Raw genomic sequence first — 142,096 nt, 5'->3', positions numbered from 1 at the left:
TTTTTTTTGGTTTTTTGAGACAGGGTTTCTCTGTGTAGCCTTGACTGTCCTAAACTCGCTTTGTAGACCAGGCTGGCCTCTAACTCACAGTGATCCGCCTGCCTCTGCCTCCTGAGTGCTGGGATTAAAGGCGTGTGCCACCATGCCCTGCTAATAATAAAAATTTTAAAACTGTAACTTTTTTAAAGAGTCCACATGATGGTTTTTTCCCCCCTTGACCATTGGAATATTACAATTTCAAGTAACAAAAGATAAAAATAAAAACATTGCAGGCTAAATCTACCAACATGTACACATTGAGCACATTTATTACCACAGCCATTAGCAAGTCCTGATGTGACCCCCCTTGAGTTCAGAAGTCACTGACAGGCCGTCACTGGGCGAGCTCTGGGACTTCCCTGTTGTCCACTATGAGCGTGTGGATAAGCCCTTCCCTCCTCTTCCCGCTGCTGACAGCCTTTATGTAACAGTCATGGTTCCCAACGCTGAAGTGTGTTTCGGTCCCGTCATCTACAAACTCGCCCTAGGACAGCAAAGGAGGAAGAAGCATCAGGGGTGCAGACATCTCTTCGTCCCCGCAGCATCAGCATCACTTAGAAGCAGTGGTGGGATAACGAGGTAATGTGTTGGTAAACAGTTAAGCACCACAGAGTCGGAGCTTAAAGCTTGTGTTGATGTGCTTTTCTGCATCTGTTATAAATGGAAAGTTTCTTTCCTCATACTCATTGTTTTGATCTTTGAAATAGGGTCTTACTCTGTAGCCAAGCTTAGGCTAAGCCAGAACTCACCACGTAGCGCAGGCTGACCTTAATCTCCTCTTGCCTCTACATTCTTTTTTGGTCTTGTTTTGTTTTTCGGTTTTTTTTGTTTTGTTTTGTTTTGTTTTCAAGACAAGGTTTCTCTGTGTAGCCTTGGCTGTCCTGGACTCACTTTGTAGACTAGGCTGGCCTCAAACTCACATCGATCCGCCTGTCTCTGCCTCCCGGCTTTGCCTCTACTTTCTTAAGTCCATCTTTACAATGACCATGATAGAAGTATTCTTTTTTTAAAAAGATTTATTTATTTATTATTATGTATACAGTGCTCTGCTTGCATGTACTCCTGGAAGCCAGAAGAGGGCACCATATCACATTACAGATGGTTATGAGCCACCATGTGGTTGCTGGGAATTGAACTCAGGACCTTTGGAAGAGCAGGTGGCGCTCTTAACCACTGAGCCATCTCTCCAGCCCTGATAGAAGTATTCTTATTATGCCCACTTTATAGATAAGAAAAGTGTCACTCTTCAAGGAGAGTATTATTCTCAAACCAGCTTAAAGTTCTGCTTCCTTTGGGGGTAGAATGTGGTTTATAATAAAATGCACACTTAGTAACTAAAACTAGACACCACTACATCTACTGAGATTTGAAATGTGTCTCCTTAGAAATAAAATTCAGCCGGGCATGGTGGCACATGCCTGTAACCCAGCACTCTGGGAGGCAGAGGCAGGCAGATCCTCTGTGAGTTTGAGGCTAGCCTGGTCTACAAAGTGAGGTCAGGATAGTCAGGGCTACATGGAGAAACCCTGTCTTGAAAAACAAACAAACAAACAAACAAAACCAATAACAACAAAAATCATACCCTACAGTTAAAATATGCCTGATCTGAAATCTAGTGTGAAACTATGAATGTACATAGCTCATTAATAACTTCCTTTGTTGATTACATGTTAAATTTAACTCCTCACTTTTGCTTTTAGAAATAAGGTCTTATTCTATAGCCCAGGCTGGCCTGTTAATTATGTAGCCTAGGTTGGCACGGAACTCATGGTAATCCTCCTGGCTTCAGTGCTCCAGTGCTCTCCCTAGCAAATGTTGAAATCGTAGATATGAGCCTCCATCCTTGGTTTAAAAGCCTTGATAAGCCAGGCATGGTGGCGCACACCTTTAATCCCAGCACTTGGGAGGCAGAGGCAGGCGGATCTCTGAGTTCAAGGCCAGCTTGGTCTACAAAGTGAGTCCAGGACAGCCAAAGCTACACAGAGAAACCTTGTCTCTAAAAAACCAAAAAAGAAAAAAAAAAAAGAAAAAAAAAGAAAAAGCCTCGATAAATTGATTTAAATTAAACATATTAAAATTAATTAACTTGAATGTTTGAATTAAACCTCATGTGATTTGAACTTTTTTTAGCATGCCTGCTGAATACTCTTGGAGACTTACTACTCATGGCTCACATTGTATTTCTGCTGAGCAGCACTAATCCACAGGAAGAAGGTGGGAACAAAACACCAAAGAGAAGAAGAGGAGCCTTGGAGCAGTGTTTCTCACCCGGTGGGTAGAGACCCCTGTGGGGGCTCAAACAACCCTTTCACAGTGGTCGCCTGAGGCCACCAGAAAACACAGCCGTTTACCTTATGATCCATATAACAGTAGCACAATTACAGTTATGAAGTAGCAACACAAATAATTGTATGGCTGGGGGTCACCTCAACATGAGGAGCTGTATTAAAGGGGGTCACGACATTAGGAAGGTTGGGACGTTTTAGAGGATGATAGAAAAAAAAAATATGACAGACAAGGAAACCACAACCAGTGTCTTAACACTCGTCTGTGGACATGGTGGCGGGGAGTCGGGGGGTGGGGGGATGGGGAGGTGGGGGGTGGGGGAATGGGGGGGTGAGGGGGATAGGGGGTGGGGGATGGGGGGGTGGGAGGGTGGGGGGATGGGGGGTGGGGGGTGGGGGGCTGAGGGGGATGGGGGGTGGGGGGGGCTCACTTAGCATGCATGACACACTGGGCTTGGTCTCCAGCACTGAAAAATCAAACAAAATATACACGCACCCTTGTCCCCATCCACATTCCTTGACTATGAGCATCATAGAGCTCATGGCCTGGACATTATCTCTGGGTGCAGAGATTCCTCACCCCCTTTATACTGAGCCTTGGGGAAAGCTTTAGGAGGGCAGGGCAAGGGTTAATCACACATGCCTTGTAAGCTGCTTCTTAGTTAGTTGACAAGCATAATTTTGGTGACACCACTTAGGGGTAAAAATGCAAATGGGGAGCCAGAGCCCTTTGTCGCAGTTATGTACAGACCGGGGCAGGCTGCTGGGACAGCTGAGGTATGCATTATAAAGAGCGGTTTTCCACACTGCCAGTTACTAAGGAACAAAGACATAGCAGATGAACATGACTTTTACCTTATTTAAAACCACTTTCCCCTTAGTGGGAGATATGGAAGCCAGGAGCCCATACGTGTTAGGTGACTGCTCTACTCAAGCACTAGACAGCATTGCTAAGCCCTTAGAAGCACATCCTTGTCGCCATAACAAAGCATTCTTTTCAGTTGCACTTGAGTTCCTTGAGACTAGGAGGGAACATGGTTGCAAAGCACTGACTCTCCATCTAGAAGTTTCTAGGGGAGGCAAGGTCTGGTGCTAGGTCCACAGTAGGTACCTGTCCCCAGGCATGGTACCGTATTTTTTGGACTATAAGACGCAATTGGGCCATAAGGTGCTCTCTACTTCCATCCACTTCCACTCTTTTGCGGGGGGAGGGAAGTGTGTCTTGTGGTCTGAAAAATACAGTAAGAACTTGTCTACAGGGACCATATGGGCTGGGCGAGCACTCTGGACCTCTGTATAAGCAAAGCTTCTAGGAGCAGGTTTATTCCAGGGAAGGGATTACGGTCTGGAGACAAAGCCTGAGTGACTAGGTTACATCTGCCAGGCTTAAGAAATGAAAACTCAGTCGGGCAGTGGTGGCACACGCCTTTAATCCCAGAGCTCGGGAGGCAGAGGCAGATGGTTGGCTGTGAGTTCGAGGCCAGCCTGGTCTACAAAGTGAGTCCAGGACAGCCAAGGCTACACAGAAAAACCCTGTCTCGGAAAAACAACAACAAAAAGTTGTATTAAAAAAGAAAGAAAGAAAGAAAACCACATCCACCTTTGGGACTGTTGATTCCTACCTCCTCAGAGACAGTCATGATGTCTAGTAGATACGACGTCAACTGAGAAAGTTCTCTGAAAACCACCTTTCCTCTTAGCCCCTTAACTCACTTCCCTACACCTGTAACGGGAACAACTACATCATGAAACAAGACAGGTGAGTGGAGAAGAGAGATGTTCACTATTGCCAACCCTGGTGTTCTCCACCGGGGCACAAGCGTGAGCAGCAGGGATGGCACTTCCTATGTGGCCAGTACACTTCAAGACACACAGAGGCTTTTTGGTTCTTGCTTTTCTTGTGGTTTTTCAAGACAGAGGTTCTCTGTGTAGCCTTGGCTGTCTTAGAATTCTCTTTGTAGAGCAAGCTGACCTCAAATTCATAAGAGATCTAGCGTTTTTAACCCAGTGACTTCAGCCGTCCCCCCCCCCCCCCAGTCCTACAATACCCTGTGCCACCAATGTTAGTTCATTTCTGCTTGAAATTCACTGCTATATTCATTTAACCCCAAGCCACAGGGATGTCAGCACCCGACAGCTGAGTACACTGGAGCCTAAATGGCTTTTACAGGATGCTTGGCCCCTGTGAGTGGTATATGTGACGGTGCCCTTTGCTGTCTACCTCACAGGTGATTCTCTGTGAGTCCGAGGCCAGCCTGGACTACAGAGTGAGTTCCAGGACAGCCAGGTCTACACAGAGAATCCATATTTCTAAATCAAACATACAAAAATTAAAAATCAAAACGAAAACCCCACTTTTAGGAAAGTACCATGCGCTTTGGGTATATGTGCAAACCCTTGCTACCCAAGTGTGATCTGCGGGCAGCGGCAGCACAGAAGGTTGAAAGCTAGAACTCGCATACCATCAGTTCTCCAGGACTGCTACACACGAGTTCTAGATGAGCAAACAATGAGAAGCCCAGCTCGGCCGGGCGGTGGTGGCCCACGCCTTTAAATCCCAGCGCTCGGGAGGCAGAGGCAGGCAGATTACTGTGAGTTCGAGGCCAGCCTGGTCTACAAAGCGAGTCCAGGACAGTCAAGGATACACAGAGAAACCCTGTCTCGAAAAACCAAAGAGAGAGGGGGTGGGGGCGAGGGGGTAGCAGCGGAGGGGAGAAGCCCAGCTCCTGGAGAAGCAGCTTTCTAACGTGAGTCCTTCTAACCGGGAGGGGCAAGGGGGAGTGTGAGGCGGTGCCAATTCAGACTGCAGAATGTTTCCGAACGCCCACTGCTCCCAGAGACTGTCTGGCAAAGGTTTCAGAAATAAGAGTAAAAACTAATGCCTATGCTGTTTGGTTTTGCTAATATTACCTTGGGTAGTTATAAAATCACCAGAGTTAGAACTCAGTTGTGATGCTTCAACACTTCCAACCCCCGCATTGAATTGGCTGAGGCGAGAGGATTGAGTTTGGAAAAAGTAGGGAGAAAGTACTAGAATAAGGAAACGCAGTAAGGTCCAGTCACTTACACGCAGGCACTAGTTAGTAGTAATTGAAGGCTAACTTACCGCTGTCTCTAATATTTTACCGTTGCACCACACATCCATAGTGTTCTTTTCTGTAAAAGTAACAACATTTAAACGTTATAATTCTTTATTCAAAGTTAACTTCTTATATTTGTTTTAATTTGTAGGTACACGGGTGTTTTGTTTGCGTATGTCTGTGCACCATTTGTGTGCTAGGTGCCCACAGAAGCCAGAAGAGGGCGCCAGATCCTCCTGGAACTATCTATCTCAAATAAGAAAAGAAAAATCCGGGCATGATGGCTCATCCCTGTAACTCTAGCACTCGGAAGGCCGAGGATGGAGGATGGTTTTGAAATTCTGATCTTCTTGTCTCCACTATTCCACTATTATAGCCACGTGCCATAATAAACCCATTTATTATGTGCAGTTGTAGAACTCAGGGCTTCCTGAATGCTACGCAAGCACTCTATGAAATAAACAACATGCTCGGGGCATTCACTTCGCTGTCCCCACACCCTCTCTGCCTCTCTCTAAGATAGGGTCCACTGGGTAGCACAGGCTCTCCTGGAGCTCACTGTATAGATCAAGCTGACCTCAAACTTGCAGCCAACACTTCTACTTCATCCTCTAGAGTAGTGTGATTATAGGCATGAGCTCCCGCTCCTGGCGAGAGAGAGAGAGAGAGAGAGAGAGAGAGAGAGAGAGAGAGAGAGAAGAAGAAGAAGAAGAAGAAGAAGAAGAAGAAGAAGAAGAAGAAGAAGAGAGGAGGAGGAGGAGGAGGAGGAGGAGGAAAAGGAAGAAGAGAGGAAGAAGGAGGAGGAGGAGAAGGAGAAGCAGCAGCAGCGGGGTGGGGCATGGCGGCACACGCCTTTGATCCCAGCACTTAGGAGGCAGAGGCCTTCAGATCTCTGTGAGTTCAAGGCCAGCCTGGTCTACAAAGCCAGTCCAGGACAGCTAGGGCTATTACACAGAGAAAACCTGTGTCAAAACAAAACAAAAAGATGGATTGGTAATATAGGCCTTTCCTTTTTTTTTTTTTTTTTTAAAGATTTATTTATTATATACAGAGCTCTGCCTGGATATACATCTGCAGGCCAGAAGAGGGCATCAGATCACATTATAAATAGTTATGAGCCACCATATGGTTGCTGGGAATTGAACTCATGACCTCTGGAAGAGCAGTCAGTGCTCTTATCCGCTGAGCCATCTCTCCAGCGCCAGGCCTTTAATTTTTATGGTAATGCACTTGGGAGTCAGAGACAGGAGGATTTCTGTGGGTTTGAAGTCAGCCAGGACCACACACAACGGGACCCTGTCTCAAAGGGGTTGGAGCACTGAAGAAATGGCTCAGCGGTTGAGAGCAGTTGCTGTTGGAGAGGGCCAGGCTTATTTCCCAGCATCCACATGGTAGCTTTTAACTCCAGCACCAGGAGAATTGGTGTCCTCTTCTGATCTCAGCAGCCGCCAGGGCAGAAGAAGACACTTTGTATTGTGGGTGTGATGGCACACGCCTTTAATCCCAGCACTCAGGAGGCAGAGGCAGACAGATCTCTGTGAGTTCAAAGACAGCCAGGGCTACACAGAAAAATCCTTTCCCAACACCCCCAAGCTATTTTAGTATTTAACTTAACAGTAAACTAGAAAGGCATGGCATCTATGCATTCTCAGTGCCTAGTGCACTGACTGCTATTTTTTGTTTGTTTGTTTGTTTGTTTTGTTTTTCGAGACAGGGTTTCTCTGTGTAGCCTTGGCCATCCTGGACTCACTTTGTAGACCAGGCTGGCCTCGAACTCACAGCGATCCACCTGCCTCTGCCTCCCGGGTGCTGGGATTAAAGGCGTGCGCCACCACGCCGGGCTCTGACTGCTATTTTTGAGACAGTTAATAAATATTATATAAAATGAATCAGAATTAACATGATCATAATAAATTCACTTTAGTGGTAGAAGCAGGACGTAGTAAGGCTAACTAGAAGGTAAGAGGCTAGCTTTAAAATTTCTGCTGGGTAGGAGGATGGATCAGTGTTCAAGACAATTGCCACGGAAGCCTGGGAACGTCATGGAAGGGTCTGTAGTCTCAGTCCTCCCATGGTGAGATGGCGTCAGAGCCAGGAGGATCCCCTGAGGCTTGTGGGGTAGCTGGCCTGCTGTATCAGACTCAAGGTAGAAAGCGAGCACCAACACCTAAGGTTGCCCTCTGACCTCTACCTGGGCACCATAGAGTGCTCACACACACACAAACGCACACATGTATACCTATTACACGTATGTTATACACACAATATAGACAACACATAAACATTTGTCCTACTTAGCTTCAGCTGTCAAGTTGACACAACCTATAGTCATCTTCGGGGGCCTCAATTAATTTCCTAGGTCAGACTGGTCTGTGGCCACGTCTGTGACAGAGTGTCTGGATTTATGGTCAATGCAGAAGCAAGATCCTGGCCTCCAGGACCTTGCCTTGACCTCTTACCGTGACTTTTCCTGAGATGGACTGTGCCCTGTAAGGTAAGGGAAACCCTTTCTTTCTTTTTTTCTTTCTTTCTTTCTTTCTTTTTTTTTTTTTTTCGAGACAAGGTTTCTCTGTGTAGCCTTGCCTGTCCTGGACTAAATTTGTAGACCAGGCTGGCCTTGAACTCACAGCAATCCGCCTGCCTCTGCCTCCTGAGTGCTGGGATTAAAGGCGTACGCCACCACCGCCCGCTGAACCCTTTCTTTCTTATGTTGCTCTGGGTCACAATTTTTATCACAACCGAGAAGACACCAGGACAACATTAAAAAGAAAATCTCCTTTCTCTGGAAATGATGGTTTTCTAGATGAAACCATACCTACAAAAAATTCTTACCTGATTAATAAATCTTAAATTTCTGACTTAAAAATATTTTTGTTTTAGGCCGGGCCTATAATCCCAGCACTTGGGAGGCAGAGGCAGGTGGATCGCTATGAGTTTGAGGCCAGCCTGGTCTACAAAGCAGGTCCAGGACAGCCAAGGCTACACAGAGAGACCCTGTCTCGAAAAACCAAAAAAAAAAATAATAATAATTTTTTTTTGTTTTGATTTTGTTTCTGGAGACAGGTCCTGGGCATCCTAGAACTCCCTATGTACACCAAGCTGGCCTCGAACTCACAGAGGTCCAGCCTCTTGAGTGCTGGAATTAAAGGCATGCGCCACCAGGCCTGGCTGGGCTTTTTGGTGTTTTTTGTTGTTGTTGTTGTTATTTTTTTAAGATTAAAGTTTTCATTATGCATATTTGTATGTATCTGTGGGTATGTATGAGCGCAAGTGTCCTAGGAAGCCAGTCGAAGATGGCACTGCCTCGAGACAGAGGAAAGGTGGTTGTGAGCCACCAGGTGTGGGGGCTGGGATCTGAGGATTTTTTTTTTCTTTTGAGAGAGAGGGTTCCTCTGTGTAGCCTTGGCTGTCCTGGACTCACTTTGTAGACCAGGTTGGCTGTGAACTCACAGCGATCTGCCTGCCTCTGCCTCCCAAGAGCTGGGATTAAAGGCGTGTGTCACCATGCCTGGCAGGCTCTGAGCTCTTAGCTGATGAGCTGTGCCTCCAGCCCCTGTCCCTGCTGTGCTGTGCTCATAGTTGCCTTTCCTGCTGCCTCCGTCCTATAGCTTTGAGAGGGTTCACAATTTTATAGTAAAGATAGAACTCAAACCAGCTCTTGTTCACAGACATGCAAATACATAAATCTCATTTGCAAGTGGACTGAGTCTGTGCTGGACATCAAATCGTTTTCCACCTATGCGCAAGTCCACTTCAGCGTTTCTGAGCGCTCAAGTATATATGTACAAATATAAAGATCCAATGCGGCCTGCAGAGGTTCAGGCTAGACCAGGGGTAAGTGAAACCTGGTCTCCCATTCTTAAGGAAGAAGTGATCTCCAACCAACAATTTGCAAAGAAAAAAAATCTGTTTTCTCCAGTGGAGTCTCACTGGTATACAAAGCATACTTAAGGGCAGGCCACATTCCCAGCAGCAGATGACCAACATGAAACACACTCAGTTGTGTTTTGAGAAGTTTTTTTGGTCTCCTATTGGCTTTGTCTGGGCTTTTCTTTCTTTCTTTTTTCTTTCTTTCTTTCTTTTTTTTTCCTTCTTCTTCTGGTCTTTTGCTTGTATAGTATGGTTTTCAATTTTGGGTTTTGTTTGTGCGTTTGTTTCTGTGTTTCTTGTGATTTTTTTCCCCAACTTTTAAATTCTGGTTTTTGTTTTGTTTTGTTTACCTGTTTGTTTTCTAAAGAGACAGAGAAAGAAGGCACGGAGTTGGATGGGTGGGGAGGTGGAAAGGATCTGGGAGAAGATGGAAGAGTAGAAGGTCTGATCAGAATATATTTTATGAATTTTCAATTAAAAAATACAATCCGCCAGGTGTGGTGGCACATGCCTGTAATCGCAGCACTCGGGAGGCGGAGGCAGGTGGATCGCTGTGAGTTCAAAGCCAGCCTGTTTACAGAGGGAGTCTAGGACAGCCAAGGCTAACACGGAGAGACCCTGCCTCGAAAAACAAAACAAACAATACAATACAATACAATCCATTCCACAGAAACAGCCCCAACTTACCCAAAACAATTGTAAAGTTCTGCCCATCCAGAGACAACACCCAGGTGTTGGTGGTTTTTGATCTGTTCTCCACGTACTTGCTGAAGCTTTTCCCCTCAATCTCTAGACTATATTTGAAAGCATAACCTTTGCTAGAAAGTATATGTATGGTGGCTTTGGTTTTTGTAGCTCCAATACAGAAGGTTTCTTTGCCCACTAAATGGAACATCCACTCTTTTCTTATCAGTTCCTGGATGATAGAACAGAACAGGTTAAAATGTACAAAATGGAGAGAATTTTAATACTTAACATTTAAGAAATAGGAAAAACTTCAAGGAGACTGCGAGGGTCGGAATGGCTCTCATAGTCTCGTAGATTTGAATGCTTAGTCACCAGGGAGTGGAACTATCTGAAAAGATTAGAAGGATTAGGGGGCGTGGCCTTGTTCAAGGAAATGTGTCAGTGGGGGCGGGCTTTGAGGTTCTAAAACCCCATGCCAGGCCCAGTAGCTCTCTCTCTTGCTGTCACCTGTGTATCAGGATGTAACTCTCAACTACTTCCCCAGTACTGTTCCTGCCGTGCCTGCTTTTGCCGGGAGTGGTGGCGCACGCCTTTAATCCCAGCACTCGGGAGGCAGAGGCAGGTGGATCACTGTGAGTTCGAGGCCAGCCTGGTCTACAAAGCGAGTCCAGGACAGCTAAGAATATACAGAGAAACCCTGTCTTGAAAAACCAAAAAAAAAAAAAAAAAAAAAAAAAAGAGTTGCCTTGGTCATGGTCTCTTCACAGCAGTAGAACAATGTTTAAGACAGTGATTAAAAGCCAGTGCTATTTGTACTTTATGAATTCATAATAGCAAGGTTTAAAAAGTCATTTTGCCCACTGGGCATGACTTTAATACCAGCACTTGTGAGGAAGATGAAAGTAGATCTCTGTGAGTTTGATGCCAGCCCATCTACCTTGTAGGTTCCAGATTAGCCAGGGCTGCGCAGTGAGAACCTGTCTAAAAAAAAGTCATTTTAGGTTTAAATACCAGATTTCATATTCTTTTATTCTGTAACTGATATTAGATTCCTTTTTCTTTTGTTTTGTTTTGTTTTTGTTTTTCGAGACAGTGTTTCTCTGTGTAGCCTTGGCTGTCCTAGACTCACTTTGTGGATCAGGCTGGCCTCGAACTCACAGCAATCCACCAGCCTCTGCCTCCTGAGTGCTGGGATTAAAGGCGTGTGCCACCGTGCGCAGCTTAGACATTAGACTCCTTTATACAAGAAAATAAATAGGTGAAAAAATAACCATTGATAGAAAAGGCCTCAACTTCACATATGAAGAAGTTACACTGATAAAACCAAGCTTCAGGGCTGGACAGATGGCTTCGTGGTTACGAGTACTCGGTGGTCTTCCAGAGGAACCAGGTTCAATTCCTGGCACCCACACGGCAGTTACAACTGGTTGTAACCACAGGCTCAGGGGGATTTTATGCCCTATTTTGTCTTCAGAGGGCACTAGGCAGATATGCAGGGCACCTGCACACACACAGACAAAACCTCTTCACACCCAAGAACAACAAAATCCTAAGAAAGTAGGCATCACTAGGTGTGGTGGCATACACCTTTAATCCCAGCCTTGGGAAAACAGAGGCAGGAGGATTGCTTTGAGTTTTGAGGCTAGTCCTTTCTATATAGCACGTTACAGGATAGCCAGAGTTACATAGAGAGACCCTGTCTCAGAGTCTCAGAGATACAGATAGGAGAGAGAGACAGAGAGAGACAGAGAGGGGGATATTCAGTAGCATATTTTACAAAGGCACATTATATTTCCTACCTTCCCATCCACATATACAACTCGTTTTCCTGACGTGGTCCCATGTTCAAATTCAATCTTGTGGAGTCCGTCACTTAAATTAACTTCCCAAATAGCTACAATATTTTTCATTTTCCCCAGGCTATAAAGGGGGCAAAGGGAATTTTAAAAAATCAAATTATTAAAATGGGTTAAAACAGTAATAGAATAGCCAATTAATACTCCGAAGAGGAAAATATACGATTTTTTTTTTAAGACAGGCTGTTATACATTCCAGGCTGCTTTCAACTTACTATGCAAACCTGATGGTCTAAGTTTGATCCCTGGAACCCACCTAAGTGTGGAAGGAGAGAAAAGAGTGTACCACATTGACCTTTGACTTCCACATGTGCTTTATAATATACATACCAACACACATGTTCACGCACCATTAAAAAAAAAAAAAGAAGAAGAACCCAAGTCCGGCTTTGCGGGATTCTCAGTGACTGTGTTCTTTATTCAGAGCCATGTTCTTTTCTGATAAATGCCAGCCTTCAACTTCCCAATCATTGTCTATTTGAATCTATTTTCAAAGCATGCTTTCCTTTGCAGGCATGGTGGCACATTCCTGCAATTCCCAGCATTTGGGATGTAGAGGCAGGAGGATATCAAGAGTTCAAGGTCATCTTCTGCAGCCACATGAGACCCTGCCCAAACCAAACCAAACCAAACCAGCCAGTGGATTCACTAAAAAGCGGCAGTGTATTTTGGTGATGACTGATGCAGTGGCTGGTGACCCTGCTCTCATGGCGAGGAAGACCTAAACTTACTGTGCAGAGTGATATCCTGAGATTGTTGCTGGGCACCTGGTACAGTGTCCCACAGGGACAAGAGAGGTGAGTGCTCCAAGCCCAGCCCTTGTGTCCTGGCCCCGACTGGATGGGATCTGCAAGGCCAGAGAGTGCTAGGCTGGCTCAGTGTCCCCTGTCCAGTGCAGATCTTGGCCTTCTGTCTGTTTCCTCTGCATTCAGATACATTTTGGAAGATGCTCCTGAGTCTGGATTATTTGCTACTCTGGAAAGCACAACTCAGGGGCCTGTGGGAACCTACCTGACCCACAGCCACGAAGTTCATTGGGACCACAAGTGGCTTCTGGTACAGGAGGAAAAGAATTGATCCTGACCTGTGCGGCCCTCAGCACTCATACAGCACCAGTTTTAATGGCAGGGACAAGAAGATACTCCAGCTGTAACCCACCACCCATGGGTAAAATGGACTTTAGAAACATTTATAAATCATCTCATTTAACATCTGTGTAATACATTCTCTTTCTCAGTAGCCCATAGAATTTCTTTAAAATACCATTTTTAGGGGGAAAAAATCTTAACAAATATAACAAAATTGAAGTAATTGCTTTTTATTAGAACACAGTGGAATAAAACTAGAAATAAGAGGCAAGGCAAATGCAGAAACTATAGGACTACATGAAGAATGAGCAACATGTACTTTTTTTTTTTTTTTGAGACAAGGTCCTACCCTATAGTTCAGGCTGCCCTAGAACTTACCATGGAGCACTCCTGACCCCGTCTCCACATGCTGGGATTACCAGGCTTGAGCTACCTATTTTGCTAACACATATAGTCTTGAATATGTAATGGGTCATTGATGAACTCAAGAAGGGAGACATTATGTCAAGTGTGCCTGAGATGCCACCACTCAGAAGACAGTTAAGAGCATTTGCTGCTCTTGTACGGGACCCAGCGTTGGTTCCCAGCACCCACCTGGTAGCCCACACCCATCTGATGCCTTGGCTTCTGTGGGCACCTGGCATACACATAAGTGCACAAAATAAAATGAAGACATCTAAACAAAAATCGTAAAAAGAACTGACAAGTGGGATTTTGTGATTTTTCAAAAGCTCTGCACAGCAAATGATGCACGGCGTGTGTGTGGGGGGGGGGGGTAGCTTGTAGGCTAGGGGAGGGGTATTTGTCAGAACTTCACCCAACAGGATTAATATCCAGAATATATTGTTTTCAATTTAAAAATTCCAATCAATAAAGGGGAAAAGGAATAGACAATTATAAAAAGACAAGATCTAAAAAGTGTTTAATGGGGCCAGGCATGGTGGTGAACACCTTCAAGCCTAGCACTAGCCAGGCAGGCTACACAGTGAGATTAGCTGAAAGAGAGAGAGAGAGAGAGAGAGAAAGAGAGAGAGAGAGAGAGGGAAAGGGAAGTGGGAAAAAGGAAATTAAGAAATTAACAATAAATACTGGTAGAGGAACTGTTGTTGGGAGTATAACATAATGCAACCACCACGGAAATCAGTGTGGAGGTGCCTAAAAAACTAAAAAGATTATATGGATATGACTAATTTGTTTGTTTGTCTGCTTGTTTGTTTTTTTGGTTTTTTTCGAGACAGGGTTTCTCTGTGTCTCTGGCTATCCTGGACTCGCTTTGTAGACCAAGCTGTCCTCGAACTCAGCGATCCACCTGCCTCTGCCTCTCGAGTGCTGGGATTGAAGGCGTGCGCCCGGCTACGGATATGACTAGTTATGCAATTGAAGGAATCTAACTCAGCATACACTGGGCATATCTATACACCTATGCTTATTTGGGCATCTAGTACAATAGTCAAGACATGACATAAGTCCAAGTGACCACCAGCATGTAAACGGATAAAGAAAAGGAAGGCTACATAGACAACGAGTATTGTTTATCCACAAAGAATGCAATCAAGCTATTTCCTGGACAGTGGCTGCAAGTGAAACCACACCCAGAAAGACATGTTACATTTTTTTTTCATGTTGAATCTACATTTTTGAAAAAAGATAGCAAGGGCTGGAGAGATGACGCAGAGGTTAAGAGCACTGTCCTCTCTTGCAAAGGTCCCGAGTTCAACCCCCAGCAATCACATGGTGGCTCACAACCATCTACTGTGAGATCTGGTGCCCTCTTCTGGTGTGAAGGTGTACAGGCAGGCCAGAACACTGTATACATAGTAATAAATAAAAAAATAAATCTTTAAAAAGAAGGAGGAGGAGAAGGAGGGGGAGGAGGAGGAAGAGGAGGAGGAGGAAGAGGAGGAGGAGGAGGAGGAAGGAGGAGGAAGAGGAGGAGGAGGAAGAGGAGGAGGAGGAGGAGGAGGAGGAAGGAGGAGGAAGAGGAGGAGGAGGAGGAGGAAGGAGGAGGAAGAGGAGGAGGAGGAGGAGGAAGCGGAGGAGGAGGAAGAGGAGGAGGAGGAGGAGGAGGAGGAAGAGGAGGAGGAGGAGGAGGAGGAGGGCAGTAGTGGCGCAAGCCGTTAGTCACAGCACTCAGGAGGCAGAGGCAGGCGGATCGCTGTGAGTTCGAGGCCAACCTGGTCTACAAAGTGAGTCCAGGGCAGCCACGGCTACATAGAGAAAGCCTGTCTCGAAAAACCAAAAAACAAAACAAGGAACATAGCAAAGCAGAATAACACAAACAAGCCTCCAAAATAGGGACTACTAGGAAAAAGGAAGCGGACCAGCAGAGGCTAATGGATGGGGTGCCTGTTGGGGTCGGGTGGAGGTGGAGGTGGGCTGGGGAAGGATGGTCAAAGTATTAATGTCCATTGTTAGAGTCTTTTGGATAACATAACTCATGAAACTACGGGGAAACCAGTTGTCTGGTCAGATGCTACTGAGGTCTGGCCATGGCTGCCATAAATGGGTGGCATCAGGCTGACCCTTGCCCCCCAACCTGGGCTGTGGCCTTACCTGTGCAATTGCGGCCTATGGGCAACCTTTGCAAATCAGCGTGTTGGGTCTGATTCCTCAGACTGCAAAGCTTTGCTCCTACTGCAAGCTTTGGGAACTGCAAGCTCTGGGAGCATGCGCGTAGAACACACTACGGGCTGCCCTGTGTTCCTTACCTTACCGGTGTAGCTGTCTAACCTAACGCTTTCTTCTCTGCACAAGCCTTCCTCCGCCTTGTACCCGAGACATCACCAAGTTCCGCTCTGTGAGCAACGCCCAACAACAAACGTTGCTAAGAGCCTTCCTCACCGGTCGCCTGGCTCCGTTGCTGGGGTGAGCTTGGTGGGCAAAACCTCAGGAACCCCGTGCTGCTCTGAAGCCTGAAGAAGGTAAATCTGCTCGTGACATTGGTTCTCTAAAACCACTTCTTGGCATCCTTTTCCTTTTCTCTGCCTTGTGATACTGGAGATGCCTCATAAATTGCCCGGATTGGCTTTGAGCTCACTCTGTAACACAAACAAGACCTCAAACGTGCAATTCTCTAGAGCCCATTGTTTCCCTCCTTAAAGACCCACACTCCTTAAGGCAGACTCCAACACACTCGGGGAGGCAGACGTAAAACTTGCTCTTCCATCTTCGTTACACGACTGCCTCTAGAATCATCCTTCTTTGACAAAACTCATTTCAGTGATGGGCATATTTTGAGCCAGGCAGAACAGGACCTTGTTCCAAAACATCCATCCCGTGGAAGAGGCAAACGGACACTGTCACATCTCTTTTATCAAGACGTGGGTCCCAGTCATGAAGGCAGAACCCCCTTAACTTACTTACCTCCTAAAGGCCCCACCTCTTCACACTTGTGTTGGAAGCCAGGTTTCAACACAAATTTTTGGGCGGGGGGAGGGGGGAACCACCAATGTTCAGAAGCTCATCGTGGCCCTCAGAAGCCCTCGATCCCTTCACCTGTGTTTGTTCTGTTGTTGGGATTATTCGCTGGGGAGCACTTACTGCTTTTGTAAGGTGGCTGCGCTGGTCAATTAAAAAGAATTAACAGATACACAAAAATCAGCTCAACTTAGCACAGAAACATCTTCAGAACGCCCTAATCTCCTATCCTAATATGGTCCCCCCAAGAAGCCGACAGTTCACATCACGGTGGACCGGAGGCAGAGGGAAGAGGGTACCGGAAGAGTCCAGAGGAAGACGCGCTCCCCATAACCTCCATTTCTTAGTGTTTCAACCCCCTACAGGTAAAACCATGATGGACTGGGACTCATGTAGACATCATTCCACTTATTAGGTCAGAGTCCTCAGGTCTGGGAGCCGTCATGACACTGAGGATTGCTTCACTAATTCTCTGGGCATTCTCAGTCCATCAAATGAGGATTATCCAGCACGGAGAAGTCAGGGGTTTAGGAATACTTATGGACAGCGGGGTGGAAAAAAGGGATTAAGGGCTGGGAAGTAATTGGTGGCTTAAGTGTTCATGATCACACTTTAACGATTACAGTGACCCAAATGTCAGCTCTGAAATCGGTGATTTTAGAAAATGAATTAAAAGCAAGCATCAAGGAGTGTGTGAAGTAGGTTACGTCTAGAGGGCTTAGTCTTAATTAAGAGTAAGACAGGTTAAGCGTGAAGAATTCGTTCAGGTTTCTTGGTTTCATAAGCATGTAGGAAGGGGCCATTTGCATAGGCAAAACAAGCCCTCTGGTGGCTGGAGAGACGGCTCAGAGGTTAAGGACAGTAACTGTTCTTTCCAGAGGTCTTGAGTTCAATTCCCAGCAACCACACGGTGGCTCACAGCCACCTATAGTGAGACCTGGTACCCTCTTCTGGTGTGCATGCATACATGCAGGCAAAACACTGTATAAATAATAAATTTTATTTTAGTTTTATTTTTTGGTTTTTCGAGACAAGGTTTCTCTGTGTAGCCTTGGCTGTCCTAGACTCACTTTGTAGACCAGGCTGGCCTCGAACTCACAGTGATCTGTCTGCCTCTGCCCCCACCCCCACCCCCTGAGTGCTGGGATTAAAGGCATGTGCCACCACACTCTTACTTTTATTTTATGTATGTGATTGCCCTATCTGCATGTACACCTGTGTGCTAGAAGAGGGCATCAGATCTCACTGTGTGGTTGCTGGGAATTGAACTCTTAACTGATGAGCCATCTCTCCAGCCCCATCTCCTGGGAGTCTTTTTTTTTTTTTTTTTTTTTTTTGAGACAGGGTTTCTCTATGTAGCCTTGACTGTCTTGGACTCACTTATGTAGACCAGGCTGGCCTCGAACTCACAGCAATCCACCTGCCTCTGCCTCCCAAGAGCTAGGATTAAAGGCGTGCGCCGCCACCACCCAGTACCTCCTGGGAGTCTTAATCTTCAGGCACCTTGGTCTCAGACTTGTCAGGCAGAACAGAAAGCAACACATTTCTGTGGTGTAGACGTTATGTTGTCAGAGAGATTTTGTTATTTCTGGAGCTTGATGGTAGCGTAAGGAAAGGGTGTTCCAACTTTGCGACTGGTAAAGCAGATAAAGTTTCTAGGTGCTAAGCAAGCACAGTCTGGAAGAGAGGACAGTGTTGACAAGAGGAAACAACCTATTGATTAGGTCAGGAGCTCTTGGAAGCGATCTGACTGAATCCCTAAGCAGATTGAGCTACAGCGATTCTGCTGAGAGAGCTCTGCTTTGTACCTGACCTTGAACTGAAAGAATCTCCAAGCGGAGGACTTCAGAGTAGCTCTCTCTTTGTTATTTGTTTTTATTTGTAAGATTAATGTCTATAATAAATGATTATTGAAAGAATGAAGAAGAGGGTCGGTGATATACAGAGTGCAAGTTTCCAGAGATGGAACAAGGTTGGCTGATGCCCCCCACCCCCAGCCTTGTCTGTCCTGGACTTGCTTTGTAGACCAGGCTGGCCTCGAACTCATATCTATCGACCTGCCTCTGCCTCCTGAGTGCTGGGATTAAAGGCATGCACCACCACACCCGGCTTGAATTCCTTTCAAGCAAAGTCCTAATTCTGAGAAAGAACTCGAAGTTGGGAGAACCAGGAAACCCTAGTGGGGTCACAGCTCACAGCTTAATGAAGGACAATATCTTCTCACAAAATTCAAGGAATCTAGCACAATCTATGGACTTCTTGCTATATGATTCTTAACTTTCAATAGCCCAATGATTATGTTTATTCTATTTTATCAGGGACTCATAAGCCCTCCAGAAGTTTCAGGCCATATATTTGGACTGAGGCATATAGGATTTGAAATGTTTATTTTAAATGAGTACATTATTAGAAAAAATATTGTACATGAACAGAAATTTGGGCTTAATGTTTGGGGCTCATCCCCCAAAGCACACTAAAGTCTATATTAGAATTGAATGAGGTCACCTGTGATTCTTTGGATGGCTGTTTCCTCTCTATATAATTTTTGGTATACTGGGCTTGTGGAATAGTTTGGCCTGCATTTTGTATCTATTCCACAGAGGCAGGACAGCTGTGGGAAGAGTCGTCATTTGTTACCTGCCTGCCAGGATTACACGGCAGGAAGTCATGTCTGAACAAAGTGCCAGGAAAGGTCTTCCACTTAAACACGAAACATTCTTGCCCAGGCTGGTTGAACTTTCGACTTCGTTCTAAGTTTCAGGTTGTTTCCTGCTTTCTCAGGATGCACGGAAAGGCTGTTGGGCTACTTACGAGCCTCTCACCAAACTGCTCATAGACCCTGTTGCTTAAAGAGAGCAGCTGGAAATGCTTCTGTCACAAACAAAACACAGGAAATGTTTTTTGGGGGGGAGGGGTCTCCATTTGAAATGGGTTGGCTATTTTTCCAAATTTAATTTTTATCTATTATCTATCTATCTATTTATCTATCTATCTATCATCTACCTATTTTTTTTGAGACAGGGTTTCTGTGTGTAGCCCTGGCTGTTCTGGAACCCACTCTGTAGACCAGGCTGGCCAGTACTCAGAGATCCACCTGCTTCTGTCTCCTAGTGCTGCCATTAAAGGCATGTACCATCACTGCCCATCCAAATTTAGTTTTTAAACGAGAATGAAGACTAAAACAAAAGTAAAATAACTATATCAGAGACCCAGAGATGTAAAGTTTTAACATTACCCTCCCAGTATTGGCTATGTAAGAATGGAAGAGGCACCAGCACTTTGGAACCTACCTACAATTATGGTGCCTTTTTTTTTTCTTTCTTTCTGGAACTCATGTCTAAGCCACCACATCTCCCAGGCACTTACTGATCAGAAGGCAACGTGTAGCTGCAGATCTAGCTGGCTCAATAAAATGAACAAAAAACAAAACTGGAGAAGTTCTGTGGGAAAAGAAAGTATGTGGTCCTGGTTGCTCCTTGTAGGCAGCTGGAAACTCGGTATGAACTGATCATGTTTTCCACAGCACAGACTAATAGCAACTGGGCCCTTGAAGATGCATTAACCAACCTTGAAGTCTACCTCGTCTGGGCTTTCTTCTATGTAGCCTAGTCTACCTCGTCTGGGCTTTCTTCTATGTAGCCTAATCAATTGCCTTACTGTTTAAGATAGTTTGAATTAGGTTTTTTGGGGTTTTTTTTTATTACTAGTCTCAAAAATAATTCTAACCCAGGGAAGTTTGGCCTCTGGGTGCAATTAGAGCAGCTGGATTCAGAAGAATGGGGGAAGTCGCCCTATTGTTCTGGAAAAGGCAAGCGGTAAGATGGTGTTAGGGAGTGGAAAGTGAAAATCTGCCAGAATATGAATATGCAGATACCCAGATATGGAAAGGATTGGACAGGGGAAAGGAGACATAGAGGGGCTGGGACATGTTCACAGGAAACACATACAGTTGAGACTCACAGTGGTATCACCTGCCTGAATGTGGGCTTGAGAGAAGTACTCTCTGATAGATATGTCCTTGGACCTCCTAATGAGAGTCACTTTAGTTGATGTTTTAGGTCCGCAGAGGCCCTGATGGAACTTGCATTTTCCCAGATCTTCTAGAAAGGCCTATTGTCAAAAGCAACACCGTCTGGTATAAGATGCAAAAACAACGATGGTAGATCCCTGAAACTTGAGGTCTCCCGTCCACTTACGTCTGCCACTTAACACAGCAGGCTTTGTTTTCAACCTTTTCCCTTAAATATTTTGAAGTTCTTTTTTTAAAAAAGAATTTATTTATTTTATGTATGTGAGTGCTCAATCTGCATGTACACCTGCACACCAGAAGAGGGCACCAAATCACATCATAGATGGTTGTGAGCCACCATGTGGTTCCTGGGAATTGAACTCATGACCTCTGGAAGAGCAGACAGTTCTCTTAACCGCTGAGCCATCTCTCCAGCCCGAATTTCTTTCTTTCTTTTTAAAAAAGATTTATTTATTATTATGTATACAATGTTCTGTTTGAATTTCTTAACCCCCTCTTGGTTTTTTAAAATAGTGGGGAGAGAGCCTAGTTTTATTTTTTCCTTGAGACAAGGCCTCCTGCAGCTCCCGGTGGCCTTGGCTTTTGCTGTGAAGCCAGGGATGACACTGAACTTTCTGCCTCTACCTCCTAAATTCTGGGATTATAGGCAAGTGCCAGCACACCTGTCTTGGGTAGTGTTGAGAAATCAAACCCGAGGGCATTGTGCATGTTAAGCGTTCTACCAGCTGAACTGCAGCTCCAGACTTTCTTTCCCACCAGGTGTAGAACCAGTCTTATCTCTCAGTAGGCAGGTTCTCCCTCCTGGCTATAGTTTAGAATCTCTTTGAGGGAACCTTACAAACTCCGGACAGGTGGGCCCCGCTGCAGAGATTCCGAATTAATCAACCCGAGGCCCAATGATCAAGTTTTTTAAGCTTCGCAGTCGATTCAAACTTGAAGCAAGGGTTGGCGCCTCCCCTGGCCTTAAGTAATCTTCCTTTATCTCTGTAGCTGCAAACCCTTTCACTAACCGGGCTTATCAGTGTCTAGCAGGAGTCCACCTCCCTCAATGAGCATCGTCAGTCAGGCATCTAAGTACTTCAGAGACATTTGCAAATGTACAAGGAGAAGGTGAAACGTGATCAAGAAATGCTTATTGGGGTCTCCCAAAATGCCAGCCTATAACTGGCATTTTAAGCCACGTCTGGAGTCGAGAGTGTGCAGACAGCTCCCAGTAAAGGCTTGCAGTCTTGGCGTGAGAGAAAGCTGTAGTGGCCGCCAAGTATCCAGTGATGGCGAGACAGGCCCGGCCTCACTTTCACTTCCGACCGCAAATGTGTATTTCTAGCTTCTCACGGATCAAAGAGACTCCACGTTGGTGACAAAACGTCTAGAGTGCCTACTACAGACCAGTGGCAGCAAGCCCTTGTGGGTGGGAAGCCCCGCCCCGCCCCGCCCCGCCCCCACACGCAGAGCCAATAATAGAGCGCGGAGTGGGCCCCGCCTCCCAGGCGCTCTAAGTGGCCTCCCGCCCTCGCTGGGAGAGCCATCGACTGCTTTGGCTCGATTGGTCAGCCTGGCTTGCGCTTAACGGTCGCTGAGGCGGAGCCGAAGGCGGCGGGGCGGGCACGCTGCGGGCTGCAGGAGGTGACCAAGGTGAGTGGCACTTGGGGGTCGCTGAGGGCGTCGTGGGGGGTCTCTATCAGGTGCACGCCCAAAGGGGACCTCTCCTGAGTCCCGAGCGTCCCACTGACCAGCCAGGACCCCCCCACCACCACCACCAGGGCGGAGTCGCCCCGGCTGCTGCGTGCCAGCTGGGAATCGCGCGTGCAGGTGTCGGGGCGTGGAGCACGCAGCGGGAGCCCGCCTGACGCTGTGTGCAACCTGCTTCCCTCCCACTCAGCCCCCGAGCCTCGGTTCCCACCCGAGTGATCAAGGAGAGCGGCCAGGTAGATGAGGCGGGAAGTGGAGTTTAGAATCGTAGGTAGGACCGGCTGGGTTTGGGGGGGGCTGAGACGTCCTGTCAGGTGATAGCGATTTGGAGCTAAGTGGGAGATAGCGGAGTAAAAGGTAGACGGGTGCCACCCCCAACCCCCGCCCCCCGTCAGATTCATTACAAATTAGGGGGGAGTTCTGCCTTTATGTGCAGTCCACGTTGATTAAAGTAGAAAAATACCACAGAGCCTAATCAAGGTTCCCCATTACCATGAACTAATTAATAATTGTTTCTGTGTGTTCACGTAACAATGCGGGCGTAGAAAAAGACCCCAGGTGTAGGTTCTTACACCTTGTTTGAGACAAGGTCTTTTGTTTTTCTGCGTCCTACCCTGGCCTAGCGGGGAGAGTTGCCCCAGCTGTTCCTTTGTCACCCTGTGGGAGCTCTGGGATTACAAACGACTCCCTTTCCGTGGGTTCTGAGGATTGCGTGCCAAGCTTTCTTGCGGTTAGTGCCTTTACCCCCCTGAGCTGTTTTCTCTGCCCTGCCACTTAATTTGTAGTCGTATCAGATAGCGCTGCAGGCTTTGCTTTCAACTTTTTTTGCGTTGCGTGGAGCTTTGTTTTTGTTTTTATTCTATTATGAAATAGATCTGCTCCCCCAGCTTCACTTGGGAAAGGAGTTTTATGAGACTTGGTGCTGCTTGCTGGCAGTTTTTTGTTTTTTGTTTTTGTTTTTTGTTTTCTTTTTTGCCTTGGCTGTCCTGGAAGTGACTCTCTAGGCCAGGCTGGCCTCGAACTCATAGACCACCTGCCTTTGCCTCCCATGGGATTAAAGGCATGCATCACCACCAATACCCCCAAGCTAGAAAAATTTAATATATGTTGTATTTTAACAGATCCCCAAATGCTTATAGAGCAATTTAATGAACTGTTGAGAAACATGGACTGTGGCAAAATACACACTTCTCCTCACCCCACCCCCAAAGATGGCTTGTGCTTGCTGAGGTCAAAACTAGCCTGGGCTGCTTAGTGAGTTCCAGGTCAGCCAGGGCTGAATAGTCTCAGGACTGTCTCAAAACAAGCACCTCCAAACACCTCCAGTTTTTCTTTTTCTCCCCATCCCCCCGCTTTGGTTTTTTGAGACAGGGTTTCTCTGTGTAGACTTGCCTGTCCTGGACTCACTTTGTAGACCAGGCTGGCCTCGAACTCACAGATCTCTGCCGCCTTCTGCGCCACCATGCCCGGCTGTCTCTCATTTTTATTATTCCTTTATCTTCATTCTTTTTCTCTCTTCTCTTTCTCCCATCCCTTTTTGTTCTGTTTTCTTTTTCTCTTCCCTCCTTTTCTTTTTTTCTTGAGACAGAGTCTCACCATGTAGCCCTGATTGTCTTGGAACTCACTGTGTAGACCAGTTTGGCCTCGAACTCACGGAAACCACCAGGATTTGCCTCCTGGATGCTAGGACTAAAGGCCTGCACCGCCACCATTCCCCACTAGGCAATTTCATCATTTGTAATTATATGTATATCCATGCGCGCAGGTGCCCGTGGGGGAGTTGGATCTCCTGGAACTGGAGTGACAGGTGGTTGTGAGCCACCTGGTGTGGCTCCAGGGAATTGAACTTTGGTGCTCACAAAAGAGTACATGCTCTCAGCTACTGAGCTATTTATCTACGCCTCCCTTTCTCTTTTTTTTTTTCTTTCTTTTTCCTCTCTCCCTCCCTCTCTCTCTCTCTCTGGAAAACCATTTTTATTAAAACACAAATTACCAGTGAGAGTACACATAACAACAAAGTCGGTAACTTGCTTATCACAACTAACATGTACATTTCAATAATAACTTTAAATATCAATGGCCTAATTTCTCTAATCCAAAAACACAGACTGCCTGCTCTCTTTCTTTGTCCTGAAGTTCACTGTGTATACCAGGCTGGCCTTGAACTGAGTGCCTCCTGAGTGCTAAGTTTTGTTTTTTTTTTAAGGTTTTTCAAGACAGGGTTTCTCTGTGTAATCTTGGCAGTTTTAGGCTTGCTTTGTAGACCAGGCTGGCCTCGAACTTACATCAACCCACCTACCTGCTTCTGCCTCCCACGTGCTGAGATTAAAGGTTTGCACCACTGCAATCAGCTGAGTGCTAAGATTAAAGGTGTCTGGACCACTATGTCTGGCCTCTCTTTTCTCTTCTTGAGATAGGGTCTTACTGTGTAGCCTGGGCTGTCTGGAACTCATGATCCTCCTTTCTGAGACCCCAAAGCTGGGGATTATGAGCATGTTTTCCCTTTTTTTTGCCATGTACTAAACAACTTCTATTCTCTACCCCCCTACTCTAGCAGTCTTATGGGTCAGTGGCACTCTGTAAAGCATCTGCCATGGTCCCAGGATGAGTTTGTTTTCTTCCTGTGACTTCCAAGGTTCCAAAGCTATGTCCTGTTAATAGTCTGAATGGGGCAAAGACTACTGCAAGTGATTGGCACAATTGCATTAGTAAATAATGCTTTGAAGGCTTTGTGTTAATTTGTTGTACTTTGAAATGTGCTCTTAAGAAAGCTTACAGATTTTCACTATGGCTCTTTAAGAACAGTTACAGAACTCAGAATTACTCTGGTGGTTTGCAGGGGTTGGAGCTTGATCAAAAGTGTAAATGAGTTCTACAGATGTTTTTACTTGTGTAAAATACACTTGCAAGCAAGGATAACTTCCCTTGAAGCCACATATCAGAATGACATGTTTCAATTAAGCAGTGGGAGGAAGGATAAGGGAAAAAAGAGGGAGGCATTTGGTGATGAAGTTTGGACCATTCTTCCTCCCCATCCCCAGACAGGGTTTCTCTGTGTAGCTTTGGCTGTTCTGGACTCACTTTGTAGACCAGGCTGGCCTGAAACTCAAGCAGTCTGCCTACCTCTGGCTCCTGGAGTGCTGGGTTAAAGGCGCGCGCCACCACGCCCAGCTTGGACCGTTCTTGTTACTGCAATTTTTCAGACTGGTTCCATGGTTATCTGTACCGTGGCTACCTGCCTGTGACTAAATCAAGAACATGTTTAGTGACAGCTGAACATTTCAAGGCTTTGGTTTGTATCTTTTTGAAACCTAGCTCAAGATCCAGTTTCGGACATGAGACTCATTGGGTGATCCTTTTATTGAGATCAACTTGAATGACCAGGTGGCAACAGCAGGAGGAATCACTATGACTGAGGTATGTCCAGGATAGTGGAGGACTAGAGCTTTTTTTTCAATTTAGGAGAAATCATAAACAGAACATATACATATTGTGCTAGATGATAAGTTAGATATTTTTTTCCTTTTGGCTACCTGATACTCCTGTTGTCTTTCCTCTTGGTGGATTTCAGAAAACTTGTGGCTGTCTCCACCAGGGCTAGACGTTTGAGGATTTTTCTGGAGAGAGGGCTCAGAGGTTAGGAGTGCTTCTGCTGCCTGCTCTTCCAGAGGTCCTGAGCTCAATTCTCAGCACCCACATGGTGCCTCACAACTGTCTCTAATGAGAGCTGGTGCTCTCTTCTGGCACACAGGTATAGATGCAGATAGAGCTCTCATATATACATAAAATAAGTAAATCTTTAAAAAATAAAGAAGGGTCTGGAGAGATGGCTCAGGGGTTAAGAGTCTGTTCTTCCAGAGGTCCGGAGTTCAATTCCTGGCAACCACATGGTGGCTCGCAACCATCTATAATGTGATCTGATGTCCTCTTCTGACATGCAGGGGTATATACAGATAGAGCTCATATGTATATATATATATATATATATATATATATATATATATATATATATATATATGGTAAATCTTTTTTAAAAAAAGAAAGAAGTTTGGGGATTTTTGTCTCATCTTTGTGCAACCAGTTTTTAATCTACAAACAAGCAAGCAAGAGATCATCTGAGAGAAGACTTTATTGAGCCTAATATTGCAACATGGGGCTAGGGGCAATGTTAGCCCACAGAGGAGAGGCCTCCTGATTAACCTGGAAATGGTGACAAATGGCTTGTTTATGTAGCTAGAAGAGGGGCCTGGCTTATTTGCATATAGGCTGTAATTTTACCAATTTTGATGGCTAGGGTTGTTAACTTGGCCGACTCCAGAATCACCCGGAGCCTGGCTTCTGGGCATGCCTGTGGGGATTGTTTTTGTTTTGTTGTTTTTGTTTTTGGATTGTTTAATTATGTTAAATGGGGCAGGAAGACCAACAGCTGGGTGGCCACTCCCTGATAGAGTACTGCATCATGCCAGTGGAGAAGGGAGCTGAGTATTATGTCTGCGTTCATTCCTGTTTTCTGATCATGGCTTCCAAGGGACCAGCTCCTTTTGACTTCCTGCTGTAATGGATGACACCTTGAACTGTGGGTTAAAATAACCTCTCTCTCTCTCTCTGTTAAGTTAGCTATTTTTTTGAGAAAGGGTCTCACTCTGTATCCTTAGCTGGCCTGGAACTTGCTAAGTAGACCAGGCTAGCCTCATACTCACAATGATCTGTCTGCCTTAGCCTCCCAAATGTTGGGATTAAAGGTGTGCACCATCAGCTGGGCGTGGTGGCACACACCTGAAATCTTAGCACTCAGGGAGACAGAGGTAGGCAGGTCTCTTTGAGTTCGAGGCCAGCCTGATCTACAAATAGAGTCCAGGACAGCAAGGGCTACACAGAGAAACCCTGTCTCAAAAAACAAAACGAAACAAAAAAGATGTGCACCATCACAACTATCTATAAATTGCTTTTAAAAGCACATCACAGGTGTTGCACACCTTTAATTCCAGGACTCAGGAGGCAAAGGCAGACTCTGTGAGACTCTGTCTCAAAAAGCACAGAACAAAAAACTTAAAAATGATAAAATGCACTGGCTTGTTTCATGTATGTGTGTGCCAACATGCTTGTGCTACTGCACATGTGGAGATCCAAGGACACAGCTTGGCTGGTCAGGTTGGTTGTTCGCTTATGCTTTCTGTGTACTGAGATCACGGAGTCAGTTGTCAGGCTTGGCCTCCAGTGCCTTAACTCACTGAGCCATCTTCTCAGCCGCTTAAGTTGCCTTTGCCCAGGCATTTTATCACAGCAACTGGACAAGAAACTAAGGGAATAATTATACTCACAGCTGCCCGATTTCTAGCTCCACTGATCACAGCTTTACCTGTGCACATTGGGAACCATCCATGACCCGTGTTTCAGCAGCCACAGTGTCTTCTGGTGTCTGCGGAGGTGCTCCTCCTTCCTTTCTGAGAGAATAGTGGCAGGTGAGGAGAACCATCAAGAGTTGGCCAGCTCCTCTCGCCTAGAGTGCAGTCTCAGATAGCCGCTGAAGCGGCTGTGGTTTTAGAAGGGCCTCCAGAGGCGGGGGTGAAGCTTTGGCAGCATTTGTGGCTACAGCGTTGTCATGGTCTTTGCAACTGGGCTAGGTCTTCGGAGTGATTCCGGAGAACTCAGAATAGCTTGACCCCCTGGCGATAGTTCAGGTGGTCATCAAAGGAGCTGATTGATTAGGAGCATTCAAGGCAGCTAGGCACAAAGAAGAGTTTGACAGCTGTCAGAGGGCATGGCGGCGCTCGCCTTTAATCCTAGCATTTGGGAGGCAGAGACAGGCGGATCCCTGCGACTTCCAGGACAGCCGAGGCTACACAGAGAAACCCTGTCTTGAAAAACAAAGAGGTGAAATGGTTTCTTGCTAACTAAAGGAAAATTAAAGGGTTTTTGCTGTTGTTTTGAGACAGAGTTCCTTTGTGTAGCCTTGGCTGTCCTAGAACTCGCTCTGTAGACCATGCTGGACTTGAACTCACAGAAATCCACCTGCCTCTGCCTCCTAAGTGCTGGGATTTAAGGCATATACCACCATTGCCTGGCCAACATTTTTTTCCAGGCAGTGTCTCTGGTAGTCCCTGCTGGCCTTGAACTCACTGCATAGCTGAGGCTGACCTTGAACTTCTGATCTTTCTGCTTCTACTTGTATGCTGGGTTTACATGCATGCATCTGTATACTTCATATGGGAAAGTCAGGATAGATCTTGATTTTATTTATTTACTAATTTTCACAATAATGAGTTGATTTATTTTGTACCAGTTATTTTTGCAATATTACGGATCACATCCAGAATCTTTCACATTCTAGGCAGGCACTGTAGCTTTGAGCTACATTCCCAGCCTTGGTTCTTGGTCTTCTGAGGACATTTGTTGTTCTTTCATTTAAAAAAAATGTTATGATGGATGCATAAATATTTGCTGAGTTTTAGTTGATTATAGTGGTCATCATTGTTAAAAGCTCAGAGTGTATTATTTTGGCTTGTGGCAATCTATCTCCTCAGTAAGTCTATCTTTGGCTGTCCTGGAACTCATTCTGTAGACCAGGCTGGCCTCCAACTCAGAGATCCACACACCTCTGCCACTCTTTCTTGGGTACTGATATTAAAGGTGTGTGCTGCCACCTCGGTAGAGGATTTGCTCAGTCTGATTTGAGTTGATCTCCTGGGATGGGTGGGCGGGGCTCTCTTTCTTCTGAAGGGTAGGGCAGTGCGGATACAGGGAAGAGGGAGGGGCTACAATGGGGATGTAAAGTGAATAAACAAAGTAGTTTTTGTTTTGTTTTGTTTTGGTTTTCTGAGACAAGGTTTCTCTCTGGACTCACTTTGTAGACCAGGCTGGCTTCAGACTCACAGAGATCTGCCTGCCTCTGCCTCCCAAGTGCTGGGATTAATGGCATGCACCACTGTGCCCGCCTTGTGTGTGTATTCTTTTTCTCTCATTCTTTATATGAAAAACCTAGAATGTCATATTCCAGAGAACAGAATAAGATAGAATTTATTCAAATAAGTAAAAATATTTACATAAGAGTAGCCTAATTTTCCCTGTAAAATTTCCTTGTATGACTAGTGGATTCTTTTTTGTTTGTTTTGTTTTGTTTTGTTTTCTGAGACGGAATTTCTCTGTGTAACAGCTCTGGCTGACCCGTCGATTGTCCAGGCTGGCCTTGAACTCACAGAGATCCACCTGCCTCTGCCCCCTACGTGCTGGGATTAAAGGTGTGGCTCCGCGTCCATGTTATATACAGATTGTTAATATGAGGAGTAAGAAGGAAGGGCCCTGAGGAAGAGAGTAAGACGCAGCTGAGAACATAGTGTGGGCTTGTCTGAGAGTGTGCGCCCTACATACAATTTCCTTTAGCTTTGTAGCTAAAGTGACTTTGCAGTTCTGATCCTCCTGCCTCCACCTCCGGAGACCTCGGATTATAGGCATGCACCACTACACTAGTTTGATGCAGATTTGGAGCATGAACCCAGCACTGTGTGTGTGATAGACAAACATCATACCAGCTGAGTTATAGCCCCAGACCTCTTGTGACTTCTATTTCAATTTTTCTTCTTTCATTTAGGGAACTCAAATTTTTTTATCACCGATCTCTACTTTGGATTCTACAAAAGAACTGATGTCTCTAACAGCCCAGGATTCCAGCCAGTTGTCAAACAGACTCATGATTGAAAAACAGGTAAACTTAAAATATTGTAGGTCACTCTTTCTGAGAGTACACACCAAAAGAGTGCTAGATGTACAAATATGAAAATCCTGACTTGGTTTTTTGCATTTATTTATTTATTTTTGTACGTGGGCTGCATGTGGAAGTTAGAGGAAACCTTGAATCAATCGGTTCCCTTCTTCTACCGCTGGATCTTGGGACCGAACTTGGATTGTCAGGTGTGGTGACAAGCATCTTTACCCACGGAACTTTTTGCTGGCCTGAAAATTCTGACTTTAGAAAGCTTGGTGGGAACTGGGCAGATGGCTCAGTGGTTAAGAGGATATAGTGCTCTTGTAGCACCTGAGTTCGCCTCCCAGCACCGCATCATACAAATGCTTGTAACTTCAGCTCCCTCTTCTGGCCTCCGCAGGCACCTGCATCGCTTGAACATACTATTCCCACTCCATCACATCCCCAGACACTTACATACACAAGTACATGTAACTAAGAATAAATCATTTTTTAAAAAATTGGTTAGATAGCTGAAGAATTCAGGAATACAAACTGTCAAATGTCTTTATTACTTAAGCCTTCTCAATTATTTTTGTTTTTGTTCTTTGTTTTTTTTTGTTTGTTTTTGTTTTTGCTCCGAGAAAGGGTTTCTCTGTGTAGCCCTGGCTGTCCTGGAGTCACTTTGTAGACCAGGCTGGCCTCAGACTTAGAGAGATCCGCCTGCCTCTGCCTCCCGAGTGCTGAGATTAAAGGCGTGCGCCACCACACCCCGCCTAGCCTTCTCAATAATATCAGACAGCATTTCCCTTCTTATTTAACAGTAGTTTGAACTTTTTAATCAACTAGTGTTACCAGTACACACTTTGGAAAATCCATTTCCAGCTATTTTCAGTATCTATTATATTTAAGGTTTATTTGTATCGTTTCTGATTATGTGGGGCAGGAGGTGTGTATATGGTCCCTGTGGAGGCAGGAGGCATCACATCCCGCTGGAGCTGAAGTTAGAGGCAGTCGGGAGCTGACATGGGTCCTGGGCGTCAACTGAGCCCCCACCCCCATCAATGCAGTAAAGGATTACTCTGATATTAAATTGTAGTGAAAGCAAAATGGACTTTAAAAGCCAGTGTTCTTCTATTTTGGTGGAAATGGGAGGAAAGAGTGAGTCCTCTGAAGCAGGAAGGGCACAGCAGGGGGCTGTTCTGTGCCTGTGACCCAGCTGCCACGCATGCTCACCCAGTTTTACTTTCAGTGGCCTTGGGAAGGTCTAGGTCTTTAGTTTCTTCTCTTTGGTGTTTGCTTGTAGATTTCATTAGCTGTCTACTTGACCATCTTGACTCTTCGCATTTGGCGTTTTCTTGAGCTTCAGTCTCCACTTTGTCATTTCCTTCCTGCATGTCTTAGGCTTCTCTCTTTTTTTTTTAAAGTCCAGCTCAGCAAAGTTTCGTGGTTTGAACAGTTTCTGGATCATTCTCTACATGTGTAGGCCTTCCTTCCTTTAATCCCTGCCCCTAACAATGTGTTTCTCCCGCCTGATTTACATCCAGGGCCCTCTTCTGTTCCTGATGTAGGAGCAGCTTGTAAGCTTTGCCCGCAGCTTCAAAAGCCTTTGGTGCTGGAACAGCATTGTCTTGAGTTTTGTCAGGATGAGCCAGTATTATGCAGCTGCCGAAACCTCTCCCTTATTTCTTTGTCACTTCTGGAATAGCTGAACAGTCTCTAATAGGTTCACATTAAAGAGGAGCCTGGACAGGTCAGCCTTTCAATCTGCTTTTTGGATGTAGAACTGAATCTGCTTTTCTGTTTGTTTAACATCACTGTAGAAGGTCATAAAAGCTGTTTAACATCACTGTAGAAGGTCATAAAAGCTGCCTCTGAGCCACCTGCCAAGAGCCTGCCCCTTTGGAGGCTGCCATATCCCTAGTCCAGCCCTCGCCCGGCCCTTGATTTTCTTTATTCATCGTTGTTAAAGGGGTACTTGGTTCAGAGTGACTACTTCTAGTTTTTGGTTGTGTCCTCTGTGTATGGTCTGACCTTATTCAATTAGACTTCTCTGGTTCACTGAAATTACAAGTTGTCTTTTGTTTAATTTGCCCATTAAGGCCTACATGTGAATATTTTGTGTAATGCAACAATTTACTCGTTTGCATACTTCTATTGCTGATTTTAGTAAAAACAATAAATCAGTTTTAATTTAATACATAAAACATATTAAAACCAGGCATGGCGTGCACATCTTTCATCCCAGCACTTGGAAAGTAGAGGCAGCCATATCTCTGACCCGGTCTATCGCTCCAGTTTGAGTCCAGCCAGGGTTACAAAGTGAGACTCTGTCTGGAAGAAAAGAGTATTTCTGGTCTTCCACAGCCTAGTTCAATTCCCAGCAGCCACAACCACCTCAAACGCCAGGGGCTGACACTCTCTGCCGGTCTTTGCAGGCACCTGAACTTAATGTGTTCATACCTGCATGCAGACAAACACACAAGCATGTACTCTAAACAGAAAAAGTCTTTTGGAAAAAGGTTCTTTTCTGAAGACATGGGAAATCTCAAAGAAGAATTTTCTTCACATCTTAAAGTTGTTCCTGTTTCTCTACTGTGATTGTAGCAGGAGGAAGCGGAATGGGAAAGCATAAATGTGCTGCTGATGACGCATGGCTTCAAACCTTTGTGTCTAGTCAAAAGAGCCGACCTCAAAGGTAACCAGATCCGTTGGCTTTGCTGCATACGAAGCTTAATTCTTCTTTAAAAAGCTTTTAAAGTCTTAAAGTGGTTTACCTTTCCCTTTTTTTTAATCATCTATTATATATATATTATATATGTATAATTTTTTACAATGTAGATCTCATCGTTTTTGACAAGCAATCATCACAAAGGATGAGGCAGAATTTGAAAATGTTGATGGAAGAAACAGCCCGTCAGCAGAGCATGATACAGGAGCTCATCGAGAAGAATCTGCAGCTTAAGTAAGGAAGTGGGTGCCCGCCATTGTTCACATTCGTTCTAAGCGCAGCTCCCTGAAGACAGTTCTGCAAGTTCATTGTACTTATTTTTTCCGATTTTTGTTTGTTTTTAGAGACAGGGTCTCTCTGTGTAGCCTTGGCTGTCCTGGACTCACTCTGTAGACCAGGCTGGCCTCGAACTCACAGCGATCCAATCCGCCTGCCTCTGTCCACTGAGTGCTGGGATTTAAGGCGTGCTCCACTATGCCCAGCTATAGAATTGTTTTTACTTATTATGCATATGAATGTTTCTCTTAGCATGTTTCTAAGTGTGCTGTGTGGGTGCCTGCACCCACAGAATTCAGAAAAGGGTATCAGATCCCCTGGAGCTAGATTTATGAATGATTGTGGACTGCTGTGTGGGAACTGAATCTGGGTCCTCTGGCAGAGCGGCCAGTGCTCTTAACCACTGAGCCATCTCTCCAGCCCCCTGAAATGTGTTTGTTTAGTTTTTGTTTTTTGAGACAAGGTTTCTCTGTGTAGCCCTTGCTGTCCTGGAGCTTACTTTGTAGACCAGCTTTCTTGGAACTCAGTGATCCACCTGCCTCTGCCTCCGAAGTGCTGGGATTAAAGGTGTGTGCCACCCCCATCTGGTTGAAATTTAATTTTGTTTTTTGTTTTTGTTGTTGTTGTTGTTTTTTCAAGACAGGGTCTCTTTGTATTAGCCTTGGCTGTCCTGGACTTATTTTGTAGACCAGGCTGGCCTCTAACTCACAGTGATCCACCTGCCTCTGCCTCTCAAGTGCTGGGATCAAAGACATGTGCCACCGCTGTCCGGATGAAATTTATTTTCCTTAAGTGTAAAATGTAACGATATTTTTACAGATAAATGGGCAGAAATTAAGTAGACAGATGACTTTCGGTAGCACTTAGCACTGATGTGTAATGATACCCCTCTATTTTTCTATTACTCTCTCTTAATAAAGTAGATGACATTGGGTGTGCCAGGGGGCGTGGCTGCAGACCTCTTATACAGGTGCAGGTCAGTGCTAATTATACTAAATTTTGATTCTCAGCACCAAAACACAATAAGAAATATTAAGAATGTGAAGACGTTTGGAAAGTAAGCTGTCATATGGCATATCCTATCTGGTTTATTCTAACACTGAGGGAAGGAATTGTGTCTGTTAATTAGAAGTGAACTTCAGCTAGAACAGAGCCGAGCAGCACACCAGGAGCAGCGCGCCAATGACCTGGAGCAGATTATGGACAGCGTGAAATCCAAAATTGGCGAATTGGAAGACGAGTCCCTAAACAGGGTTTGCCAGCAACAAAGCAGAATAGAAGACCTTCAGAAAGAGCATAAGATGCTACAGGTACTATGTTTCCTTATTTGATGGGTAGTGTTGAAACATCAGCACAGTCCCAGGTGATTCCATGTCCTATCCATGGTATATCTCTGTGGCAAAGAGATCAAGGAAATCCAAATGTTTGAGGGGTGTGCAAAGGTTGTAAAAGGAAAACAGTTAGCAGTAGCACAGGCAAGTAAAGTTATGGAAGATCTTTTTTTCTATTAGGACCCCATTTTGAGAGTCATGTATGTGGTGGCTACACGTTGTAGTTTCATGAGTATCTCTAAAAGATGTGTGTCCGTGTGAGTATAGGCCATATATGTGTGGCCTCTGGAGTCCAGAAGAGGGTGTTAGGTCCCTGGAGCTTGTGAGCTGATGGTTGTAGGATGGAAGAGTGGGAAGTGCTCGTAAACCACGGAGCCTTCAGTATCTCATCCTGCACATTGCATAGCTCATTTTACCCGCACAAGGATTTCCCTCCACTTGTAAATCAACAGTCTACTTTACAGCAGTCAGGGAACCATGTTTAGTGCTGTCATGTCCTGAATATACATAAGTGTCAAATAAATCTCCTATTGACCTGTGATGAGCTCAGATTTTACTGTGAATGCCTCATAACATTCTATGTATATCCCATAATGAATATTACTGATGTCATTGCTGCACCAGAAGTATATGCGCCTCTCTTCAGCCAGTCCAGGAGGGGGAACAGAAGAACCTGGGAACCTAAGGTTCCTCTTCTTTCAGGAGTGGCTAGAGCGCTCAGTGCGGCCCGTGGACAAGCCTCCCAATCTCACAGGGTGTTCTAGTTAGCTCTTTTTTCTCCCCAAGATTTTATTTATTATTCAGTGTTCTGGCTGCATATGAGCCAGCAGGCCAGAAGAGGGCACCAGAGCTGGCTCAGAGGTTAAGAGCACTGGCTATTCTTCCAAAGGTCCTGAGTTCAATTCCCAGCAACTACATGATAGCTCATGACTAGTTAGCTTTTTAAAATGAGATTGCCAGCACCAGTGGACACTTGGGCATTCCAAGGCCAGTGACAGTATTACAACCCTTCAGTTAAGCTGCTCTGCTAATGGCAGAGGATACAGGCGATGCCAGTGCCATGTCCGTTCACAGCCAGAACGCAGGTCCGGCAGTCAGCGGCTTGCCTCCTCTTCAACAGTGACTGGAGCACCTATGGCTGCCTGGATGGCAGCCAAGCCCCGAGGGTCCAGTGGCATATTCTTCAGGGAGGAGGGGAGTCAGTCCTTCCCCAGAATAAATGATGAGTCTCAGGCAGTCATAGTGGAGGAATGGCATGAGAGAGCGAGGGTTTATTTCATGAAACAGGGACTTTATATAAACCTTGGACAATGGGAGGGGTTTCAGGGGGTGAATGTTTTTGATTCGCTGGAGCTAAGGGTGCTAGGGATACTTCATTTACATGTGGTGGTATAGTGCTATTGTAAGAAGGGGAACACAGTACTTAATTATCCTATGGGTGGGGAAAAAACTCCAGGTATGGTTACAGGTCTCATTAGCATAGGATGTGGTGTTTCCAGGAATCCCCAGGTGCTTGCTGAATAGGTTCTACTGGGAGAAACAGTTGAGACTGTTTTTTCCCTAAGGACTACAAGACATTCTTCAGGTAGAGGCTATGGGGATTTGGACTCCCCAGATCAGGCAGAGAAGAGGGAGCCCTGCTGACAAAGGAAGTCTGTTTTTAAGCTGAGCTCAAGGGCTATCTGGTAATGCCATACTTGAACCTTAACAGCAGGGTCCCACAGTTATCGGCAAAGAATCCTAATACAATGTATATTTTATAATGTCATAATACCAAGCATTTAATTCTGTTGCCCTGTATTGAGCATATTTTTGTCCTCAGCTCACAGTGCCTTCATATAGCCCATAATGCTCTGTTTGAAGGTTATGGTGTCCTGTATTCTCATATTGCATCTGTATATGGGGCATTTTCTTTTTCTTCTTCTTTTCTGTTCCCTGCGTAGCCTTGGCTGTCCTGGGCTTGCTCTGTAGACCAAGCTGGCCTCAAACTCACAGCAATCCACCTACCTCTGCCTCCCTGAATGCTAGAATAAAAGGCCTGGCTTCATTTTCTTACTTAGTGATTATTGTGGGTGATGTTACTCCTGAGCTGGTGGTTCTTGGTAAGTAACCAGGCTGAGTCAGCCATGGGGAGAAAGCTAGTAAGCAGCACCTCTCCATGGCCTTTGTATCAGCTCCTGCCTCCAAGTTCCTGCCTTTTTGATTTCCTGTCCTGACTTCCTTCTAAGGATAGACTATGATATGGGAATACAAGTCAAATAAACCCTCCCCCCGCCCCAAGTTGTTTTTGGTCATGGTGTTTCTTTACAATAGTCACCGTAAGACAGTGCAGTTTATTGGAAACCTGTTTGGATGTCATAATTTCCTCGATGGAGCTTAGAGTGCCCTATATAAAGTGCATGGTGCCACATAGAACCCGTAGTGCATCTCTATTGAGTATATCGTATGCTTCAGCTCATGACAACTGCAAGTGTTCAGAATACACTTTTGTTAGTGTCCATACTACCATAGTTGGAGGTTGTAGGCCATATGGAGAGCTCCTGGAATTCTCTGTAGAACTCAAAGTCTACTTGTGTAGAGCTCCCAGTTCAGACCTCATCTTTTTATGGTGGTGTGGGGGTGGGGCAAAGGGGGGCTAAGACCAGGGTTTCTCTGTGTAGATCTGGCTGTCTTGGAATTCACTTTGTAGATTAAGCTGACCTTAAATTTAGAGATCTGCCTGCATCTGCCTCCCAAGAGATGCACTACCACCGCCTGTCTCAGACCATATCTTGTGCATAAACAATTTCTAGTATTCTTTTTGCATCCCTTAAAGCCCATTATAGGTGTCATAATCCTCTGTATGGAGCTAAGCCAGCCTTGTGCAGGCCTCAAAGTGCCTTGTGTATGTCTCATAATGAACTTTTTTTTTTGACAGGGTTTCTCTGTGTAGCCTTGGCTGTCCTTGACTTGCTTTCTAGACAGGCTGGCCTCGAACTCAGTGATCCACCTGCCTCTGCTTCCCAAGTGCTGGGATCAAAGGCGTGCGCCACCACCACCCGGCTCTCATAGTGAACTTATACAGAGCTCAGTGCCATGATAGTAACGTGTCTAGGATCAGTGTATCTCCACTGAGCTTGTATCACACGAGCAGAGCTCATAGTGCATATGTTTAAATTTTCTAATCCTAAGTACACGTCTTATAGTGCACACACATGCTCACCTCTCCGTGTGTGTGTGTGTGTGTGTGTGTGTGTGTGTGTGTGTGTGTGTGTGTTGTTGCCATCTTATAGTGTATCTGTAAAACTTATAATGTCCTTTACAAAGCTCATAGTGCACCTCTGCATAGCTCAAGGTGCTCTTGGTTAAAGGACATATGATATCTGTAAGCTCATATATTCTTTATGGACCCCTGTGCCCTATACAGAGCTCTCAGTGCTTAGTACAGAGCTCATAGCGCCCTGAATAGAGTTCACAGTGCACATGATTCAGAGCTCATACTGAAGTAGTATAGATCCTAACACATCCTTTGCAAGCTTATAATGTTCTGTGTAGATGTCACAGTCATCTATCTCATAGTGTACTTATATGCAGCACACAGTGCTGGCAGAGATCTGTTGCATGTATGTTCATCTCATAGGGTACTTTAGAGAGGTCATAAGTGCACGATGTCTTTGTTTTGGGTGTTGTGTTTGGTTTGTTTTTTCAAGACAGCGTTTCTCTGTGTAGCCTTGGCTGTCCTGGACTCACTTTGTAGACCAGGCTGCCCTGGAACTCACAGTGATTCTGCCTGCCTCTGCCTCCTGAGAGCTGGGATTAAAGGCGTGCGCCACCACCGCCTGGCTAAATTCATGATGTCTGCGTATAGATTACAGTGTACTGTGCACATCTTATGCTTCCCTGTTTAGAGCTCACAGTGACCTATATAGAGCTCAGAAGGTCTTATATGAAGTTGTAATGCTTATGAATAGAGAGAGATCTGTTTCCACCTGTCGAAAGCTCATATTGGAAATTTACTGAGTCCATAATATCCTATATAGAGACCATAGTTCTCATTATGGGTCGGTGCCCTATTTAGAGGTTTGGTGGCCTATATAGATCCCATATTTCTCTTTATGTGGTTATAGTGCCTTGCACTGTGTAGTAAAGCCCTGTGAGCAGGTAATAATGAGTTTTGATTTTTGTATGGGGCATAGGTAACCTGGCCCGTGAGCTTCTGGGGATTCTTCTATGTCTTCAGGGGGGCGAGGGGGCGAGGAAAAGAAAAAGAAAAAGGAAGAAACAGTCCCAGTGTGAATATGCAAAACAGCTCTAATGTGAATATGTGAATACAGTAGCACAAAAAGCCCTTGATAGTGAAAGTCATTCTGATTGCAAAGGAATAGTGCTGGAGCTAGTACTATAGTGATAAAACCAGCTGGTACTGCCACAAAAATGCATGTCGGGGAAAGACAGTGGAGAACCCAGAAGTAAACACTTTTATAGGCAGTTGAATTTTGGGCAAACATGCCAAGTACATACATTGGAGAAAGAGACAGCATCTTCAGCATAGTACAGGGAAACAGGAATATAAATATGTAGAATAATGAAACTAGATTCTCTCTCTCTCTCTCTCTCTCTCTCCCCCCCCCTCTCTCTCTGTGTGTGTGTATGGAGAGAGAGAGAGATGGGGGTGGGGGATAGGGGAGAGAGGGAGTTTAGGGGAGACAGGGAGAGAAAGATACAGAGATGAAAATTGCCAAAATACACAATATACAAAAAGGTTTTGAGAATCTCCTCAACCTCAATGGTTACTTCTAGATTAGCACCTCATCACTTAGCTAGAGAGGTCGCGCCTGGTTTCATGGAGTGAAAGGCAGAGGATGGGTTACTGTGCATTTCATGGTCACGAGAAGATAGAAGAGGGATGTTACTAGCAACTCAGACTTTTTCTCCTTTGAGGTTTGCTAAGTTTGAATACATTTGAAACCTTGGATAGATGACCATGTAGTTAGCCATGAGTGTTTTGAAAGTGTTATCTTTTTATAAATCTAAGGCACATACTGATTATTCTTGGTTATGGACCTAGTCTGAATTTATAGTCTCTCCCATTGCCTGGATGTCCAAGCTGATTACATCATTTGCAATTTACAGATCATTAAAAAGTCTTAACTTTCATATGTGGTTCTTTTAAAATGGTTTTATTATGTAAGTATCTCCATGATTATTGTTTTTATCCTAATTTAGATCTATGTTAGATATAATAGTTCCACACTCCAGCAATTAGAGGCTGACACAATAGGATTGCAAGCTGGAAGCCAGCCTGGGCTACGTAGAGACCTGGTTTCATAAAACCATTGAAATAATACATCATACTGGCTTTATAGAGATTCTTAAAATCCTTACTTATTACGAAACCTTGGATGCATACAGTAAGCATAGTTTCCTCATTTTATATTTTCACATATGTAGCATATTAATATTCTTTGCATCAGTTTTTAAGAAGCCTTGATGCTGAGCTTATTGAAGAAACCACTCAGTGAAGATGGTGACGCAGGCATTACTAGAACAGCATGTCCTACATGTGTAGATCATGATTATGGTCTTACAATTTTCTTACAGATGAAATGCCAGCATTATAAGAAAAAACAAATAGAGCAAGAAGAGACCATTGCTTCTTTGCAAAAGGATATCTACAGGTTTACCAAAGAGGAAGACGAACGCATCAGCACTCAAAACCGAGTGTTTGCACATCTCTGCAGAAGAGTTCCTCACTCGGTCTTGGATAAACAGTAATGCTAGTTCATAGGATGATAATGGAACTAGGTTGACTTTCTAAATCTGGTTTGATCTTGACAGTGGTTATATCTTGTTACAGAAGTCTCTTTTCACTTGACTTTTTTCCATTTCATCGTTTTGTGTGTGTGTGTGTGTGTGTGTGTGTGTGTGTGTGTGTGTGTGTGTGTGTGTATAATTTTTTTCTTGAGTGTTTTTAGTAATGAATTTATTAAACTTTAAATTGCATTCTATGTGTACAGGTGTTGTGCCTGCCTATATGTATATGCACCACATATGTGCCTGGTGCCACTGAACCATCTCTCCAGCTCCCTGAGGCATGGATTTAGACATTTGTTTTAGAATACTAACCACGGATGAGTACGGTGGCACATGCCTTTAGTTTCCAGCACTTGGGAGGGAGAAGCGGGTAGATCTCTGAGTTCCAGGCCAAGCACGGCCATACTTTGAGAACCTGTCTCAAAAAGGAAAAGCCACAAGAAACAATATTTATCTGTGTGTACATGTGTGCATGCGTGCGTGCATGAGTATATTTATACACACCACATGTATACAGGAGACTGCAGAGATCAGAAGAAGGTGTCAGATCTGGAACTAGGATTCGAGGTAGTTGGGAGCTACCATGTGGATGCTGGGAATCAAACCTGGGTCCTGTGTAAGAGAAGCAAGTGCCCTTACCCACTGAGCCTTGGGCAGTATTTCTGTAGGAGATTGTCAGAGGTAGAATACTGGGACGAGAAGAGTGTATTTAATAAACTGAGGCATGTTTGTAAATTCATCAATGGAAATTATACATATATGGCTTAGCATAATACTTGTTTCTGGCCAAAATGATTGATAAATTTTAAGTCTGCCAGGCAATCTGTGCTTACTACTTTTTAAAAGATTTTCTTTTTAGTGATGTGCATATGTGTATGTGGTTTGTGGCTAGTGGGAAGTGCTTGCCCTTCCTGCAGAGAATATGGACTCTGTTCTCAGCACCCACATGGTGGGTCACAGCTGCATGTAACTTAGCTCCAGGGGATCAGACGTGGCTTTCTGGCTTCTACAGGCACTTGGACACAAATTGGGTTTTGTTGTTTTTGTTTTTGAGACAGGGTTTCTCTGTGTAGCCTTGGCTGTCCTGGACTTGCTTTATAGACCAGGCTGGCCTCGAATTCACAGATATGCTCCTGCTTCTGTTTCCCAGAGTCCTGGGATTACAGGGGTGCACACTGCGCCCAGCACTTGAACACAAATTGTACATATATACTAACAAATGAGAGAGAAAAATCTGTGTGAGTGTTTTACCTATGTGTATGTACCGCATGTGAGCCTGTGGCTGTGAGGCCGGAAGCGTTGGATTCCCTAGAACTAGAGTTAGGATGGCTGTGAGCCACTATGTAGGTACTAGAAATCGGACCTGGGTCCTCTGAAGGAGCAGCCAGCCTTTTAACCATTGAGCTATGTCTCCAGCCCCACAGTATGCTCTCTTAACTGCTAAGCAACCTCTCTATCCCCAGTCTGTACCTACTTTTATCTTTATAATTTGCAGTTATGTAGAAAGAATAGTAGATATCACCTTTTGAAAATAATTGAGCATTATTTTTTTGTTTTCTAGATTGCTTTGTCTTATTGATTACTATGAATCTAAACTTCGAAAACGCCACACAAAAAGGTATAAATAATGTAATCTTAATGATTCCCAGGATTAATATTGTCCAGGGATATTTTATGCTGTGGAAGACTTTATATTATGAAGTTCTTTTTCAAATAAAATATTTCTTGTTCTTTGAGAGTTTCATATCTGCATACAGTGTATATTGAAATGTTTTAGCCTCCATTTCTCCCCAACAAATTCTGGGTTCCCTCTCACATCTTCCTCACAACTTCCTGTTGAAATTCTTTTAATAAAGATCTGCAAGACTGTAGTTTACTGCTTAGGTTAGCATATACTATATTTACATTAAACAGCAAAAGGGTAGTTTATTTTGTTAAAGCATTGTTATTTAATCCCTGGATAGTAACTATATTCATAAAGTAGATGGACGTGTAGTACATTGCCTATGGGGCGGAGAATACCGAGTTATACAAGTTGAAATACTAAAGATAGAAAGTCAGTGAAGACTAGGCACATGGCTGGGTGTGGGAGTTCATGCCTGTAGTCCTAGTGCTCTGTAGGCTGAGGTGGAGGTTGGGACATCGGGAAGCCCAGGAAAGAGGACAGGCACGGTGTGAAGCCAGCCTGGGCTACAGAGTGAATCCTCCAGCCAGCTTGAGTTAGAGCGAGACCTGTCCTGGTAGAACACAGTGACATGAACTATAATTGTGATATAGTGGCAGTGGGATAGTGGGTGGCAAAAGGAGAGTAGCAAATAGTAGAGGGAGCTGGTAGGCTTTGCAGATACGCCGCAGAGTTTTCAGACAGGATTTTTCAGTTAGATGAGTACACTAGCGGGAAAAGTGAGTATATTTAGGAATGACAAGTGCTCTAAGGAGTCTGCAGCACAGGGCAGGTGAGGTGGCTGTGTATTGTTACCCTCTTTACTCACACTTTAGTTTTTTTTTTTTAATGACTTAAAAGTACTAGAAGGAATAAACAATACACACACAGGGTTTTTTTTTTAAGACCAGGAAATGTTCCATTTGTGTTTTGTTTGTGGGTTCAACGCTATTTTCACCCCCTCTTGTCCCAGGACAAAGTGTTCTGGTCCTCTTACATTCTAAGTAAAGGATTAGTAAACAAGAACTCTAAGATTAGGTAATGCTGCACTGTAGAACAGGGAGCAAATCGGGATTTTTAGTCCATGTTTAGGTTATTCAGCCCTTATTAGATTGGCTTAATTTTTGCCAGCCACGTGTTCTCTTTAAAGATAGGTTTCCACAGGACGCAGTGTGTTTGTGTTCCTGCAGGCAGAGTAAGGAAGATGACAGTCAGTCAGAAGAAGAAAAAGACTATGGAAGCCTGGATGCCTCACCAAGTTACAAAGGCCTTCTGATGGTATGGAGACCGGATATGATAAATACCTTTTTATAAAGCAACATCATCCCTAGGAGAGGCACTTATTTTAACTGTGAAATGCATTTGCAGTCATTACAGAATCAACTCAAGGAATCAAGATACAAGATTGATGTGCTGATAGGTGAAAAGCTGAAACTCCAAAAGGATCTGGAAAGCAGGTGGGAGAAACTTGATTTTTCTTTCTCTTTTAGAATGTTAGATGAATCATTCTTGCCCCCTTATTCTGAAACTGAACCCGAGGACTTGCCACGCCTGTGCCTTTTCTGGTTGGTTGTATTTCCTGGCAAATGATGAAAGGAATAAGAATCCTTAGGCAAGCAAGGGAAATGAGGAATAGGGATCTGTGTTGAGGATAAGCCTGGGTAAAAACTTGAGATTCAGGGTTTTCATTTCTGTGTTTGTGTGTTTACATGTGGGGCACGAGTATGTGTGCAGTTGAGTGTGCACATCTAGAGCCAGCCTCAATGTCAGTCCTCTGGAGCTGTCCACCTTGTTTTATGACACATAATCTCTCCTTGAGTCCTGTCGGGAGCTTGCAATTAGACCAGATGCCTGCCCAGCCAGTGAGCACTAGGATCCGCCTGTCTCCACCACCTCTTCCCAGTACTGGGATTGTAAGTTGTATCCTTGTGCCTTTTTGCTGGGCTCTTGGGTTTGAACTCAGGTCTTCATGTTTGCATGCCAAGCACTTTACCATTCTTAGCTGTCTCCCAAGCCCAGGTTCAGTCCTTGCTTAGTTTTTGTGTTATTAGCTATAGTGAGGGCTGGAGAGTTGGCTCATTTGGAAAGCTGCCTGCTGTGCAAGCATGTGAGGACCTGAGTTCAGATCCACAGCACTCAGTACAAAGCCAGGTTGTAGCAGCATGTGTCTGTAACCGCAGCACTGGGAGGAGCAGTGGAGACTACAGAGTCATGGAGCTCATTAGCTGGCCAGCAGCCTAGCCAGGTAATGAGCTCTAGGTCCAGTGAGAGATATGGTTAGCTGGGCATAGCAGCGCATGCTTTTAATCCCAGCACTCAGGAAGCAGAGGCAGGCAAATCACTGTGAGTTCAAGGCCAGCCTAGTCAGCAAAGTAAGTCCAGGACAGCCAGGGCTACAGAGAGAAACCGTATCTCGGGTGGGGGAGTTGGGGGAGATACAGTAATAAAATATGATATCTGATGCCATCTTCTGGTCTTCGCACATGTTCACACATGAATGCACTCTACATAAACACGCACACTTTCCTATCCACACAACCATACACATATAATGCACACATAAAGCTGCTATAGTAAAGTAGGATTGATGTACAATATATTACACAATTTGAAAGTGTTGACATATATTTTGACCTTTGTGAAACAGTCACAACTGAAATAATTATCCCAAGGAGTTTCCTTGTGTTTATATAAGTTTATCCTCAACACCCTTCTTATCTTTGCCTCAGACAGACTCTGATTTTTTTTCTGTCATTATTTTGTATTTCCTAGATGTGTATAAATGGATCACATAGTATTTCTTAATCTTTACAACTTCACATAATATTTTTAATATAAAATTATAATTAACAAGCTGTAGTTGTATTTGCCATAGGATACAAAGTGATATGATTTAGGAATACAGTGTGGAATAGTTATATCAAACTAATTAATATACCAATCACTTCAAATGCTTACTATTTTTAAGGTGAAAACATTTGAATTTTACTAACTTAGTGATTTTGAAATGTATACTACACAATTACTTTCTATAAAAAATTCAATTTTAGTGGGTTTCTCTTTCCCAAATACTTTTAGATGTCTTAGTTTTTCTTAACCCTGTGGTATAGGAGCAGAAGTTAGTAATTTCTGTTACAGAAAATATTATAAAAAGAAACTACTATAAAAAGAAAATGCTATTTGTTTTCAGTGTGTAACCTGGAATGAACACTGATAAAACTTGATTTTTACTTGTACTTTTTATTACAGGTCCAAGCATTATTCCAGGTTTGGGGATGAAACAGTGCCCCCCCCCCCAAAAAAAAATCTGTTCTCAAAGACATAATTTAATGAAAAAAGGTTATGCAGTAGCTTTATAGCCTAAAGTCTGAAAGCCTGCTGGGGATCATGGAAAGACAGAATTAAAGAAAAGCTTGTTTGGGAATAATGAACTACAGATTCAGGAGAGCAGTTATCTGTTGTAAGAGAGACAGGATGACAGTAATGAAAGTGTCTTAGCTAGGGTTTCTGTGGCTGTGATAAAACACATGGCATAACAAAAACACTTTGTGAGGAAAAAGCTTATTTCATTTTACAGCTTATTATCCAAGAAACTCAGGGCAAGGCCTTGGGGCAGGAACTGAAGCAGAGACCGCAGAGTTATATGTTTACCAGTTTGTTCGTCATGGCTTGCTCAGACTACTTTCTCATACCATCCAGGACCTCAGGACCAGATGTGGGCTGGACCTTCCCACATAGCCACTAATCAAGACTGCCCCAAAGTCTTCCCTGCAGGCCAATTTTATTGAGACGTTTTCAATTGAAGACTCCATCTTCCCTAGGTAGTGGTGGCGCACGCCTTTAATCCCAGCACTCAGGAGGCAGAGGCAGATGGAGCTCTGTGAGTTCAAGGCTAGCCTGGTCTACAAAGTGAGTCCAGGACAGCCAGGGCTACACAAAGGAACCCTGTCTTGAAAAAACAAAACAATACAAAACAAAGATTAAAAAAAAAGAAGATTCCATCTTCCTAGATACGTGTAGGTTTGTGTCAAGTTGACAAAAGCCAACCAACACAGAGGAAAACATGTTTTAGTGTAAAAGAGATTTAGATATATTACTATTCATATTTGATAAGCTAGGTGTTGTATACATCAGAAACAAGTTTTATTAGCATAAAAGTGAATAAAAACTTTAAAGAATTATATAGAATAAATCAAAATGCCTAGTAAAAACCTAAGAACTAAGGATTTTAGTAAGGGGCTGGAGAGCAGATAAGAGCGCTGGCTCTTCTCCAAAGGGCCAGGCTTTGATTCCCACGTGGTGGCTCAGCACCACCTGGACTCCAGGTGCCTTTGGACATTCACAGGCACCAGGCACACAAGTGGTACTCAGAGATAGATGCAGGTGTAACACCTATACACATAAAATGTAATTTTAAAATAATTTAATTTTTATTGATAACACAACAAGATAATCTTTTGTTTGCTAAGTATTTTTATCTTTTCAATAAGTTTAGTGTATTTATCATGATTTCTTTTCTACAGGCCCACAGAACATGAATTAAGACTTTATAAACAACAGGTGAAGAAGCTGGAAAAGGCCCTTAAGAAGAGAATAAAGTAATTCCATTTTGTCAAAGTTTCAGCTTATAGCTAGGTCCTATGTTTTATTATTTGTTTTTATATTCATCTGCTGTTGTGTACTATCCTTGGCTTGGCATTGCCGGGCTGCAGGGGGTGTGACATTACAAGTATGATTGAACCAGGCGTGCTAGCATAAGCCTGTAAATCCCAGCACCGTGGACTCTGGGCAGGAGGATCACAAATATGTGGGTGGCCTGGGCTATATAGCAAGGCTATCTCAAAAAAACAAAAGTAGAAATAGAAAAGGTGGTATTTCTGGTTCTAGCAGTTTAAGGGCAATTTGGATATGATCGTGCTTTCCTATAATGAAGTCTGATCATAGATACAAGTTCCTCTTTACAACTCCTCTCCCCTGACAAGTCCCCAAACCAACTGTGTGCTTTTTAAAGGAAAATAAATCTGTCAAGTCCAGTTGGTACTACGTGTATGTGCATGGGTTTGGTACTGGTCACCAAAGTGTGGCGATGGTGGTGTGCCCACCTCCGTCCTCAGAAGGAGTGACTCTCTCTCAGAAACCTAGTAGCAGTATGAGGTGAGGCCTGAGGTCCTCCAGTCTGTCTGTTCTGGAGTCTTGTCTGGCTTAACTTTATAACCAAAGGTGCTATGAGTTCATGACTGTCTCATGACTGTCACGTCATGTCCAGAATACAGAATTTCACAGCACTCCTTGATCACCTGGCTCTGCTGATCTTTCTGCCTTGTTCCTGGAGCTGTGAGGTGAGGGTGGGGACAGGGCTGAACACTCAGGGTCTTGTCCACCAACCACACTTGGAGCAGTTTTGCTTCCTCCACCGATGGCTGCCCGCTGCCAAAAGAATGAGAGCATCCTTGTAGGTACAAACACAAATTCACACGGCAGTTTGACAGCAAGATCATTTATGACAATAGCAATGGTAGGTTCTGTGTTGAGGCCTATGACCTCCCAAGTCATGAACTTTTGACAAAGATTAAAGGACCAGGCGTGAAGTTCCCTCTTGTGGAACAGGTCTCAGATCCAACCAGGAAGCTGCTATCCCATGCCACTTTTGGACCATCGTGCCTACCTTGCCTGGTGGGACAGCACTATGGCATTCAAGGTCCAGCTGGTTAGGACCACTGATGCCTTTCCCAGCAGCCTGCATAGCACCTTGTGGCCCCATGAGAGCTAGGCAGCATTATGAATTTCCTAGTTGGTTTGAGATTTCTGTCCTGTAACCAAACTGTATGGTGTCTTCAGCAGTGGGGTCTTTAGGGTCTTGTCATATAGTATGGTGGGCATCTGAGAATGGCCTCTGGGCCGTCTGGGGCCTCCCTGACCATTAACTCGTAGAAAGTACCCCATGCCTTACACCATGTATTCTAGGAGTGCCATTGTCCACCCACACCGGTTATTTCCACTAAAGGAATATTTAAGTTGCCATTTTAAATCAGCTTCTTAGCTAGTAGACTTCCATGAGCCTTTTTCATACATCTTTAATTTTAGTTAACTTGTTCTCTTTTTAACCCCTCAACCCCCATCACCACGTAACCCCTTAACACCCAGTAGTAATTCCCCTCTTCTTTTATTTCACATATATTTCTTCTGTCTCTCCAATTTTAAAAATTGAGTTATAAGATAGTAGACCTCCATATGGGTTTTCATGTACCCTTTCCTTGGGTCAGCCCTCCTCTCTACCTCCTTGGTACCCCCATAGTAATTTCTAGACAGATAACCAAACAGGGCAAGAGGGTCCCTCCCAGAAGCTTAAGGCTCTCTCTTGAGAATGTCTGATGGGGCTTTCTTCTGTCTCCAGCAGTCCCCCTTTCCTCTTTATTGTTGTGTGGGCTGGAAGAATCAGGAAAGTACCTGGAGTCCATATGTATAATCACTCTTTTCCTTGTGATAATTCTAATGCTTTGGTAAGAGCTATCGATTTGTCAGACTGAGCATCAAAGTTCTGGGGCAGTCACTCCGACTCAAGGGTGCCAAAAGCAGTAGCTATTGTATACCCTACGTATCTCTAGCTAGAACTCCCATCTGCTTAGAGAACTAAGTTAGGATTTTGTGAAGAATGATCTGGGAGATCAGCTGGGCTGCATAGCCTTCTGTTAGGACCTCTTTGCTCGAATAAAGTGGTTCATCTTCCCCTTCTGGAAGGATGTGGCAGAGTTAAGCTTCTTGCAAGACCTAAGAATAATACCTGATCTCTCTATCACAAGGGTTGGTATTTGAGCACTCCTCTACTCCTCTCCTCTCCTCCGTCCTCTCCTCCTCTCCTCCTCCCTCCTTTCTTTCTCTCTTCTCTCTCTCTCCTTCTCTCTTTTCTCTCCGCCTCTTCCCCTTCCCTCTCCCACCTTTCTCTGCCCTCTCTTCCCTTCCTCTCTTCCCATTCTCTCCGTCCCCCTCTTTCCCCCTTCTGTCTAAGCCCCTCTACTCCCCTCCCCTTTCCTCTTCTCCAGTTCCATTACGTCTTAGGAGAGAGCTGGCCCAAAAAAGTGTGGACTGTCTGGAAACCTTTGCAGGAGCACAGTTCTTGTGACCTGCCCAGCCCTTTGTGTAGGTCCTCAAAGGCAGAGGGAGCTGGCTGCTGGTGTGTATGGGATGCAAAGTAAAGCTTCGTTGTTAATACAGAGTTGTGAACAGTGCGGGAAGGAATCCAAGTCAGGAGAGTACAGGGATTGAGCATTATGGTGTTCGAGGGACCACTGCCTCATTGATGAGTCTAAGATCTTGAATTAATCTCCACTTGTTGGATTCCCTCCTTACTCTCAATGAATTAATCACTGAATTAATGATCCCCGTTTCTTTACTATTTTCATCATGGTAATGAACCCTTCACTGACTTCTGGGTTAAAGGATATTCTCTCTGATGTGAAAAATGGGAAGGGTCTTTAAAATGAAGGACCATAGGGACAATGGTCCTGGCTCTCCCTGTTGGCTCCCCATTTGCCCATGCTATTTGAGCATTTTTGGATTCTGTTAGCAGCAGACAATAATGTTGTGTTGGGAAAAGAAGTTTAACTTTGAGTTTGCCAGGAGATCTCTTTTCCACAGGGTGGCAGGAGTTTGGGGGACTGTGAAAAAGAAGTGACAGAAATAGAGATCTCCCCGTTAATAGGCAAGAGGTTGGATAAATAATGCTGAAGGGGCTGAACCAATAAGTCCCAACTGATGGCCTTTGTTGAGGGGTCAGAGACGGAGAGAGGGAGGGCAAGACTTGGGTTCCGTTGTTGATGTGATATTGATTGGCCTTCCCTGCACTGTAAAGACTTCTCAGGCCTCCTAAAGCTGGCTTGATCCTGGGACCTTCGTTGATAGGGAAGGCATCTAATCTTCCAGTGGTCACCCTTGCAATTAGGGAGGGTCCTGAGGGAGGCATTTGCCTCTGAGAACATTCTCACCTGAAATGGCCTTCCTGCTGCATAAGAAACGCATTTCTAATAGTCCTGATTGTGTTTTTTGAGGATTCACCTGCGCGGCTATCAGCAACTTCCCGTGACATTTATCCTTTTTATCTCTCCTTCTCCTGTGCCTGTTATAAAAGACCAGTTGGACCAAATTATCCAGTGGCTTGCCTAGTTCAACATCAATTTTTGGCATTTTATATTTATATCCAGGGCTAATCAAGTTGGGAATTTATCGTGTTAGGAGATCTCTGCCTCTGACCCTGGCTCTGTATTAGTATACACTTTACACCTCTTGAAATCTTTGGAAGATCATCATGGAATCTCCTTTCCTTTAATATACTGTAGTCAGCTGGGCATGTTTAAGGGCTTAATTCTGAGTACCCTTAAATCCATTCACCTCTCTGACTGGATTAGAACTGTCTGGACTCTGACTGGATTAGCCAGTGGGAAAGTTGTGGGGTATTGTTCTTTCCCTGGAGGTGTAGAAGTCATGTCCAACATGGACGTCCTAATCTACCACCCACCTCCCTGGAAATGTCAGTTTGTTCTGACAACAGCATGCCAGATCATAAAGTTCTTACTGTTCAGAGGTTGGGACATATGGAGCTGGGCCATCAAAGAGTTACCCAGGTCTCTGTTCTCTTTGAGTTCAGACTAGGTTCTCCCAGATTCCTCTCTGGATATCTGCCTAATTGAAAACATATCTTGTGGATGACAAGGGACGGGGGCAGTGGACTGTGGCTGGCTACCTGGGGACAGCGTTTCCACGTTGGGGCCGGGGTCTGGTCTGGCTAACGGGCTGCAGATTGGGATTAAGTAGCCGGAAGACTTGAAGGGGCGAAACAATCATGTTGTTTAGATCCTGAGTTTGGTGATTTGGAGGTTCAGACATGGTTGAAAATTTTTGCCCTTTGGCTCCTTTCTTTTTTGGACATCACAGCTCAAGTATGGGGCCCCGTTTTACATGATTGGGACAATTCAGGGTGATCCTTCAAGTAAAAGAACCATTGAACATAGGGGACTTCAGCCCATTTTCCCTCTTGGTTGCAAAGCAGATTGAGTGGGATGATGGTATTGTAGTTTAACCGGCTTCTGGAGACCAGGGCTCCCAGTCAGTTAGTGGGTATTCTGGCCAGGCATGGGAGCTTGCGGGATGGGGGTGCTTTTCCTTAAGACTCCAACTTAGGAGGCACAGCAGGGGAGAATTTGATGTCAGATCCACCTGAAAGCAACAGCAACATGAGGGCATTCCATGGAGAGACACCTTTTCTCCTTACTCTGTGCCCTCTGCCTGCAGAGTGTCTCTGCCCTGGGAACTCCCTCATGTTTTTAGAGGTTCCCAACTTGTGATCTATTGGAAGGAACTTTTCCAGTGACAGTGTGCCTTACATTTTACATACATGTATATTTAATGTTTGCACACATGTGCATGTACATATACAAGTAAAAAGACATAAACCGGGCGTGGTGGCGCACGCGTTTAATCCCAGCACTCAGGAGGCAGAGGCAGGCAGATCCCTGTGAGTTCCAGGCCAGCCTGGTCTACAAAGCGAGTCCAGGACAGCCAAGGCTACACAGAGAAACCCTGTCTTGAAAAACCAAAACCAAAAGGACATAAGGTTTGGGGGAGGCCGGCTGGATCATTGGCTTCATCATTTTAGTCTGCTGTCTAAGAAAGCATTTTTATTGTCTTGATTCTTGTCCTCCTTTAGATTACAAGAGCTTATTGGTCAGAAGTGTGATGACATGGAGAAAAGAGATGAGCCCAGCAAAGACAGCCATCAGCAGGCCTTAGTGGACCAGAGACACTGTCAGGTACTTAGTAGCCGATGAGAAGACTGGTGTCTGTGGTGACGCGTGGTTTTAGGTGCAGTGCAAATATGTTACCCCTCTGTAAGGATTGTTGGTGCCTACAACGCCTGGCATCTGTAATGCCTTGGTTCTGTGATACTTAAGGATGCCTGAATCTGCAGAATTCCTTATAGAATGGTGTTGTGCCTTGAATGTGAAATGTCTGCTCTGGTTTCATGTGTTTGGCCATGTGATCTCCAGCCATTTGAAAAGGCTGTGGGACCTGTAGGCCTGGAGGAAGTGAGTCACGGGGATCAGGCCCTGCTTGATAGCTTGCTCCATGTCTGGTTCACTCTCCACTTCCCAAGTGTGGATTCGGAGTCATCTGTGAGTCTGCAGCTCTTGCCACACGCCTCCCCTGCCTGCTGCTCTGTCTTTTCTGCTACGATGGATTAGATCTCTCTGCAACTGTGAGCTGAAAACAAAAACTTTCCCCCTTCAGTTGCTTTTTTCAAGGTGTTTCATCACAGCAACAGAAAACTAATATAATATTTTCCTAGAACCCACCCACATCTTTTTAATAACTAGTACAGTGTAAATACTGTACAACTCTGTTGTGTTAGGTTTTTTGTTTTTTTTTTTTTAAATAATCCTCTACTCTCTCCTTGTAAGCTTTTTGCCCTTCTTATTGTTCTGGTTGTTTGTATTATTATTATTATAAAAGTAAAATTTTAGATCTTTACATGGTTTTGATTTGGCTTAAATTGTGATATGAAAATTAACCTTACTATTTATTGAGTAGATGAATAATTAAATCTAGTAGTTTATGGGGCTGCACTTAAACATTATTGGTTTCCCAAAGATTGTTGGCTTTTGTCATCGTTTCTTTGTTTGGAACAGGGTGTCTCTCTATAGGCCTGGGCTGTCCTTAACCTTGCTGTGTAGACCAGGCTGACCTCAAACTCTGACATCTGCTTGCCTCTACCTCCTGAGTGCTGGGATTAAAGGCATGTGCTACCACCCAGCCATAGGGCTTTACATTTTGAATTCAATTAATTACTAATAAAGACTGTATTTTTAAAATCCTTTAATTCTTCATGTTACTTATCAGAGCAGAATTATGTGTTTCCCTTGCCAGGTATGGGCAAATGCCTTTTGCTTAGCAACATTTCCCATCTGTCTGTACCTAGTTAGGCTTGTGCTGCCTGCCTTCTGTGCACACTGCATTTTGCAGTCTCATAAGTGACCATTTTCCTCTCTAATTTACTAATATGACACTTTTATCATACATTATTTCTGCTAGTGCACTCATATGTTTCTAGATTCTGTAGTCTGTTCTATCCCTTTACTGTTTTCTACTCTTCTTCAGGTTTTAAAAATATATTTACCTTTGTTTTTTATATGCATTGGTGGTATGTGGGGTTTTTGTTTTGTTTTGCTTTGTTTTGTTTTGCCTGCATATATAAGAATGTCAAGTCTTGGAGTTACAGATGGTTGTGAACTGCCAGGTGTGTGCTGAGATTTGAACCCAGGTCCTCTGGAAGAACAGTTAGTGCCCAAAACCACTGAGCCATCTCTCCAGCCCATACAGTTTTATAGCAAGTTTTTATACTATTTGTGTAATTTTTTTTTAGATTTGTTTATTAGTGTTCTGCCTACCTGTACACCTGCAGGCCAGAAGAGGGCACCAGATCTCATTATAGATGGTTGTGAGCCACCATGTGGGTGCTGGGAATTGAACTCAGAACCTTTGGAAGAGCAGCCAGTGCTCTTAACCTCTGAGCCATCTCTCCAGTCCTATTTGAGTAAGTTAAAATTTTTTGCATGGATATATTTGAACACATTTACTCCTATGGATGAATACTTATTAAAATAAAATCCCATTAGGATGAATTGACATATGATTGATTTTATTAATTATTATTTGGAAAAATGATATTTTACAGTTTTAAATCATCTCATTCAGAAACATATCTCTAATTTGGGAGGATCTTTTATAGTCTTCCATAAAGTTTTGTATATTTTAAACTTAGTTCATGTGTATTTCCTCTCAGATTTATTTTCTAGGTATTTAATGACTTTCATTTCTGTTGTAAATAAGATCAATGAAGCTTTGTGAGAATTTTTGCTTTAGTGCTCCCTCTCCTCCCCCAGGACCCCCCTCCCCGTATGTAACTGGGATTTTTTTTCTCTAAAACAGGGTTTCTCTGTGTAACAGCTCTGGCTGTCTGGGACTATGTAGACTATGGAGACCCGCTTGTCTCTGCCTCCCGAGTGCTGGGATTAAAGGCTCATGCCACCACACCCGGCGGGATTCTTTCTTTAAAACACAAACTGACACGTATGGACTCCTCTCCTCCCAATGCTGTAGCCGTGGTCCTCCAGCCATGTAGTCAGTTAGCCGTGAGGGTTGACACCAGCTACTTCACTTTCACTGTTGACATTTTACTGCTTCTCATTTACGTGGTTTTCCATTCTACTCTTTGGTTTTTTGTTTTTTTGTTTTTGTTTTTGTTTTTTGACATTTGCTAGATTGTCCTTTTTAAATTTTGTTTTGTTTCCTCATGAGTGCTAGGATTAAAGGCCTGTGTCACCCACCTCTTTTTTGTCCTTTAAAAAATTCCAAGCTGGGTATGGTGGCACACCCCTTTAATCCCAGCACTCAGGAGGTAGAGGCAGGTGGATCGCTATGAGTTGGAGGCCAGCCTGGTCTGCAAAGTGAGTCCAGGACAGCCAAGGCTACACAGAGAACCCTGTATTGAAAGAAAAAAATTCCAAAGTGGTTAGGAAATTCATCTTACCTTTTCCTCTTCTCTTATTAACACTTAAAATGCTTTCTAAAGGGGGAGTTTTAATATCTGTGAACTCTCTGAATGACATAAAATGTCTGCTGCTTTTATTTTTGGAAATTCTTACCTCTGAGGAATTGTTTAAGCCACTTATAGTTTCCCTGTTGTTACTATGTCTTTTGCTGCCAATCACCAGAAGGCAGTTAATTTACATAGGCAAATACAAATTGCTATCAGTGAAAATTCTGAATAGAGGAATTAATTCTTCCATTAAATCCTGAGTTTACATATAATCGAAATGGAATACTGAAATGTGTTTTCATGAACTAAAAAACCTCTGAAGTAATATTACCAGGATCGCCATTAGTTGTTGGTTGAAGTATGCTCAGTACAGGGATTCAAGATCAAAACGCTGATCTCATCTTCATACTGTGTGTGTGTGTGTGTGTGTGTGAGAGAGAGAGAGAGAGAGAGAGAGAGAGAGGAGAGAGACACACACACACACACACACACACACACACACACACACACACACACAGGGAGAAGGAAGGAGGAGAGATGGGCCATGTGGGTCCTGAGGCTGGTACTGAGCTTGGTGGTAAGCAAGCCGTCTCATTGGCCCTCATCTTTATACTTACATGACTTTTTCTTTTCTTTCTTTCCTTCTTTCTTTCTCTCTTTTTTGTATGACTGTTTCTTAAAGAGGCTAGACTTGATGTAAATAAAAAATGATTTTTATTGTGTGTCTTGTTTTGTAAGCACCATACAGGGCACATTTTTGCTTATGAAAGGGTGGAGACGGGAGGGCAGGCAGTACCTGAGCGCTGGGCATCTGGCAGAACCTGGAGCCCCACTAAAACACTTTGTAAAAGGCTGTGAAGTCACCTGGAGAGCGAAACTAAGGGAGAAGGGCTGGAGAGATGGCTTAGCATTCAAGGCTAGGCTCACAACCAAAAATAAAATAAGGGAGAAAACAAGGCTGAAGGCTGAAGGGGTGACCTATCTTACTGTCTTTGGGTGACATCTAGAGAGAGAGTTAAAGTCAAACATTCCGTTCAGGTATCAGTGATCTTAACGAGTTGTGAGTTTCCTTCAGTGTGATAGTGGTGTTGGATTTTAAAGGCTGCATGCTTTGCTATTTGAGGGTAAAGAGTGATGGTGGCTGCTTTTCCTTCTATTGGTTCAGTCTGTAGATAGTGAGACATGCTGGGAAAATGTTGAGTTAATGGATCTTCATGGTGGTTGAGTGCTTGTGCTGGTTAATCGTGTGTGTCAGCTTGCCTGGCATACACTGTCCTCCTGTGGTAGATGGGTCTCCTCTATAGAACAGAAAGGCTCAGAGGGAATTTCTCAGGCATGCTTCTAACATGCTGGGTTTGGTTTGGTTATTTCCCTACCTTTAGGATGGAACTAAAATATCAGACTTCCAGGACTTTGGGGCTATAGTTCTGGGTCACATCTCATATTGCTAACTGATAATCATGGGATTCTATTACATGCACAAGACAATTCCTCATATTAAATCTGTTTTTGTTTTTAATATGGCGATCTCTTTCATATGTATTTGAGCCTTCAGGTGATTGTACAAGGGACACACACACGCACACACACACACACACATACACACACACACAATTTCCTGTTGCTTTTGTTTCTCTGGAGAAGCTTAAACTCTGTTTAACACATGTAAAAACACTGTTTAACACATACACTAAAGTTTTTGTTTAAGATGTTGGTTTGTGTAGTTTTGTTTTGAGACAAGGTCTGTGTAGCCCTGGCTGTTTTGGAAGTTGATAGCCTTGAACTCCCAAAGTCTTTCTTGCCTCTGCCTCCAGAGTGCTGTGACTAAAGACATGTGCCACCATGCCTGGCATATTTTAAATGTTTTCTAATTAAATGTTGGGTGATTAAAAAAAAATAATTCAAACCTCAGTCAGAAGTGTTCTAGTTCATACCTGACACATTGGCCAAGGGTGTGGTCTGCTGGTTCTGTTAGCTGCCTGTTTCCTCTGGTCCCCTCACATAACTTTGGCATCTCCAGGAGTGGCAGTGAAGGGTAGCTGGTGGGTGAGAGCATGAGAAGAGGTGTCTTTGTGGTGCTGGTGTGTTAGGGCACTGGTGCCCTGGCGAGGCTGCCATCCAAATGCAGCCTTTGCTTTTCTTCCATGGAATGCGTGTGCATGGGCACATTTAGGTTTCTCCTTTCAGCTAACTAGAGACCTTAACAACATGGCACTTGCTTTGTGGGCAGTGCATTTTACAGTGATTTCTTATGGACTGCTCTCCCCCCATCCTTAAGTGTGCTGTATTGCTGAGGCCCTCCAGCCACAGACAGCTATTTTTCATGAAAGTAAAGTGCATTGCTCTCCCAATGTTTCTAGTTAGCTTGAGTGAATTCCTCCCCTATCACAAGGTAAAAGACGGGGCAGGGTTCTCTCACTTACCCTTTCTTTCCTCTCCATCATGACGTTCACTTATGGCTCAGTTCATCTTTGCTATGGGATGGTCATCTTCTAAAATGTAGTGACCTACAGTAACCCTTTAGTAGTGTCCTGTGTGAACAGTAGATAGTTCTGCTAATACTGGCCATAGGAAATGGCGTGCCCAGTTCAGTCTCAGGGATGAGGATGAATGGGCCTGTGTAGTTCTGCCTAGATCTGGCCATGGGGTGGCAGCAGAGTGCAAAGAGGAAAACAAAAACAAAAAACCAAAAACAAACCACAACCTTGACTGTCCTGGACTCACTTTGTAGACCAGGCATGCCTCGAACTCTGCCTCCCGAGTGCTGGGGGAAAAAAATTTTTTTAAAGACCTAAACTGGCATAACATTCTTTTTAGTAAATTCTGTAGATCAAAGCAAGACCCAATAACAGTCCAGATTCAAAGGATAAAAAATATCTATATTTTGACAGGAGAACCTGCAAGTCATGTTGCAAAGATGCAACAAAGCAAGGACAAGAAATAGCTGCTGTCACTTTTATAAATAACCTCAAAGTGTGCGTACATATATGTAAACAGGGCATGGCATGTCATGAAACTGCCCTGTGATTTGCTGAGGCTCAGGCAGCAGTGACTCCCTGCACCTGTCATTCGCCCACCACCTTTCTGATGGTTGGTGCCAGGGACCGAGCACCATCCCCCTGCTTTGATTCACACCTGGAGAAGATTATTACTTTTTAAATTGATTGATATTAATATAGGAGTTTATAATAGACGTGGAATGTTGAAGCACTTATAAATGAACACAAGACAAAAACTTGCTTATAAACAAGCATGAGAGGCCAGATTCTCTGAGCAGCTGTTTGCTGTAGCTTTTCCTGGGCAGACAGCAGCGTTTCCTCCCAGCTCTAGAAACTGTACAGACACTCTTGGAGAGTCCTGTCTCGGGGAGTTACAGTGCATGTTAAGAATTACTTGGGACTAGAGAGATGGGTCAGTGGTTAGGGACACTGTCTGCTCTTCCAGTGGTCCTAAGTTCAATTCCCACAACCACATGGTGGCTCACAACCATCTATAATATATGATGCCCTTTTCTGGCATGCAGGTGGACATGAAGGCAGAGCACATAAATAAATACTGGACTGGCTGGCTAGGACATCTCTGTAGAATCTGTGGAGCTTTATTAGTAACCATCTTTACCTGAAAATTCAACTGGAATCATGAAACAAATAAAAAGCTCCCTTTAGTACCATACTTAGTTTAAATATGAGGAGACAGACTAGGCAAGGATGTCTAGATGGCTGTTCTGTGTAGATTATAACAGACGGCAACTGCTTTAAAACCTAAATTGTTAAAAATGTATTTAGTTTTTTTTTTTTTAGAACTTATGCATCTATGCTGAGACTGCATTACCACAGAGTTCACAAATGTCTGAAAATGATGTTCTGTTGGCACATGACACACCTTTTGTGTACTCACTTTGTCTGACTGAGACGACCGTGGTAACTACAGTCCTGCTCACGTTTACAGGTGTTGTGCAGCATCAATTCAATTATTCACAATCCACGAGCCCCAGTAATTTATAAACAGAGCAGGGGAGGAGCCCAAAGCTTCAATAAAGATAATGTTCAAGAGTGTGGATTTGAACACCTCATTCCTGTAATAGAAATGTGGGCAGATGAACTGACATCCTTAAAGGTAAGTAGTTGAATTCTCTTTGTGTGTTTTGAAAATATATTAGACTTGGTTTTTGTGTTTTTTAACTATAAGGGTAAAATGAACACTTTTCTAAGATTGGAATATGGTTGCTTACATATTTTGTTCTATTTTGTTTTTGAGACAGAGTCTATGTAGCTCTGGCCAGCCTGGCATACTCTCTATAGACCAGGGTGGCCTTGGACTCACAGATAACTACCTGCTTTTGATTCCTGAGAGCTATATAGAGGCATATGCCACCATGTCCAGCCTTCCATATTTCTAATCCTGTAATTTGTTGTCATATTTATTTTTTGGAACAGGCCTCATTATGCAAACTGGCCAGCCTAGAACTTGCCATGTAAACCGGGCTCATCTCTAGTTCACAGAGGTCCACCTGTTTCTGCCTCCCAAATGCTGGGATTAAAGGCATGTGTCACTAAGCCTGGCCTTATATGTTTTATTTTTATTTAACTTATAACTATACATATGTGTGAGGGATAGTGTGACATTGTAATACATATGGTGAATAGTGATCGCTGTTGAGAACATCAGAATTTCTCAGCCATTTAAAATAGTTCATTTTTGTGACCTTTGGTTACCCTACTGTGGTATAGAACATTACAAATGATTTCTCTTATCCAGCCACACCCCTGTGACTGTTAACCAACCTGTCTCCATTCCTTCTTACTCAAACCCTTCTCAGGCTTTGGCAACCACTATTAGACCAACTTTTTAAAACTTTTACCTATAAGTAAGAACATATGGTATTTGTGTCTGTTTTGTTTCACTTAACATGTCTTCCAGTTCTATCCATGTTGTAGTAAATGACAGACATCATTTTTTATGGCTGATATTCCATTGTATGCATGTGCATGTATTTATGCACACATACATAACACTGTTTTTTTTAGCCATTCATCTATCGTTGGACACGTACGTATATTGATCCTGTATATTGGAAATTCTAAGTAGTGCTTTAGTAAACATGTGAGTGCTGGCATCTGTGTAACATAGTCTCATTTTATTTGGATATATATATGCATTTGTATAAAAATATATATGTATATATTTGTGTATATATACACATTTGGATGTCAGACTGTTAGGCTATGTGACAGGCTTATCTGTAGTTTTTTGTTTGTTTTGGTTTTTCGAGACAGGGTTTCTCTGTGTGGCCTTGGCTGTCCTGGAACTTGGTTTATAGACCAGGCTGGCCTCCCGAGTGATGGGACTAAAGGCGTGTGCTACCATGCCCGGCTTATCTGTAGTGTTTCAAGGAACCTCTATATACTGTTTTACATGGTGGCTGTACTAATTACATTGCTATCAGTAATAATGCCAAGGATTCTCAAAAGAAGCCAGTCATGCATGGCCACTTGGATGATTTCATTTACAAAAAATGCTAAGAGGCAGCAGCTTCTTACCAGCAGGAAGAGGATTAGTAGTGTAGAGGCTAGAGGAGAATAGACTGTGAGTGGGTTTGGGATTTTATTTTTATTTTTTAAATTTCTCATGTGTATAAACATTTGCCTCCATGTACGTATGTTTGTGTACCACATGCATGTCTGGTTCTTGTGAAGGTCAGAAGAGGGTACTAGATTCTCTGGAACTGGAGTTATAAATGGTTATGAACCATCACGTGGGTGCTGGGAACTGAACCCAGGTCTTGTGCAGGACCAACAAGTGTTGTTACTGCTTTCCATTTCTCCAGCCCTGGGTGTGGGAGTTCTTCTTAGAAGGAGTAAGTTCTGAAATTAGACAGTAGTGGTGTTTTGTGCTATATGAGAAGATGAAAATCATCAAATTATGTACTTAGTAAAGGTGAATATTTTGATGTGTAAACTTCATTTTAAAGGTGCTACAAAAATATTTAAAACCTAGGCTAGGCATATCACTCAGTGGTAAAGTATTTGCCTTGTATATATGAGAGAGGGCCTGGGCTCTCTCCAGTGCTGATAAAATAAGTATAACTACTTAAATAACATTATTTCTTAGAACATACAGACTTGTTTTTAAATTGGCAATGATATTAAAAATACTAATGATGGTTCTATAGCTGTGTAGTTTTAGACTACCTTGATTACTATGCTATTAGTGTTATTGCACAAACTGTTCTATAACCAATAATGCCATATAGTTTCTTTTGTTGCAAAGGATTTGTATAAGTCCTTAAAAATACTGTCTGCAAAACTGGTACCTTGGCATAATTTAAAGAAACCAGATGAAAAGGAACATGTCAAAGTAGAAGATCTGTTGCTTATGGTAGACACCATGTTGGAAGAAGTTGAAAACAAGAAAGAGGTAACAGTTGATACTTATATGTAACTGCTCTCATTTAAAAGGTTTATATTTACTATTATTTCAAATTGTAAACTATCTTTTTCACCTTCTTCATGAAGAATAGCAACACGCCACACTTTCAGACTCTGCAAGCTATTGTTTCTCACTTCCAAAAGCTATTTGATGTGCAGTCTTTAAACGGAGTCTATCCCCGAATGAATGAAGTGTATACCAGGCTTGGAGAAATGAACAATGCGGTGAGGAACCTTCAGGAGCTCTTAGAACTAGGTGATGACCCTTTGTCACTTGGGGCACTGATTTAAGAATTATTTATAATAAATTAACAAAAATTCGGGTTTGGAAAAAAATTCGGGTTTGGGTTTTGGTTTGGTTTGACAGTGTTGCCTTGCTCTCACTGTAGCCAAAGCTGGCCTTCAGCTCCTGGTCTTTGTTCTTCATCTCCCAAGCACTCATACTGCTGGTGTGCACTACAGACCCCGCAAAACTCCTATTACACACACACACACACACACACACCCCATAAAACAAACCACAACCCAGGGCATGGATATAGCTTAGTTGGTAGAGTGCTTGTCTAGCATGCACGAGCTCTGGGTTTGATTTTCAGTACTGCATGGTGGTGCACATATAGATCCATGGGGGTGCACACCCTCAGGAGATGGAGGCAGGAGCATTAGAAATTCAAGGCCAGGAGCTGGAGAGATGGCTCAGTGGTTAACAGCTCTTGCTGTGAAATTGTAAGGACTGGAGTTCATGTTCCAACACCCCCTACAACAATCGAGAGATCCCCAAATCTCTGTAGCTGCAGCTCCAAGGACTTCAACACCCCTTTCAGGTTTTCGTGTGTGCAGAAGCACTCATGCAAACATACATATATGCATACAGTCATACACACATGCAAATAAATATTTTTTAAAAGTTCAGTTCAAGATCATTTTTGATACATAACAACTTCCAGGCCAGCCTGGGATTTATGAGACCCCAACTTTTAACAGTCACCCCAAGGGCTGGGAAGTGGCTCAGTGGTTAAGAACACTTTCCCTGCAGTCATGAGTACCAGAGGTATGATGCCAAGCTGGACATCTTGCAAACGCCTGCTACCCAGCTCTGAGGAGAATGGAGACAGGATTATTGAGGCCCTCTGGCTTGCAGCCTAGCCGAGAAAGAGTGACCTCCAGGCTCAAGGAGCTAGTGTGTTGTAAAGAAATAGGCAAAGGGCGATAGAGGAGGGTACCAATGCCTCCTTCTGGTCTCTGTCTTTTCAGAGGTGCACACACCCACATACATGCATATATACTCACACATATATGTGTAAAATAATAAAAATAAATCTTACTGCCTTCTGTCACACAAAATAAAATGAGTAACGGAAGCAGGAAATGTTAGATGAATGTAATGTTTTTGGAAATTCTTTAAAAATATATCCAATGCTTTCATTTCTCTTTTGCAGACAGTTCATCCTCATTGTGTGTGGTGGTCAGCACAGTTGGAAAACTGTGTAAGGTAATTAACGAGGATGTGAATGAGCAGATTAAACAAGTACTAGGACCTGAAGATCTACAAAGGTATTTGGTACAGATGTATCCAGAACGCTTGACGTGGTGAAAAAGGAAGACTTTGAAAGCTTTATGGTTACTTACCTTCCTTGTTTGGAGTGGCAGTTTCTTTTGGGACAGAGTCCAGGTGTTCTGAACTAGGAGAGGCCCTGGACTAAAAGAGATCTGCCTGCCTCTGCCTTCAGAGTGCTGGGATCCAAAGTATGTGCCACCACACCTTTTAAAAATAACCTTATAAACTAAAAGAGTCATACATCCTTAAAGATGGAGAAAATGTCACACATACTCAAGATAAAAAGTGTTAGTCCTTAACACAGAGAGACCCTGTCTTGGAAAACAAAACAAACAACAACAACAAAAAATTGTTGGTCCTATAAGCTCACAGGGCTGTTGGGAATTCTAGCAGAAACTCACCTCCAGGAGAAGTTATATATGGAGAAATTAAAATCGTTATAACCAAGTCTTCAGTTGGATTATCTATGATTTATTTCTAGGACACTACCAAAACTACTAAATTATTACTAGTCATATGATTTTTGTTTAGAAGATATGCATTAAGGATTTTAGAAAGACTAGGCAGCAGTAATATAAAGCCTGACATTTAGAGAAATAGATTACAGGGCTAAGGTAGAGGTGGACTGCAGAACCTGTGTTTACCATGCATCAAACTCTGGGTTCTCTCTCTAGTAACCCCCACTCTCAGGTGACTCCCAGTTCTCACTCCAAATTTTATACTGCGAAATACAGGGAAACACACACACACACACACACACACACACACACACACACACACACACACACACACACACTCCATTCATATATTCTGCATGTTTTCCAGGAAAACCCCTTACATAACCTGGCAGTTGAATTTTTTTCATACTTAGTGTTTTTCACTATTGGTCTCTCTCCTTCCACTGTTTTACTGACCACAGAGACTTAGTGCTTAATAGCACAGTGGGTAAGAAAGCCTATTTTCAGCAAATGTTCTAAAGAAGATTCTTTAAAAACAAAAAAGGGAAATGCTAGTAGATGATTAAAGATCTCAAAAAGAAAAGATTGCTACAACTGAATGTTAAGTTTATATTTAATTTAGCAGGACAGTTTATTTTCACTTCAAAATGTTATGTCCACAGCTACCTGTTAATAATCAAATGCAAAACCCTCAAGTTTTTGTATTTTTTAAAACAGCATTATCAACAAATTGGAAGAACATGAGGAATTTTTTCCAGCATTTCAAGCTTTTACTAATGATCTTCTTAAAATCTTAGGTGAGCTCCCTGTTGGCGGTTGCTGAGTTTTCAGCTTACGGTGTTAGTGGGTTTGAGAGAAGGGCGTTCCTCAGACACTGGGTCATGTCTTACTCTGGGTCTTTGACAAAGTATTAACTGCTTTGCATGCAAAGTTGTTAGGGTCAGAAGACACAGCCCATAAAAGAGATAACTGTTTTTTTCTTTTCTTTTTAAATACTTTTATATGTGTATAAATGTTTGCCTGCATGTATGTATTGCACAGTGTGCAGGCAGGTACCTGTAGTGACCAGATACCCTGGACTAGAGTTACAGTTACATATTGTTGGCACTGGGAACTGAACCCAGGTCTTCTCACAAGAACAGCAAGTGCTTTTAACTGCTGAGCCATCAGCCCTCCAGTCCTGTGGGACTATCTCATTTTGGGATCTTCTCATGAGGAATGGCATTATTCTGTAAGATTCCTGGCTCTGTCGGTGTTTATAAAAAGATGACCAAGCAAAATAAGGTAGAAATATGTAGACCCTGTTGCTGTGATCCTGCTCGTGGGGACGGTATCTGGTTACGGGGAAGACTTGCTTCCTCTGAGAACAAGAGCTTTGAAGTCTGGCCTAGGCTCACTGACATCTGATACCTTAGAAGAAGAACCAAACTCAGAGTCTGCCAAAGAACCTGAGCCGCTTTGTCTGGAAATCCAGACCAGGATAAGCCATGTCCCTAAGGCTTGTTCTGACATGTCACACACCTCTTACTGGACAGATCTCCCAAAAGAAGGCTTGAGAGATTTCCACTCTGAGGCTAAAAGAATCAAGAAGGAACACTGTGTTCTTTAAGGAGAAACAATTCCTACATCCTCAGGTGGAGATGCAGGAAGGAGATGCATCTGTCTGTGATGCATGTTGGGACCCATGTTGGCTACCCATGTACTGTACAGAGACTTAAAGAGGAACCACAGTACCATAAAAGCAGCCAACTGGATGTATTAATAAGTCCATGTATCTGATAAGATGTCAAAGAGACATCACTAATAGATACCCCATGAAACACCTGTGCAAGGCAGTAGTAATCTATCACCTATCTTGGAGAAGACTTCATGTGCACAAGAGCACTTACTGCTATTGCTGCTCTTGTATTTGAATTTTGCTTCCATGTAGAGCTTCTCATTTCTATGAGCTTTTCACTAGAAAAATCACTCTTTATAATTCTTATTTTTTCTATTACAGAAATTGATGACTTGGATGCCATTGTGCCTGCAGTAAAGAAATTAAAAGTACTTTCATACTGAAAACAAATCAAATCATTCTTACTGTATAAGTTGCACTCTTAACATTTAAGTATTTTAAAGAACTAATCCTGAACAAGGTTCTAAAATGTATCAGCTCTCAAAATTCATCTTTGCACCATTTGGTCATTCTCAATCCACATAATTTTTATTTTTGATTATTTAATAGACAGCAACTGCTAAATTATTAAAATAGTAAATTAACTTTAGAATCCTTAATCATTTCCTAAGCAATGCTTGAGTACTCTAAAATGTAATGGTTATCTTAAGAGATTGTGTGTAACAAAGGAGACTGAGGGAGAGATTGCAAATTATAGAAAGTTGCATTTAAGTCCAAGGTTTAATGACAGAGAAAAAAGAATGCCAGTTGCTTTCTAAGCCAAGCCAATAAGAAGCCCCTGCTTTCCAGGTCATTCTGTGAAGACATGTTAATGCGCAGATTTGTTAAGATACCCTTATAGCTGTTGCAGTTTCAAAATAGGAAGAAAAGAAAGAAAAGGTTTTGTCTTTGTGCTAAGATAGGAAGTTAATCATGAAGTGAAATAGATGATTAGGTAGAAGTCTTTCTGTGTGTTTATTTGCAATACTGTATAATGTACTTTTATAAAGAAGATCACAAATAAAGTTTTGTAAAGAATTCTCAATTGTGTCCTTAGTGTGACTCATTTGTAACCCTCACAAGTAACGAGTCCTGTTCTCTCCCTAGGCTGACACTCGTTGGGCACGGCTTCCTCCTGACTGCATGCCACATAAGAGCCCTGTTCTTACTGCAGGGCAGGGTTCTGCACCACACCCATGAGTTCAGATACTTTATGCTACCCCATAGCCTCCTTCTTAAAATGCCATTTGGTTGATAATTATTGTAAAGCATCTCCAGGAAGCAGCATGGTGGTGTGGAGCGTGTCAAACAGGCATTCAAACCCCTGGGTTGTGACTCTGATAACATAAAATAGAATTTTAGAATCCTTCTGACTTTAAAATTCTTTGCTTTGTTAACCTGTAGTTAAATTCTAAATACTAACCCAGTAGTTCTCTACCTTCCTAATGCTGCGACGCTTTAATTCAGTTCCTCATGTGTGAAGGCAGCAACCACAAAATGATTCTCGTTGCTACATCACAACTGTAATTTTGCTACTGTTATGAGTCATAATGTGAATATCTGTGTTTTTTTCATGGTTCTAGGAGACCCCTGTGAAAGAGTTGTCTGAGTCCCAAAGGGGTCATGACCCACAGGTTGAGAAACTAACTTATAATCTATAGAATATTTTGATGGCATTATTAGGAAAATTATTTTTTATTCATTCTGAATTGATTAAATTACTCTCAATAAATTTCTATGAGGATTGGAAGTGTTTTTAAATTTTTAAAAAAGGAGTTCCTTTTATTATTTTTTTAAAAGTGTGTGTGTATATATATATATATATATATATATATATATATATATATATACGCACATCATGTGTGATTACAGGTACCCAATAGAGTCCAGAAAAGGGTGCTGGACCCCATGGATCTGGAGTTACCTGCAGTTGTGAACAACCCAATGTGGGTACTAGGAACTGAACTCTGATCCTCTGCAAGAGCACTAGGCACTCCTAACCACTGAGCCGTCTCGCTAGCCCATGTGTGTCATGTTCGTGTGTGCATGCACATGTTGAGATAGGTTGTTCTGTGTTCCAGGTTGGTTTTGGGCTCACTGTATTTATAGCCAAGGCTACCTTTGAACTCCTGAACCTCTTTCTACCACCCCCAAGTGATAAAATTGTAAGTATGTGCCATCACACCTGGCCTTAACAATATTTGGTGTTGGGGGGGGAGGAAATGCAGTTAAAAGATTGTAAGAGGGGGCTAGAGAGATGGCTCAGCTTATTTTTGCAGAGGATCCTACTTCGGTGCCCAGCACCCATGTTGGGTGACTCATAACCACCTGTGCCTCCAGCTCTAAGGGGCTCCAGTGCTGCCTCCCTCAGGCTGCCATCGGTGCCTGTGCTCATATAATAAAATCTTTCAAAGACTATTAATCTAAATTTTGGTGGCTAGTTTTGTTTTATTAATTTATTCTTGTTACATCTCAATGGTTATCCCATCCCTTGTATCCTCCCATTCTTCCCTCCCTCCCATTTTCCCCTTATTCCCCTCCCCTATGACTGTTCCTGAGGGGGATTACCTCCCCCTGTATATGCTCATAGGGTATCAAGTCTCTTCTTGGTAACCTGCTGTCCTTCCTCTGAGTGCCACCAGGTCTCCCCCTCCAGGGGACATGGTCAAAGGTGAGGCACCAGAGTACGTGTGAAAGTCATACCCCACTCTCCACTCAAGTGTGGAGACTGTTCTGACCATTGGCTAGATCTGGGTAGGAGTTTAAAGTTTACGGCCTGTATTGTCCTTGGCTGGTGCCATAGTTTGAGCGGGATCCCTGGGCCCAAATCTGCCTATCATAATGTTCTACTTGTAGGTTTCTAGGACCCTCTGGATCCTTCTACTTTGCTATTCTCCCATGCTTCTCTCATCTAGAGTCACAATAGGATGTCCTCCACTCTGTCCCAGTTTCCTGGTAAGTGAAGGCTTTCATGGGACATGCCTCTTGGGCTAGTATGCAGATATAAGTGAGTATATACCATTTGAGTCTTTCTGCTTTTGTTTTTTGACAGGGTTTCTTTGTGTTATCTTGGCTGTCCTGAACTCATTTTGTAGACTAGGCTGGCCTGGAACTCAGTGATTCACCTGCCTCTGCCTCCCAAGTGCTGGGATTAAAGGTGTGCGCCACCACGCCTGGCTCGTTTTAATCCCATAGTTTAAATCAGATGTTCTCAAATCTTTTCCAGAGGACAGGAGGGTTGTGGAGGTGCTTCAAGGGCCATTAAGGACAGTCACACCAATAGAAGCAGTTTTAGACTCCTCCTTTCTATCGTGTCTACTTTTATCCAGTTTTAGTTGTTTAAAACTATAAAAATACTGCAATTGTTATTGGTTTATCTCTAGAACTATGTAAATACAAGCATTTAAAACACATTTGTTTGAAAGCAATTTTGATACATAACATAAAAAGCATATATGAAATGTAAAATTTGATAAGTTCTGGTGTGAACCCATGTTTGCAGTGCTGTGGTGGCTTGAGAGCTCATCAGCCATAGGCTTAGCCATGTGAACACTTGACCCCTAGTTGGCCTCATTGGGGAGGTCACGGAACCTTTGGGGGGTGGAGCCTTACTGGAGGAAGTACATCACTAGCAGGCTTTGGGTGTTTACAGCCTTGTTCCACTTTTTGTTCATTCTCTGCTTATGCTTGCATTTTATGATGTAACCTCACAGCAGGCTGCTTCCTGTCACGTGACTGCTGCCTGCTGCTGTGCTTCTGCACCATGATGGACTCTTATTCTGCCAGAACTGTAAGCCTAAGTGAATCTGTTTCTCTAAGTCGCCTTTCTCATGTGCTTTATCACAGTAACAGAGTATGGTAGTTTGCTGATGAGACTTTAGAGTTTGTTCAGACTTTGTGATTTTAGATGAATTTTAATATTCATATACTATTTTAAAAGCTGAAGCTCTGTCATAGGTACATTAGCTGTTGTTGATATGTATATTCCTACCATTAAAAAAAAAGATTATGTATATGGTGTTTCACCTTCATGTACACCTGCACACCATCAGAGGGCACCAGATCTCAGTACAGATGCGTTTGAGCCACCATGTGGTTGCTGGGAATAGAACTCAGGACCTTTGGAAGAGCAGCCGGTGCTCTTAACCCCTGAGCCATCTCTCCAGCTCTTCCTACCGCTACTTAATCTGCTTGATTTGTCAGTTTCTAGGAGATAATAAAATCTATATAAATTTGCCAAATTTTAGTCTATATTTTGAGCCCATTTTCTAAGTAAATATAATTGATATATTAATATCACTCTTTTTTGCTACTCATGTTCACTGCCTTGAATGTAGTTTTTGTTGTTGTTTTCATCATCACCATCATCATTATTACCACAGTTTTGTTTGAGACAGGAACTCACTCTGTAGCCCTGACTGGCTTGAAACTCAGAGATCCACCTGCATCTGTCTCTTCAGTGTTGGGATTAAAGGCGTTTACTACCCTTCATGGCCTTTGGGGTTTTTGTTTTGCTTTTTAAGACAGGGTTTCTCTGTGTAACCCTAGCTGTCCTGGAACTCACTTTGTAGGCCAGGCTGACCTTGAACTCACAGAGATCCACCTGCCTGAGTGCTGGGATTAAAGGCATGTGCCACTACCACCTGGATATTCATTTTTAAATTACACTTTTAGTTTGTGCTCTGTATGTGTGTGTGCTCACACATGTGCCACTACATGCGTATGGAGGTCAGAGGATAAGTTGATGTGGGTTATGGGGACCAAACTCAGCCTTTACCAACTGAGCCACCTTGCAGCCTGATTTTATTTTGATGGCAATTGTTTATTTTATTGTACTAACTTTTAAAATATGTGTAAATTATAAACACCAAGTGTAATTAAATGGTTATAAAGTAAACATCCATGTAACAACCATGAGCTAGAGCACACGGATGGCTTATTTCATACTTCCTAAGCTCTTAGAGGTCACTGTCATCTTGACTTCATGTCAGTCACTTCCTCAGTATTTTTAAAAATTGGGGCATTTTCATGAACATGCCTGAACCAATATATTTGTCTGATTTTATTTTAAAAAGTAATTAAAAATGTAATTAAAGTATCCATGCTATTTTTAATATTCCTTTTGTCCAGTGTTAGGATTGTGTTATATATCCATGTATGTTAGGTCTAGGCATTTGTTCCATCACTGTGGAGTATTCATCTTACTGTGGTGCTGAGGAGTGGTTTCCAGGTCTTAGCTATGGTGAACTGTGCTGCTGTCACTATGTGTCCTTACACACATATGCAAGTGTTCTAACATGTATATCCCAAATTGAAATTGCTGGATCTCAGGGGCAATTGTTTCTTTGTACATAGAAAAAAAAATCAGTATCTGTCCTGAACTCTATACAGCTCCAAAATCAGGAGTACATGCTTTCTTGTTGCATTTCCTTGTTCTCGTTAGTGTAAAGAGAGGAACTCCCTGAACTGGATTAATCAATGATACACTCAGGGTAAACGGAGAGGGTTATATGTCACTTGCTTTAAAGCTGATGGTAAGACAAAGGCACACATTCTCAGGGAAATGCCTAGTCCCTTTGCAGTGAGGAAAATGCTGTTCATCCTAGGCCCAGACCCTGTGCCCTTTGGACTAGGCAGCCACTGCTTCTTTCTTGTCAACAGAAAACAAGATTCAATTTCTGAGTGCTGAGGAGGAGGGAGGGTGGTTCAGGAGCTTCCTGTGAACACCGACTGAATGGTTAAGTTTTAAATTTCCCTTGGAAAAATACTCGAGACAAACCAAGTGTACTGTACTGTGTGGTACCCAACCCTCTTGACTCACCCTAACATTATTCTGAGGAAGGAAGCGAAGGGATGCCAGCAGTGGAGGGCCTCCTCACTTTTTCCCACAGCTATGCTCTGGCTTCTCTTGTTAGGCTTGGAGGCTGCAGTGACCCCAGCGCTAGGCTGAAGAACAGCACAGAAGGTCCCTGTGGACATCTGGCTAGAGGCCAATGGAAAAGTGGGACTCAAGAAATCCTGAAGATCAGCAGGAGAGACATCTAGGATGGCTCTCCGCTGCCCACTGGTCCCTGGTAACCCAGAGCCAAATGTGATGTAATGTGGAACTCTGGGTATCTGGGGAGATTCTCATGCTGGCATCTACCCCACTCTGATGTCATAGACCTTTCCACCCGTCAGTACAAAGTCGGTGATCTTGAGGCCCAACATGCTTTACTACCCCGAAGTCTCCTTCCTTAGCAGGGTGTAATCCGTTAGGCTTGGCTTTGGGCCCAGGGGTCCCGCTCAAACTAAGGCACCAGCCAAGGACAATACAGGCGGTAAACCTTAAACCCCTACCCAGATCTAGACAATGGACAGAACACTCTCCACAGTAGAGTGGAGAGTGGGATATGACTTTCTCACATACTCTGGTGCCTCACCTTTGACCATGTCCCCTGGAGGGGGAGACCTGGTGGCACTCAGAGGAAGGACAGCAGGTTACCAAGAAGAGACTTGATACCCTATGAGCATATACAGGGGGAGGTAATCCCCCTCAGGAACAGTCATAGGGGAGGGGAATAAGGGGAAAATGGGAGGGAGGGAAGAATGGGAGGATACAAGGGATGGGATAACCATTGAGATGTAACAAGAATAAATTAATAAAGGAGAAAAAAAATGAAAAAAAAAATCTGTTAGGCTTGGCACAGAGCCCAGCGCTCTTAAGTGCCTGGTGCTTTTCAAACCTCCAAAGCCTCCCTTGATATCAGCTATGCATCATAGTGGTCACTGCCTTCTTGAGGACCTCTAATACCTTGCATAGGAACTCGTTCACTGAGCATTCTAGCACATTCTCTACCATTTATTTCATCTCATATTCTTTTTGCCTTTCAGGTAGCTGGCAGTGTCCCAAGCTGCCCACCAAATCTTGACAACCTCCTCAGGCCAGGATGATTTTTATCAGGACAAATCATTGCCAGCAGCCTATAGGCTTTCCTTAGTTCAGTATTTGATGCTGTGTCTTTCATCCCCAGCAAATGAGAGTGTTTATCTGCAGGAACCCCAGAGAATCAAACCATTCATTCTAGTCGGCTGGCAGTAGTGCCCACTAGCTTATATGCATTACCCTGCCAATTAGTCTTCTTTCTACTTGACCCAAAGCAGCGCCAGCCAACCCCACTGAACTAATCTTCCAGCTTGCTGTCTCTCAGCAGAGCTTAGCAATGTAGCAAAGCTGAAGAATCCAACCTACCCAGTCAGCCCATCCCACCAGGAACCACCAACTAGACGACCCCAAAGAGTCAGAGCCAGGAACAGTAAAGGAGTGGCTGAGTAGTCGTGCCTTTCAGTGAAAAGTTATTGTTTAGAAACTGGAATGTCATCTAGGGCCAGCTGCCCAGTTTCCATACCTAGACCCCTACTGAAACTCAGAAAAAGCCTTTCAGCTTCATGCGTGAGGTCCTGAGTCCACTGGCAGGTCTGGCTCCCAAGCCCAGGTGGTAGGTCCAGCACATCTTGCTTCCAGATGGGACGGGAACAGATGGACCTTGAAATCAGAGGTCCCATCTCTCAGGGGCTGCTAAAGTGCTTTAGGGGTGAGGCTTGCGGCTTGGGCACAAAGACAGGTTCCCAGCCTGTGGGGGGGGGGAGGTGAGAAATGAGTTTCCACACTGGGTGTTGCAGTCTCATTCAGAAAAGAGCTGATTGTAAGTCTCAGTAGGAAGTAGGGATTCTGTAACTCCACCAGATCTAAGTGTTATAGCTCTTGGGTTCATTTACTGCTCCTGACAGGATTTGCTGCAGGGGATGTGGCAGACACCTGAAACCTGCTGGCAGACATGGTGAGACCGAGTCTCCGACTCTCCGTGGGTGTTTCCCCAGCAGTCAGCGCCGGTCTTATGCGGTGGAGCTATGAGATGGAGCAAGTGGTTCCCAGTGCCTGTGGCTAGAAGTCCTGGAAATCAAGCCACGCTTTACTTGTAAATCAGAGATTTTTAAGCCGTGGGTAGTGAGGGTGAATGTGCTAAGGGTGCCAGAATACTTCATCTGCATACAGTGGTACACTGCCTCAGTAAATAACAAGGAGCCCTTATCACAGGAAGGAAAACACAGTACCGAATTATCCTGCGTGTGCGGGGATGGCTACTAGGTATACTTAGGGCTGTTTGCTGGAGGCCAGGATCTCTGGGTTCGGGAATTCCTTGCACTTGTTATCAGGAAAGAGAAGGGCCTGTTTTCTTTTAGGACTATGTGACTCTCCTTACAAGACCTGGGGTTACCAGATCAGGTGGAGTGAGGACCCTACTGAGAAACGAAAATCCGTTCTTCATAGACTGAAGGTGGCCGGCTATGGGAGAAGCCAGACTTCTACCTTACCAGCAGAGTCCCACACGCATATATACATGATATGATCACAGGTCTCCACATAGTCTCTCTGTTCAAACTGACACAGTTCCTCTTGCTCCTCCCAGACCCAGGCCTCTGCACTTAGCTGCTTGATTTGGTTTCTAGCCTACCTGATGTCAAGCAAGACCTGAGAGGTCTATGTCTACCTGATGTCAAATAAGACCTGAGAGGTCTATCCTGTGCATCCTTCTTGGCTAGAAAGTGGCCACTGTAATAGGAAGCAGTTTCCTTTCTACTAGTCATGTGAAAAATAACTGGGAATTAAAAAAAATATTTATTTATTATATATACAGTGTTGTATCTACATGTACAACTGCACACCAGAAGAGGGAACCAGATCTCATTACAGATGGTTGTGAGCCACCATGTGGTTGCTGGGAATTGAACTCAGGACCTCTGGAAGAACAGACAGTGCTCTTAACCTCTGAGCCATCTCTCCAGCCATGTACTTCCTAACTCTTTATCTTCCCACCAGGCTTGAGCAATATGAAGGCAAAGGTTGCTAGAAAAGCTACTTTCCCAGTATGAGGCCTTTCAGGGATTCTATGGCGGCTATAAGAAGATGGAGTAGAAAGGAAAAAAAAATGTTTACATCCTCCTGGTACTCAGATTCATTTTCTTAAGAACTCTTGATCTACTCCTGACTCTTACACTGATGTACCCCACCCTGAGCAGCATTCTCACCTTTGGTCTTGGACCACTTGGCCATGACTGGGTCTTGTGGGGTCTGTATGTACTTATGACCAGAGTGTTCTGTGAGGCAGTGAGTCCGTTAGAAGCCACCTATGCCAAGCCTGAGTCCTAAAATGAAAGGTGCTGATGAACCTCTTTCTAGAAGGATGTGTGTTTTGGCTGGGCTTGTGTGTCAGCATGACCCAAGCAAGAGTCATCAGCAAGGAAGGAGCCTCAGTTGGGGAAATGCCTGGAGATCCAGCTGTGAGGGATTTTCTCAATTAGTGATCAATGGGAGAGGGTCCAGCCCACTGTGGGTGGAGCCATCCCTAGGCTGATGGTCCTGGAGTTTATAAGAAAGTAGGCTGAGCAAGCCAAAGGGAGCAAACCAGTAAGCAGTACCCTCCATGGTCTCTTCATCAGCTCCTGCCTTCAGATTCCTGCCACGTTTGAGTTCCTGTTCTGACTGCCTTCAACAGTGAACAGCAACATGGAAATGTAAGCTGAAGAAACCCCTTTCTCCCCAACTTGCTTTTGGTGATGGTATTTTATCACAGCAATAGAAACTTTAAGAAAAATTGTTTATTTATTATTTGTACAGTATTCTGCCCATATGTATATCTGCACTCCAGAGGAGAGCAGATCTCATTGTAGATGGTTGTGAGTCACCATGTGGTTGCTGGGAATTGAACACAGGACCTTTGGAAGAATAGGCAGTGCTCTTAACCTCTGAGCCATCTCTCCAGCCCTAGAAACTCTTAAGACAATGCTGCTTGTAGATTTCATGTTACAGACATAAGTTTGGATGTTGAATAGAAGTAGTTAACTCCTCCCCGTCTTGTACTTAGGCTGAGGCCAGGGACTATGTAAGCAGCTTCCTTGGCTTTGCTTTCCCTCATTTCGAAATAATGTTTTCAATTTTGATTTCATTTCCTAATTGCTCAGAGCTACAACTGATTTAAAAATCTATTTGTATTCAGCAATCTTGCTAAATGCATTCTGGTCAACTCAAGCAACTTACCTTTAGATTATTTTTAATTTTACATGCACAACATCCTCTGCACTTGTGTGAAAAATTTCAGACTATATATATCCATAATTAAAATGTCTGGGTTGTAGGGGGAAGGTGCTGTGTGTAACCACTTGAGCTACACACTGTGCATGTGGAGGTAGTACCAGACTAATAATGTGAGTGGAAACTTCTTAGCGATTTTTGAGTTAGCAACATTAAATATAAAAACGGTTTGTGTTAGACACACTTGATTCTCTCTTGCCTTACAACATTGGCTGTGATGTGGGGCTAAATAGAAACAGCCTTTTGTGACATGATGTTTGCCACTGTTCATATAAACAGAATTGGAAGTATTCATGGGCATATCCTTTTTATTTTATTGTCTGTGTTTTAAATGGTTCTATTTGAAGCAACATCCATAGCTGTGTTTTATTTCAAACTATTGGTTGTTGGTCTAGATTTTCTTTTCTTTCCTTTTTTTAAAAGATGTATTTATTTACTATTTGTATAATATTCTGCCCGCATGTGTGCCTGCACTCTAGAAGAGGGCACCAGATCTCATTATAGATGGTTATGAGCCACCATGTGGTTGCAGGGAATTGAACTCAGGACCTTTGGAAGAGCAGCCAGTGCTCTTAACCTCTGAGCCATCTCTCCAGACCTTAGTCTAGATTTTTCAGTGTGCTTTATTGTGTTATAAGTGAGGTCTTTTGACCAGTCTCTTTGCATTTTATACTGTGTTTTTCTGTGCACGCCTCTCTCCTTACTGGGAAGTGGTTAATTTTTCTTTACAATGTCTTCTTCACTACTGATTTGAAAGTTTTGCCCTTCAATTGTGTTTTTGTTGCTTTATTTTGCTGGTCATCATAAATTTTGAGTACTTTCTCATCCAGTAGACATAAGTCACATTGCCCAGGTAACTAAACATGACTAGTTAACATAAGAATTGCTAACTAATGAAAGATGGTTGACTATTAAAAGGGGAAATGGAGAAGGCAGAGTCTTAAGGGTCCTGAGTGGCAACTTGAGAAAGGAAACTACATCCCAGAGCTAAGGAGAGCAGACAAGAAAGGAGCTTAGAACATAGCCAAGCAGCTCTGCTGGGCTGACTCGGACCTCAGGCGCAGCTGCCACAGCACTGCTCAGTCCACTTAGCTAAGACACTTAGGATGGGGGACTGTTGCTAACACAGCGCTGGAGCTGCGCTGGCAGAACCTGAGGGCAGGGGCTACCAGTAAACTATGTCCAGAAGCAATTCAGCTAAAGAAAACTGCTCATTAGAAGAAAAGCTCGTCATCGTCTTCTCTCTCCTTGCAGTAGCCCTCCTCTGCTCTGTTGTCATAGAGCCCAGCATCAGTCCTACTTCAGAGATGCTGACTTGAAAGCTCAGAGGTAAACGCGACTGACCACCCTTGCCCTTTGTCAACAGCAGCCTGCCATTTACCCACGAATATGTCCAGATGCATTTCTAGTTGTACATATGTGGAGGGAGGGGGTATGTGCATGCGGGAGTGCAGGTGCTCACGGAGTCCAGTAAAGGGTGTCAGATCATCTAGTGCGGTGGTTCAACCTTCTAACCCTGCGACCCTTTAATCCAGTTCCTCATGTTGTGGTGACCCCAACCATAATAATAATTTTCATTGCTACTTCATAACTGTAATCTTGTTACTGTTGTGAATTTTAATGCAAATATTTGTGTTTTCCAGGGGTCTTAGGTGACCCCTGTAAAAGGGTCGTTTGATCTCCATGACCCATGATTGAGAACCACTGCTCTAGAGCTTATAGGTGGCTGTGTGCCACCCAACATGGGCTCTGGGAGAGCTGAACCCTGGTCTCTGTAAGAACAATGCATGCCCTTACTGCCAAGCCATCTCTACAGCCCTAGTTTTAAAGTTTTTTTTCTTTTTGAGACAAGGTTTCCCTGTGTAGCCCTGGGACTTGCTTTGTAGATCAGACTATCCTTGAACTCAGATCTGCCTGCTTCTGACTCCCAAGTTCTGGAATTAAAAGTGTGTGCCATCATGCCTCTAAAAGTACATATCTGTGTACTTTTACACTGACCACATTTATTGCTTAACTAGGTGTAATTGTTTGAATGAGAATGTCCCCCATAGGCCCTGGTGTTTAAATGCTTGGTCACAGGTTGGCGGCGCTGTCTGGGAGGTATAGGAGGTGCAGCCTTGTTGAAGTCACTGCAATCCAGCACTGAGCGCTTCAGGCCTCAACCTACTTGAAGTTCGTGGTTTCTGAACTTACAGCTTCTTGTTCCTGCCACCATACCTGCTGTCTTCAGCCATGCCGCACCGCCATTATGGAACTCTCTAGAACCATTAGGTAAAATGAACTGTTCTGTAAGTTGCTTTGGCCATGGTGTTTTATTATAGTAACAGAAAAGTAATATACCAGTTCTTATGTGTTTTGGGGGAGTGGCAGGTTTTTCCCTGTCTGCCACCATCAGTTTTAGGGTGGCTAATATTTATATGATACATTCCTCTTTCTCTCTGATGCTTTCCCATTTTCATGATACTTGTCTATTTAGGGAGAAATTAATGTCATGATGAAGTAAGGTGGATATCAACTGCTATACTTTATTTAAGATGGAAATAGCAGGCTGGGGTGTTGGCTCACTATGTCTTGCAAACACAAGAATCTGAGTTTCAGCCCCATAACTCACATTAATAAAATAACTAACAACAATAATAATAATAACAAGCATGGTGGTACATCTATGTTCCCAGCACTGGGGAGGTTGGAGATTAGGGGCGGGGGGTCACTGGCCAGCCAAGCTAGCCTACTTGATGAGTTCCTGGCCAGAGAGATGCTATCTCAAAGAAAAAAGGGAAAGGGGCATCCTCTAGTGTGTCTCTTCATACACAAAAATAGAAATATCTGCAAAAATTTATTATGCATCAAGTAACCTATGGTTCTACTGGGATATAAACATCAAAGAAGATAGCGTAGTTGCCTAGTAAGTGACTTAGTAGAGAACTTGTAAATATTTTAAAAATTGATGTTACAACACTAAGAATTGTGGTTTGTTTTGTTTTTGTTTTTTGAGACAGGGTTTCTCTGTGTAGCCTTGGCTGTCCTAGACTCACTTTGTAGACCAGGCTGGCCTCGAACGCACAAGGATCAACCTGCCTCCCAAGTGCTGGGATTACAGGCATGTGTCACTACGCCTGGCTTTTTGCTTTTATTTTTCAAAACAGCATTTTTCTGTGTGCCCTGGCTGTCTTGGAACTCACTTTGTAGACCAGGCTGACATCAAACTCACAGAGATCCACTTGCCTCTGCCTTAGTGCTAGGTGTGCAGCACGGGGAATTGTTATAATGGAAAGCGCTACACAGAAAGAGGCCGTTTCAGTATGGACTACCATGGGAAAAGATGGCACAGTACCTGGACGTTCTGTGTGCTCAGCGTGCTGCTGCTGAATGAACACACATCTGTACAGGAGTACAACAGCAAACCAAAGACCGCGCTGAGTTAGAGCTGGGATATGCATATAAGTTAGAATGAACACTATCATTTTCTTTTATTCAGGCAGGCCAGCCTCAGCCTCCCAAGTGCTGGGATTACAAGTGTGAGGCACCATGACCAGTTGGGATGTTGCTGTTGCTTTTCTCTCTCTCTCTCTCTCTCTCTCTCTCTCTCTCTCTCTCTCTCTCTCTCTCTCTCTCTCTCGCGACTGGGTCACACTTTGTAGCCTTGGCTGGTTTGGAAGTCTAGGCTGGCCTTGAATTCAGAGGCTAGTCTACCTGCCTCTGCCTCCCAGTGCTGGGACTAAAGACATTGACCACCATACCCAACTCTGTTGCGTTCTTTAGAAGAGCAGCTGAGAAGGGCCTGTGAGAAGGCTGGCTCAGTGGTAAAAGTGCTTTGCTGCGCCAGCCTGCCCAGAACCTATGGAAAGGCGTTAGGGAGAACCAACTCTGTCACAAAGTTGTCCCCTAACCGCTACATGTGTGCCATGACACATATGTACCCCCTGCTCACATCCTACAAATAATAATAAATAAAAAAGAAAAGCATCCCAGGCAGAGAGTGTCGCCTGGATGGGGAAAGGTGAGGGTGTGACCTTGACAATCACCCTAGAAACATGAGAGAGCAAAACTTCTGTTTGGCCTCACAAACTGAAATGTGTAAAAGGCACTTGTTGAAATATACAATTTATATATTTTCCCTTTAACATGTATATTGGGTAACCCATCCATCTCTTAGAGTAGCAGGACTAAGACTCCGAGAAATACAGAAAGCCCCGTTTCCTCCTGGGAGGTAACTGTCGCAGACCCGGGTTTGGGGCTGGGCTCAAACTTTCCTATGGAAATAATGCTGCATGCCAGAGGTTTGTCCCTAGGCTCTCCACAGCACTTAACTCTAGCATGTTGCCCCTAGGAAAATACTCTGTAGTTCCAAATCCGAACCAGGGGCAGACACTAGGCTTACAAGTATTACGGGTGGCACCCAGAGGGCTTTGGCGGTGTTGGCTCTGGGTAGTTCTGAGTGCTCTCCTCTGGCCAGTTATTGCCCAAGAGTGCTGGTAGCTGCTCTAAACAGACCCCACTCTGCAACCCTGTGTTGGGGACAGGGCATTTTCTCTTATATACCTGTAGGCAAGTCCTAAACAATTACTTACCAAAGTGAAAAGTCACTACTGAGGTCTTGGTGCCTCATTAAATACAAATACCACAGTTTCTTTGTGGATTTGAATTAATCAAATTAACAGAAATAGTTCTTGATTTTACATGACCCTTCCAGCCATGTAGTTAGAGTTCATACAAAATATACACGTCCATAAGATGTGTGTTCTGATTTAAATAACAAGATACACATATTATATATATTGGCGATAGCAGCTCATCGTCAGCTTCTGGGCTGTCCGACTGGAGTCAGTTCATACCTGGAAGACAGTTGGGTTTGGACTTGTGTGAGTCATGAGAAGGTGGGGCTGCAACAAGACAGCAGCATGGTCTGGGTTTCTAACTCTATAGTTACTGAGGGCTGCACACAGACCTACAGTCTTCACACCCAAGAAAAGGGGTACCCAAAGCATCTGAAATAATAGAGAGGGAAAGAACCCTGGGACTAGGGCAGCTGTCCGAGGTGGTGTCTTTCCTCGCTAACAGTGATAAAGGGCACACTTACTTACCACTGTGAAAAGCCCTTAATCAGGTCTTCTTGTGATAAGTCAATCAGAACCTAAACAATGACACAGAGTTAGTGCTTTTCCAAATGTTCAATGGGAACATTCCAGTAAACTGGGCTGAGCGTAAAGCTTCTCAGTCTCCAGCAGGGGATTTTATTATTATTATTATTATTTGAGAATTTCATACGTACATACAACTAAATAAAACTGTATCCCCTCATGCCCCATTTCCCTCCGCCAGCTCCCCCAGAGCACTGCTGTATGTTCACTTCCCAACTTCCAGTCCTTTCTTCATTTTGTTTTTTTGAGACAGGGTTTCTCTGTGTAGCCTTGACTGTCCTGGACTCACTTTGTAGACCAGGCTGGCCTTGAACACCTTTTTTTTTTTTTTAATGATCCACTAAATCCAATTAGTGCTGTTGATGTGTGCATAGTATGGCAACCCACCAGTGGCCGTCCCCAGTAGGAGAATGACACACCGCTCGCCCCCAGCAGCAATTAACTGCCAGTAGCTCCTCAGCTGTGGTGGGGCTCTCTGAGCCCCTCCCCCAAGTGTCCATTAGGGTATTTCCCTTTATCATGAGCCTTTCCAGAGAGAATGCAAACACTGGCCTCAGTGCTTTAGAAATAACTGCTTCTATCCAGCACTGGGGGAAGGGCAGTGGCAGGTGGAACTCTTTAAGTTTGAGGCCAGCCTGGACTACATACTGAATTCTAGGCCAGCCAGAGGTTTGTAGTGAGACTTGTCTCCAAAACAAAAGCTATTCCTGTTTGGAACATGAAGTGGAACATGAATTTGAGATAGTCAAAGAATAGCTCAAGAATTACAGATATTTTAACTTTCAAACTTACCCATAAAAACGAGCATAATACTACCTGCTTCATAGGCAGAAAATGCTATCAGTTTCATAAGGCATTATAGAGATGAGTACAGAAGGTAGTTACTAAAAACAGAACTATAGTACTGTCTGGATGCCATGGAAGGGTCTTCTTGGTATGCTCCTGGGATTTATATTCCTTTACTCTTAGGTAAAATTCCTGTTAACACAGAAACCTTGACCTAATGCTATCCTAAGTTTTGTTTAATGACCTATTTATAAAAAAAAAACACAATAGGTAATGCCAGAGTAGATGCCATGTGCTTATGGAATACTGATCTTGGATATTCTCAAGGTTGTTAAAATAATATCTATATGTGAATTCATATTTCTACATTAGGTCTAAAGAATATAAAAACAAAACATCCTTCCAAGGAGTCTGTCCCTCCTTCCAGCTGGTCCCTGTAAGAGCCGGCACAGTTCTATCAGGTGTTGGGATACAAGGAATCGCTGGCTACTCACTCTTCCCAGCTCCTTCCTTCTGTGTGAGCCGAGAGGCCTGCTGTTCTTCACGGCCACATCCAGTGACCTCTTCTGTACTTCTTCCATGGGAACAAAAAATTCAAATCTTTAAAACATAAGAAATGAGATTATAATACAGTCGCTTTTGTTGAAAACAGTGTTTCTTCCACTTCCCCACTAAAGCAAGAGCTGGTGACTTCTACAAGTGGCAGAATCAGCCCTGGCCCCCAGGCTCTCTGTGTGTCTCCATCACACGTAGGCTATCTGTCGTCTGGATCCAGGCGGTGCCAAGAGTCTGCCTGACGGGCCTCTCAGATGGCTGCCGTTGGGAGGGTGTCAGGTTGTGTCCCAACTCTACACCAACTAGTTTCGCTGCTCCCCTCCTCCACACCCACTCAGAGGAACACCTCACCCTGAGTGTTCTCCTGGGGTGCTCCTGAGGTAGGCTGACTGGAGTTCCACAGAGGATGGTGCCCTAGCCTTGCCATGACTTATCAGAGGCACCTGGAACCTTCCTTCTGGGTTTCTATTTGGGCTGGGGTCTGCTCAGTCTGTCTTTAGATAACCTAGAGAGACTTACTAACATTGCTTGTCCTGACAGTTGGATGTTAAATTCTCTTGTGTTCTACTGTAACCATTTTAACATCTTTGTATGACTGTATCAGAGTTCTCCTTTGTGTAGCTATAGGATGGTGTCCCTGGCATGGTGTTCAGTGAATGTTGGATGGGCTTCCTTGCAGTCTTTCTTGATGAGGACAGACACGGACTAAAGGGGACTCAGTTTCAGCCTCTTAGAGTAGTTATTGGTTAAAATAAGAGGAAAAAAAAGGCTGCAAAACAGAGGAGGGTACAAGGGCTCAGCAGTTAGGAGCACTTGCTGCTCTTGTTGAGGATTCACACTCAATTCGCAGCATCCACCTCAAGACCACCTGTAACTGCAGCTCCAGAGAATTCAACACCCTCTTCTGGACTCCAAAAGCACTACTGTGGAATACACTATGTCAAATACACACACATACGTAAAAAAAAATTTTTTTTAAGGACTTGCTACCAATGGACTCTATCATCAAAAGCAAGAAATGTGTTTATAGCCTGCCTATCAGTTTTGTCCTCAAAGATGTGGACAAAGATAAAGGATGTCTTTTACCTGCCAGCCTTGTTATGTTGTAGGAGGGAAGACAGGCCAGAGAGAGCTGAAAGTATAAATACTCCTTCACCACTGGGACATTTTATCCTCTAAGGACAGCAAATGTGAGCAGCCTTGATCACATTTTCAGATAAATTGCCCTTTGTAGCTCTTTTTCCCACTAAAATGTAGGTCTGACCACATTGTCCCGTTCAGTCCAGGCCAGCGTCCCCCTCTCCCTCCATATCTGGCAAGCTCCAGCACAGCACCAGTGCTTGGTGCTCAGTACTATGAAAATGGGTGAGGTTTGCTAAGCCCCGCCCTACTCACGTCTCATCAAATAGGGGCTCCAGGGTCTTCCGCTTTACCGAGGTCTTCTTTCGGCTTGTCCATCTCCTTTCTGGCAACAGGTAGATGCGAACATAGGGATCAGCTCCGCTGCTGGTGCATGGTGTCAGGTTTCTGACGTGCAGAGAGAAGGGTCCCCGGTTTTTACACATTGAAAGTCCTCCTCTGGGAGAAGGCTGTACCAGCAGCCACTGGGGTTAGATGGGCCGGAGGATTAAAATGCTCTGTACTCTAGACAAACGAAAGGCAAAGCCTGCAGAACTAAAGGGCACCAGCTCTGGGGGTTTTGTTTTTGTTTTTTTGTTTGTTTTTCAAGACAGTTTTCTTTGTGTAGCCCTGGCTGTCCTAGACTTACTTTGTGGACCAGGCTGGCCTCCAACTCACAGCAGTCTGTCTTCCTCTGCCTCCCGAGTGCTGGGATTAAAGGCATGTGCTACCACTCGTAGCCCAGCTGTATTTTTTAACATACATATTTTTGTGTTGTCTGTGTTAGAGCCAAGTGTTTTGTACCTAAGGAAGTTGGTGGTTCCTGCTTAGGAAGACTTACTTGCCACTGGCCACCCCACGACAGTAGTCCAGTGGTGTCTGAGCAAAGCTTTTGACTCTGGAACCCCTCAGCACCAACAGAGAAGTGTCACTCAACTTGTCCCTTTGAGGATATTTGCCACCCACGGCCTGTGGGGTCCCCAAATGTCACCTAGGAGTACATGCTCCTGCCATCACACAAAGCACCCCTGCCGTATGGGGTCACCTGATCCTTCCACAGCGTCTCTTTACCTGCAGCCGTTGACTAGCACCCTGAGACAGTGTCGAAGGCACACGTAACGCACCGTGAGCTGAACCTCACCCAGCCGTCGCTGCCTGGGATCCCCGTTTCTGTGAACAAAGGGGCCTGTCACTGCAAGAACCGTCCTTCTCCCCTTCACCCGAAGTCAGAAGAATGTCCTACGTGAGGGACACAGCCTCATCTGGGTCAGTAGTTCTCTTCCACGGTTACCCTACTTCTCGGTAGAAGGCATGGACAGACCCTGGAATGCACTGCCCTTATGTCATGGCTGGTCGTGGGCTTGAGGGAATTGGGTTTATAGTGGTCTCTTCTGTCTTGTAGGGTGATTATAAAGACTGAGATCAGATAACATACTAAGCCCATAGGAAGCACAGCGGCCATTTGTTATGTACGTCCCCATTCTAGACTTTTCATGTTATCCCACTATACTTGGAATCCAGGAACTGTTCCTATGAACGGGACCTTAGCAACTAAAGTCTATGTGGCCAGAGCCATAGGCCAATGGTAGGGCTCCCCCCTCGTTCTGTGTTCTTCCTATTAGCTCAAGCCGCCTCTTGTGAAGACGTTTTGTGAGAAACCTGAACTTGCACAGGTCTGTAAGTGTCCACGTTTCTATGCAAGGGCCTACTTTTCATGCAGGTGATGTTAGACAAGACGAAGCAGAGAGATGCATACTCAGTGTTGAGGCTGACATCTGTCAGGTCAAAGCAGGAAGAGACCAGGGAGTTGAGTGAGGACATGCTGGGAGCCACCCTCGGGGGCGGCCATGCGAATGGGAAGGCAAGGTTGCTCATGGGTCTGGGTGACTTGATGGGCCCTGGAGAGTGCGGGCCTGGGACAGTCAGGAAGATGGTAGCTGGCCTCCTCTTCTTCCCCACGGACTCACAGAGCCCTTTGGCACTGTCCTTGCCTTTGGGCTCCGGGCCTGTCTCTTGGGGCTCAGGCTCAGGGGCTGTGGTGGCAGCACTGGTGGGATCAGTGCTCTTGGAGGCTCCCTTGATGTCAGAGGCAGGGTCTGAGGCACGTGTCACATCTTCAAGGCCTTCTCCCTGCGGTGAGGCTTTGCGACCCTGGTCGGTGGCTGCCTTCTTGATGAGCAGAGGCCCTTTCTTTAGAGCGTCGGGCCCAGTGTACGGGCTTCCCAGCTCTCGTTCCTCCACACGTAAGAACTGGAAGCAGACGAAGGGTTGCTTACAGGCTGGGCTACCAGCTCTCTCCTCCCCCTTCTCCTCGGCTGTCAATCAGTAAGCACTTCCCTAGAAAATTCTAGTCCCAGAATTAAGCATGGAACTGAAGTCTCTTTAGTAAAAAAGACTGAACTTTTAGGCAGACCCCACAGCAGAGTTAACAATACCCCTTGAGATCACTTAAGACTTAACCTGCTGTCCTACTGTGTACTTAGCCTATTGAAACTTTCATCCCTTAACACAACATCAAGGAAGGAACTCTTTGATGCATTGACCCAATGAGTAGACAGAGACATAATCCTCTCTCCTGGCTTTTGCATTCCACAGATGCTCAGTGCTAGGACCTGTCCCACCCCAGCCCCACCCACTGAGACAGGAGGCATTTACCCGAAGCACCAGCCTCATGGAGATGAGGCTGTCCAGGCCTGAGTGGTCAAGCTGGAAGCGCTGCTCAAGGGTGAGGTCAGCACAGGGGAGGATCTGGCACAGGGGCAACTTGAGCACGCCCAGAGCACACTCCAGGTCATCATCCAGCACCTGCACAGTGGTCCAGTCACAGAGTTAGGGCAGAGCTAAACCCACTGTGTTCCCACTGCCATCTGGTTCCAGGGAGTCTGGCCTGTGCAGGAATTAGCATCTGCAGGAGCGGAAACCGGCCAGACCTTGTACCTGCCTAGAATCTAGGGAAGAGAGTAGACGTGATATGGTCTGCATAAGGCCAGCCTGGCACACACCCAGAACCAGCTGCGCTGGGTGCTGCCATATGATAGGACACATAGGCTTAGTTAAGGATCCCACCTCGCTCCACCACTTGTTGGCCATGAGCACCTTGCTTTAGCCTCTATGTACTCATGTGAAAAGGATGTAATTCTGCAGAGCTTTTTGTAAAGATCACACTCTAGCACAGGGCCCTGATCCTGTGTAACTGTAAAGGCCATTTGTAAGGCTGTAGGGACTGAAGGAATTAATGGTTTGTCTTCCCTCAGTCTCCTACGTGGTGACCTTGGGCACCAGCCTCAAGGGCCTAAGGGCTTGTGGAGCCTCACACCCACACACTACGGGGCTGACTACTGGAGCTGCCCAAGGCTCTCCTGCCCTTGGCCTAGAAATCTCCCAGCTGTCCCCAGGGCCCAGCTGCAAGCAAACCTTCACGCAGAGCTGCTCCACTGCCACACTGTGCACAAAGAAGGAGAACGCCTGGCTCCACACTGGGTCCCGGCTGTGGGGACAGGTCTGAGAACAGAAAAGGGAGCCGTCATCTGAGGGCCAAGCGGGACACGCTCTGCTCAGTGTGGCCACCAGCTGCCGTGAGGAGCCTGGGGACAGTCAGCGTGGCAGAAAAGGCATGGCTCAGACCACGTGCCAAGGTAAACCCTAATTCTGCTGGCCCACTCTTGGTGGAGTCACTTGCCACCACAGCTTTTAGATCGTGAATGATCAAGCCACAGAGGGGAGGGATTCTGAAGACTTCTTAAGTGATCAGTGTGACTCAGTCTCTCTTTAAAAGGGGCTGGAGCTCCATTTCCTAGCTCAGGCCCACATTTCAACTGTCTTACCTTACTTGTAAAGGTCTTCTTGCCTACAGACAGCTTGACATAGGAAGAAGGGTCTCTGCTGACCTTATTCTGTAAGGGCGAAACCCACAATGTGGAAAGCAATGTTTTTGGGGTGGGCCCAAGACAGTCCCCCCCCCCTCCCCCAGGTACATCAGTGGCTCTTGTAGTAGAAAAGCCACCTGGTGTCCAAGCCTGCGCTATGGCATGAGCACTGGGCAGGATTACCCCGGGGAGGAACCCCGGACTGCAGACCAAAGGCCAGAACTGGAATATATGTATTCAGCTCCATCTACTGCTATGCACAGGCCCTCCACCTCCAAACAAGGAAACCTGAAATACATGACTATGGGACTCCAGGACAGTATCTGGAAACGCATTGCCAAGCCTGATACCTTGCGCCTTAGACCCAGTGAGCCTAGCCTGTGTGACAGGCAGGCCAGGGCCGTAGTCACTTCAGGGACAAAGAGTCGGGTTCTCAGCGACCTTCACTTACTTTGGCAAACCTGGAGAGTTTTTTGGCTCGATATTCACCATTCAGGTAGTCAAAAGGGGTTCTCTGCAGCACAAGAGTTGGGGTTAAAGCAACACACAGGCATTTGACAGGGGTGAGCGTAAGGCAGGTGCGCACCGTGACTCACCGGCAGGTTGCAGGCATTTTCCAAGAAGACCACAAGGATGGCAGTGGAGAGGCCACCATCGTCCTGCAGACAAACAGAGCCCTCACTGACTACTCCTAGAGTCAGGAGACAGGCAGGGGCTGGAGAAGTCTATTCAGGGCAGCCAGCAGCCAGCCCACCCTCACACTAAAGACCCAGTGTTATGTTGGCTAGGAAAATCTGCAGCAGGGTAGACTCAAGTTAGACAAAAGTAGACGTCCCTATGAAATTGGGTGACAGGCCTGACACAGCTAAGGGCCCCATCTTTCCTGAGGGCCGAGTAGCTGCCCCAGGGGAGAAAAGAATTGAGTGTCACATCCTTTAGGAGACAAGCAATGAATGGGGGCTCCCTCCTACCTTGCCTCTACCTGCACACAATAGGGAGAAGTGGGGGTATCTCCTTTCCGGTCTCTACTTGACCCGCGAGGCACAAATGGGCTCTCTTCCTTCTCCTCCTGCACCACTCACCTCCGCCAGCGCTTCCCGGTCAGTGAGCAGTGAGAGCCACTCCAGCCGCAGGTGCAGCCTCCCGCTGGTTGTGTCATTCAGGACAAACCACTGTGGGTCAGCAGAAGGAAAGGGGAGCTTGATGTGACAATTTGGGGGCTACTTAGTTCTGAGACTAGGGGAAAAGGCTAGGCAACCCAAAGAGGACACAGCACAGACTCAGTAACACCCAGGCCCAGCCTACCTTCCTCTGTAATGTGACTCCCTTGCTGAGCTTCCTTATTTTATGGATATTTTCCCAGGGAAACTTGTTTTCTTGTTTTTTGGTTTTTTTGTTTGTTTGTTTGTTTTTCGAGACAGGGTTTCTCTGTGTAGCCTTGGCTGTCCTGGACTTGCTTTGTAGACCAGGCTGGCCTCGAACTCAGAGATCCGCCTGCCTCTGCCTCTGGGATTAAAGGTGTGCACCACCATGCCTGGCTTTCCCCAGGGGAACTTCTAACTCCAGCCAGAGGGGGCTCCCTGGAGCCATCTTGGGTCTCACCCGACTCTTGTCCCTAAGACTGGAAACATGTGCAGCCCAGCACAGAGGGGACGCATGCAGAGAGCTAGGTGGCCGAAGGGACCCGCTAGAGCCGTGCCCTGAAAGGGGTGTCCCTGGAAACCCCAGGGTCTGGGTGAGCCACCTCTACCTCATCCACCACTCTGTTCATCATGACATCTCCAAGGCAGATCTGCAAGCTGGAAGACAGGGAAAGCGTGAGTACAACAGTGGCCAGAGCAGGCCCTGGGGGTCACATTGGACCATGTTCTCAAATGTATGACTGTGGCCGCTGGGGCAGTGGGAGACCAACTGCAGCCCAGGAGGAGGAGGGCTAACTAGGAGCTAACTAACCTCCAGGGCTGCTCCACTGGACTTACGCTGTGGGGAGGGAGTGGCTCCCAGCCCCAGAGGGGACAAGCAGAGGTCTAGACACATCACCTCTGGGGTTTTTCAACAACACAGCTGTTGGCATTTGGAGTTGGACAATTCCTCATTGTTCAAAACTGTTCATGCATCACAGGAATTTGGCTTCCGGGCTGGACCTGTGCCCTCTAAATGCCAGAGGCACTTTAACAGTCAAATGCCCCTCTGACTTGAAAACTGGTGCCAGAGCCATGTAGGTGGCAACAACATGACATGTGTGTGAGAAAGCCAGGAAGTCCCATGTCACAGTGTTCCCCTAGCCTATCACAAGCCAAACCCACCCTGCAGGTCCTGGCAGCCAGAGGGAGGATGCAGTTCCTGTGTGACTCACGAGTGTGCCTGCGTCCAGCAGGTACCTGAACTCAGCCCCGGAAGGCGGGTACCACAAGCCTTGCTTCCCACCCACCACACTGCACAAGCTGCGGTCTCCCCTCGGAGAAACTAGAAAGGCAGCAGCAGCCGGTGCTGAGCTATCTTCCACTTACTTGGACACGTTTTTACTTGCTATAACTCCATACTCAGGGAAGTGAGCTGCATACAACAGGGGCATACTATTTACAGGTCACTTCTCTTGCCTTCTGCTCTGAGGAGTAAACATCTGTGGCACCGCCACCTCCCCCCCCCCCCCAATGCTCCTCTACTCGCAGACACAGGCAGAAATGCACCCTGCGTCCTCTTCTGGGAGGCCGGATCCAACTCCACTGTGCCCTTCCTCCCCTACTTGATAGCCCACCACAATGGCCCCGTCACTCCACAAGCTCTACACTGATTTTTTGGTACAGAAAGGCAAACGTATTCAAACATTCACCTAGTACCTTCCACAGGAGGGTCTTATGTGGCCACAGAGACCTTGGCAGTAAGCATGTTAAGGGCTCGTGTCTTTATAGGTGATCCCCGTTAGTGGAACTTGTCTAGACTAAAAGTGTGAGGTTGTGCCGACCAGCCTCACAAGGGTCACTTCAGTCTAGCCAGAGCCTTGAGTTCTGGCTTTCAGCACATGGGACTGACCAAGGTTCCTTGGAGTTGAGCACCTGGGCGTCATGCCACCTTGTTTACTGTCCCCAATGAGACTCTGGGTAGATTCGCAGAGGGGACATGAGCTCTGGGGTCCTGTCTGTACTACCACTCTCCTCCAGGGCCTATGTCAGAGCTGGAAATTCCTGGGGAGGTTTGTAACATGACTATAGAATGCAGGGGTAGACTGCCTGGTACAGTTACTCTTGTCACAGTGGCCATAGTGGGATGAAGGTCACTAACTAGTGAGAGCCTGTGTCCCAGCCTTGTGCCCCCAGCAGGAAAGAAGCTCCAGAGCCGGGATCCCCACTCCTCACCTGCCCAGGAAGTCATCCTTGTCAGTGTCCTCGTCATACAGGTCCACCTCCAGGTCCTGCCCAGGCACCTCATACACCATGAACTGCGAGACAGAGAGGCATCTTGCCCTGCAGGTCTTGACTGCTGAATCAGCCCTTACAACCCACACACTGCCAAAGCCCAGCTTAGGGCCCTGTCTGTAAGGAAGCAGTACCCCTCCCCTGTAGGGAAACAGAGTGGACCAGAGATGCACCAGCACTCCATAGCATGGCACCCAGAGGACACTGGCTGCCACTGCTCTGCCTTGGGCTGTCATTCTCCTCACCTGGGGGCTGTGGGACATCGTGAAACTAAGGTGCCCTTTCTCAGCCTGCTTTCATTGCCCGGGGCCGGATGTAACAGACTACGCAGTGCTATAAGGAAAGAGGCAGCTAGGAGGTGGCCCCAAAACATGTGACTGGCAGGCTGTGGGTCCCACCCATGCAGCAACAGGGAAGGCTGAGGCACGGGGCAGAACTGCCCATGCAGTGTTCTTTTCCTTTTATTTGTCAGCATCCAAGAGCTGAATTCTGATGAAGAAAGGGCACTGAAAACGGGGTCAGAATAGCCTACCTCTAAAGACTCTGCTAGACAGGGAAGCAAGGGTTACGTACACCTACCTGCCCATTAACAAGACTTTTACCCTAACCATGGCTCCCGTGTGGGGCCATGAGAGCCACTATGCCCATCACAGCCCCGAGTGAAGCCCGGAGACACCGGGACTCCTGGGAGCGGCTGAAGAGAACCTCACCTCAAACACCTCATTCCAGGTGGGGTTCAGGTTCTTGTAGACGGTCTTGCTCCGGAAGTGCTGCAGGCCGATGCTCACCTTGGCGTAGGGGTCTGACTTGCCTCCGAGCCCTAGGAAGTTGTCCTTCTGGGCCAGCTTCTCGGCCTCCAGCAAATGGACTCTGATTACCCCCTGAGAAACACCCAAGCCCCAGTTCACAACTGCCCTTCTGACATGTCAGCCTTAAGTCCAGGATACCAGGGCCAAAGCCATCAGAGATCACTGCTGCCCCTCCCACAGTCTGGACAGAGATAACAGTGGCCTAGCCAGGGCTACCCAGCACCTGGTGTCAGGGCCCAGTGATCTGGCCTTCCCACACACTCTTCTCCAGACTTGCTAGGAAGAGTTCATTCATCTGAGGCCGTTCCTGTGACTCCTTGCCTCAGCACTGCTGTGCAATGTGTACATCAACTGAATGCTAGAGATTCTCCAGGCAGCATGCTGTGGGGCCTGTCTGCACTGGGGGAACGTCCCTGTGTGCATAAATGCCTCCGTGAGTATCACCCACCATGGGGCAGACTCTCTCCCCACACTCCCACTGTTTAAAAGAAATGCAAAGCTGAACTTGGAAAGTCACAGTTCATTGGTCTTAGGGTGTGCCACTTTCAGGAACAATACTTTATTAAATATCAGTACATAGATACGTACATATTTTCTTTGACCTACAAAATGACTTTGGGGAGTCTGTCCATGGGCACAGTGGCATAACCATAAAAAGACCTGCACAGGGACTGTTCATTGCACTACTGTTTGTAGCAATGTAAGTCCACACAACCTCACTATCCATCAACAGCTGGTGGTACAGTGACAACAGCTCCCTCAGTGAAGCCACCAGCAGGGATGTGGAAGGCTCTTATCTGTACTGTGGCAGCAGGGTTCTGTGATAAGCTTCTCAATAAAAGCAAGGAAGGGACACAATGCACTAACATCTATTGAAGAAATGGGGACTGTGGTTAAATACCACTTAAGGCCTTTTCTACTGAAGAAGCTTCCTAAAATACACAACAGTGTGTGTGTGTGTAAAATGAAATTGCCTTACAACAGTAGGGTGACAGTGTCCCCGCTAGACCTCACAGGTGCCAGCAATGGGCTACCTTACTGGAATTGCTTGCTGCACAGACCCCCAAACACTGCGGGCTATTGGCACCGTTCTTGGTTACCCCCCAGAACTTGATAAGACTCTGTTGCTGAAGATACCAAAAACCCGAGTTATAGAACGTGGAGAGAAATCAGGCTGGTGCTGACCGGTGCTTCATCTTCTACTGGCTAACCTTCATAGAGCATGCTATTGGAGGAGAAGATGAATCAGCCTTACCCAGCTATCCACCCTGAATGCTACTATAATGACTGGCCTGGCTGGCAATGCATGTCCACGGGTGCAACAGTGGCACAGACATCATGAGGGTAAACAACTACTACCTGTCTGACTTTAAGGCCCACTTGACAAGATGAAAGCCATACCTGGGACTACCATTGGTGTTAATAATCTATAGCTAGACAGGCCATGGCCTCAGCGGTACGCACACCACCATGTTGCTAATGAAGTATTAAACTGACTCCCAATGACTTATTGTTATACCATACATTAGTGCATCTCTCAACCCTCACCAGGGAAGCTGCTTTTTGCAGTAGACAACTCACCAAGGTGCAGAAAATGAGAGACTAGGCTGCTCAGCCCTAAAGGGGATGTTATCTATAACACCATCCACCCTCCCAAAGCTCAAGGATCATTGCGGACGAGGAAGCTGAAAGCTTTAAGAGTCAGAGGTGGGCCAGGTGTGGTGGCGCACGCCTTTAATCCCAGCACTCGGGAGGCAGAGGCAGGTGGGTCTCTGTGAGTCCAGCCTAGTCTACAAAGAAAGTACAAGACAGCCAGGACTACAAAAGAAACCCTGTCTTGAAAAACAAAACAAACAAAAAAGTAAAACTTGAATATAGAGAAATGAAAATATTCATGACCAGTTATCAGAAACACAGAAGGTACCCCCAAAGAATTTTAAGTGTTTAAATTGTCAGCACATCCCCAGTTGAATATACTCAGAGAAGAAAATGAATTCCTACAGAAGGTCTAAGGCTTTTCACCTGGCAGATGGTGAAATGGGTGTTTTCCTCTTCCAGGGCCCTAACTACAGCCCCTTAGCCAGTGCTACTTTTTGTAGGGCAGCCACAGGGAACTCTCTAGGGCCTCCTGAGTGGGCTCCAGGAAGCTGGGAAAAACAAGCACCAAACCCAAAGAATTCCCAGTCCTGGTTCAACCAAGAATCTTCCTTTTCTGTAGATTCCAAGGTCTTTTCCAGACTGAGCAGAGTCAAGGGGACCTTCCTATGGAGGAAGGGACCTCAGGTGTCAAAGAATGCCCACCACAGTTCCAACTGCAAGGTCCACTGGGGACAGGAGCAGAGTAAAACCACATGGGTGCTGCCCCTTCCCGAATGGTGACTTGGGGCTAGTCACACACCCTCTTCCCGGACTCAGTGGCATCCCGTGAAATGGCGCGCCATGTCCTCAAAAAGAGAGCATGGGGGTTACCAGCAGTAAGCACTGTTCGGAACCCAGCCGTGGCCAGCATCCCTCCTCACTGGCCCGATGCCCTGGAGCCAGCTCCCGGTACTCACGCAAGGCATGGGATAGCGCAGGTTGGTTATATCCAGCCCCTTCTTCACGGGCACAGTCACACGGTTGGGCAGCACCAGGTGGGCAGCAATGAGGTCCTCCAGCAGGCTGTCTGAGACGTCACTGAAACAGGCACGAGCAGCTGTGGAGGGGGTGACATTGCCAGCCGCATGTCACCTGCCCCTGTACTCATCCTCAGTGCCCACACTGAGGATCTAGCTGGGCAGGAAGCTCCACCAGAGCCAACCTTGACTTCCTCCTGCCCAGATGCCGAGTGTGACGTGGATATACATCCTGACACCTAGACATATTGACCAAAGAGCAGCATCCTGCTTGCAATGCCCCGCCCCCACCCCACGCCCGACCCCTAAGGCCCTGCTTTGTTCCCAGGCTACACAGAATACCTTAGGAACAGGTTCTGGGGCCTGTGTCAAGCTTCCCACTCATGCTCCTTAGCTGTCCTGCCTCACGTGGATGTCCTTGCCCTCAGTGACCTGACACAGGGCTGCTAACGGGCTGCGCCATGACTAGATGTGAAGACGGTGGTGGGAACGGCACTGAGAACAGCGCTGAGGCCATAGGAAGCAACACTAAGAGCTAGCCACCAAATCCTTTTCTTCCTTGACGCTGGTGACATTGGCCATTCCTTGGCTCGCCTTCCCCCACAGGGGTGACAGTCCCAGAGCAGGACCAGCACACAGTAGGTGCTCAAAAAGTCTTTTTCTTTTTTCCAGTAACAGTGCACCACTGCTTAAATGTGACACCCTTATCGACCCCTTTGCCGAAGTTCAGGGACCATGACGGAGGAGGAGGAGGAGGAGGAAGAGGAGAGGCGAATGTAAGAGCCAGAGGACACATGCCATGGCTATCACACTCATGAACTCGGCAGCCATGACTACCTGCACAGGACATGCACCAGATCAGACCAGCCAAAATGAGGAGAAGCTCTCAAGGCCTCACTAACAACTGAGAATCTAGTGGCAGCGTCAGCAGCTGGTACGAGAATCATTCATGAGGGCAGGAGCACTGGTACAATTTGCCAGGCTTTGCGGATGGACCCACACTCATGCACACATAGGCAGCATTAGTTGGATTCATGGGTTGTTTAAAATAATTAGTTGGATTCATGGGTTGTTTAAAATAAAAAGAGATCAAGTACAGAGGAGAATGCACCGGGCTGGGGAGAGTTTGAGGGGGAAGTGGATGATGGATAGATTTCATTGTGTGCATGAATGAAAACGTCAAAGAACGGGAGGAAGGGCGCACGCATGGATTCTCGCCGTTTGGAACAGTGAGGTCAGAAAGGACCATCCCCAGTGAGCATGGGTGGTCCTCCCCGGGGCCTGGAGAGACAGCTGATAACTTTCCAGGCCAGTCCAGCTGACCCTGCCTTCTGAGGAGGCAAGTCCTATGATGCTGACACTCTCCTCTGCTCCTTGAAAGATGCCTGGTATCAGAGGCTGCCTGCACCTGGCTTGGGGAGGAGAGATCTCCTAGTCCTGCCCCATCTCTCCCGGCCCCTGCTGAGAAAATGCGCCTTCCCATCTCTGCACACGTCAACCATGGTCATAGGGGCCACCTGGGCCTCTCAGTACACTGGGGGAAGGGAAGGGGGGAAGAGCGAGCACACACAATCACAGTGTGATTCTACCACACATATGTGCATTGCTCTGGGAACCTCACCACAGAAAAGCCTGGCCCCTCAGGCTAGCACTCAGCAGGACCATTTGTACCTGTCCACAGGTTAGCCTCCTCCAACCACACGTAAGCACACACACACACACACACACACACACACACACACACACACACACACACACTCAGGCATGAATGCACACGCATGCAAACACAGATACACTCAGGCAGGCACGCATGTGCATACAAACAGCCCCTGATGCTTGCCCCTTTTCCCCCACTCTTTATGCAGTGTGTATGTGTAAGAGAGAGAGACAGACAGACAGACATGGGTCAGGGAGACAGCTGAAGTGGCTCACAATGCTGTTAGGATTTCAGAGAGTCCCCCACACCCCAGGCACTTACTTGATCCCCGGCATGTCCAGCAGGTTGGTCAAGCCTGTCCAGTTGATCTGCAGATGCTACAGGGCAGAGGGAGACTGTTAGGCTTAAGGAGCTGGGAAGCCAGGCCTAACACCTTCTCCCAAACTCCTCATACCTCCTGGAGGAAGAACCCTATCTGTTGGGATACACCCTCTGTCTCTCAGCCTGCCAAACCTGTCCTGGGATATGGAGGAGTGTCCTAGCTAGTTTTAATTGTCAACTTGACATAACTCAGAGCCATCTGAGAGGCCTCAATTGAGGGATTTTCCAGATCATGCCAGCCTATGGGTAAGTCTGCAGGGGTGTGTCTTGCTTGTTCATTGATACAGAAGGGCCAGGCCCAGGCAATGCTAGTCCCTGGGCAGGAGGTGGTCTTGGACTGTATAAGAAAGCTAGTGAGCTAGTAGGTGCTTTTCCTCCATGGTTTCTGCTTTAAGTATCTGCTTAAATTCCTGCCCCCAACTTCCCACAGTGAGGGACTGTACGCTGAAATAAACCCATTTCTCTCCTAAGTTGCTTCTGATCAGTGTTTGACCACAACAGCAGAGAGAGACTAGGATGAGGATTCAGGCCCTAGTGTAGGCTGGTGAGGGCTGCTCCTTCGTGCCAGAACCACCTCAGAAGGGGGCTGTGGCACACAGCCATGCTGGCCCAGGTTTGTCACAGCTCCGCTTCAGAGGCCTTGTAGCCAGACAGCCCAGCTGCGGATTTTCAAGACAGCTCTGCTGCCTGGCTGTGCTGCACACACGCTCTTTCAGCTCAGTTTCCTCATCGTGGGCAGAGCTGAATCTAACTCCTTGAGGTTGCCTTAAGGACCGAATTAGGTTTGGGGGCTGGGTGTCCAGCTTTGGGGGGCTTGAGGCAGTGTCCATTCTCAGGCTAAATGCCAACACGTGAGGTCCAGTGTCCGCTCATGGGGAGCACCAGGCCTGTCCCTAGGTTTTGAGCTCACCGGCTTTTGAAGGAAGAACACAGTCACAGCTCCCACGAAGGGCTTGTCCACCAGCAGGGGCTCCAGAATGATCCGCAGGGTGCCCTGCAACTGGTAGGCACAGAGAGCGGTGAGGGAGGAAACCTCATTTCTTCTCATACCTGCCACTCAGCTCAGGCCTTCTGGGGCCTCATTATTATTTAAGTCAAGACTACCTGACCTGGCCACTTGCTGCCACTGAAGGGACCACACTTTATGTTCAGGGGCCTGTGCACAGCTGTGACTCCACTGCTGCCCACCAACTAACTACAAAGGCGTGTGGGCAGCAGGGGTGGCTGGGGCACAGAAGTGCTTTCTGCATCTGGACACAGCTTCTGGCAAGGGGCGTTTCCACCTCCCAGTCTATCTGGGTCTCGTTTACGGCTCTCCCTCACTTCCCTAGGCACCCAAAGCCTTTGGAGACTTGACACACAGGTGGCTCCGGAGCCCAGGGTACGGAAGGGTTAGTGATACCCAGGACCACTTGCTGACGATGTGACCTCCCAGCTACCCCCATGATGTCACCAGCCCATACCTGGTATCATCCTGTCCTTCACAGCCTGTTCCAGTGTGAGCTGCTTCCACTTCCCTGAGCCCCACTCCCAAGGGCTGAGCAGCAGCCATGGCGTCCCTACTCACCTGGATGCCATTCACGCCTGCGCGGATCTTCTGAAGCTCCACACTGATCTCACAGTCCCCAATGTAGCTAAAACACAGGGAGAGGGAAGAGCAGGTAGGAAACTTGCCCCGTGGCACACATCAGCCCTTGTTGCTGATGATCGCGTGTCAGTCTTCACTCAAAATGTCACTTACACCATAGCCTCAGCCTTTCTTGGCCCCTCCCAGACTCCTTCTTGCACCCAGTAGCTTAGGCATAACCCTGCCTCTGTCTATGAGAGCAGTGCCTTGTGGTACCACCTAGCCCCAGGGTACTCATGGATAAAAAAGAGGGACTTGTGACAAACACACCGTCCCTCTACCACCTCTGGGCCCCCGACCCACAGAACACAGAGTTAGTGTCCCCAAGTGCATTCTGCCGTCACCACTAGTTATTGCTGGAGGTGGCAGTAAGCGATAAAGCCTTGAGGAGAGGGGAAGTTGGTGAGCCCTGACAGGTGATAGGCCCTGAGGAGCCCAGGATGGGTGCCTCGGAGGGTAAAGGTCACGAGACAGGCTAAGGTCTGAAGGAGACTAAGGCAAGGGAGTAGGTGATCGCCACACACCAGCATACATGGGCACAGGAGCCACAGAAATGCTCGGTGAGCAGGGACAGGCACAACAGGGGAGACAGAGGTACCAAGCACCCCCTGGGAAGATGAACTCTTCATATAAGGACCTCATGGTGGAGCAACTAGGGCCAGGGGTACTTTATGGCCTGCCACCAACCCAACACAATGGAGACCAGCTCCTCAGAGGGTGGCCCCAGACCCAACAACGTCCATTTCGGGCCGAGAGCAAGGAATATGAATCTCTGGGAGGGAATGGCAACCTCCAGGGCTCGTCCTGCCTTCTGCCTAACACACCATCTAAGCCCTTCGATCTCCCTTCCTGACCCAAGCGCGTCATGGGCCTCACTGGAAAGACACCCGCACTCAGCACAGTGCACAGCCCACTGAACAGTCACTCTAGTTTTCCTGACCCGTTAGAGGCCAGCCTCTCAACTCTGAGCTTGAAGCTCCCTGGCCTCAGCAGGCGTCCCTTCCTCCTTTCCTCACACCTGCTCCCTTTAGCCACCTCCTCTGTGGAGGCTGCTCCGACTCTCCAGGTGGCCCAGCTGTGGCTTGCAAAAAAAAGCTCTGCTGCCTGGCTGTGTTGTACAGAACTGCTGGGGGTGCAGGAAGCCAGGCCTCAGGCTGAAGAACAAGCCAGGGTTGGCTATTTGGAGACAGCCACTTTTCTGCATCCCACCTTTTACAATGACCTGGGTACCAGACCGGCTATGGTTCTAGAAAGGCTTTCGTACCCCAAATCCATATTCGAGCAATCCCCTCCATCTTGAAGCTACTGTCCAGGGCTACTCTGCCTGCCCCTAGACACCAGGACTCACCAGATCTGCAGGTCCAGGGTCACTTTCCTCCGGTTGCTTTTGTCAATGTGTGCCTTGACACCATTCACCTTGGGGCACTGGAAAAGATGACAAGAGGGCTACGGGGGGCCCCTACTTGATTTCCCTTCCTGCCACAGCTGCTTGCCAGTGTCTACTCTATGAGGCCGTGGCCTCCGACGCCAAAGAGCAGTGAAGTCCTAGAGTGGCCTCATATACCCATAAGGACCAGCCATTCTTCCACATATACACCCTTTGGTTGTGGGGGGAGGGGGCGGGGACGACTTAGGGAAAGGGTAACAACTCCTGAAGTTTAGCCTGAGTGTGGCAGATGGGAAGGAGCTGGCCCCATATGGGCATGGGGAGGGCAGGGTCACCAGCTAGGGCATCCAACCCTTCAGTTCTCATCTCTGCCTCTGCTCACAGCTCTCTTGGGTACTCTGGTTAAGACTAATCAAGAGCAAATACTGAATTTCACTTGTACCTGAATTAGCAATGTGCATGCCAAAGTGCTGAGGGGAAAAGCTCACTGATCTGCCGCTAATGACAAGTCTGTGATGTTCACTGAATAATTCATTAACATTTTTATGTTTGAAGTCCCAGCACTCAGGGAAGCAGAGGCAGGTGGGTCTCTGTGAGTTCGAGGCCAGCCTGGTCTACAGAATGATTCCAGGATAGCCAAGGCTACATAGAGAAACCCTGTCTTAGGGGTGGGGGGAGGGAGAAAGAAAAATCTCACAATAAATTATTGGGAGAAAATTCAGTTTCACAAGGAGAAAGGAGTCCATTAAATTTTTATTCTCTCAACAGAAAGTGTCATTTAAAATGTAGTATTGGGGCTGGAGAGATAGCTCAGTGGTTAAGAGCACTTGCTGCTCTTGGTGGCTAGGGTCAGGTGCCTAGAGGCTGTCTGCACAGGGGCTGTCTCTTCCCTCCCTTCTCCTTTTAACCTTTGAATAAATTCTCACAGTAGAGAGCATAAATATAGAAAAACGTGTTACAGGGACATGTCCAGGAGTTAACATTAAGAACATAATGTTTTGGGTTTGTTTGGTTTTTTTTTTTTCTTCATCTGTGGTTAGTTTTTCACATTTATTTAATGTTCATTTGGTATTTTTAATTTTAGACTTCTTGTGGTATCTGGAATTGAACTCAAGACCTTCTTCCATGCGTTAGGCAACTTTTAATTTTATATTATTTTTCTTTAGGAGTCCCCAGAATCTTTAAAGCTGCGAAGGGCACACAAAGCCTGGCTCTGCCTGGCCTCATTTCAAGTGCGGGCTGGGGGAAGGTTCTAGGCTCAGTCACCTCAGGACCTTCTGGGAGTAGAGGATTGACTGGAGCCTCTGTATGTCAGCTACCCTCAACACCTCACCTTCAGGGTCAGTTATTAGGGTACCCACTCTATACCAGGCAGGGCAGTCATGGTCCAGACTCACAGTCGGACAAGGGCACCAGCTAGAACATGGCTCACACAGCGGCAGAGGCCACTTCAGGCCAGGCCTGTTGTTCATGCCTCATAGCTGCCCATAGAAACAGGTTGTGCCAAAAAAAACAAAAACAAAAACAAAACTGGAAAGTGCACTTGGGTCTTCTGGAAGTGGAAGTAAGTTCTTGTTCCAGCCTAAGATGTTTTTGTTTTTGTTTTTAATCAATGTTTTTACTTTCTGCTTTGATATGGTTTGGTTTGGTTTTGGTTTTTGGTTTTGGGTTTTTTTGCTTTTGTTTTTCAGACCATTAACCCAGACTAGACTCAAACTTTCTGTGTAGCTGAGAATGATTTTAAGCTCCTAACCCTCTTGCCTCCACCTACCATATCTGGCTTATCAGTGTCTCCTGAAGGCCGTTCCATTTCAGTACATACATGTCAGACATGTGAATCTACCTCGTGTCTTAAATGGCTGTCTTGTAATACATTATCTGTATGTATAAACTAGTTCTTTACTGAGAGGCATGCAAGCTATTTTTATGGTTATATGCTTACCAATTGTTATGTATTAGTAAATACATTAGTCTTTCCTTATTTGCTGTTGAACAATAAAGTTGAACTTGTTTTTTTAGGCTAGAAAAAAAAAAAGAAAGAAACAACTGGAGCTTAGAGAGGGTGGGGTCACTGACCCAAGGTCACTCTAGCACAGAGGACGCCAGCGACACTGGCAGCCATGAAAGAACGCGGTAGGACAAATTAACAGGTGAGAAGGTGTCCTGGGAGAACTCCACAGTCAGTCAGTGAACAGAGGGAAAACGGGAGGATGAGAAACAGAGGAGATGGCCAAGGCCAGGAACCGAGGCCTTGGAAAGGCAGGCTGGGGAGGCTGGCCATTCACTTGTAAGTCTAGAACATCTGGTCAACCTCCTTGGGTTCAGTGCCAAAGGAGAGGCCTAGTGGCACAGGCTCTCCTCTAAGCTCAGCACTCTGTGGTCCTCACGGCTCTGCCTGCTGAGTTCTTCCAAAACAACTCAGACAGCAGTGCTTTTGGGATGCCCGGAGTCCTCGCAGAACTAGTGTGAGCTCCTAATACCCTACACTGCTTTGTGGCACTGTCATAAACCACCAGAAAGGTGATCACAGCTGGCTCCCGAGGTCAGCAGTTACAACCTGTCCATCTTTGTACCCATCTGGGTCCCTTCAGGCATATTTTTAAAATCTCTAGGAGAAGAGGAACTATTTCCCTCAGCTTCCTTCTCTTCTCTGGCCTTGGTTTCCTCAGAACCTGGAAAGCTGGGTAGGAGAACAGCAGGTGAGGGCTGTGCACTGAGGCTGACACGCTGGGAAATGCAGGCAAGGGCTATGGCCCTCTGGGACCCAGTGGGATCCTCATAATCAAGTGACTGATCTGGATCAGGGTGAATTCAGGAAGAGAGGACAAAGAAAAGATGGCCCAGCAAGGCCAGGCCAACCTCACTGAGGCGGTACCAACCTTCTGCCCAAAGTAGAGCTTGGTGAAGGTGAAGGTCCTGAGGTGGGCACTCTTCTCCCGGATCTTGGGCTCCAGTTTCTCTCGGACCTTACTCTCCATGATCATGCTAAGGTAGGGCCAGATCTGCGTGATGATCTGAAAGTAAGAACGGAGACCTTTGCGGGTCAGGTCTGTGCCTCAGACTGCAGATCCACAGCAGCCTAGATCCTCTGCAGCCTGGCCCCACAGGTGAAGCCCACAGTCCTCCTGTTGCCCTGCCTGCCCACTAGCCTCCCACCTATCCATCAATCCATTCTGCAGATACCTGAGGACGGCGGCAGGTCCCACTGCCAAGCAGAGGTTTAGCTGCACTCTGCAGGGTACCATGGAAACACACTTCCATTTAATTAGATCTGCGCTAAACACATGCTTGTTCTGCATTGCGGTCTATATACACAGATTAACAGATGCTAATAGTTTAAGAAAAAAACAGTGACAGAAAAGACTGATGAACTGTTCCTGTGGGTACGATTTCTAGAAGCCAGAGGAGGCAGCCAGCCGTTGGTCCATTTCCTCACTAGCATGAGTCACAGGGCTGGTCTGAAAGCCAAGTGTAGGACCAGGCTCCTGATACCAGAGCCCCATGTATCTACGCTGTAGTCCTTATGCAAATATGGAGTGTACTTACACAAACCCAGATGGTCTAGCCTACTACACACCCAGCTGCTCGGTATAGCCTGTGGTTCCTAGGCTATGAACCTGCCCAGCAAGTTAGTGTGGTGAATGACTTCTGCAGGCAACTATGACACAGTGAGCAGTGTTTGTAAACAGAACCAAGCCCAGGAAAAAGGCATGACTGAAATACTAGGCAGGAAATGCTCAGCTCCATTATAATCCATGGGATCACTGTGGTATTTCTGTTCATTGTTGACAAAAAGTGACGTCATTCAGATATAGCTATACAATGATCAAAGTCTTCCAAAATGATATTGGTACAATGTTTTTTACACTGTGTGTGTGTGTGTGTGTGTGTGTGTGTGTGTGTGTGCCACCATAATGGAGGTCAGAGGACATCTCGTAGGATTCTGTTCTCCCCTACCATGTGCATTATGGGGATAGGCAAGCATCCTTCCTCACTGAGCTATTGCACTGGCAAGACACAATGTTTTTAACTGACCTATAGCCTGTTTTAGTTTCCTTTTCACCAGTAATGGCAATTTTCTATTGTAACAGGTGTGAAGTGACGATGTTGGGTGGCAGGGGCAAATGACAGTAGTAGTGAGGGCTTTGGGCTACAGCGTGGTGTAAAGGTGCCCCTTCCTCCACTGTGCTCGGCGTGGGACCCAGGCCTTCCTCCTCCCCCCACCTTCTCAGGCCCTTCTCCCATGCCCCCTTCCTGTGTTCTCCGGCTCTTCTAGTCTACCCCCTCACAGGAGGTTCGCCTCCACAGCTGCCTCCAGGGCCACGTGGCACTCAGTGACGATGCAGGCTCTGCACAGAGGCCTGGTACCCAGCTGTTCAGCACCGAACCCAGGTCACTCCTAAAGCAGCGAGCTGTTTCCTCTAAATTCTTCCTGGAGGCTGAGATGGTTTTTGATGCACTTGATGATGACATCAGGAATGTGAGGCCATCACCTTAGCAACTGTCGGAGCGCTAGCTGACGCCTCTGAACCAAGTCTCCCCCCAGCCTTAAGGAGAGTCCGAGAGGCGGAAGCCTACTGGCCAGGGGCGCGGGACTCATCTGGAGAGTGGGCTTCCTGATGCAGACCGGCCTGGAGCAGCTAGCCGGCACAAGGGGTGTTCCCTTAGATAACTTCCTCCAGTGAGGTCAGAGAATCCATGCTCACCATGAGCCTAGGCAGGGGATCATATTCACTCCCACTTCACAGATAAGGAAACTGGCTCAGAGACGTTGGGCAAATTGCCCAAGGTTGCACAGCAGAGGTTCTGTGACTGAATAGGGAGCCACATGGAATCCAGATGCAGTGTCTAATTAGTGTTTCTTTACTTACATAATAATCGTACTTCTCTCTATAAATCATCTCTTTTTTAAAAACAGACAAACAAAAACAACTTTCCTCCATGGTCCCAGATATTAACTTAAAACTATTTAAACAAAAAACAAAAACCTTGAAGGGAAGAAAACTCTTCTGTGGATGAACCAACGGGGAGTCAGCCCTCAGCCTTGGCAGAGGAGGGCCTCTGTCCATCCCCAGTAAGAGAAGTACACTTTGAGGTTTGGGTCTCCACAGTGCTCCCCACAGGGGTTGCCCGGGGACTCTGGTGGTGACTAGCAAATGAGTGGGTGCGTGGGGTGTGCCCAGGCCTGCAACAAATGCAGCCCACCCCGCACACTCACATCCCTGCCCACCCATGGCCTTACCTTATTGGCCCAGCCCACACTGCCCACCCACATCCTGCCCACGGCCTTACCTTATTGGCCCGGCCCACACTGCCCACCCACATCCTGCCCACGGCCTTACCTTATTGGCCCACTCCACACGTTCCACATCTGGGAAGTGTATCTAGAAAAGAGAAACCCGACGGGGGACTTAGACAAGAGCCACTTGCCCCCAGCAAGCCTGGTCCAGCTGCCTGGAAGAGTCCCCAGCCCTTGCCTGTCCTGGGCTCCTGCCTCTGTGTAGGTCATGAGGGTCCCTCAGCATCCACCCCACACCCCACCCTGCTGACTCAGAGCCGGTTTGCTCTCCTAGCCCTGCTTTGATTTCACAGGAGAAGCCAGCTCCACAGTGTCTCCTAGGCCTGTGGGGCCTGAGGAAGACTCCTCGCTGCAGTTCCTCTCTTCCCTTGGTCACTAGTCCAGCTATGTTGGGGCGCACAGGAAGAGTCTTGAGGCTGCTACTTTGCCCATTCACTGTACGACCCAAGTTCCTCTCGGTTAATAAGCAAGTCTGTGCCTCACAGATTTCATTTATTCATTTCATGCAATACACTGTATCTATATCAGCAAATCCAAAATTTGGCTAAGCAAAAAGAAATTCAAAATTTTATCAGGAAATGTCACCAGTCAGTGATATATCACTAGTCAGAGTGCTGGGTTTTAAAAAATATTTTATTTATTTATTTATATACAGTATTCTGTGTGCATGTACACCTGCATGCCAGAAGATGGCACCAGATCTCATTATAGATGGTTGTGAGCCACCATGTGGTTGCTGGGAATTGAACTCAGGACCTTTGGAAGAGCAGCCAGTGCTCTTATCCTCTGAGCCATTTCTCTAGGCCCAGAGTGCTGTTTTCAATGGCCACTCGTGTGTGTGTGTGTGTGTGTGTGTGTGTGTGTGTGTGTGTGTGTGTCTGAGAGAGAGAGAGAGAGAGAGAGAGAGAGAGAGAGAGAGAGAGAGAGAGAGAGACAGAGACAGACAGAGAGACAGACAGAGAGAGATGAAGTACCTACTGTCCTCTCTCTCTTTTTTTTTTTTTTTTTTTTTTTTTTTACTCTCAGGAGTCCCACCCAAGCCTTCCTCTCTCCAGCAAAGTGGACCCTCAGGCCCTGTCACATAGCCACTTAACTTCCTCTAAGTCCCAAGCACCCTTCCTGGCCCTGCTGAGCCAAAAGGGGCCAGCAGCAGGGCTAGTGGGCTCCCCTCCACATGACTTGCCTCAAACCTTATGCTATCCTCAGGGCCACTTAGTCCAACCCTCCACCAAGATCCTGCACGTACTGGTTTCTGGGGTGTCAAACAGTCCCTGTCACCCACCCACCCCTCCCTGTTCTCTGGGGCTGCTCTTTGTCACTATCCACCCCACATTTCACATGTAGGTTTCCCAAGTAGACATGAGAGGCCCCTCCTGCGTGTCTGATGGGCCTCCATTGTAGAACTCAATACACTTTATGACAGTCAGTTATGGGTCTCACGCCCTCTCCCTGCCAGCCTGGAAATGTGTAGCTAGCTCCCTGCTGCAGCCTGCCCCAAGCACAGGCATGTCCTAATGAACACCCGTGGAGTGAAGTACACGGACGAACACTGAATGGATCCGTGCAGGCATGACTGGGTGAAGGGTCCAGGAAGGATCAACTTCAGTTCAGGCCCTTACTGGCTCAATGAAGCCACCGTCCTTCCTGCTCTGGCACCCTCTGGGCGTGCATCCTTCCACGTTCCCAGCCCAGGCGGTTCTACATCCTTGGGAGCTGACTTGTTCTGCCTCTGGATCCCAGAGGCTGAGCCAGCTTGGCAGGTCCAAGGCTGGCCACCCGCGGGAGCTGGTCAGGCTCGGATTCCTGAACTGCCTGAATCAGAGTGCGGGGCGGGGCCCTCTGACTTATTTTTAACAAGCTCCTGCAGAGACTCTGGAGCTCAGTCAAGGCTGGCTGTGAGGCATCAATAAACAGCCCACGCTGTGTGCTATGGTGACCCACACCCACCCTTAGAGCATGAGAGTGACAAAAAGATCAGACCCACGGGCCTGAAGTTGCCGTGTCTCTCTCAGCTCACCAAACCTGCCACTGAGGCTCTTTACCAAGGGGGTCCTCCATAAATGGCTTGAACCCCCTCTTGAGGACAGCGATTCTGTCTGGAAAATAAGATCACGGGGGTATTCAGTTTGGCGCAGGCTCCTGGAGGCCTCCCTCAGCCAGATCTCAGCACCTATAGTCATCCCAGTGAGCTGGCACACAGGAGCCAATTCCCTGTGCCCAGTGAGCGGAAGACAGAAGCCTGACACGTGCAAGCTCTGACGGGGAAAGCCCAGTCAGCCTCTTTCCCCAGCACAACTGTGTTTTTTTTTTTTTAATATCTCTGAAGAAACATCTCCCCATGCCAAACTCTCAAGGCTATCCTAAGTTTTTATCTGTGGCTTGCATATTTAGATTTTACTCTCCCTGGAATTCTTTTAAATAGGGTAACATAACAACAAAACTCTGCACTAGCTTGCGCGTACATACACACACACACACACACACACACACACACACACGGGGGGGGGGGGGGGGAGGCAGGGGGGGAAGGGAAGAGAACTCGAAAGAATCAGCTTATAAGGAAAGATGTTCCTTCCTGCTCATAGAGTCCTGGTACCCCATCTGAGGACACCCGCTATGTGCTCCCTTCTCTAAGCCCCATTCCTTATAGGCTCCATCACCTCTGACTACACCCAGATGAAGGCCTTTGCCACACAGCTTTTGGCGGGGGGGGGGGGGGGGGGGGGGAATGGATCGCAGATTAACCCACTTCAGGAGATATTTGTTCTCTCTTAGGAACACCGGTCAGGTAACTTTGTGGGGTCTGCTGTTACAAAAACAAAGCAAACAAACAAACTAAAACTGAAACCCACCAGTTTTTTGGGGTTTTTTTGTTTTTTGTTTTTTTTACTTTCTGAGAAACTTTGCTGAAAACAAACAGTTCTGATTGTTCCCTGATTTTCCTAGGTTATTTATTGTGTTTTGTTTATTTTAGACAGGGCCTCATGAAGTCCCCAACTTGCTACATAGCTAAGGCTGGCTCTCAGGCCCTGCTCCGCCCTCTGCCACCCCCCACCCCCCCCATGCAGGGCACAGAGAGACACCAGCAGCAGGCGTTCTCCCACCCCCATCTCCAGTAACAATCTTTATCTCCCCTCCCCGCTGTGCTCATCTTCCTGTGCTTTGCTTATCAGCCAGAGCCTGATAAGAGGCAGTGGAGAAATCAGCGGCTCCGTCTCCAAGGGACGCTCCGAAGTAAGGTCTCTCTATGAACCGTTTCCCTATAGATCTCAGGTCAGCGCATGCAAGAGTTGGGGGAGCTCGCCTAACCTCCGTGCTTTCGTCACACGAGGGCATTTAGGACATCCGATACCTTCTTGTGTCTACTGAGATGAACAAGGACAACACACAGACACGGCAAACTGGATAGAGGAAAGCCCGTGATGTCTCAACTGTACGCAAAGAACTACAGGCACCTAAGGAATTCTGGGATCTGGGGAGACAGAGCTCCCCAGGGAAAAGGACACCCATTGGTTATCCAACCAACCTATTATCTCTATCAGAGATCATATATATTTATATTTATCATATTTATACTTATATATATTTAAAAAGAGGCCATGAATTTGAAAAAAAAAAAAAGCAAGGTTGGGGAGGTACATGGGAGGGTTTGGAACTAGAGGAGGAAAGAGACTGGACAAATGATGTCATTATAATCTCAAAAATGATAATTTCTTAAAATGAGAAGTAATTTAAAAATTTTTTTTAAAACAAAACATCTGATTCCTGAGATAAACTCTACTAGATGTAATGTTTTACTTACTTGGGCTTTATATTCTCAGGATTTAAACTGATGCCTCAAAATGTTTCTTTCTCTCTCTCTCTCTCTTTCTCTCTTCCTCCGTGTGGGGTGTATGTGTATGTGTGTGTGTGTGCAGGGTCTCTCACTGAATCTGGAGCTCACCAGTTCAGCTGGACTGTGAGTTCAGTTCCCAGCACCTGCACAGTGGCTCCCAACCATCCCTAACTCCACTTCCAGGGGATCTGACCTCCCTGGGCACCAAAGCACATCCATGGTACACACACACACACACATATATATATATATGTGTGTGTGTGTGTGTATACATGTAGACAAAACACTCACGTGTAAAATAAAATGAATAAATCTAATAAAAATTAAGCAGAGAGATTTGAGGTTCCGGTAGCTCCCTACTACAGTTTTCTATTATTTCTTTATGGTATGAACCTATTGATAATTCTTCTGAAGGCTGGCACATGATTAACTTCTGTCACTGCTCCAAGGCTGACTTTTAATTATGTCTTGCTAATACATTTTGCCTTGTGTTTACTATTTGCTTGATCAGCTGTTGTCAGAGAGGTAGACCAGGATTTCCGAGGAGCCCATCTACTTCCTCCTGTCAATTGCCAACTTCGATTTTGGGTTTGTATTGTGAAACTCATCGTCTGTGATGACATCTAATTGACACCCTTTACGAGCATGCGTCATCCTTTCCTGCCCTCAGACTTGTGTCTAATATGACAACTGCTAGTCAAGTCTTTTGTTCCCAAACTGTTCATTTGTGTTTTTATGTGCTATTTCAACATTTTAAAACAGGATTTTGAATCAGGTATGTGCGCATGCGTGTGGAATATGTGTACATGAGTACAGTGTCGAGGAGGCCAGAAGAGAGCTGAGGTGACAGGCAGCTGTGGGCCACCCAACATGGATGCTGGGAACTGAGCTCAGGGTCTCTGAGTAAGCAGTAACTTCTCTTAACTGTGGAACCCTCTCCCCTACCCTCAACATTTTGGGGGGGAAATTAAGAAATTATATTTTCCTTTTACTAGCTTATGAAAAAAAAATAAATAAAAGTTTGGAACTGGCTGGGGATGGCAGTGAGTAAAGACACCTGCCATTAAGCCTGATGGTCTGAATTCAATCCCTAAAACTCACGGTAGAGAACTCTCCAACCTTGTCTTCTGCCAACACACACACACATACATACATACACACACACACACACACACACACACACACACACACACACGGAGGGGGTATGTACATTGGTGTTCTGCCTTGCATGTATGTATGTCTGTATGAAGGTGTCAGATCCCCCTTGACAGTTGTGAGCTGCCATGTGGATGCTGGGAATTGAACCAGGGTCCTTTGGAAGAACAGCCAGTGCTCTTAACTGCTGAGCTCTCTCTCCAGCCTCTCCTTATGGTATTAAAAAAAAAAGTCTTTGTTTCTCTCCCTAGTTCTTCCTCGTCCTTCCTTCCCCCGTGCCCCCTCCTTCCCTTGTGTCCCTGGGACCCTCCTTTCCACTCTCATACCACGTGTGCCTTTTGTGTCCTCCCCTTTCTTAACCCTCAGTCCCTTCTTATGGTCTCCTGTTCCATGGTCTTCGTCCTTTATTCGCATAAACAGAAACATTAAAGGTTGAGACCCACTCATGAGGGAACATGCGAGTTTTGTCTTTTTGAGACTTGCCCACCCCACTTAATAATACCTTCTGGTCCCACCCACTTCCCTGAAATTTTAATAATTCCATTTTTCTTAACATGTGCAGCCTGGGGTCCCTTTTTTTGCTGCTGTGAATAATGCAGGCGTAAACTTGGATACACAAGCATCTCTGTGGTAGTACACGGGGCGCTTTGGGAGCACGCAAGGAGAGGTGGTGGCTGGTTCATGTGGTACTTCTAGTCTTAATTTTTGGTGGAAAGCTTCACACTGATTTCCTAGTGGCTGCAGTAGCGCACATTCTTGCCAGGAGCAGATAAGGGGGGGCCTGTATCCTGCACGCTTGCCAGCACCTGTTGTTATTTGTTTTTGTGATCGTAGCCATTCTGACTAAGGTAAAGATAGAATCACGAAATGGTTCTAATTTGTATCTTTCTGATGACTAAGGGATGTTGAACATGTTCACTGGCCTTCTGTGTTTCTTTAGAGAATAGTCTGTTCATTTCATTAGTCTGTCTTTGAATCAGAGGTCTTGTGTTTTTGTTTAATTTTTGCAGTTCTTTACATATGATAGGTATCAAGCGCGTCTGGGGTACAGTAGGCCCAGATGCCCCCACTCTGTGGTCCGTTTCCTCTGCTGACACTTTCTCCTGCCATGTGGGAACACTGACTTCATATGGTTCCATTTGTTGCTCCTTGTGGTGACTTTTCTGGGCTGTTGGAGTCTTGTTCAGAAAGTTATTGCCTAGACCCACAACTTCGACTGCCCTTCCTATGTTTTCCTCTAAGCAAGTTCAGAGTTTTGCGTTTTAAAAAAGTCTCTGGTACGTCTTCGGTTGATTTTTGAGGAGTGTGAGAGATGTGGGTCCAAGTTCATGTTTCTCTGGGTAGCTGTCCAGTTTCCCTATACTGTTGGATACACTGTCTTTTTTCCCCAGTGTGTGTTTTCTTTCTTAAATTTTAGATTTACTCATTTTCTTTTACATGTATGTCGCCTGCATGTAAATATGTACATCGTATATATGTTTGGTACACTGCTTGCAGCTAATGGCTCTCTGGATTTTCCTAAGTGGAGTCCCTTCGCCAGGACACAGACTCATCTATCCCTCCATTTCCTGCCAGGAAGCCTTTAGACTACAGATGGGACACCTAGATCTCCGGCTGGGCTAGCAGGACTGGTCCCCAGGGACGATCCGTGGCCCTGAGATGGACTATCTTTTGAACCCAGCTGCGATCAGCCACTGGAAAGCTGGCTTTCCCAAGGCATCTGAGGCCAAGGTGCCTGCAGAGCCGATGATGGTGGGCTAGCCAGGAAGTGGAACACTTACCAGCCTGAGTGCTTAGGTCACCATGGAAACAGAGAACAGGGAGCCACAGGCCAAGCTCAAGAGCCATTGAGCATGCTCTTGACATGTTTAGAGGCTGCGGAACCCAACAGGAAAACATCCCTCACCACGGGGCCTTCAGTGTGTGTGTGTGTGTGTGTGTGTGTGTGTGTGTGTGTTGTGTGTGTGTGTGTGTGTGTGTGTGCGTACACTATCTATGGATCTATAAAACCATAAAGAAATGATAGCAGGCATTATCTTTCTTTTATAGTCATGTAACATTCCTAGGTTAAATTTCTAACAACAGACACTGTAATTCTTCTTCCCTTCGCCCCTACTTTCTCATCTGCAGTATGGGTTCAATCCTGCCCCCTTCACGATTCCTAGGTAGATGAAATGGGACGGTGCACACAAGGTGCTTAGGACCCTTCCTGATCCAGCAGTACCCCAGGAGGGGCAACTGCTATGAAAGCCCTCTGACCTCTTTGATCTGAGGTACACACAGAGTCCCTGGACTGTGCGTCCCCATTTGTCCCACCCAGGATCTAAGGGAATCTCCTATTACCTCTAGCTTGAGAAACACCACCGAGAAAGGAGATAAAGCCCGTGATTCTATCAGAGGAGGAGACACAGTTGGTGGCTGATTTCCTGGCTCTGCCCATTGGCTGACAGATCCGAGCCCTAGATACACACACAGTCACTGATAGCCTGAGCCGGGCCCTGAACCTTCAAGGGCCTTAGGAAACCCTGCAATGCAGGCCTGGCAAAGGGACCCAATCAGAGTTTCCATCTTGTCTTCTCTTCCTGAGAATCAGGGAGGACAGCAAAGGAAGGAGGAGGCTAACGTAGGACAGAGTCCCCCAGCTGCCGAGCTTCCAGTGTACCAGGAAGCTGAGTCTCTGGGGCCATTATGGAAGTGGCTCTAAGGCATTTTTACAAAGTCAGAACAGGAAAGTTCTTGGCAAGTGCCTTAAGCTGGGGGCCCTCTGTTAGGCCCTCAGGGGTTCCGGTTCCGGAAGGCTGGCACTGCTCCATTACCAAGAGTTCCCCAGCCATGATGGTTCTGATCCTGGTGGTGCGTAGGAAAGGATGAGAAGGCGGAGCTCTCCTGACTGGGGTTGTGAAGGGGTCTGCTCAGACCCCAGAAGGGGCAGCTCCTCTTCTGCCGCTGGCCGTGACTCCAAGGTCACTATGGAGATGCCCAGCTCTCCTCAGTGCTTTCCCTCCTGGCTCTTTTACAAGGGCTCCTCCAGGAAGATATTAGTGTTGTGACTTTGCTTGGCTCTGAGGCTAAGGCTCCATGTGAAAGCTCCACGTGAGAGCGCGCGCACGCACACACGCACGGACGCACGCATGCACGCTCGCACGCACATGCTGTGCACATGGACTTGCTGCTCAAATTGATGTTTCTACTCCCATCTCACGCTCTGATGGGATGAGACCTACACATTTTGGGGTACTGTACAGAGAAGTCCTGCGAAGGTTAGTCACTGGCCCTCAGGCTGCCTGTCTGGGACTGGAGCCCACACAGCAGGGGCCAATGCAGGGGCTTTTCTAGGAAAGCAGCATCCCACTCTCACTCGTTTTTCTCATGAGAAAGCACAGCTCCCGCCTTTCCCCTTCTTACCGTCAGGAGGCAAATGTCTAGCCATGAAAACGACTTCATTTTTACTTTCTGTTTGAGACATCTCTCACTAAGTAATCCAGGCTGGACTCAAACTTGCTTTCCTGCTGCCTCCCCCTCCTGAGTCTGGAGATTACAGGTGTGTGGCACGCCTGCCTGACAACTACTTTTAAATTGCCCCCTTTCTGCTTTAAATTACCCTGCTAAACATGCTTTCAGAGAAATAATTGCTCTGCCAACCTGTCTGGCGCTATCCTGTAATCCACAGGCTCTTAATAACACACCCAGCTAGCAAACTGGTCTAAACCAGCTGCACCCAGCAACAGAAAGGCTGATTAGCTGGAACTCCATTGGGTGGCCAACAGCCTGCTAAGGATAAGGACTCAGAACTGTCCACAAAGTAGGTTTTCTCAGATGTGGTGTGTTCATGTTATGTATGTGCATGTGTGTGTGCAAGTGTTTGTACATGTGTGTGTGTGTGTGTGTGTGCAGGTGTATGCGCATGTGTGTGCAGGTGTATGTACATGTTTGTAGCAGGTGTGTGTACAGGCATATGTACATATGTGTGGGGGCCAGAGATCAACAGTGGGTGTCTTCCCCACCTTTTTAAACCTTTTTTTTAGATTTAATGTGCGTGCGTGCCTGCGTGTGTACGTGTGTGTGTGTGTGTGTGTGTGTGTGTGTGTGTATACATGTAGGCACCAACGGAGGGCAGAAGAGGCATTGAGTCCTTTGGAACTAGAGTTGCAGATGGTTGGGAGCTGCCATGTAGGTGCTGGCCGCTAAGCAGGGTCCTCTGCAAGAGTAGTAAGCACTCTTAACCACTGAGCCATCGCTCCCCTCAGCCCCAGCCCCAGAGCAGTGACACTGGAAACTGACAGAAAGGTCAATGATCCAGACAAGGTTGACAATACCTAGAAGTTAAAAAAAAAATTACCTTCTTGCTCATCAGACTAATAAGAGCCCTAAAATAATAGTCACAGAGCCTGGTGAGGCAACCATGAAGTGAACAGAAGTCCCTTTAAAATGCCCGTAGGCTTTAAGTGGACGTAGTATTGATCTGCCTTCTGTATATTTATCTTTACACTTGTAGATTAGTAAAGCTCTCAACTCTCATTGGAGAAACATTCTGCACTGTAAAACAGTTAAAACCAAGACTCACAAGTGGGCCACTTGCCGAGAGGACATGGTGGTGGAGTGCTCAGCCCTAAGTGGGACATCTATAGCATAGCCCCGCCCCTTCCCCAAGGCTCAGGGAACATGACAAAAGACAGGTCAAAGACTCTAAGAGCTGAGAACTGCTGCAAAACAGCATCTTTTCGGACATGACAGGACCACTGCACCCGTGACCGCCCAGCCCCGTGGTTGCCTGAGTAAGACTTACACAAGAGCAAGCCGGTCGAAGCTCCAGCGTGGTTGAGGAAGGGGGTTACAGATCCCTCCTAGCGGAGGAGCTACTGAGAGTTGAAAACCCCTGGAGTAGGCAGAGTTATCTTCTCCAGGGGTCTGGCCATGCTCTACAAGTGGACGGTCCTGCAGCCATGCACACACGGGCAGCTCTAACTGCACATACAGGTGGCGCTAACTGGCTTCCATGGCGCTCACATCTCATCAAAGAACCTTCTACTTTTGCAGCAGCCAGAAAGAACCACAGCCAGTCGAAATGTAGACTATATGATCATGTGGTGCCCAGGCCCAAATCGGACATCTATAAAACAACCCCACACCCAAGGCACAGGGACCGTTATAAAGGGCAGCGGGGTGGGAGAGCAGGGACCGTTAAAAAGGGCGGTGGGGTGGGGGGTGGGGGGCGAGAAAGACAAAGAGACCAAGAGCTGAGGGACAAGGACTGTTTCATGACAGTTTCTTCTAGACAACACAGGGATGTTGCTCCCCTGCCTCTCAGCAATATGGGTGCCTGCAGGAGACGGAGAAAGAACACCCCAATTGGCAGGCCAATGTAGATACAGGAAAAGTTTCCAACGCCACCAAACCTGGACAGAGCGCTGGAGGCAGACAGTGAAGGGAGAGCCAGCTTAGTTTTGTTCCTTTTCTTTTCCTTTCTTTTTATTTCCCAAGAATGAGACCCCAATCCTAAGGCGTCAGCCTTAAACACATGCAAATAAGGGCAACACTAGTGGACTCAGTAGTGTGTGTGTGTGTGTGTGTGTGTAACAAAGCTAAGTATAGACAAAGAGGTTATGAATTCAAGAAAAAGTACGGGGTGGGCAAAGGACATAGGACATGGGAGGAGTTGGGGGGAACAGAAGCGGGTAGAAGGGGTACAAACACAGTGTGCTGACAAATAAAATCCTAAAATTAGAGAAAGAAAAAAAGAAAACATCAAGTTGGGGGGTGGTACATGCTAGGGGAATTAAGAAAAAGTAGGGGGTGGATATGATAAAAATATATTGTACATATGTATGAAATTCTCAAAAGAACAAATAAAAAATATATTTTGTGTTCATAGGCTTTGATATGACTCTACACTAGGAAATTGAAGAAAAATTACTAAGATCTATAAAGCATCTATAGAGTCATTAGCTCAAAGGTTTTTGTTCTAGATTTTTAAATTTTATGTGTGAAATGTTTTGCATGCAAGTATGTCTGGGCACCATGTGCGTTCAGAAGAGGGAGCTGCCATGTGGGTGCTGGGAATTGAACATAGGTCCTGTGGAAGAGCAGCCAGTGGTTTTAACCACTGAGCATCTCTCCAGCCCAGCCGGTTTTTTTACTGAGGGCTGCTGTGTGCTGAGCCCTGAGCCAGGAGCTGAGGGAACAGAAACAACAGAGCAGCAGCCTTGCCTTAGGAGAGCTTCAGTCTGGAGGGAAGTCAGACACACGCTGGAAGGCACAAATCAGCGTGCGAGCCGGGGTGAGCCAGGGTGATAAGAGTGCGCTGAGGGAGCCTCAGCCCAAGGAGCAGGCCTGAGGGTGATGCAATGAGCTGGGCCTGGGAGTAAGCTGTGGAGGACTCAGACTGGTAGATCATACGCGGGAGAAATGTGAAAATACACCGTCAGTATTAAAGAAACGGTTAAGTAGCTTATGGAATATTCTTAGCATGGAAACCATACTTATTAAGAGTGCTGTTAGGGAACATTTGCAATAGGCTAAGACTATGGTAAGCAATGGTGCTGGAGAGATGGCTCAGCAGTTCAAAGCACTGGCTGCTCTTGTACTGAACCCAGATTTGATGGTCAGCACCCAGACGGTGGCTCACAACCTCTGTAACTCCAGCTGCAGGGCATCTGACACACCTTGCTGGCCTCCAAGGACATCAGGCATGCACATGGTGCTCACACATACATGCAAGTAAGCACTCATGCACATAAAATAAAAAAAACCGAAATCTTCTTTTAAAAGAACATCAACAGGCGGTGGTGGCGCACGCCTTTAATCTCAGCACTTGGGAGGCAGAGGCAGGCAGATCTGTGAGTCTGAGGCCAGCCTGGGCTACAAAGGGAGTCCAGGATGGCCAAAGATACACAGAGAAACCCTATCACGGGGGCAAAAAAAAAAAAAAAAGAATATAAAAAAATAAGGAAAAGCATAGGTCCATTTTGCCTTTAACTTTCATATATGGTCTGAGCACAGGAGTGTTCACAGAACCATGTGGGGGGGATCTGTGTGCTTTTTAAAGTCTGTCTTTTGCGCCTTCCATGTATTTTACAAGGGGAACACATTTACTTTCATGGCTAAGAAAGCCAGACTTTGAACAAGTTTATAAAAAGTAAACACAAAGGAATAACGAATGCTGAGTGAATACTTGAAAAAGTGTTCAACATCCTTAGCCATTGGGAAAGGCAAATTAAAATTACCTCGAAAGAGTCCACTTTAGGCTACTCAGGATGACTATCATCAAGAAAGCAGTGACAAATGCTGGCACATGAGCATGTGGCACATGAGGCTGTGGGGAAAGAGGAACCCATATTCACTGCCTGTGGGAGTGCAGACTTGTGCAGCCACTATGTAAATCAGCGGGGAGGTTTCTTAGGAAAAAAATAAAAATAAAACTACCTTGTGAGCCAGCCATTCCTCTCTTTGGTCTATACCAGAAGAACCACAGAAACCCTTGCACGTCTATGTTTATTGCTGTACTGTTCACAACAGCTGGGAAATGGAATTAGCAAGAAGAATAGATAAAAACAAAACAAAACAAAAGAGTGGTGCATGTGTGTGTACAGCCACAAAAAAAGATAAAATCAAGACATTTACAAGAAAATATTGGAAGTCATTAGGTTAAGTGAAATAAGCCACAGTCAGACGAGCACCACGCTTTCTTTCACATGTGTAGTCTAGATTTAAAATTAGACATAGGATACGTGTAAATGTATATATTTGTATATGTGGTCATGAAACCAGAAAGGGGACCGTGAAAGGAAGCGCTCTTAAGGGAGTGAAGGGGGAAGGGGAGGCTGTAGAATCACATGGCATGAAGATGGGTGTCAGCGTTAGTAAGGGAACCAATGAGAGAGGAGTAGGGACAACACAGGAGGGCGGGGGAAGGGAAACGATGAGAATAAAGTAAGAATACATATATGAAAATGCCACACTGTATTCTAACCTTAAAAATTTGAAAAAAATTAACATTTTGAAGGAGGAATTATTTTAAATAAAAATAAACATGTGCAAAGGGATGGGTGGGGGGATTATGGAATTCTGAAATGGTCCAAAGAAGTTCCTTGGTTTCAGGGACACATGACACATCGGTATATGTAGGACGGGAGTGGCCCTGCCTTGCTGCAGGGACAGAGTGTGAGACCTGGTCCCTGGGTCCCTGTGAGAGTAGATGGGATCAAATCTCACATCCTCATTTGGAGTGAGGTGTGTCAAAACAAAAAACAAAAACAAAAACAAAAACAAAAAGTTGCTTGTCCATGGGGGTGGGACATCCAGACACATCTTTAATCCTGCCTCAGTATCTACTGAGAAAGGAAGTCCAGCTTCCTGCACCTGTGAGCAGCTCTGTACTGAAACTCTGTGTTCCCAGAGACAAGGAACCCCTGGGGCTCCAACGGCGGGAGAAACTCTGCATAGGGAAGGTGAAGCAGGAAGAGGCTAGAGTTTGCATATAAAGTGCCCCTGAAAAGGGGCCAGTCTTAGAGCAGCAGCTTTCAGAGGCGGGGCTTTCAGGAAGTGACTGGATCACTAGGGCCCTGACGTCACGAATGGATTAATCCCCCAGTAGAGTCATAGCTGGACGCATTGCTGAGAGGTGATGGAGCCGTTAGGAGGCGGGGCCTGGCTGGAGGAAGCAGATGACTGGAGGCCCGCTCTGAAGGGTGTGTGTTGTCTCAGGCCTCCGTCTCCGAGGGAGCAGCACAGGGCTCCCAATGGCACGCGCTCTCACTGCCAAGATGTGCTACCTAACCTTTAATCTGAATTTCATGGATTCAGCCAACTCAGTGAGCCAAATGAATCCTTCCTCTAATATTTGGTTCCTCTAAGGTATATTTGTCGCTGTGATAAAACCAGTCACAGAAAGGCAGGCTAGGGTCCCCAGCCCGGTTCACCAGTACAGATAGACCATGACCCTGATGTTGTAACCCTCACAGTTCTCCGTGAGGAAGCTCATACCTCCCTACGTCACCAGGGACAATTCTCATTGAAGTGCCACCTCCGCTTGCTTCTGAGGTGCTACGACAGGAGCCAGAGGAGGCTAGCAGTTGACTTCCATTCCTCTCTGGACAGTGGGGAGGGGCTTGCCACACAGGAGGGCGGGGCTGTTCCTACCTACAACACTAATCTGCATCAACCATGTCACTGGGGTCTTTGGGCACCTGCCTGCAGGAGAGGTTGTTGCCCCCAGACACTCCTGTCCAAGCATGAATCAGGACTTCTCAATGAAGGCACAGGCACTCTCAAGTGAAATTGAATTTTGTGAGATACTGTCCTTCTTCCTCCCCCCCCTCAACCCCCCACCCCTGCGCCAGTGTGTATGAGTGTTGAACCTGCATGTACATCCATGCACCGCATGTGTGCCTGGTGACCAAAGAGGTGGTAGGCCTCCATGTGGGTGCTGGGAATTGAACCCGGGTCCTTTGCAACAACAGCAAGTGCTTCTAACCATTAAGTCAACTCTCCTGCCCCTAGAATCTGCATCTTAAGTGACCAAACCTGTGGAAAGTTTTGGGTAGAGCCCCCCACCTTTACCGCAGTCCTGCCTGCCTGCCTGCCTGCCTGCCATAGTAGCTCTGCTAATAGAAAGGTTTCCTGGGCTGTCCCCACCTGCTTTAGTTCCCCCCACCCCACCCCACCCCCGCCCCGGCCACTGCCCCAACCCCCGACCCCAACCCCCTGGAACTGCTCAATATCTTAGATTTCTACTGTGTCTTGGAATAAACCGTTCTCATGGGCCCATGTCCCATCTCTGCTCGATGGTCCTTCAGGGGCAGAGAGTATGGGACACGTCTGTGGCTCATCCCACAGAAGTGTGCCTCACACGTTGCAAGCCCTCTATAAATGCTTGGTGACTGAGTACAGGATGAACACACAGATGCCTAAAATCCTTGTGCTGGGCTTGGAGGAAAAGGACGCCTATGCTCTGTCACACTTATTGCCCAATCCTGGCCTAGGACACTGTAAGTCTATGAAGCATCACCAAGACACGGGACAGAAACACAAAGGGCATGACTGAGCCATTGCCTCCTCTTCTTTGCTGAGGTTAGGCCCAACTCTAAACTGACTTGTATGACCGCTTAGAGCTATGGGCGCCACAAGATAGGAAGTTCTCCCTAGTGCCACATGGCCCTCAAGGCCTTTGGTGGCCGCTGGCTACAGCACCAAGCTTTGTGAACTCATTTGAGAGTGCCCAGGCTCGCTGCATTAACTTCTAATTAACAGAACTATCAGTGAGGATGTGGTGGGTTCTAGAAGGGCTGTGGCTCCTCCCACAGTAAGAATGGCTGATGGTCAGCCCCTGACAAGGCAGCACTCAGGCCCTGGCTGGCTGTCTAAATGGCCAGGGATGCTGATGAGGGACAATCTGGGGATGCTGCTGCTGCTGCTGCTGCTGCTGCGGTGGCGGCTGCCTCCACACATCTATCACTTTGAGTGGGTGGCTACCTCCCCTGGCTGTTGTATTGGCACCTCCAGTCATATGGAGGGTGAGTAAGATAGGTTAGGGAATAGGTCCTGGGGCGTGGGAGATGGGTGAGATGAAGGCAGAGAAAAGCTGACTTGGGCTTGGTTCATGCCTAAAAGGACCCTCCAGATGAGCATCGCCTGCAGCTTCATTATTTTCCGAGAGGTCCAGAAGCCCTGAGACAGGCATACTGTGGTGAACGCTCAGAGACCCCCACCCCCAAGTCTACACCTCCTCCCTTTCCACAGCAGCACCACCTGCCAGCAAGGGTTAACTGTCCCCAACCAAGGCTGCCAGTTGGGTTGCTATCAACTGGCAGTAACAAGCTGGGCTGGACCCGAAACCACAGACAGACAAATTGCCAATGCTTCCCAGTTCTTTCCACTCTCTACCCTCCCTCAGGCTATTTGCCTGCTAACCGGCTCTCAGCCTTCACACAACCCATCAGACCAGGAGCCAGGGAAGGCGTTCACGAGGCTTCACTCTTTACCAAAACAGAGCCAAAGTAAATACCTGATAAAATAAGGCTAATGAAAGGCTCAGTGAATGCCCGGGAAGTGGGGGAGGGAAGGGTAAAGGCCCACTCCATGTGCCATGGAAACAGCAGGTGCTGACCCCACGAAGACTCTTGAGGGCCCAGCGAGAAGGTCCAGCGCTGAAGGCCGGTGGGTTAATACTGTGGCACTGAAACCCCAAAACTACGGAGCGGGGCCAGCAAGAGCCTGGCAGAAAGTCTCATCTCCCTGAGGCTCTCCGTGCACCCGCCCACTTCCTCCACTCTCTGATGCCAATCAGCCCCTGAAAGACACATTTGCTACTGGGAGACGTGTTCGTTGGTTTAATGCTGAGATTAGGTCCTCGGGAAGCTTAGAAAACAACTTTTACTGAACGCCTACTGGTGATTGGCTCTGAACAAGTGCTTTACTTTTGGTAGTGTTTTGTTTTGGTTGGCTGAGAAAAGATCCCCTGTGTCCTAGGCTGGCGACAAACTTGCTGCGTAGATAAAGCTGGCCTTGAACTCCTGATCCTCTTGCCTCTGTGTCTGGAGTGCTCCGACTCTTCCAGCTGTGCCTGATTCTGAACTTGGGAGTTTCAAATACTCAGCTCATTACAAGCAGCACATGGAAACAGCTTTGGGTGGGGGGTGGGGGGATTAAGGCAGCAGTGTCAAGGTGTCCTTAAGTGTTTGCATGTTACCCTCCACACTGCAGCCAGGGCTCCCTTACTCCTTGAGTTTATAAGTAGAATGTGTTCCTATTCTGAGGTAGAAAAACGGGCCTCAGCTTTCCTACTTCATCCCACATGAGGCTAGTCAAAAGGCCACATCTGCACCCAGCTGTGCACCCTTCCCTGGTGTTCATGGTAAAGGAACCTGTAGCCCTGCTTATTCCTTCTTTTCTGCAGTGTCTTTCGAAATCTTGCACTGGGCCCTTACATGGGCTACAGCCTTCAAAATGTGACCATGTCTCCCTCATGCCTGGCCTCCTCTCAGCCCAATCAACTCTGACCACACATGTTAGACAGGCTGAGCATGCATTGCTCCTCAGTGTGCCCAGCCCATTCCTCTGGGCTGGGTTCACAAGCCTCTCTAGGCCTGCAGAGCCCTGCCTAACATCACCACTTCAATCTCCAAGTTTACCTTAGGAGCTGACCCTCAGAGCCAGCCAGCCACAGTAGCTAAGAGAGTCTGGAAAAACCCAGACTGTGGGAAGACACTGTAAAAGGCAGGTGGCTGCAGTCTAGGGACAAACTGATGGGAAAATCAAGAAGATGTCCACTGGAGGCCTCTGGCCCCCTGACTACACTCTATGCAAGTTCCTGCTTCTAAGGTCCCCAGACATCCATGACAATTACCTAACGTGTACCAGCCTCCTGCCTGAGACTGGCCTCTCTAAGAGACACCATCGTCTTCTCTCTGTGTGTTCCACAGCCACAGGGATGGGATCTGTTCCTGTGGCTTCTACTCTAGGAAGATGCTCACTGGGGATTCACTGTGAACCCTCGTCAGCAAGCATTTGGCCGCCTCAATCCAAATCCTCCTGTGTACAAAGCTTTAGTGCGGAGCCACCCATTAGTGCTATGGGATAAACCGAACCTCCTGTCTCACAACTCACATGCCTCAGACCGTGACCACCTTTACACAGTCTTGATGGATCTAACTAAGTTAAGCTAAGCTCATGGGCCTGAGCGCCACGATTGGTGTCCTTGTATGAAAGAGAAAACACGTGGGGCCACAGGTACATAGAGGGAAGAGCACGTGAAGACAAGATGCCATCCACAGGCAGAGCAGAAGAGAGGAGAGGAGGGTGGCCTCAGAAGAAACGGACCCAAAGGAGCCTAGATCTTGAATTCTCGTTTCTGTCGTTCAAGCCACCCCTTCTGTCGTACTTTGCTGTGGTGGCCTTAACAAACTACACACAGCAAGACTTGATTTCCAAACGGGAATCAACAAAGCCAATTCTAACGTTTTTCTCAAACCTCACTTCAGAGGCTACTATTACTGGCAGGTGTGATGCGCTTAGATTCAGCTGGGCTTTAGAGTTCAGGCCACATGCAAGGCAGAGGAAATGAGTGTTCTGGGGACCTCTGCGTTATCGCCCCTGTGAGTCTAAGCTACAGGAAAGGAATTTGAGAAGTAGGGGCCCCCAGCACCACAAGTGTCACGTCTGTCACCAACCCTTGGTCTCCTTTGGTCAATGTTTGTGAAACTTCCAATCCTAAGGACTGCCCAGCGTTCCTGGAGGTCCCATCCCCCTAAGATGGGGGCATAGACTTTGTTTTTATGTGAGCCAGGTAGGGTTCTCAGAACCAGATGCATTTGAGAAGCCAGAGCCCGGCCTGCCGCCACCAGGAGGTGGATTTGCCCCTTGACTGAGAGTGTACCATAGCTTGCGCATCCCCATGGCTTACGAGGAAAGGGGACAGTGGTCCACGCAGCATCCCGACCTGGTACCTTCAGCCCGGGGGTAGGGGGGGTGGGGGGGCGGGTATTCCTGCCAGCCCTCTGCTCCCATCACTGCGGTAAGTGTCCATTTAAGTGTTACGCCCTGCGCTAGACCAACAGGCGGTGGAAGAACCGCCCTCTGTTTCTCACGCGAGTAACTTTATGAAGTCCTGGACGCCCAGTTTTTCTCCTTGGTGTTTCCCGCCCCGGACTTTTTCTGGGGCCGGGGGGGTGCTTACATGAAGCTCGGGAGTGCACCCCAGCTCCCCCTCGAAAGCCCACAGTCCTCCCGCCCGGCCCGGCCCGGCTTACCCAAGCCGGCAGGTGCTGGCCCCGCAGCTCGCGGCTGATGAACTCGCGCTCGTGCTCCAGGAATTCGAAGGCGGCCTCCAGGCGCCCCAGCTTCCCGCGGCGGTTCCGGCGCCACCACATCCAAAGCAGGGCGCCAAGCAGCAGCCAGGTGACGCTGAGCCCCAGGTAGCCCGCCAGGTAGACGGGAGCCAGGTAGAAGAGCACACGCGCCACGAAACCGTAGAGCTCCGGCAGCAGCTGGCCGGACAGGCGCGGCTCGGGGCCCCGTGCGCGCTGGCCTCTCTCCCGGGTGTCGGGGCCGTGGGGCGAGCTCGGGGCGCACGGCTCCTCCGCCTGCATCTTGCTGTCGCCGTCTTGCCTTCTTCGGAAGCTTCACCCCAGCTCAGGTTGGAGCACCTCTTATGCCTGCGCACATCTGTTCTCAAGGCACAAGGACCCCGATGCCGCGCCGCTCCTGCTCTGCCAAGCCTCTCTGCGATTTGAGCTCCGGTACTCTGGCTCTGGACTGGGAATAAGGCCAGCAGGGTGGAGCTTTGGCAAACAGAGAAATCCGGAAGTCTCCGCCACCAGGGGCGGGACCAGATGAAAAGGGGCGGGGTCACCCCGATGTTGCCTTGAGTGCACCCTGGGAACCCAAAATCTGACATAGACGTCTACAGGATGGGTGTGCAGTTGCCATTTGGGATGGGCTGAGGGCTACTCTACTCGTGGGCCCAACTGACTTATTATGGATAAGCCACCTAAAACCTGTTCCTTATACACAGTATTATCTGGCCTTTTTGAGAGGTGTGTTCCAGACCAGGGCCAGGGTGGACCCCGAGGCTGGAAGTCCAAATTAGTCCTTAGAGAGTGCAATGCTGTTCTCCGTTAAGCTTCCTGTTAAGTAAGACTGGACTCAGCCTCCAGCACAGCCAAGGTGATCTTAGGGGCCCTTCTGCTCCCCTCATTCTAAGCAACCATTAGGCTGGGAGCTTCCAGGAGCCTGGTTAGCTTCACATACAAGCCGTTTGCTCTCCCTTGGTGCGTCCAGACAGGGCGAGTGACCCGTGAATGGAAAAAGAAAGGGGAAGCAAGCCCTGAGGTTCTTGGGAATCCGTGCGGCCCAGGGCTTCTGTGGAGCCCTGTCTGACCAATCAGACAAAAGGAGTGTGCCTCCCTAGTTCAGACAGTGACTCACCTTGTGGATGGCACATATTGTGGGTGCCCACACAAGAGGTCACAGCAATGACCGGATGGTGAGACAGTTGACAGACGGGAGTACAGGCTTGATTTGGAGTAATCTCTTTCAATTAATTTCATTCTCTTTCGACAGTTGATGAAAGACCTAGCCCCATAAACAATCAAAAGATGACTGGTTTTTTGTTTTTTTCTTTTCTCGCACCCTTTCCCTCCTCTCTTCTCCCTCCTCCCCTCTGGATAAAATTATTTGCTGCGAGGTGTTGGATGGGTGGCTCCTTGGTTAAGAGCACTTACTTCTCGTGTAGAAGAACACTAGAGTGTTCAGATCCCAGCACCCACAACAGGGTCACCAAGCTCATGTGACTCCAGCTCCAGGGGATGGCCTTGTGTGTGTCTCTCTCTCACACACACACACACACACACACACACACACACACACACACACACACACACTTTAAAATTAAAAAAAAAAATCTAAAATAAAAGCAACTTCTTTGTCCCAGTAAGGTTTTACAACTGTATGTTCCTGGAAGTCAGAACACTGAATCATCTTCTGTTCTTGGTCTCAGGCTAAGCCAGAAAATCATCAACAACAAAAACAAACAAGTCGGGCAGTGGTGGCCCACACCTTTAATCCCAGCACTCCAGGTGGATCTCTGTGAGTTCGAGGCCAGCCTGGTCTACAAAGCAAGCCCAGAACAGCCAAGGCTACACAGAGAAACCTTGCCTTGAAAAAACAAAAACAAAACAAAAAACATAAACTCTCCTTCAGTGCCTTTGAAGAGTCAACTATATTAAAACTGCAGTAAAGTTTCTGAACAGTCTTACAGATAAAGGCTGTTAAACACAATTTAACCCAGTGTTTCTCCAATTGTTTACTACGGAACCCACTTCTTAAGACACTTCTCCTTTGCTTGGCCCAGCTCGGCAGAAGCTAAAGACATTGGGGCTATGTATTAAGGACACAGACCTGACTTGAGCAGTGTGAGGCAGAAAGGATTCACAAGATACGTGGACTGGGAAATTATCTGTTCCTCTCCCTTACACGACACTGTCCTTCTCCCCACGCCCACCCCAGTGTCTAGCACTGCAGGTGCAGGGCCAGAGACAGTGCCCAGACCTGGTTAGACTGCCAAACTCCTTGGGGACAGCATGCACCGTGTTCACCATCCCCTTTGCTTTTCGTGTTCACTAGCTCCGTACCTCCTGTACCTCCTGGCTTAGTGCGTTTGCAAAGAATGTGGAGGTGATGCCTGTGAGGGAGCGTCCCCGTTGGGCAGAAAGTGGTTGAGTGTGTGTGTGTGTGTGTAATGGACACTCACCAAGACATATGTCCAGCATTGGACCCATGGACACCATCAGGGACGTTATTGCCCCAGCTGCATTTTTCTATCTGTTCCTGAACACATCAAGTTCATTCAACAGCAAAGCTTCCGGGTTCCTCTGCGAAGAATGGCCCTTCCGTACAGTACATTGGAGAATGTTATCAGATTTTTTTCCATTTCTCTGAGCCCTGTTTATAATGACAGCAAATTGCTTCCATAAGTCAACTATATGAGACTGTTGAGAATATGGCATCTTATCCCCCAACCTGAGGTCACGATTGTGCCGAGGACATGGCTACGATTCCTTCTCTCCACCTGGATCTAGTACAGTGCTCCATTCTGGGTAGATGTCTGTGAGTTCAAGGCCAGCCTGGTTTATACTGTGAGTTCCAGACCAGCAGGGAGACATAGTGAGGCCCTATCTTATAAATAAATAAATAAATAAATAAATAAATAAATAAATAAGATAGGGTGCACAGTGATCAAGGAAAACAACTGAACTGTACCTTTTGCTTTCACAGGCACACAGACAGACAGACAGACAGACAGACAGACACACACACACACACACACACACACACACACACACACGGGACACACACGAGGGAAATTTGTGCATAGACACACAGAGGAAATAATGAAAGGGAAGCCACATTGAGACTGAAGTTGGATCTGGAGTTCTGCAGCTATCAACCGAGGTACGGAAGATGGCAGCTCAGCAGAAGATAAGAAAGAGCAAAGGAGATTGTGGTCTCAGGCTACCTGGGTCTTAAAACAATATTCAAGGCACCTAAGTTGTGTAACGTTGCAGCGCGGTCCTCCGAGAAGTGCACAGCCCTTACCAGCTGCCAGGGACTGGTCCAGGCACGGGAGAGGATGGAGAGGATGCTGTCCCTGTTAGATGACACACAGTAACTGGGGAAGAAGGACAATGAAGCCCGTGTGTGAGCAGGAGAAGCAGGGGCAAGGGCTGCTTTGGCCAGGGTTACTTGGAAACGGTTCCTCTTAGAGCTGGGCATTTGAGTTTAGAACTGAACCCAAACACGTACACACGACCCCACAATCTTAAAACCCTCAGCATCTTGTCAAATCATCTCTCTTTTGGAAAACAAAGATAAATATCCATTGTTACGTGTGTTTTGCATCTCACATGGACCTACTTCTTTGTGGTCGTCACTGTCAGACCTGGCTTCCTTGAGGACAGCCCCTTCTTGCAAGTGACACACCTTCGTGTCTCTGTGCTGGGTATCCAGCTTGACTCTGGAGCAGGCTGGGAGAAGATTGTCTGCACTTGAAGGGTTAAATCAAAGCGCAGGCACTTCTGGACTCTGGGATTGTGGGAAAGATGCATGATTCTTGGCTGTCCTACTTCCTCATCCTTAAGATGGAAATTGTTATAATGCTTGAGTCAGAGAGTGGCTGTGTGTGTGTGTGTGTGTGTGTGTGTGTGTGTGTGTGTGTAAAGCACTGTATGTAAAGCACACTGGCCCACCTGAGGACTTTTGTGTGCATTGTTTGATTTGTAAAACTGGAATGCATTTGTGTACAATTTTCACAACTTTGTTTGTTTTTGTCTGTTTTTCAAGACAGGGTTTCTCCGTGTAGCCTTGGCTGCCCTGGACTCTCTTTGTAGACCAGGCTGGCCTTGAACTCACAGAGATCTGCCTGCCTCTGCCTCCTGAGTGCTGGGGCTAAAGGCATTCACCACCACACCCGACCAATTTTCACAATTTTTAAATTGAGTTAAAATGCAAAAAATGTTTACCCATTTAACCATTTTCACCTGTTTTGTTTGAGATGGTCTCCTGCAGCTCTGCCTGGCCTTCGATGTCCTTTGTAGCTGGAGATGACCTTGAATTCCTGGTCTTCCTGCTTCTCCCTCTGATGGTTGGATTGATTACAGGAGCGCACTACCCTCAGCTTATGCTGTGCTTTCGGGAGGGTGGGGGTGGCGATCGAACCTAGGCCTGTGTGAGACCTGCATCTTCAGGCTTTACATGGCTTTACCTGGCATACAGGCACTTGTGCTGTGGTCCAGTCATAAGCAATATCCAGTCTCCACAACGCCTTTCATCTTGCAAACCTAGAAATTTATACCCCTTACAAAAAAGATGGCTCAGTGGTTAAGAACACCAGAGGTCTTGAGTTCAATTCTCCCAGCAACTACATGGTGGCGCATAACCATCTACAATGAGATCTGGTGCCCTCTTCTGGCATGCAAGTGCACATGCAGATAGAACATTGTATACATAATAAATAAATCTTTTTTTTTTTTAAATGAGTCCCTATTCCCTCCCCCCACCCCACCCCCCATTGCTCAGCTTCTGGCATCAACTACTTTCTGTCTGTCTTTGGGACTCTCGTTGGGTATTACCAGGAGGCATGCGATGCTTTGTCTCTTCTGTAGCTGGCTTGTTTTACTTAGCTTAGCGTTCATTCATACAATACTGTGCATTAAGACATCCTTGATATCATGTGTTGTGTTCTGAGATGGAGTTTGCCCATACAACCCAGGCTGAATTCAAACGCCTGGATTTGGGACATCCTCTCACCTCAGGCTTGCTGAGCAGCTAGGACTCCACGCATGCCCCACTACACTCAACTGGTCCTCACTTCCTGTTTTATTATTATTATGTTCTGCCCTTCCTCTTTATGGTTAATAGTTTCAATAAACTAATTATAGCTTCGGTTTCTCAACCCACTCGCCTAGCGAATGTAAATTTGTTCTAGTGTCTTCAATTCGGAGGCTAAAATAACGATTGAGGTTCTTCCGGTGGCTTTGAGCAAACCTGACTTCAGTTAGCAGCCCCGGCGACCAGCAGAGCGCCTCTGTCTAGGGTCCTCTCTCACACACACGTGGGTCTTCTCTGACAAGAGATGGGTCTTTCCACGTCACACTGTCTAGGTTTCTTTGTTTGCCAGTCCGAGCCTGCTACACAGCTACAGATCGCCCCTCAGATCCCTGCGTAGTTATTAGAATACACGATTCTGTCCCACGATCCTCCCAAAGCTGCGGACATGTGTCCAATGGGGAAGGAAGGTCTGTGGATGCCCAGGTAATTCAAACTTCTCACCATGGCGCGGGGGTCGGGGTGTGTGGGGGTGGGGGTGCTCCTAGGCACTACCATCACCAGGTCATGACTGCTAGCACTGAAAACCTGCGCACTGCCTCTGCAGGGCGAGCGCCCCCCCCACCTCTACCCCCCCCCCGCCCCCCCCCGTAAGAAACAGGAAGCTCTGTCCTCAATGGCCTCACTGGCCTCCTGTCAGCTAGCAGGCTGGCTGCCCTTTGCAGGTGGAAAGTTCTACTTCTGGTCCCAGGATCCAACTTTGAGAGCCTATCATTTCACATTCAGTTGTTTTGATGTGTATAAGACGTGAAATTTTTCTTTTCATAAAACCAGTTATTCTCTTCAAATTAATTATGAAGTTGTTTTCAAGGAATTTTTAAGCCTGCCTGTGTTAACTGTATTTGCATGGATGGTACACAACTCTGGTTTCTTCTTTTTATGTCTAAGGGATCTGTACTAATATTTGTTTTATGGTCTTGTTATGCACACATTGTGATCTCTTCCTTTGTCTCTTTTATCAGTCTCTCTAAAGGCTTTTAAATAATGTAATTTTGACTTCCTCTTCTCCATTGTATATGTATGATTTGATCACGTCGGCTTTTATTTCCTTTCTCTGGTTGAGGTTTCATTGCTTGTTTTTCTTTTTGTTAGTTTCTTGACATAGAAATTAAAATAATTTTTAACTTGTCTTCTTTTAAGACATTTGCTAGAGCTCCCACTAAGCATAGCTACAGACGCAGCCTACGAGAGTCTGACAGATTGTCAACACTTATTAGTATTATATTGTGTAGCTCGGTAGGACAGTCCATAATCACAGCCCCAGGACCGAGGCAGCTGAGGGAGGAGGACCCTAAAAGTGTGAAAAGTGTTACGTGATCATTTTCTATTTGTATATTTATTACCCATTTATTATGTCATTAAATATAATTTACTCATAATAAAATACAGAAATAATAAAGTATATATTGGTCAACTTTTACCAGTGTAAACATATATACACATACCAAATGTTTTTTTTGTTGTTGTTGTTGGTTTGTTTTTTTTGTTTTTTTTTTTTTGAGACAGGGTCTCTCTGTGTAGCCTTGGCTGTCCTGGACTCACTTTGTAGACCAGGCTGGCCTCGAACTCAGTGATCCTCCTGCCTCTGCCTCCTGAGTGCTGGGATTAAAGGTGTGCGCCACCATGCCCGGCTTCACACACCAGATGTTAATCCACATATATGGCATATGAATTAACCCAGCAAGTGACATATAAAGCCCATACTCTGAGGAAACTACTCTTTTGAAGTCTTTAAAAATTTTGTTTAAATTTTATTTATTATTGCTATCATGTGTTTGGTATGTATATATACACATATAACACACACACATATGTGTATATATATATGTACATATATATATATATGGGGTTATATGGGGTTTGTTAACCTGACACAACCTAGAATCACCTGCAAAGAGGGAGCTTCAATTGAGGAGTTGACTCTATTGGCTTGGCCTGTGGAGCATCTCTGTGAGGGAATTTTCTTGATTGCTGCCAGATATAGGAGGTTCCATCCCTCTGTGGGTGGAGCTACCTCGGGGCAGGTGGTCCTGGCTTGTATAAGAAAACACCTGAGCAAACACAGGAGGTGGCTTGCACCAGGCGTGAATTCCCTCCTATAACTCCAAGCAGAAAATGCTCAGTTGCCCCCATGACAGTCACACCACTATTGCACCGATGGGGGTAGCTTTCCCGGCAGGTCGGCAAGCAGAGCACAGGTTCCACGGCTGGGTAAAGAATATTGGTGACGTTTCCCCAGCAGACTGCACCGTCAGGCTTTATGAATGCTTGCCACGGGAGAGGAGGACCCCCAGCTTGATTTCTCTGTGCCCTACAACACGCGCATGCACTTTCCTCAGCATTAGGCTCTGACAGTCTAGTCCTCGTGGGCAACAGAGAGCAATGCCAATATCCGGTACTGCTTCGTGGTCCTCTGAGGCCTTCCTGACCAGTGAGTGACTCATAGGGAGGAATCCTACATCTGGCACTAGGGCATTTGTTTACTAACTGGGAGCAGCATTATCTACCTATACAGAGTGTGTCCGTTCAGACTCACGTATACATAGCTATAAAGCAGTTGGTTTCCACACTTTTTCACACGGACCCGGTTTTAGTTAACCCTCCCAGCCATTCCCTCTTTCCCCCATCCGCCTTGCTCATCCCACTTTAAATCTTCCCCTGCGTTCCATCCTTCTCCTTTCGTAGCACATGTATTTTACTATCTCGTTTCTCCAACTACGTGAGGACTCTTCTCACGGCCCCTTGCTTACTTCCTGACCTCTACTGCTTCCGTTTGCAGATATCCAAGAAGCTGAAAGTAATGTCTACATTAAGAAAGAACAATAAACTAACAAGCACACACACACACACACACACACACACACACACACACACACACACACACACAAAGCTGAACATGGTGGCCCATGCCTTTAATTCCAGCACTCGGGAGGCAGAGGCAGGTGGATTGCTTTGTGTTTGAAGCCAGCCTGGTCTACAAATTGAGTCCAGGCCAGCCAAGGCTACCCAGAGAAGCCCTGCTTCAAAAAACCAAAAATAAATAAATAAATAAATAATAAAATAAAAAACAAAAACCAACCAATAAAATAAGAAACTGAATTTCTAGTTGGAAACTTCTCAAATAGCGAACTCTAGGCCCAGAAAGCTTTATTCATGTAGCTTCCAAGACACTTTTTTTTAAAAAAAAGAATTTATTTTTACTTTATGTGTATGAGTGTTAACCTGCATGTACGTCTGAGTATCACATATGTGCTTGGTGCCCACGGAGGCCAGGGAAGGGCACTGGATGCTCTGGGACTGGAGTTACAGCTGGTTATGAGGAACCATGTGGTGCTGAGAATCAAACCTGAGTCTGTGCTGTACTCTTAACTCCTGAGTGTCTCTCAGCGCCTACAAAACATTTTATTTTATTTATTTTCGGAGGACTAACAGTAAATACGGTAGCCTCGAGTTTATTTTTCTCAGATCTTTTATACAGTATTCATCCGTGTGAACCAGAAGATTCTTGGAAAAGAAACAAAAGCTACCATTTACTTTAGTTATCCATAAGCTTAGACTTCTTTCATCTCAAGGCTGAAGAAGTACATCAAGCCCACATCCTCACGAGGAATTAATAATAAACTTTCTTTTTTTATTATTATTTTTATTTAAATACTTTATTCAGATTACATCTCAGTTGTTGTCCCCTCACTTGTATCTTACCTTTCCCCCTCCCTCCCTTTTTTTACCCTTTCCCCTCCCTTATGCCTGTGACAGAAGGGGCACCTCTTCCCCCACCATATGATCACAGCCTATCAGATCTCATCTGGGGAGTCTGCTTCCCCTTCCTCTGAGCGCCACCAGGCCTCCCCACCAAGGGGAGGTGGTCAAACAGGTCAAACAGAGTTCATGTCAGAGTCAGTCCCCGCTCTCCACACAACTGTGGAGAATGCACTGTCCATTGGCTAGATCTGAATAGGAGGTCTAGGTTTACTGCATGCTTGTCCTTGATACAGTAGTTTAAGCCCCTGGGTCCAGATCCGCCAGCCTTGATGGTCTTATTGTAGGATTTCAGGACCCACTGGATCCTTGTATTTTCCCATTCTCCCATAACTCTCTCACCTGGAGTCCCAATAGCGAGTCCCAGCATCTGTCCCAACCCCCCGCTGAGTGAAGACTCTCAGAAGACACTCATGTTGGGCTAATTATAAGTGAGTATATACCATGGGTCTGGGTTAACTCAGGATGATCATTTCTACTTCCACCAATTTGCCTGCAAATTTCAAGCTTTCCTTGTTTTTAATAGCTGAGTAGTAAATGTACCATTCATTCTTCAACTCAGGGACATCTAGGTTGTTTCCAGATTCCGGCTATTACGAAGAAGGCTGCTATGAACATAGTTGAGCAAGTGTCTGCAGCCTCAGCACTCAGGAGGCTGAGGCAGGAGGATCAGAAGGCAAGATCAGTCTAGGCTATGGGGGAAAGACCAATCTATTCGGTTCCTTTGCTCGTTTCTTGCTTTGGCCACTTGGTCCTTTTCAGTTCTTTACCTGTACTGATGAGAATCCCCGGCAAGCATTTTCTCCCATTCTCCAGGCCGCCTTTTTTACTCTTGTCATTTCCTTTGCTGTGCCGTGCAGACCCTTTTTAAGTTGACACAACATCATTTGTCGCGTTGCTCCTATTTCCCAGGCTGTTCAGGAAGTCACTGCCTATGGCTAAGTTTTGAAGTGTTTCCCTTGTGTGTTCCAACACTATTTTCCATGTTTCAGGTCTTGATCCATTTTGAATAGGTTATTTTTTAATGGCATCTGGCTATATAGCTCAGGCCTTTATCACACTGTATGGCCTAGGTCACATTCAAACTTGTAGTCTTTTTGACTCAGCCCCCTGAGGGTTGGGTTTACATGAGTGTGTGCCACCACGTGCAGCTCCTAGAGTTGATTGTATACAGTGTGAGAGAGATGGGTGGGTAGACGTTCAGTCTTTTATGTATGGAAATCCAGTTTCCCAATACGACTGTCTTTTCCCTTAGTACATCTTGGCTGCTTTGTTGAGAATTAACTCGCTGCAGGTAGATGACTGGACGTGTGTATGGGTCCTCTGTCCTTTCTCACTCATTGGCCTCTATTTCTCTTTGCTTTTCTGTCGCTGTGATAAAAACACTCTGAGCAAGCCGGGCGTGGTGGCGCACGCCTTTAATCCCAGCACTCGGGAGGCAGAGGTGGGCGGATCACTATGAGTTCGAGGCCAGCCTGGTCTACAAAGTGAGTCCAGGACAGCCAAGGCTAACACAGAGAGACTCTGTCTCAAAAAACCAAAAAAACAAAACAAAACAAAACAAAACAAAAAAAACAAAAAACAAAAAACAAAAAACAAAAAACACCGAGCAAAAGCAACTTAGGGGAAGACCGGGTTTACTTTAACTTTCATTTCCAGGTTAACAGTCTACCACTGAGGGAAGGTGGGGAAGAAAGCTCTCGGACACCACAGAGGAAGGCTGCCGACTGGCTGGCTCAGCTAGATTTCTTACACAGCTTAGGTTTATCCGCCAGGGATGGTGCCGCCCATGGTGGACCGTCCCACATCAACGGCCAGTGAAGGTGCGTCCTCACAGACATGGGTAGGGGCCAGTCTAGTCGAGGCGGCTCTTCAATTGACACTTTCTCTTCCCGGGTGACTCTAGGTTGCATCAGTTGACAATAAAAACTAACCAGTGCAGTGTCTGTTTGTATGCCAAAGCAATGCTGGTTTTCCTGCTCCAGCGCTGTGAGACACTTTGAAATCGAGCATTACGGTAAACACCCTGAGCACTGCTGTTTCACTCAGAGTTACTTTGCCTCCATGCAAATTTTACTTTTTTTTTTTTCTAGTTCTGCAAATTATTGGGATTTTGATGGGGGTTTCATCAAATTTGCTAAGGTCACATTTGGTAGTACAGCCATCTTCACAGTCTTATTTCCCCTGATTCACGTCACTCCATCGGAGGTCTTTTCTAAGCTCTTCAATTTTTGTAGTTTTCATTATAGAAATCTTTCACCAAGTTGGTTAGATTCTCTCCTACATGTTTTGTTCTTTTGGAGGCCATTTTGAGTGGTACTGTGCTACTTATTTAGTTCTCTGTGGGTTTGTTATTGGTATATTGAAAAGCCACTTTCGTTCTTACTGTTGTTTTGGTTTTGGTTTTTCAGGGTCGGGTTTCTTTGTGTAGCCCTGGCTGTCCTGGACTTGCTTTGTAGATCAGGCTGTCGTCGAGCTCACAGTAATCCTCCTGCCTCTGCTTCCCTGAGTGTTGGGATTACAGGCGTGAGCTAAACCATTGGATTTTTGTATGTTAATATTGTATCTTGTTAGTTTACTAAATTCCCTTTTAGGGTCTAGAAGGTGTTTCGTGGAACCTTTAGGTCTTCTAAGTATAGCGTCACATCATCCTTACGTACAGACGTTCGATGTCTTCCTTCCTGCTGTGCCCCTTTTATTTCTTTCCCATGCTTTATTGCAGTGACTAAGGTTTCAAGTACCGCACTGAGTATTGGTGACGAGGCGCAGACATCTGTCTTGTTCCTGGTTTTAAAGGCAATGCTTTCGGCTTCTGCCCATCCAGGGTGATGCTGTGTAGCTGTCACTTGTGCTCTGTATTGCTTTTATGATTTGATATGCTGAATCGTCCTTGCATCCCTGACATTTGATCTTCTTTAAATGTTAAAACAGGATTTACAGATATATCAAAACACAACGTTTAATTTGTGTGCTCTGATCTTCCTAATGTATTGTTGAATTTGGTTTGTATTTCGTTGAGGATTTTTGCATCTATGTTCATCAAGTACACTGGTCTAGAGGTTTTTATCATCACATTTTGACATTAGGTTGATATTGGCTTCATGGACTGAGTTTAGAAGTAACCACCCCATTTCTATTTTATAGAAAGCTTGGGGCACATTGACATTAGATCTCCGTTAATGGTCCAGTAAATTTCAACAGTAAATCTTTCCATCCTGGGACTTTCCTTGGTGAGAGACCTTTAATTACTACTTTAGCCTCATAATTTCTTGCTGACCCACTGAAAAGAAATGTTACTTTCTCCACTCTCCTGACTCAGTTTTGGCAGGTCATATGCATTGAGCAATGTATTCCTTTCCACTGGGTTTTATAAATTATCGGAGTATAAATTTTCAAGATCATTTTCAGTTATTCTCTGGATTTCAGTGGTATCTGTTGTAAAACACACACACACACACACACACACACACACACACACACACACACACACACACACACGCCCTTTATTTCTGGCATGTGAACTGGAGGTAAATCAACTTGAAATGTACTTGGTTTTCACCGAAAACAATCTATGACAACACATGCTAACGAACTGAACTAGAGCCCATTTGAATAGGTTTTGGATTTGTTTGTTTTCCAACTTGTCAGCGTCAGTACAGACACCAGACTACGCTTAAACATCAAGCTGCGTGGGTGAAAACCTTGACCAGCCACATTATTTGTTTGTTTGTTTGTTTGTTTTTGTTTTTCGAGACAGGGTTTCTCTGGGTAGCCTTGGCTGTCCTAGACTCGATTTGTAGACCAGGCTGGCTTCAAACTCACAGAGATCCACCTGCCTCCCGAGTGCTGAGATTAAAGGCGTGTGCCACCACACCCGGCGACCAGCCACCCTATTAATCATCAACAAATGCAACTTTAAAGAGATATTTTGCGCTTTTTTTCGGCTTTCGGCTCGGAGGAGGCTACGGTGCAACTTTCTTCGGTCGTCCCGGATCCGGGTTCATCCGACACCAGCCACCTCCATCCACCATGCCGCCCAAGTTTGACCCCAATGAGATCAAAGTCGTGTATCTGAGATGCACCGGAGGCGAGGTCGGCGCCACATCCTCCTTGGCTCCCAAGATTGGTCCTTTGGGTCTGTCTCCAAAAAAAGGTTGGTGATGACATTGCCAAGGCTACCGGTGACTGGAAAAGTCTGAGGATTACAGTGAAACTGACCATTCAGAACAGACTGGCCCAGATTGAGGTGGTGCCCTCTGCCTCTGCCCTGATCATCAAAGCCCTCAAGGAGCCACCGAGAGACAGGAAGAAGCAGAAGAACATTAAACACAGTGGAAACATCACTTTTGATGAGATTGTCAACATTGCCAGGCAGATGCGGCACCGGCCCTTAGCCAGAGAGCTTTCTGGAACTATTAAGGAGATCCTGGGCACAGCACAGTCTGTGGGCTGCAATGTGGGTGGCCGCCACCCTCATGACATCATAGATGACAACAACAGCGGTGCTGTGGAATGCCCAGCTAGTTAAGAAGCAACAAGAAAGTATTTCAATAAAAGACTATCTGATGGCCAAAAAAAAAAAAAAAAAAAGAGAGAGAGAGAGAGATTTTGCTTATTATTATCATAGTGCCAGTGCATGATGGGGGGGGGGGATGTGCGTGCTGTGCTGCAGTGCACAGGAGGACAACATTTGGGAACCAGTTCTCTTCTGCTGCTGCAGGTTCTGGGGATGGAACTCAGGATCTCAGGCTTGAGTGCAAGCTCTCTCATCCGCTGCGCCACCATCTTGCTGGAATTTGTAAATAGAATCTGAGGGGTCACACACACTAAGACCTCTTTATCATTGAGGACAAGCTTGCCTATCACAAAAGCGAGAAGGCTTAGTCTCTCACAGCAGGACTAACTGCCTGCAGAAGGGACATTTGACGTTGTCTCTTGTTAAGTAGAAAATGGATAAAGGGCCCTCTTGTTGATGCAATAGGGGCGCCAAGGGATTCAGTTACATCCTTCCGGATGCAGGGGGGCATTGTTTATATGTTGATCTTCATTTTACGACCATCGTCTGCGTGAGCTCGTCATGTTTGACCACCCCTCTCCATCACCTTCTGCTTCTGCCGAGTTCATATTTCATTAGCATCGCTCTCACATATTATTATGGGATGTGGCTCTGCACCTTCCCGGTGCTGCTGGGGCGCTGAGCTGGAAGTGTGTGCTTCTCAGCCTCAAGGTTTCCCAGAGGAAAAGGATGAAATGTGTGTGTGTGCGCGCGCGCATGAGCAAGGAAGGAGGTCCGAGTCCAGCTGGGGTTGTGGGAAAAGAGCGCGTGAATATTTTTCTCCACAGTAAGTGTTACTGCTCTTGCAGGCGGCCAGGTGGAAGCGGGATCTCAGGGCTCTGAGACCCAAGTCAGGTAGCAGAGGGCTCCGGAACCGAATCAGGGGACGACAGAGGGCTGACTGAGGCCCGACCTGACTCAGAGGAATGGGCCCAAAGCTTAGGAAACGAGCAGCAGATTGGCAGCATGGCAGGAGACAGCAGAAGGTTGCAGAGGCCACGGGAGCGCTAACGGTGACCACAGTGGTTCCGCGGTGACTGAGTCCAGGAGGCCCAACAATGAATCCATTGGTGAGAAGGGAGGCCCTTCTCTCCCAGTGCCACAGCTCAGAATAAACAGCCAGTCTCAGAAGTCCTTCGGTGGGTGACGGGTGACGTAGGTAGTGCTCATGTGAAACAGGAACTTACAAATCTTGGGCAGTGGGGAGGGGCTTTGAGGATGGATGTGTCTAAGTGGCTGGGATTTAGGAATCTGTTAATGCTCTATTTGCATGGGGAAGGCTAACAGCAGGTGACAGCTCATGTGAGTGACCCTCTGTAGCCGCCTGGGGATTGTGTCCCCGTGCTCCTGAGGCAGGCACAGAAACAGGGAGAGAGCTTTGTCCCCACATCTTCCATTCTCAGGATGAGATAGATCTCAAGTTTGAGCTTTCCGTGGTCTGAACAGGCCTGTCTGGCTAGTCCCATGCCAGTTCCCCTGGGGGAACTGTCTCCGCCACATAATTCTGCTGTGTTGATAGAACGATTTCCATCACCGCCAAAGAGCAGACTGCCTCGGGGATGTCCTCTCTGTATCTTTTCTTTTTCTAGCGATCCTAGTAAGAAATTCTGAGAAGTCCTCGGTGCCCTTATCAGCATCCTAGAACTCAGTCTCTGTTGGCTTTTGGCCATGTGACCTCATGACAGTTGCAAGTTGCTCTGTGGTGACTGTGCCACCACCATATCTGCTGGATATGGAGAGCCTTCTTTGTTGAATTCAGCTGCCTTCTCCGGCCATGGAGATAAGGCAGGGATGGAGGAGCTGAGAGTGAGGACAGCTGTGCCAGCAGCAGGGCTATGGTGGCGGGGTGCCTGAGCTTGTGACAGGAAGACACAGGGTCAGGCTGTGCTGTGCTGGGCTGCAGCGTGACTCCCAACAGGAGTATAGTTTCCCTGAGAAGCCCAGCCCTGATGTAAAATGTCTGGATGCTCATGCCTGGAACCCTGCTGCTGTAGGGAGTCAGAGACAGGGGGATCCCCGAGATTAGCTGGCAGAGTGTAAGCTGGACTGGAGAGCTACAGATCCCATGAATGAGTCTGTCTCAAAGAATAAGGTGAAACCAGCCAAGGACAATACGTGCAGTAAGCATCAAACCCCTACCCAGATCCAGCCAATGGACAGGACATTCTCCACAGTTGAGTGGAGAGTGGGGACTGACTTTCACATGAACTCTGGTGCCTCATATTTGACCACGTCCCTTTGATGGGGAGGCCTGGTGGCACTCAGAGGAAGGACAGCAGGCTACCAAGAAGAGACTTAGTACCCTAGGATCATCTACAGGGGGAGGAGGTCCCCCTCAGTCACAGTCATAGGGGAGGGGAGTAGCATGAAAGCGGGATGAAGGGTGAAATGGGAAGACACAAGGGACGGGATAACAATTGAGATGTAATATGAATATTATCAATAAAAAAAGAATAAGGTGAAAGAATGATTGAGGAAGACACCCCACATCAACCTCTGGCCTGATTATGGACATGCATACATGTGTACTCACATGAACATGTATATGTATATATATACACATACATATACACACATATATATATACATACATAAAAATAATATAAAATGTATTTTCCAGAATCATCCAGTCTCATTAAGAGATGGCCCTTGAGCCATTTTCTCAGACACTAAGTCTGTCTGTCTTAGTACCTGTGTGCTGGGTTTGAAGGTCACTTCTGAACACTATGAAACCTTTCTTGGTGACAAGCAGTGGGGAGGGGCCCCCCTTCACGCCTTCCGCAGGAGCCCATCTGCAGATGTGATGGTGAGCTTCCTACAGAGTAGGTCTGTGCCTCCCCTCGCCCGTGGCTTCATACTTCTCCCTTCCTCGCTGTTCCACAGGGCAGGACGTCCACTGACCTTGTGGAGCAGGGAAAGCACTGCCTGCCTTCTCTCTCTCCCCTGCCCTCCCCTTCCCTCTGTGTCCCAATGTCACCTCCCCCAGCTTTGAAGGAGGCAGTAACACAGTAGGACCATATTACCTGCTAGTTTGTGGAGTAGGCTGCCATAAGCCAGGGCTCTTTGCTAAGCAACTATAGCAAAACGTGACATCTTTTCACCGAGCTTGAAGGCTAAAGCCACAGTATGTTCTGAACCATCATATGGAAACATCCTTAAAGTGGTCAGGCAGGGCCGCACTCAACCTGGCCAATTGTAAGTTGGACAGCTGGATCGCCCCAAGAGCAGCTTCACCTGTCTGTGGAAGGAATTCTGCAGCTCCCAGAGTTGGGAAGAGTGCCGGCCAGGTCATCCCCAACAGCCCCATGCCACTCCAAGAGTGCTACCCACTGAGCTTTCCAGCCTCACTCTAGAGACTGGGACACAGTGGGTCTGTAGAATGTCCATTTCTTACACATTCCCAGGAATGTGCCCTTTGTACCAGGGCTATTCTTTTTTGTTTGTTTGTTTGTTTGTTTTGTTTTTGTTTTTGTTTTTCGAGACAGGGTTTCTCTGTGGAGCCTTGGCCATCCTGGACTCACTTTGTAGACCAGGCTGGCCTCGAACTCACAGCGATCCGCCTGCCTCTGCCTCCCGAGTGCTGGGATTAAAGGCGTGCGCCACCACGCCCAGCTCCCAGGGCTACTCTTTGAAGGCTACTGACCTAGACTTGCACTTAGGACTCTTTCCCCGATGCCCCACCCATAGCGAGGCCCTCCCCAAACACAAGGGAGCACTATGGACTAGGCAGAGTACGCAGGAAAGCCTGCACACTGGAGCTGTGGAGGTGGGGGCGATTATCTCACCGAAGACGGCAGCTGCGTTCAAGACACGTGGAGTGTAGAACTGTGTGAAAAGAGCCAAGAGAGATGGGCTGAAAGTTTTTCTCGGGGGACCTCAGAGACCTCGGGTTCCTTCTGCTTACCTGGGGAGTTCAAGCAGATGGAAAAGTCTCCAGAAGAGCCAGGCTAACCTGGGGTGGCAAAGTCTAGTTGCAGAAGGCTAACGGACCGGCCCTTTGGGGTCTGGCAGTGTGCCAAACATTTTGACACATGCAAACGGTGGACTTGAATTCCAAATTTATATTTCTCTGACACCAGAGGCCCTATAGTTAGGAAGTCCCACAGGGCACAGGCAAGAAAGGAGACAGGCGGGCTGGTAGACGCGTGTGCACGCGCTTTGGTGTCTCCTTGACCGCTACTGCCTCCGCGGAGGGCAGAGCGTCGCTGAATCTGGAAATGCAGCAAGAAGGCTGTTTTTCGCTCGACAATGGCGCCCTCTGGTGGACAAGAAGGGCATTGTCCCAGCTTCCCAGGCTTTCTTAAACGTGTTACCTTGGAATTGACAAGGAGTAGTCAAGAGGCACCAAGGCCCTCATCTGGCTTCGCCACCAAGCCTGTGACATCTAGGGATTCCCAGGTCTTTCAAAAGAGGTTATCAATTCCAGAGCTGGGAGAATACAGGAAATGAAGGTTTTAAGATATTTGTACTCTTGCTGCGCCAGCCACTGTTACACTGGTGAACTATAACTGGCTGACTTAGGTCCTTGACACACTTCGGTTTATGAATGCAAAGATCATCTTTATCAACTTCGCATCTCTGATTATTTCCTAGGAGAGAGTGGCATTTTGGGTAGAAGATTTTAGGCTGAAAACTAGATTTTGTTGGGCTTATTTGCTTATTCAGTTTTGAGACAGGGTCTTACTATTTAGCCCTGGCTTGCCTGGAGCTCGCAGAGATCTACCTGCCTCTGCTTCCCCAGTGTTGGGATTAAAAGTGTGCACCACCCCCAGGCAATGGTGGAGCACACCTTTAGCCTTCAGGAGACGGAGACAGACGGCGGATCTCTGTGAGTTTGAGGTCACCCTGGTCTACAGAGCTAATTCTAGAACAGCCAGGGTTACACAGAGAGACCCTGTCTCGAAAAAGTGTGTGCCACCAGACCCAGCCTACACTTTATTTTTTTTTTCAGACAGATTCTCTCACTGGAACCAGGAGTCCCACTTCCGCTAGCCTGGCTGGCCAATGAGCTTCTACTTCTGCTTGCCTGGCTGGCCAATGAGCTCCGCGGATCCTCTTGTCTCAACCCCCTCAGACACACACTGCTGCTAAAAATCTCTTTGCACAGGAGATGGAAGTCCTGTGGAAGTGTGTCCTTCCTCCTAAGGTCCCAAAGACAAACTGAGGCACAGTTCCATCAGAGGTTATTCTGGAAAACCAGTTAACTTAGTGGGCTTCCTCACATAGGTGAGAAGCTACTTACGGAACTGTGGGTGTTCTTCCCGCAGTAGGCCACTTGGAATGTCTTTACCCAGCATGCATGGGGGCTTCCTGTAGCCACAGAGAGAGAGAGCCCCTTTCGCCTTGGTCTTCCCCTGCTTGTATACTCTAGTGCCCATCCCCGCCTTCCCCCTCGCCAGCAGCTAAGGCAGAGCTGCCTCCAACAGATGGTAGGCAGCTCAGGTGAGGGTCTTTTGTGACCCTCCCCCCGCCCTTAATGGAAGAGGTGTAGACAGTTAACTACTCAGCCGGGATAATCCTTTTGCAAGAGGATGCAGCTGAACCTCCCAAATGGCTCAGCGTATAGTAGTGTACAACAGATGCCACTTTTTCACGGGTTCTAAGGATCCAGTCTTAGGTCCGCTCTTATACTTGTGAAGTGAAGGCTTTATCCACTGAGACGTATCAGCAGCACCCCCCCCCCCCCGAGATAGGGTCTCACCTTATGTTCTGGGTTGACCTGAAACTTACTGTATAGCCCAGGCAGCTCTCAGATAACATGGCCCTCCTGCCTGGGTTTATAGGTGTGCATGCCTCTGAACAGACTTTGATTGACGAGGAAAGATGGTGAGAGCCGAGCCCCAGGATCTGGACAGCAGAGGGCAGCAAAAGGCTGCTCTGGGGCAGGAGGAACACTTAGAACTCTATGGGTCAGTCATTATTCTGAAAGCAAATACTGGTGGCGCACGCCTTTAATCCCAGCACTCAGGAGGCAGAGGCAGGTGGGCTGCTGTGAGTTCGAGGCCACCCTGGTCTATAAGGACAGTCAAGGTCAGCCAGTGCTGTTACACAGAGAAATCCTGTCTCAAAAAGCCAAAACCAAAACCAAAACCAACCTTCCCCAAAACAAAACAAGCAAAGAACCCTTAACAATAGCCTAGAAGCCTTAAGAAGTACTATTATCATCGGTCCAGTTAAAGTGTGACAACTAAGCTGAGATGTGCAGAGGTCGGACCACTTGGCTAAGGTCACTAGACAGCAGTGTTGCCAAGCTCGACCTATGCAGCCTGCGCACTGGCCACCACCCCACAGGTTCCCAGCACCAGAAACACTGGAGACTCAGCAATGCCAACCGCAGAGGGAACCAAAAGTCTGGGCTGAGAGAAGAGAGAGGAACTTCTCCGTTAACAAATGACCGTGCCTTGCATTCAGGTTTCCATTTGTTGCAGCAAAGGAGCCACGCCAAGTGTGCCATGGACAGAGGTCCTCAGCAAAGTTCAGGGGTGGTTATGACAGTGGGGTTTCTTTGTGGAAACTGAGGCGGGGGTTAAGTTGAGGATCGCTGTGAGTTCGAGGCCAGCCTGGTCTACAAAGCGAGTCCAGGACAGCCAAGGCTACACAGAGAGACCCTGTCTCGAAAAACCAAAAAAAAAAAAAAAAAAAAAAAAAGCAAATTAAAAGCCACTAAATCGTACGTCTGTGTTCTAACTAACCCTGCCCCAGGGGACGATGACAGTTGCTAGGGTCCCTGGCTATGGGTGGCTCTCAAGGCAGAAAGCCAGAGAACACATTTAAGGCCCCCTGGACTTCACCCATTGCTTTATCCACTGGGCCTCGCCTGGCAGGAAGGGCAGTAAGAGCAACGGAACTGAAGGCAGGCTCCAAGGCCGCGGTGAGGGCTGCCCTGGGTGGGGATTCGGTGCAGACATTCTAGA

General features: G+C 46.3%; 3 protein-coding genes, 1 long non-coding RNA gene and 1 pseudogene across 13 annotated transcripts; 2 read left to right on the top strand and 3 right to left on the bottom strand.

Annotated features, from left to right (window-relative positions):
* Positions 1-280: 280 nt before the first annotated feature.
* On the bottom strand, positions 281-15,945 carry LOC311581310 (fas apoptotic inhibitory molecule 1-like). Of its 3 annotated transcripts, none has more exons than XM_084753425.1 (5): positions 15,747-15,945; positions 11,761-11,881; positions 9,962-10,190; positions 5,431-5,480; positions 281-523 (listed from the first exon to the last, which is right to left on the bottom strand). In XM_084753425.1, the coding sequence occupies exons 2-5, from the start codon at positions 11,869-11,871 to the stop codon at positions 374-376; spliced, it is 540 nt and encodes a 179-aa protein (XP_084609551.1). In that variant the 5' UTR covers positions 11,872-11,881; positions 15,747-15,945; the 3' UTR covers positions 281-373. The 3 variants fall into 3 exon arrangements, with proteins under 3 accessions (XP_084609551.1, XP_084609550.1, XP_084609549.1); XM_084753424.1 differs by lacking the exon at positions 15,747-15,945 and adding an exon at positions 15,614-15,728; XM_084753423.1 differs by lacking the exon at positions 15,747-15,945 and adding an exon at positions 15,459-15,718.
* A 5,966-nt stretch (positions 15,946-21,911) lies between these two features.
* Positions 21,912-65,247, top strand: CEP70 (centrosomal protein 70). Of its 5 annotated transcripts, none has more exons than XR_014773519.1 (18): positions 21,918-21,987; positions 25,360-25,461; positions 29,633-29,746; positions 32,333-32,423; positions 32,567-32,690; positions 33,862-34,042; positions 39,644-39,813; positions 41,418-41,474; positions 42,710-42,797; positions 42,888-42,976; positions 46,043-46,117; positions 51,220-51,322; positions 58,057-58,224; positions 60,379-60,525; positions 60,624-60,792; positions 61,976-62,028; positions 63,270-63,349; positions 64,552-65,247. XR_014773519.1 is itself a non-coding variant. In XM_084752233.1 (18 exons), exons 2-18 carry the CDS (start codon positions 25,453-25,455, stop codon positions 64,611-64,613), a joined length of 1,842 nt encoding a protein of 613 aa, XP_084608359.1. In that variant the 5' UTR covers positions 21,918-21,987; positions 25,360-25,452; the 3' UTR covers positions 64,614-65,247. The 5 variants fall into 5 exon arrangements, 4 of the variants coding, with proteins under 4 accessions (XP_084608361.1, XP_084608359.1, XP_084608360.1 ...); XM_084752233.1 differs by having other exon boundaries at positions 61,976-62,090; XM_084752234.1 differs by lacking the exon at positions 21,918-21,987 and adding an exon at positions 22,032-22,280 and having other exon boundaries at positions 61,976-62,090.
* Positions 46,124-70,155, bottom strand: LOC311580589. Its single transcript, XR_014773521.1, has 3 exons — positions 70,031-70,155; positions 49,502-49,632; positions 46,124-46,946 (listed from the first exon to the last, which is right to left on the bottom strand). It is a non-coding gene; the product is annotated as an uncharacterized lncRNA (long non-coding RNA).
* A 7,914-nt stretch (positions 70,156-78,069) lies between these two features.
* Positions 78,070-122,309, bottom strand: ESYT3 (extended synaptotagmin 3). Of its 3 annotated transcripts, none has more exons than XM_084752232.1 (23): positions 121,735-122,308; positions 103,043-103,084; positions 100,580-100,714; positions 97,662-97,738; positions 96,254-96,320; positions 95,597-95,680; positions 94,627-94,682; positions 92,589-92,709; positions 89,935-90,105; positions 89,165-89,247; positions 87,559-87,607; positions 86,891-86,980; positions 86,405-86,467; positions 86,260-86,322; positions 85,767-85,835; positions 85,357-85,443; positions 84,598-84,747; positions 83,699-84,192; positions 83,014-83,112; positions 82,219-82,350; positions 80,763-80,868; positions 79,426-79,475; positions 78,070-79,176 (listed from the first exon to the last, which is right to left on the bottom strand). In XM_084752232.1, exons 1-23 carry the CDS (start codon positions 122,071-122,073, stop codon positions 79,140-79,142), a joined length of 2,664 nt encoding a protein of 887 aa, XP_084608358.1. In that variant the 5' UTR covers positions 122,074-122,308; the 3' UTR covers positions 78,070-79,139. The 3 variants fall into 3 exon arrangements, 2 of the variants coding, with proteins under 2 accessions (XP_084608358.1, XP_084608357.1); XM_084752231.1 differs by having other exon boundaries at positions 95,597-95,686; positions 121,735-122,306; XR_014773518.1 differs by lacking the exon at positions 78,070-79,176 and having other exon boundaries at positions 79,441-79,475; positions 82,219-82,288; positions 95,597-95,686; positions 121,735-122,309.
* A 12,257-nt stretch (positions 122,310-134,566) lies between these two features.
* On the top strand, positions 134,567-135,207 carry LOC311580523 (large ribosomal subunit protein uL11-like; annotated as a pseudogene). The gene has a single exon. The product of its transcript is annotated as a large ribosomal subunit protein uL11-like (transcript).
* The last annotated feature ends 6,889 nt before the right edge of the window (positions 135,208-142,096 follow it).

The sequence above is a fragment of the Acomys minous genome (assembly GCF_964271855.1).
Source record: "Acomys minous genome assembly, chromosome: 13".
Classification (NCBI taxonomy): domain Eukaryota; kingdom Metazoa; phylum Chordata; class Mammalia; order Rodentia; family Muridae; genus Acomys; species Acomys minous.
The sequence above is the reverse complement of the archived record's forward strand: the minus strand, read 5'-3'. Positions and strand labels throughout refer to the sequence as shown.

Excerpts from the sequence above, each read along its gene's own strand:
- ESYT3 (XM_084752231.1), bottom strand. The coding sequence starts at position 122,073 with ATGCAGGCGGAGGAGCCGTGCGCCCCGAGCTCGCCCCACGGCCCCGAC. Across the intron at positions 90,106-92,588 it reads TGCGCTATCCCATGCCTTGC|GGGGTAATCAGAGTCCATTT; the intron begins GTGAGTACCGGG and ends GGTGTTTCTCAG. Across the intron at positions 79,476-80,762 it reads GAAGGAAGGAGCTGGGAAGA|GTTCTGATTGACTTATCACA; the intron begins GTGAGTAGCCAG and ends GTCATTGTTTAG.
- LOC311581310 (XM_084753425.1), bottom strand. The coding sequence starts at position 11,871 with ATGAAAAATATTGTAGCTATTTGGGAAGTTAATTTAAGTGACGGACTC. Across the intron at positions 10,191-11,760 it reads TTGTATATGTGGATGGGAAG|GAACTGATAAGAAAAGAGTG; the intron begins GTAGGAAATATA and ends TCTATCATCCAG. Across the intron at positions 524-5,430 it reads GTAAAATATTAGAGACAGCG|GGCGAGTTTGTAGATGACGG; the intron begins GTAAGTTAGCCT and ends TTGCTGTCCTAG.
- CEP70 (XM_084752233.1), top strand. Across the intron at positions 51,323-58,056 it reads TGGACCAGAGACACTGTCAG|GTGTTGTGCAGCATCAATTC; the intron begins GTACTTAGTAGC and ends TCACGTTTACAG. Across the intron at positions 60,793-61,975 it reads TCAGGAGCTCTTAGAACTAG|ACAGTTCATCCTCATTGTGT; the intron begins GTGATGACCCTT and ends TCTCTTTTGCAG.